This window comes from Brachionichthys hirsutus, chromosome 22 (genome assembly GCF_040956055.1).
Source record: "Brachionichthys hirsutus isolate HB-005 chromosome 22, CSIRO-AGI_Bhir_v1, whole genome shotgun sequence".
Classification (NCBI taxonomy): Eukaryota; Metazoa; Chordata; class Actinopteri; order Lophiiformes; family Brachionichthyidae; genus Brachionichthys; species Brachionichthys hirsutus.
In genome coordinates this window covers 1,679,786-1,823,964 of record NC_090918.1, presented here as the reverse complement: position 1 = coordinate 1,823,964, position 144,179 = coordinate 1,679,786, and the positions used below count along the sequence as shown (strand labels likewise).

The 144,179-nt window shown below is 42.4% G+C and overlaps 1 protein-coding gene across 2 annotated transcripts; it reads left to right on the top strand.

Moving 5' to 3' along the window:
* Positions 1–38,832: 38,832 nt before the first annotated feature.
* tafa5a (TAFA chemokine like family member 5a) lies at positions 38,833–142,419 on the top strand. 2 transcript variants are annotated; one of them, XM_068755269.1, is made up of 3 exons: positions 38,833–38,944; positions 107,902–108,051; positions 142,271–142,419. In XM_068755269.1, exons 1-3 carry the CDS (start codon positions 38,833–38,835, stop codon positions 142,417–142,419), a joined length of 411 nt encoding a protein of 136 aa, XP_068611370.1. The 2 variants fall into 2 exon arrangements, with proteins under 2 accessions (XP_068611370.1, XP_068611371.1); XM_068755270.1 differs by lacking the exon at positions 38,833–38,944 and adding an exon at positions 76,817–76,907.
* The last annotated feature ends 1,760 nt before the right edge of the window (positions 142,420–144,179 follow it).

Genomic DNA, 144,179 nt, shown 5'->3' with positions numbered 1-144,179 from the left:
CTGGCCTTGTGGACAGAAACATGTATCAATATAAAACGGAGGAATTTTTAAATTCCTTTGACAGCCTAGCTTGAGGGATTTTATATAGAAGCACGTGGTAATATATACTAGGATGCAGACAAATGAAAGTAGAATAGTGGAGATTCATAGATATTACAATTAAAAGCCAAACAGCTCAAATCAAAGTCAAGTAGAAGTATTTGATACAGCTGTGATCTTCTTTTTACATTTGTACACATTCATTTTCTTTCTTGGTAATCCTTTTCTTTTCTTTTTTTGTGAGTGCTACAAAATTTCCTCCTTCAACTTATTGATCTTGGCTTTTTTTAATTTTGCAGAGAATCAAAATGATTCAGTGTTTTTTTTATAGTAGTTGAATTCTCCACTTGTAGCAGAAAAAAGTGCACATAATGAATGGCGCGCCAGTCAAAAATTCTATGAAATCAGTGATGGAAATACCCGACCCACTGTGTCCTCTTGATGCCGGTAGGGAGAGCGGCCTAAAGAAATACAAGATAAGATAATCCCGATCAGGCAATCATACAACACACAAATGTTAAAAACACGATGCAGCCTCATCAGTGTGCTGAAACGACCATCATTGACTGGTTCCACCCATCGGCGTTCACACAGCCTTCTTAGGCTCATATTTAGATCTGCTGTTCCAAAGCAAATATTCATCAAAGTATATGAGCCTGACATTTTGGTCATTTTGATGGACGGTTGGTTGAGCACAAATATCTGATGTCTTCAGTTCTAAGTATTATATATCTATAATACTTACAATGAAACATTTTTGGACTGGTGGAATTGTGTTCTTGAATTCCATGATGTTCTCACTGTGGTAAAAGAAATACATGGATAAAACAAATATGAGGCTTCAGAGCATTCCAATTTCTCCAGTGACAAATAAAATATCCCCAAATTCTTACATTGGGGTTTATCCCCTGATAGAGTTGCAACTTGGCAGGTGTAAGTCCTTATCATCTTATAAATCGCAATTAACCTGAAAATTGGGCACTTGTGATAAAGTCTGATTTACAGCAATGGGACTGAATAAATGAATAATTAAAAATCATGCGCAAAATTAAAATCAAATCCATAACTTGACTAAAGGCTCGTCTTCAGGGTCATGCTGCTGATCATTTAGCTTCCGATGGGTAAAATAATATTCCAGGCCTCTGCTGGCCGGTGGGACCATTTTCTCCCCACTTGATTTCACTGCATCACTTCTTTAAGCAGTCAACAGATCTATATTATCGTACTGTGCGCTTAACTGTATGGTTTTTTCAATCCAGATAAAAAAAACCCGAAGAGGAACCAGGTAAAGGGTTATGATATGATATGAGTTTTATTTTGGTTGTCAGATTAAGACCAAAAAAAATACAACTTAAACAAAACTAAATATACATTACAACCAAAAAAGGAATAGGCAGAAGCAATACTTATTGTAGCCTATCCTATAATTAATACTGCAATAGATTGCCATGCATTTCAAAATGTGTCTGAAAGCTGCTAAATGGACTAACTCTGTAGCAGCCGTGTTTGGGAAACCACATTTGTCAGAACCGCTTGTGCATTGCGAATGATTAGCACAGCGATGGAGCATTATTTTTTAATTGCGGCACACTCATTCATCATCCTGAGGTGCCCTTAATTTAACACGAGTGCTCTCAATCATGGCAGTAGCATTTGGGGAAAGTGGGATGCTTCTTTAAAATGGCTGCTGGTTCACCTGTAGTATAATATGATTGATTCTAATCTACTCAACTCATCTGTGCTTCTCCTCAGCCTGTGCGTTGCAGCTCCATGAGAAGACATGGCAGCTCGTATGTACATGCAAGTGACTGAAATAGAGGAACATATGATATGGAGATATTCCCACTTAAAATACTGCCACTAATATTGTTGGTTAAAGTGCAGACAAGAAACATCAAAATCATTCAATCCCAAGTCAATAATGGGTTAATTTAACAGGTATTTAGGAGCTGTTTGCAATAACAGACAGTAAGCAATCACACAACATCCCACCAGATTTTGATGCATCAAATTTTAAGCTCTTTCCTCATTCAACAACAACAACAAAAAAAAACTTTTACTGACTTTTAGTGACGGATTTCACCATCTCTGAAGATGAAGCCTAAGTGTCATTGGATGTTCCAAAAGGGGTAAAAATGATCCCAAGCAGACCCCTGAGTCCACCAAGACTTCAGAAGGAGTCCTGGATCATCTAGATTTGTTGCCTTGACTCGATGCTCACAGAAGACCTGTGGCTGGATTTGGAAAAAAAGGTGGGGAGTAGGTCACTGCAAGGTCGAGCAGATCAAGTAGGACAAAGTACTAGAGACACTTGTCAATAAAGGTTTCAAGAATTTTAAGATTTGCAGTCGCCGGTCAAAGTAGCATTTTGTGTTAGATTTGTGAGAAACATTGTGATGTGTGTATTTATATATTAAAACTATTGCAGTTTTAAAAGCTTTCCACAAAGAGCTATTTTTGGCACAAATCTTTAAATACAACTGAGGTTGAATTATGTCCTTCCAACTAATACAGATAACTTTTGCATTGATCTGGTGATTGATTACTTGTATCTGGAAATAAAGCTGTCGCTGTTCCGTTTGAGTAGGCTTTGTGTAATATACCATCACATAGTGGTTTACGTTGGCGGTCTGCTGGGTGAAACCCAACCGTTGGACAGTGGTTGTGTGTTTTCACCCTTCTCCAGAATTTAAAGGCCATGAACGGTTGAGTGTTGTTGGCCAACCTTGGCCAAAACATATTTCTCCTGCCACCTCATTCTCCTTTGGCAGCGCCCAGGAACATATTTCTCCTGTCAGCTCACATCTAGACCTTGAATAAGCCAGCTGGCCTTCCTCAGCCACAATTCCCAGCCAGAAAGCCAGAGGGCTCTCGATCAGTTGGACAATTTCAGCCAGAGAAAGTCACACTTAGTCTCTCTTTGCCAACACAGTAACGAGCAATGTGCACATTAAGTCCTTGATGCATGGCAACGCTACAAAGGATTACGGGAAATGAAAAGACCGGCAGAATAAGCCGTCCTTTTCCCTTTTTAATATGACGCTTTGTAAAGACTGCCGCGGTTCAGTCATGAAGACGTATCGGCTTACATGTATAGTCCAAATAGCTTTTTTTTTTTGCTGCTTTTACTGCTTTCCATCCACATATAGATTTTCCCTCCCGACTCCTTGTTGATGAGTCTATTCACACAGCTTCTGAAGCCAGGCTAGATAAGTTGTATCACATGAGCCCGATAGGTGTGTGACAGAAAAAGTCCCATGCAGGTATCAGATAAAAACAGGCCTGTGTCCGTGCGCAACATGAGAGATTACTTCTAATTCTCAATCAATGGTGTTTTCTCCCCCTAGGAATGAAATGTTGCTTATATGTGAAACTTAAATGTGATCTGATTACATGACAGTTCTGCTATTTTTCAATATTTCACCGAGGCTTTCATTAAATTTCATGAAGATGCACTCTCCGTTTTTCTATTCGTTTGACGATGAAATATACTATTTTGGAGCATAATCTGTTCTGCAGACTGCCGAGCAGGATGCAGGACCGGGGGGACTGATCCAGGAACCTGGCTTTGAATAACGATCCTCTACTGCTTCATGTAGATAAGACTGGCTAGAGACATACTGTAGAGATCTATCTGACCAGCCAAATGAGACAACCTAGTTTGCCCGGTTACTGAGCTGCAGCCAGAAGGAAAATGTGTATTGCTTTGGTGCCTCAGCTCGCCAGAAACATCTCTATTCTTAAAGCTCGGTTATGTGCCAGTATTGTCAGGATTGTTATGTGAGAATTCCTGGGATCCGAATGATCCCTGGAAACAAACACTGCATGAGTTTGCACTGTGAAGACCAACTGGAAACACAAGGGATACCACAACTGTTCTTTGCTATTTACTGGATACACTTATGTCACCATCTATCCTTAATTGTTGAGCAATGGTGGATTACTTCAGCTGTCAGTGACCAGATCAGGCCCTGGTGTGAATGAACCAGTTGACAGACAAGACGTCCGCATGGATGCAACTGCTTAGAGAGAACCCGGGGCTTTCAAATGCCAAGGCAGATTATTGCATTTCCTGTGATGAAGGCCGCCCGTTGTTTAGATCGTGAGCCCAACAGCTGTCCTCGCCGGCTTTGATGGGAGAGTGCCTGGGAAGCCGAGGAAGACGCAAAAGGGTGGAGGGAAAATCAAAAAAGAAACAGACCGTGAGAATGAGGATGGCTGTTTTGCGAATCAAGGACAAAGTCTAGATTGGAGGGGTGTGTATGACTGGCAGCGCTTTTGCTTTTGATCAGCCAGGAGAGAAATTGGATGGTGTGCGTGTGTGTGTGTGTGTGTGTGTGTGGCAACACAGGGCAGTGTTTTAGTGCTCATGTAATTGTGACAACAAGTGTGACAGTGATGGGATGAGACTGATGTCCATTTGGTCCTTTAGTTCTGGACCGTGGGGACAGGTTTCTGTTTCTAATAGACACAGTACTGCACTAGTTCCAGTGATAATACACCCCCTTAGGTGCAGATATACGATATACAGTAGATGGATTGTTGGTAAAATACGAAGGAGTAGTAAGGAGGAGGATTTTGCATTGCATTTTTGGAGATGATTTCAATACGTTATACATTTAAGAACATTGTATTCCTCTATGGAATGTCCAGAGTCACATTTTAATGTAGAATTGAGAAGTGGTGAATGGAATGACGAGCTATGGAGCAGAACCAGAAACTTTGTTTCATTTCACACATTGTCCTCCTTTATCAGAACCCCATGATTACATTATCTGCAATGTAGCTGACAATTAATTGGCCGTTCCGTCGCCAAATATTTGACAATAAATTGTAAAGTTGATCCATATCTGCACGTTAAAATGCCAAATGTCCCCTTGTCCAATCTGCTTTTCTCTGTTTCGTGCAATCGGGTTTGGGTTTAAGACCCAGTTGTACAAAGTAAATTTTTATTGCCATTTTTTAAGTTGATCTAAAAAAAATTGCAATTGTAGCAGTGCAATATTTTAAATATAATAGAAGCAATTGAAAATTAAAGTTCCATTTAATAGGTGAAACCACGGTGACCCATTTTTCTTGATAGCAGAATCTTTCACAATCCTGTCTCGTTTGGCCCCACAGAGAAATCCCTCTCTGATCAAAAGCCTTCATGCACTACACAGAACATCCCATCATACCCCACACATCTCATCGTCCATGCTGCTAAATGGTTGACTTGTTCCCAGATGCTCTCAATTAAAGTGCTAGAATACATTAGACCGGGTCATGGGAAAGGGCAGAGAGACGCTCTAATGTCCCAGGGCTTCCAGGCCTCAGAGGCAGAGGAACACGGCGATCAATACTTTCACCATCCAAATATGTCTAAAAATACATTAATGACACTGAGGAATCCTAATGAGCCATCTGATGGTGTAAAAAGAAGAATTAAACTCAAATCCATGCCACAGATGAGTTGATATGTTCTCTTCAATTATTCTACTCTCTATTATTTACGGTAAATGCATTATTCATTCAGATGAAGTATTTAAAAAGGTTCCCTGCACATTCTAACATACGGGTGTTTCATTCTGTTCATAGCAGTTCTAGTGCCTATAACAGGTTACTGAAGTAAATAAATAGAGCAAGCACTGATTTGAATGGACTTTCTTGAATTTTTGAGAATAAACTCTTTGAATAATTTCACAGCGTGACTCAAAAAATGCACAACATGCACGCCCATATGGCGCATTGTGATTGATGGTAATTGACGAGGTGAAACAAGTCGCCATTCCTGATGCTGCTGTCTTGTGATGTGTTCTGTACTGTAAACATGTGTTTTTTGTATCTTAGTCATTACTGTTATGTTGCATGATTTCACAGAGGAAAAACTCAGAGTCTGTGAACCCTCATTGACAATGGCAATAAACTGATTCTGATCTGATTCTCATTGCTGTTTATCGAGCAAAGCACCATTCGGCGTGATTTGTCTGAATTATCAAAAATGTAAGTTGGAAATGAATTTAGGCTCACTTTAGAGTCCCATTTTCTAGCTTGGGCAGTGAAAGGAGAGCTGTAATTCAGTCGGTAATGTTTCACCACGTATACTGAAGAGAACACACATACAAAGCATCCTTTCCTCACCGCAGGTGTTCTAGGTGGACTATTCACACTCCCATCAGGTCCACACATCAAATGTAACTGCTGCTTGGCGAAGTTTAATGCTGCATCAGCAAGTCGGATTTAACATAAGACCCGCTTACAGATAGACAATCAACAGACTGCATTTGAATAAATACTCCCATTCTGGTCATGCTTGCTCATGTCGTCAACTTTAACCCTTTATCGGGATTAAATTTATGCTAATAGAGACGCTTTATTCTGCACCACAGAGGAATGCTAATGGACCAGTGTCCCTAAACTACTACAACTCTTTAACAGCTCACACAAACGCACACAAAGTGCATACTAAGCAGGACAGAGCACGGCGGGAAGAATGGTGGGAGAATAAATAACCAATTACTTAAGTGGAAACATTACGATGCTCTTTAACGTCAGTAAAATATGGATGCAGGATTTGTAAAGAAGGATTTACACACTGCGGTTTCTTCTTCCTGCCTTCTCTCCACACCTGGAAATAACATTAGACCAAGCATAGATGCAGAAATAGATATAAATAGTTCCATCCTCAGCATCCTTCTACCAATATAGTCCCTGTCTCTCTTCTGGACATGTCCAAATCATCAAAGTCTGGTCTCTCTGACCTTATCTCCAAACCGTCTAACCTTCACTGTCCCTCTTATTGTCTCTTTCCTAATCCTATCCTATCCTATCCTGGTCACTCCCAAGGAGAACCTCAGCATCTTCATCTCTGCCACTTCTAGCTCCGCCTGCTGTCTTTTACTCAGAGCCACTGTCTCTGAGCCGTACAGCATGGCTGGCCACACTACTGTCTTGTAGACCATTTATTGCATGGAAAAGAGTGAATGAAATGGAGGCGGAGAGTCTCGGAGAAGTGGCTTTGACAGAACAAAGAATATGGGGGGGGGGTGTTAAATGAAATCACTGGGCCAGGTTGAATAGAACAATAAAGGTTAGCGGCGTGGGCAGGCTGGTGTCACCGTGAGGGTTAGAAGTAAGGCAATTAGAGTGTCAGGCAGGCAGACCATGAATATGAACTAAGAAGCAGGACTTAAATTACAGTGCACTGGAGGTGCAAACTGGCTACCACTGAAAGTCAACATACGATTTCAGCTGGATAGGCTAAAGAGCTGGGGGACAGAGATCTGCTGGTTTGATGAGACAGTTGACAGCAGGTGGGCAGCTTCAATCGGACTGCATGATCGTCAATGATCAAGGAGCGAGGAGAGCCAGCGAGCGATGCCATGACCTCCCCACAGCTAGAGGCCGTTCTGAACTGCACACAAATGGAATGTTTGTTTCAGGCGCATAGATTGCAGATTTGCATGACCTTTTAGTCTTAATATTCTTTCGGGTTGTTGTTTTTTTCATGAAAGATATGTGTTTTTCAGATACATACATCTTATATATTGGCAAATTGTTGCCTGCTGGGATATATAGCTAGTGAACTTAACAGCAGGCTATGTAGTCATACAACCACCTCTTTGTGTGGCAGGCTGCTGCCTCTTAAATGGTCTTCCTCCTCCAGACTGTAGCTTGGGGACCACAGGAGTGAGCTCTTTATGGTTACAAGATGTTGCAGCTCATGTCAGAGCTAATTCCACTGAAATCAAATGCTGCAGAACAAGATTTAGGAGCTTTGCATGGCTTTGGAGAAGCTGCAGGATTTAGTTTCTGACCAGTTGTAGTGAACGCTTGTGAACTCCTCTTTGGTCTCTCTTTATAATGAACACGCCCACACTCCCATACACTGAATGTTTTTCCTGCACCATCGACAGGATGACGCTCTCTCAACATATGCTTAATGCAATATATCTTATGTTGTCCACATGCTGTTATAGAATGCCATCTCTCGGCTTCAGTAATTAGTTAATAGTCCCAGTGCACACGCAAATGACATCTATTATTGACTCATGGAAGCAATTGCAAGCTTACGTTATAATTTAATATACTATCTATTCTCGAACACGTAATTTTTAATGAGGTTGATGGGAAAACAATAACGAAACACAGGACCAAATGTACGTAGTAACGCTACACGCAGTGCATCTAGGATAGAGGAAGTCCAGCTCGCACTCCAAACCAAAACAAACATTGGAGAGGGAGGGATTTCCCCTCCTAATTTGTCCAATCAATGAGCGCCCCTTTCAACCACGCGATGTGGTCGGAAAGTCTGGTCGCTCGTAGGAAATCAGAGTGCGAAAGCAGAACCGAACGAAATGATAAATGGAACAATGTTGGGGCTTTCAGCTCCCCCCGAATCAAACCGGAGTCTACTTGGTCAGGGGTGAAAACCGTTAGAATGTTTGAATGCTTCGGATGAATCAGAAAGCTTGAGACACAATACAAAAGAAGGGGCGGAGGGCAATGGTAGAGAAAAGCTCAGTGCATCTCCTACAGATGCTAAAAGTTCTGTTTTTGTGTCCATGTTTGACAACCTGGGCATCAAAAGCAACTAGCTGGAAAGCCTCATGCAGGGGTGCTGCGTGAAGAAAAGCGTAATGTCGTTTCTGTTCCGAGAAAACTAACGATCCAACATATCCCCCGAGGTGCATTTGTTGCCACAGCTCCTTCCTTCTACAAGACTTACTCTCATTTCAATTAGAATACATATCTTGTAAATTAATGAGCAGAAGGCTGCAATCAAAGACATTATGCAGCATCTGTCCCAAACGCTCCGAAACGAGAAACGACTAAAATTAGGTCCAGTTTGCCAAGTTTTTTTTTTTTTTTCCCAGGCTGCCTCCCATTTTATGTTGTATTTTTTTAAGGGGTGACAGGTGTTATGTTTATACTCTTTATGGCCTGTGTTCAGAATTCTTTCATACGGTGGCTGGTGCATTACGGTGGAAATCTGCTGGCGTTTAAGGAACAACCTAAACAACTTCTACAAGACAATTTGTTAACAGTAAACTGTAGCATGAATTCAGTGGAAGAAAGTCAAAGGGAAGAGCTGGTGAATGTTTAATTGAAGTATTGAATTATTATTCATTTTTTAATATAAAAGGCATGCTGATTTTCTCAGCAAATAAGTGATTTAAAATACATTCTAAAACGGCAAGGTGTGTAGACTCAAACTAGAGAAAACCATATTACCGGGTAATTCATGATAAATAAATCTTTTTTTGGACATAGACATTTTTTTATGTGAACAAGTTATTCTTTGATTCTGTGCCTATAAGAAAGATGCCTCAATTGCATCAGCATCCAAAATTCATGTGTGAATATTTTTTGTATGTGTCTTCTGCATCTGTTTCCAAGCATGAAAGAGGAAAATCTATCCCTTTTCACTTCCTGTTATGCAGTATGTACATTCAAAGGCCTTGGTGCTGATGAATAGACCTGAACGCACCACTGGATTCAACATAGGAAGATAGGCATTGACTCTGCTAGTTATTCCTCTCACCTTGCACCTTAAACATCCGTCCCTGCAAACAGTGCTTTGAAAGGATTTTGCCCAACCCTGATAATGCCTTGAATATAATAAATTATTAAAGTTGCTGAATTGCTTTATTAATTTCTATAAAAATAACTACATCGTTTGCTCTTATTTAATATAATTAAAAAGAAGATGGAAATGAGTGTAGAGTACATATAAACCTAAAAAAAAACAAAAATACTGAAACCAACTGAATCACGTAATCTTGACCATGCAGGCAGCGCTGAATCCAGATGCATCGTGGGAAGTGTTTAAATCGAATAGTATCGCAGCGGAGGTTTTAACAGATGTAGCTTGAACAAATCGGATCGTGACCAGTGTATCAAGATACGAATACAATCGAACAAAGAGACCAGAGATTATCCCAAGTATAGTATATTGCGTATTTTCTACTCTACTAAAAGCTGTTTTAATGGCACGGGAAGTCACATAAAGTATTCTTTCCGACTGGTTCATTGAAACCTGGCAGATTGTTTGGCTGCCAGTGCCGCCATGAAGGTTTCTTGCGTGTCTGCATGACTGGATTGGATATGTGCATGTGTGTCTGCGTGCTGTGAAAGTTCATCTCTTTAATGGAACACATCCTTTGTCCACCGTTGACAAAGCGTGACCACTGTCCCCATCCCTCTCAATGTAGTTTCATGCATGGCTGAAACTACCGGTAATTATTTTGCATGTGGACGCTGGTGCAGGTTTTACTTTAAATGATGGAGCTATTGCAGTGGCATGAAGCACACAGGGAGTGTGTAAAAGCTACTCTTGATTATATGAATTGTATGCTTTATAGGGACGTTTCTCATTAATATTATATTCGTGTTTGAATTGCACAAGAGTTAAAAGTTATTACAGCTGGGATACTATGCTCTTCTTGTGCTTTACCCCAAGTTAAAATACTTCACAAAAGAAAATATAGCATTGCTCATCCTTAAAGAAAGCAATGAGATGACAGATTGTTGATCTCCAGTAAATTTCAAATATATTTTTGATGCTTATTGTTGGTGAATGACACCTCAGACACTTGGCACTGATCTCTTTATCACCCAGCTGCCTTTTCTTTTCCTCTCCACTGATGTATTCTAACATTCACAGGTGACTTTTTGACTGAGATGCATTTTTCTGTCTTATATTTTCATGCCTGGCAGGCTCACTCAAGCTCAGTTTGTTTCATTGCAGAATAAAAAATAAAAAACAACCCCAGCTCAGTGGAACGTTATGAATGACCTCATATTTTAGAAGTCCAGGCTGTTGCTGATTGTGCGGCCGACTGTATAATGGCCATCTGACACTGGCAGAGCATCAAACTTGCCAATAAAGAGAGCTGTTAGAAGCCAACAGGTAAACTCTTCTAGTAAAATGTATTTATGTTCCTGCTTGCGGCCAGTTTTAATGGTGACTGAGGCACAATGCTGCAGAACTTTTGACAATACGCGTCATAACAGATGACGGGTGTGATACCACTTTTTGTTACTTTGCAACTTTAATGACCGAAGCTAACAGTTTAGTTCATTAAAGATGCTTAATAGTACATTTAGATAAAAAATAACTGTACAAATATATGCATACCAATGTGTTTTTTGTGTGTGCTGATCAAAGATAACTAAATTACGAGAACAAACATTTTTGAGATGTTTTGGGCCAAGAACCAGTACCTCAGTTCTATTTAGATATAATAACAGGAAGTTCTTGGTCATCCAGGAGTTAATGTCCTTAAGGTACGTCTGAAGTCTAACTACCTGATTGGTTTTGTCTGGCTGAACTGACAGGTATAATTGTGTGTCATCCGCATAGCAGTGGAAATTTATGCAGTGTTAATAATGTTACCTAAGGGAAGCTTATACAACGTGAATAAAATGGGTCCAAGCACCAAACCCTGCGGAGGTCCGTATTTAACTTCTGTATACATTAAGGATTTATCATGAACAATCTATCAGATAAATATGATCTAAACCAGTTCAATGCAGATCCTCTAATGGCAACTGAAAGTTCCAGCCTCTGTAACAGAATCTGATGATCTTGTGTCAAAGGCTGCACCTCTAATTAAATAAGCAAGGAGAATGTGTGAATAAGAATTCACAATGCTGACTGGCAAATGCTTTCTCAAAAATGTTAGGCAGGAATGGAAGGTTTTTCAGGTGACTAACACAATATAGATATAAACAAAAACAAATGAATCAACCCCAAAAGTATACCTATTCAAATACAATGCTTATTTACCGAAAACATCACTCTCAAACTGAATTCCTCATCATGTTTTGCAAACAGAAATAATGAATTTCATCTGAAAAACCAAATCAGTGTTTATTAAAATTGTAAGATCATAAACATCTCATCACGATGCACTCAGTGATTTCTTATTTCCATGGTGTCTTAATTAGGGCTTGATGGGACATGCATATAGCACACATGCAACGCTGCAAGCACTTACAGTACAATGTTATCTTGATCAGCTAATTTAACAGCTGGTGTCAGTGCATACATGGCTAATGATAATGACATCTACTGCTAGAGACTTAATGAGCGCTACACCCAATCGCACTCCAGCACACACCAACTTAGTTATTTGCCACAATAGACAGCAGAAGGGTAAGGATTTTGTGAAGAATTGATCTACTAATCAACTGACATCTCACGTATATCCAAGAATAGGGGACCCAATACATGCAGAGACGGAAATGAGAAATCAAAATATATTTTAATAATACAAAAATAACCACACCCGCAGACAGACATTCATTCTCATACACATTCTATCTTAGGGCAAAATTTGACTTGCCAAGTGTTAATCTGCTCAAACCACACATCAACTTTGTTTCTATTTTAAACCTCATTCAACCAATCTGATGCCACTGACTCAAAGTGTTTGAAGAGCAGCCGAAGAGGGTGAAGAGAAACGAGCCAATAAGTACTTTCGTTCCATCTGTATGATCATTAGGCTCCTGCTGCAGCCTCATTCACAAACACTGAATGTGGCTTTAGAGAGTCTTTGGAATCAAGTGTGTGTGGTTGGCGAGAAAAAAGACTTGAGAGACCTCTTTGAATACAATCAGAGTTATTCTAATTGAAGGTGGAAAAACTGCCATTCTAACATTGTTGTATTAATTAGGTTAATAATATGGATATTAGTTAAATATGTGTTTTCCACTCTCACACAAAACAAAGTGTTTGTGAATTAATGGCAAAACAGATACGGCAACTCTTTTGGTCCAGAATTGATCAGATCAGCCACCAACATTCATATTTACCTGTTGGCATTTTCTGCCTTTGATTGTGTTCTGTAGTCACAATCTGTATTTCACAGTGAGGTGGGACAGATGGCTGCGCTCCTATTTGAATCCATCAGGCTGCTTGGACTTTTATAGCTCCAGCATTAAAATGTAAGAAAAACACCAATCGGCCCTGGAAACTTTCAACCTTTGAGTCATTAGTTAACAATTTTTTGACAACAAATTACAGTATCTGCCAGAATGCAGCCCTTTCGTTTAACATATTTTTCATTCATTTGCTTTGAACCAAGGCTTGCTTCATTTTGCATTCAGTATCTTTTAGGATACAACCAGGCATCTGAAGCCGACTATCTCAAGAGTGTAAGATGAGCACACCCTACATGAGCATGTGGGATATGGATAAGCTGCTTCAGCATTGTCTTAATTATAGACCTGAAGACACTGCATGCCAATTACCTAAATGTGAGGCAGAAATTAGGCTCAATTACAGTGCAAGCTATAAATGACTAAACCCTCTTCGGGGGAAGCACAGGGTTGAATGTTGCTCTGTAAGTATGTGATGGAGAAACCTGTTCCATGTCTTAGGAGGATTAAATGTCAACTTAATTCCAGTGAGCCCGCTTTCTATGGACCGACTGGTTCATAGAGAACAAAACAGCTTCTGCATCCGTACACACATTACTGTTGTCACAGATGTTTCAAAGTGTCTTTCAAGGTAGTAACAAGAGATCGTTTGCCACCGAATGGTTGGAATATGGTGCTGCAAATCCCAGGCTGAGTGGGTTTCATTATATCTCTGGGTACCCACATTAAAAATAAACATGTGGCAATTTAACCAAGATTTTCCACTAAAATTTAAAAGGATCACACCTCAGAGCTCTTTCCACAACAACATGAAGTTCATTTGTAGATCAATAAACAATGTCTTGTTTTGATGATTGCTCACATTTGCAGGAGCTGCCTGGACTTTCTAACACTGAACACATTGATGAGCTTTTCAGCAAAATGTCATGGAAAATTTCAGCACCATAATAATAGTAGAACATCTTGATGTGCAAAGCATGCAGCAGAAAAACACTCAAACCTTGGAATATAAAGATCAAATCTCACAGCACCTCATATACTCTGTACAGAAATATGGCAGAATAGAATGAGGATTTCCCCCACTGGACCATTTTGCAGTACTGTATTTGTTTGCTCTTAACCAGTGTGTACCAGCTGTACACACATTAGCAGCCAAAAACAACCAGCCATATGTATTAAGGGATGCAACTGTTTGCATTTGGCAGCCCAGCCTCTGACTAATCTCAGAACTCACCATGATTATTTTTTGTTGCATCCAGTCTTTATTCTTTTCCCCATTGATCTCTATACATTAATGAAGATGACTCATAAATCCCTGGGGTATGTGTTAAGTTTTTTTTTTATTTAAGATTAAACATATTCAGCTTTGCATGGCTGTGTCTTTGCCTACTTTTACAACAAGTTTTTTACAAGTATATTCTGCCTAATTGCAGCCATTGGTGAAACATTTCTCTTCAGGGTGCTCAAGCATGTCTAATTCTCATCTCAGCACTCCAAAAACCAACAACAAGAATTAGGGATATTATTATTGATCAGTATCATTTTCTTTGATATTTCCTCAGTCTCCCCAAAAGAAAGAGAGGGTTTTTTCTTAATTATTATTATTTATCCATTTTTCCAACCTGGCTTTTAAAACATGATCTAATCAGATTGCATCTATTTTGTCTAGGTATTGATGTTTTATGGAAAGATCTCCATGGTTACAACTTATCCTAATGGCAGATCAGAATCACATACTTTCTATTACTTGCTCTGACCCTGTGCTGATTGTATTTTCAGGGTTTGCAATTTTCCAGAAAGGTGTTGCCAAGAAGTCACCGATGCTTTAAACAGACTTACCGTAGCAACCATAGCGAAACATTGCACCTTTATCATTGCATGTGTGTGTTTAATTGTCTGTGCACAACCTCTTGCCGCTGTACAGTATACCCCTACACTGTACCCACCCTGTGGGTTAGAAAATGATTCAGTCTGACCTCAGGTCTGGACTGATGCTGCGCAGGAGCCGCTTGCCCTATAAACTGAACAATAGGCTTGGTGGCTGGCAGGTAAACACAGAAGAAAGAAAGGTCATACGATCCAGCTCTCAACAAGATTTGAGAAAATGTAGTTGAAACTCAGGGCTGCTTTTTTTTAATCATCATACACATTCATACTCTCCTAGAAAAATATATATAAAAAAAAAATGTATAAAGCATCGAATTGACAAGGTATAGTTTTGGTCTAAAGGCTTATCAGGTTGATCCTGAGAGACCTTCTGCTGACTTGCACTCACCCTGTGCACCAGCTGTAAACTCAACCGAAGCGCCACCAATGCCATCCCTTCCTACACTGCTTTATCCTCTTCCCCCCTTGGATTTCAAATGTGGCAGTGTTATGCAGGTTTATGGTTTATGGCGGGGCCATGTTTTCAGTGTCTGTGCACGTGAGCTTGTGAAAACATCGTCCTTCAGCCTATCTGCATGTGTCTATTTGTGTGTGCATGTGTGCATAACTCTGCATTTGCATATGTACGAGTCCCAAGACTGCAGGCCATTTTATTATCTGAATGGGTCCAGGCAGCACCGGGCTGAAACCGAACGCATCAAACAGCTATGATAGGAATCCTCAGGGACAGCATCAACCCAAATTCCTTCACTTTATCCACCTCTTCACTTTATATGTGCATGAATCAGCCAAATATGACAATTTAACATGTCAGCAGTAATCAAATTGTTAAACAGAAGACACCACCTGTATACAGATTTTTAGTGGATTACTGTATTTTACCATGCATATGCATCTCCACAGCTAATGCCTATACATTATTAGATCACATAGAATTATGTCTTTGTATGTCAAAATGTGGCATTTTATTTTAATATTAATGATGGTGTGCATGATAATAAGAAATGCCCTCTTTGTTGTGTGTTCGCATGCTATCAGTTGATAAGTATTAATGGAAGTCTTTAGCAATGAATTAAAGTAATTATGACCTGACAATATTAATTAATGAAAAAGTGCATCTATCAGGTCTGCAATATATTTCTATAACGTTGTTTAAATTATGACTGATTTTTAAATCAGTGCGGGAGAACCCGAGATATTACCTTTTCATTCCAGTCATCCCTTGACCTAAACCCACTGCCTATATTACCCACAATTCAACTCAACCGTCGACTGTTGCCTTGAGCTGTTAGCCTCAGGCAGTGAAGAGGAATGTGTTGTAGATGTCTGGTAGAATTGGTTCTTTCTAGCTCCACCCCCAGATTGGTTTTTCTTTGACAAACTTGGAGCTGTCAGTCCCAACACGGGGACTAAGTTGATACATTTGATTTTTTTGTGACTTTCTCTGGAGACACTGAAGGCTTTGGGAAACTTTTAAAATATTAATAGCAGTCTCCAATATCTGAAAAAAAAAAAAGTTTACTGCGCAAACTTGGATTCCTTCTATGAGGGTTTACCAGAATAAGTGACTGCAAGTCTGTCCTGATTACTGTTTAATAAATGTAAGGACAATTTAAAGGTTTTCTTAGATTGCACTTTACTATGTTATTTATTTTTACCGGTAATAATAACTTAATTATAAATTAACTTACTTTTAATATTATCCTGCAATAAATGTTATTGTTAGTATTCATTGGTTTATTCACAGTAATAAAGTTCCCAAAAGTTTCTAACCAGAGTCCACGCAGTTTCTTCTCCCTGGAGGAGGTGCAAAGCCTACTATGGCATCATAGCTGGCCACAAAGTCAGAAAGGTAATTTAATGGAAATACTATTTTTTTCCCCGCAGAAGATTAGAGACAAGTATTTGTATTGGTAAAACCTTTAATGCATATTTCTTCAAATATATCAGAGGCTGTTTTTGCCAGTAGTTCCTGGACCAGGGTTTTGCACAGAGTTGTGTATTATGAGGCTGACAAATTAAGGATCTTGAACTTGAAATCAACATTTCACTTAAACCCAACACTGTAATAGACAAACTGAAAATGAATCAGAAATATCCTCAGGATTACCAGGATACAATTAGTGTCTGCACCAAATTTTATATCAGTCAATCATGTAGATGAGAGAAAAAAAGAAATGACCAACTTATTGTTGTACAGAATAAAATATTATTGGGAATGCCAAAGGAAGAGGGATCATCAGAGCAATCCTTCAGCTGAATTAAAACCATGAACCGAGCGGCTGAGCACCAAATCATCGTTTCATCATCCATTTTCAAATCTATCCATAACCTTTGTTTATTACAATTTTAATTAAAAATGATGGTGGTCACAAGACCCAGCGGCCTTATTGCTCACACCAATTTAAAAGTGGTTGGAAGGCACTGGAAGAATGAATCTCATTTCTAATCTCAATAAATGTATGCAAACGCAATACTTAGCTTGAAGGGACTTGCAAATGATTCCGGAGTATTACCATTGTTGTCGTGACCATGGATTCCTCCAGATGTGAGAGGCCGGACCTGGATGAGGAAGTTAGTAATGAATTGAACCTCGTTTGCTTTACTTCCTTGCACCCATTAAAGGTAGGAAATGCAAAGCGCAGTTGTGCTGCTAAATGTTGCATAAGCCATGAATGTGAGGTCCCATCAGGTGGACAGCGAGAGGAAAAGGCTATTGAACACTGGGAAGAACCACTGAGAGGTGAGCGTGTGCGCGCGTGTGTGTGTGTGTTTGTGTGCACTCAGGTGAGTTTTCCTAAGCATAGGCACACACAACAACAGCAATTCACACACAGACTTTTTCCATTCATAAATATTGGTAAGAGTTCAAATCCATCCTGAACACATTGAATCCATGCTGGACTCAAAATCCATTAACCATGTTATTACATTCCTACATTTGAATCAATGAAACAAAATGCGCTCAAAAATCTCAGCGGGCCGCTTCAGAAAGTGAAAAAGAAATGTTAGGGTGCACTTGGGAATATTACGAGCAAAGAAAACAAGTCGACGGATCAAACGTTGTTCACAAATTCACACTTGAGCACATTTAAAGAAATGTCTGTCAACACAAAAGGCCATTATCATGCATCTAATTCAATTAATCTAAAAGGGAATTGCCAAAAGTCTTGAATCCTTATTTCTAACCATAGCAGTTTAAGTAAAAAAAAAAAAAAATACAGCTGGTTTAAAACCCCTGGGTCTTCTCAGGTTATCCGGTTCAGGCATCAGGCCCACACCTCCCTTGTTTATGGCCGATTGAACCACCACTGAGCCGAGGAGAGAAATGATTCTTTATCTGAACGAGAGCTGAGAGAGAAGGAGGATCGAGCTCTCCAGGAAAGTGGGTTTTCTTTGAATTCAGCTTGGGAAATGAGTGCTGGCTGTAATGGATTCATTAAGGAGCTTGCCAGCAGCCTGCGCACTGGCATGGCCACTCAAATTGTTCTTCTCGCAGTGAATTCTAGGGATTTGCTTTTCATTTAAAGGACAGGTCAACACACTTGAGTGAGTATGAGAAGATTCAGCAAAACAAACAAACCTAAATAAATAAATAAACACATTAAAACACTTGGATCTACTTAAGGCGGCAAAGAAAATCTGCACCGTTTTCAAATATTTTGACTGAAAGCAGACTAATTTTCACGATTTATCGTGTTGCTGAAAACTGTTCAATAGTTATGAGGCTGGAGTCTAAAATGTCCCACATGGAAATGTTAGGGGTGTTACAAGGAAATGTTGGTGATAATCCAGAAGAGATCTTGGATTATGGATCAGTTTGAAATTTTCGTTAGCATTGCAGTCAATGGCGCTTCAAAATTTGTTCCTCAATGTCTTGGTTGATTATTGACCAATGTTTATGGAATTTGACAGTCATGTCGGGTCGGGATCCCTGTCTCACCACCAAGTTGCATCCGGATCGGATCCAGAATGGAGTCAGTAAAAAAAATATTTAATTTTAACATTGAAAACCCCATTTAAGGATTCAGAAATCTGTTACAAATACACATCAACTTTGATTAAATTTTACTTTTCATGGTTTGTGGAAAAGAGATACAAAGAAAAAATTAGAACCTTTTGAGCTGCTCGGCGGAGGTCTGCGGTCTCTCTCGCTCTCATCACACCATCACAGAGACCCATCTGCTCCGTATGTTACCATCTGTATTTGCGCTGCACTTAGTTTATTTAAATCAAAATAAATCCTTCACATTTCATGACAGAACTCATTGTTTGTAATTTCCCTGCAGGATGTAGGAGTATTTTCTGATCTTCCCCATTACTAGCTTGACACCGTCGTTTGTCTGTCTGGAACTGATGTGTCTATTGCTCAGACATCAGGAAAGGTCAGGTGATGATCGCTCATATAGTTAAAATAAATATTTTATTAATTAAATTCAATTTTATTTATATAGTGCCAGATCATAACAGAAACGTATCTCAAGGCACTTTACAGGTATAGCAGGGAAAGACCTGCAGGGAAAGACAGAACCCAACTTGACCCACAAGAGGAAGAACTTTGCCAACAGAGGAAAGGAAAAACTTCCCTTTAACAGGCAGAAACCTTGGACAGAACCTAAGGCTAATAGGGATTATAGTAATTATAAAGCAGCGCCATAAAATCCTGTCAGGCCTTTGCAGCTGATCAGGAATTCTCCATATTGCAGCTCCAACAGACAGTGGACTAATTCCCCAAACGTTTCCTTGCACAGATATCTCGGTGTTAATAAAACGGTATCTTTGTAGAAGAGGCAGAAGAGAGAGTCCACCTTCTTCTGCTCTCCCTCCGACTTCCCCTCTGGAAACCAATGCAGATCCCAGGCAGCAGTGTGACTCACGGAGGGCCTGTCCGGCAGAGACACCGACTGCGCCCAGTGGTGGATAAATGTGGTTACTATTGAATTCCTGGGTTCGGAATCGATCCGTCTGTGCGTGGCATGAATACGTAAGGAGGTGGGATCAATGTTGTGGTGTTTGTGGAGGAAGTGCATATAACACACCAGGCGGTACAGTGTGTCCCTTGAATTCTCTGTGACCTTTTAAAGCTGTGCTTGTTTGTCTAGCGCCTGATGCGTGTGCTACACTGCTCATCCTTTCTAACACGCTAGATTTATATTTGAGCTTTCGCATGATTCATGCATGTCCGCCTTTGTGTGAGCTCGTGCATTTACCAGCCTCCCCTTTTGATTCCACTAATTGTGTCTGTGGGCCATGTCATTGCTGATCACCTGTCTCCATTTGGGTGATGGATGGGGGGAGGGGGGGCTGATGCCATGATAGGTTTCTTCATTGCCCGATGCAGCTCTATTAAATCGCATCTAATTTCATTTTCCTTGGTGATTTGGCCACATGTCTCCAGCACACAGGCCTCAATGAGCTCTAGATTGAATTGAATCAAGGCATATCTGCTTCTGATGGGATCAGGTTTAGCTTTAGTTCCATGGCAGCAGGTGATTGTTTCTGATCTGATTATGCTTGGCGGTATCTTTGGTACATTTTTGCTGCGGGAAAAAAACCCAAACTGAATTTCTCTGCCAGACCAGTTGTAGAAATACAATCAGAATAATGCTGTGTACTATCCATATACAGAAAACTGAAGAAAGACAATTAGAAAAAAAAACTAGAAGAGGGTCTATATCTGAAGTAATTGTACTAGCTCACTCAGTAGGTTGTATAACGCATTTCTTTTATAGTGTTTTTCTCATTTATACCAGTTCTTGCAGAGTCATCATAGAGTAACTTCCTGAAGATTATGAGAAACTACATTTTAAATGAAAACTACACTCTGTGATCTCATTTAAAATTCAGTTTCTTGACAAATTCGATGTAAATGAAATGTGCGTGTAAATGGAGGAAGAAAAAGAGTTGATGTAGAGTCCAATAATACTCATAAATTTTCATTGTTAGCTTGAGAAATGTGTCCATTATTCCAAATGAGTGCTTTGTAATCAGACTAATGATATAAATTCCCTCGCCTATCTATCGAGGAGAAAGACCCAACTTTAAATGGCACAAAATAAAGATTAGACAGCACAATATAGTTTTGCACACATGCAAAACCCTATTGGCCACCCAATTTAGGCAACAGATCTCCCAAGCACCACCACCTTCTCCTTTTCCCACACGGTGATCACCTCTGATCTGTAAATCAGTACCTTCCGGTTGCTTCCTCCCAGCTTGCTGCCTCCGTGTCACCATGGGTGGGTTTCTTTGACTAAGGCCATGCAGCAGCATGCAGCCTTTGGTGATGAATGGTGCCATTACTCTGTGACTTCCCTGCTGTTTACCCACAGTCTACCACTGTTAAAGTGGATTGTAGTGTGTGTGTGTGTGTGTGTGTGTGTGTGTGTACACTGTATATATGTATGCATGCTTTATATTCATGCAGTTCTCTGGTCCAAATGTTTTCATGGGCTGGAAACCATTATCTCTTTAAATAAGACATTAGTATTGTCCTGTAGCTCAGTCTCTGGTGGGTTTAGGGTTACTACCTGGACTTTTGGGGTTAGCTTTAGCTGCATTAGATTATCTTATGTTCACTTGTTGGATGAGGGAACACGTTTATGATTTATTAATAATCACATCAATATGATGAGTTCCTTTGAAAAACATATACAATTGCATTTATTGTCCTGTTGTATTGACATGTAAATGCATCCTTGATTTGACATGCACACTCCGTTAATTTTGCTGTATTATTATTATTATTTATTTCAGAACATATAGAGAATTATGACCTCTCCACATAGGTTCATACAACCTATAACTTCTGCATTGTTGTGAGCTGGTGCACTCCAACCCAGACCAACACTGTCATAAAATGTGATATGTGACCAAGCAAAATAGTCCTCAGTTAAAAACCCATAACAGCAGAGTGATTTGTCGCCGGGTGGACTTGCCTTGCCACTTAATTGAAGCACAAATAGAACAAATCAGCTCAATGGTTGCCTCTGAGACCCTGAGGCTGTTTATTCTCCTTGTTGCGCTTCTGCAGCCTGATATAAATGTCATAATTCATGACAATTCATGATGAACTAAAATGCAGCCTGGTTCACGTTTCATTAAAGCCTCCTTTTTGCCCTCCTGGCTCCTTTTCAAATATTTTTGCATTTGTCAGCATTTACTGCTTGACTTTATCATCGAACCAGCTTATATCTGAGAGGCAACTCTTCCTAAATCATCTCACTAATTGGGTAATCAATAAACTACCCCTCCTCTCTTCTTACACGGAATTACAGATCAGCGTCTTCATCAATCGAGGTAACCTGTACACCTGTAGGCTTTACCTCTGCCTCTTCGTACTGATACATGCAGCCGGGTTTACCTTCCCTACCACTGCCTCTCTTTTCTGGCTGTTAAGTTTTATTTGCTGCGCTCTGCCATTTTGTGTGAAGCTGGTTAGTGAATCTCTGAGGCTGCTGCGGAATCATTTGTAATGCACCAAAGACTATTTTGCCTCGAGAAAGCTTGTTATGGAAATGACTGTTTGCACCATCCACACCTCGCTGTTAATGGAAATGCAGCAATGTGTTGCTGATGATGCTCGGAGCGTACAGCCTGGATTTTAGCATCCAGTTACTGTCATAAACCTGCTTCTCTCAAACTTGCAGAGTTCTGCATTCCACGCTTGTTATCCGTAAATGAGTGTTCCCTTAATGAGATACAGAAATACCTGCTACAGTAGTAATTTTGACTGCCCAAAATGTGTTCCTCTGCTATTATAGCTGACACAGCTGTGGTGTGCAGCTGCCCGGGCGGAAGGATGATAATAAAAAAACAAACTTATCTCAGCCAGCCGCCCATTCATTCCTGTGCCATTCATTCTGTTTGCATATTGCGACATGAATACATCAGTTGGATGGCAGGAGAAAACTGCAACAAGCAGTCATGCTCTGGGTTATAAACATTCCATGAGTGTGTGACTAACACATGAGAGCAAGGCTGCGGATGTGATGGCGGCGCCTCCTCCTTGTGGCTCTGTGTGTGTTGGTTGTTCCTATCGTGATTGCAACCAGGGAGTGATGTACGGACGGCTGGGGTTGTCAGGCTGCTTGCTTCTGTGAGTTAACAAGCTGGTGTTTTCACAGCCACAACTGGACTCATTAACTTGGACCCCATTAACTAGGACCCCCCCCCCCCCCCTTTCTAGGAGGAGGGGCTGCTCTCTATTTAACTCTTTCATTGCCAACAACGTCTAAAGATACTTTTTTTATAACCCAAACATTTACTGCCAACCCTGACATTGAAATCTGCCTCTCTTCAAATGCCAATATCTCCGGAATGGAAAATGATAGGAACACACTTCTTTTCCTGATGAAAGAAGGGACTTTGATCTTTTGTTTGACATGTTCGGTGTTTGCTTAGTCTTTGGAGATTGTAAAATCGGGCAACATGGGCAAAAACTCGGGCACTCGGCATATAGCTGAGCTGAAAATGGCAGGCACTGAAAGAGTTAATGTACGTATTTTAAAAGACACTCAAGTTTGAGTAACATTGCTGAGTATTGTTATGAGTTATAGTATAGTTTCTAGTAAAGGAACTGACAGTCTCGCCGCTTTTCTGCTTTGCAGGACACTGGTGTTGCTGGATCCTATCCCAGCTTGCTATGGACAAGGGACGGGGCACACATCGGACGTGTCACCAGCACATCACGGGCCCACACAGAGACAGGCAACCATTCACTCGCACGCTCACACATACGGACAATTTCGGAGTAATCAATTCACCTAAATTGCATGTTTTTGGAGGTGGGAGGAACCCGAAGAAAAGCCACATGGACACGTGGGATAACATAAAAACGCCGCACAGATAGGATTCGAACCCGGTACCATCTACACCACTGTGCCGCCAGGACATCAGCCACATACATTGTGGCTGACGTTGACCATTTCGGCATGTTAAATCAAACAATATTTCTTAAACATCAATTATTCAATTAATTGAATGAAGAGACATCATTAAACTAGGCTTCTCCAATTATTTGATAAGTCCTAAAATCATCAACTTTTTTTGGGGTGCTAAAATTTAATTCAGGTGTTCTTGAAGATGTTCTGAAATCACCAATGATACACAGAGAAGGTAGGGAGTAGATAAAGACAGCAGAAGAAATTCATTATTCACTTCATTGTTTAAGGAAAAACAAAATAAAATCATTTAGAGGAGCAGGTGAGGGGCATGAGAGTTTGAGTGAAATCAGTGGTTGAAAGGCTGAGACTGTGATTGGTGACTAGAGAGAACTATAGCATGATGATTAGGTAGCTTTTTCTAGCCTTGAGCTCAGCCTCGGAGAGTAATGCCATGGAGATAGGCTATCTTTTCCCGCTGTGGTTTCCTGGCTCAGGAAAAGCTTTGCAGGCAGAGTTAGCTCATCAAGAGATTGGAAAGTGACACCATGTCTCAATGATGTGGATATGAAATGACAACTGCGACTTCCAGCTTGAATTTGAGGATATTTTTCTCCCAGACTCTGTCCTAATGTTGGCTTCAAGTTCTTTTTAGGGACAGTGTGATAATTGACCGTCCCTAAAATAATCAGGAATACTAATTAAAGATTTGAGACAAGCAACAATGATGTGAGATATGTAAAGAAAATTTGTGATGGAGCAGTGAACGACAGACAAAAAAACAACAACAAAGAAGCATCTGACAGCGTAAAGGCCTCGCTCCACTTTGCCAGCATGAACCTTTACACCAATGCAACATTTGCCCCGGCTCGACTCGTCACTTTGAGACTGCCCCCCCTCTTCACACCCAGGCATTATTCACAGTCTGACATGCATGCTCAAATCCAACCTAACACACAAGTAAAAATACAGTCACAAAACCACCAATACCACCGGTATTCTGTCAGTGTACATCCCCTGATGGGTACACAAACTTCAAAACCCACGCAGACACACTCTTAAGTCCAAATGATGTGGAAAAAAAATCCTTCCAGCTGTCCACCTACAGATTGAAAGGCAAGAGCCTTACCTGGGGACATACACAACACACACACACACACACACAGATATACGCGACATGGTAACTGTGTTAATTTGCTGAAACTTATAAAGAGGAAGGAATACTTATTTCCCACCTCCTCTGCTTCCATACATACAGCAGGAAATGAGAAAACAGGCATTTGACTAATTGTCTGATAGGTGCAAATCAACAATTCTGAAAATGTTTTATAACCAGCGGCGATTTCATCCCCCCTGCACCATGATTGAAATAGTTGATTCATTAACTGAATGACAAACCTTCTGAATGAACAGATCAATCACATATGGAGTACGCTGTTTTGTTCAAATTTGCCTGCCAGCCTGAATATTTTATTTAGTTCCGAAAAACCCATAAACAAGCACCTACACAAACCCATTTACAAAGTGACACAAACCCAAGAACAAACCTATAAACAAATGAATAAACACATAAACAAAGCTATAAACAAAACATTACACTAACCCATAAACAAGCCTATACACAGAGTAAAACAAAACTCAATCAAACTTATAAAGAAAGCTATATTCAAACCTATAAAAACACCTATACACAATAAAATAAATGTATACAAAAACATGCACACTAATTTATAAACAAATATATTTCAAGCTATACAATAACATTTATACAATCAATAAACAAACAAAAGATCTATGGACTTAACTGAATGTTAAGGGAAAAAAATATTTCACTGATATAAAGTTGATATCTCTGGAATTATGTTTTTAAATAATAATGGAAACAATAAATAAGCAGCCAGCAGAATACTTTGATTTGGGGACTATTTTTAAACCAACTCTGGTGGCTTTGGCATGAAGAATTAAATATTAAACACACCTCCTACTTTGTCCAATCAACGAGTGGCCATTTAATCAAGTTTTTCATGTTTTCTTAGACATCAGGTGATTATTACCCTTTTTTATATATATATATATATATATATATATATATATTAACCTTTGATTACCCTTATTCAACTTATTTACCTTCCAATCTGATTATCTGATGAAATAAAATAATTGCCTAGTCTAAATATGACAATGTAAAGAATACATCGAGACATGGAACATGTTCTGGCTTGCATATTTTGAATCATAACCCAACAAGCAAGGATAATTCTACCCAAAATCTCTAATCTTTCTTGCATGATCAGATAAAACTGAGATTCTGAGCTCCAGCTATCCTGAGGAAACCTTTGGATGGAACCAGAAACTAGATGGTTAAATTAATATTTTACCCCCATCCTCGGCTTGGACAAATGATTTGAATGTTTGGACCAATGTGAGCCCTTTCCAGAGTTCCTCGAGTTTAACCCTGTCTCGATATAGTTCACTGTTTTTCCAGTTGCATAACACATGCTCAGAGACCATCTCCCTGATGGAGCAGGGGTCTTATTTCAGCCTATGCGGTGCAGGAAACAAAATTTGTTGCACATGCAATAACAAAATAATGGACTGTAACTGATGGATTTATGTCAATAATGGAAGCAGAACAAAACTTAACAACAGCTCCAACAAACTTTGCAGCGCCAAGAAGATGATTTCTCATCCAAAGAAAGTTCTGATGGCTGCCATTAATCATTGGCGTAATTAGGAGACAGAAAACAAACAGGGGGCGTCTCCAGCTTCTTCACTTTGCTTCTCTTTCTGCCGTTCACTTCATCTCTTGTCACTCCTTTGAATATCGTCAACACTGGAATTGCCTTTATTCTTTCTTGACTCCACCTTTTTCTTCTTCTTCTTTGCTCACTTATGTCCTTCTGTCTTTCCACTGCTTCTTTGCCTGACAGACAGACATTGGCTAATCAGAACTGAGAGACTTTGGCAGGGACTCTCAGTTCTGATTCGCTGACAGTAATACTCACCAACTCAACCTTTTCCTAAATGACGTACTTCCCAGCCAGACGACAACCTTTCTGTTGTTTACTTTGTGTGTATTTGTGGCCATCTCTGCTGAATTGTTTGCAGGTGGGCATGTTTCACTGGAATGGGACTTCGTCTCTAGAGCTCACTGGATAGCTTTGGGCCCGGGCAGTAAAACTCATTTGGGGGTATTATGGACTGAGCGGAAAAAGTACTGTGAATGGTAGAGTAGATTATGGAGCGATTCCCTTGTGCTCGCCTCCTTCCTCCTCCTCCTCTTCACATTACACCACTGATGCACACACAGGATCTGCCGCATTGCTTGTCCCTTGGATCAAAACAGATTTGTATTTAGTCAGCTGGGAGTCGGCCAATTCATGCTGCACTAAACAGTAGGGCTCGCCAGCCAGTGTTGCCATGCCTTTACATTTGTTTGGCTGTCAACCAATTTTGGCGTAACAAGAAGTCGGGACATGGCAAGGTTAGAGTTTGTTGAACTCCAGTAGGAAATCAGACGCGCAAGCATTCGTACACCTTTCCAATCGTTTCCACATGCCCACACATAAGCAAGAAATAGCCTGAAAAATACCAATCCCCCCCTGTATGCTTCATCTCTTGAGTTTACTCTCTATTGGTATTCTAGCCAGCTGGAGATTGTTAGATAGCACAGACAGATATTCCACATCCCCGGATCTCTTTTCGGGGGTTATTTTGTATTTAGCCTTCCACTGACACTGACTGGTCTTGCATGGCTGCACGGGCCTCATCTCTCTCAAAGCTGCACCAAGAATCCATAAAGCTACCCTAAGGATTCAAGCCTGTCAAATTGTGTGTGTGTGTGTGTGTGTGAATGGGGGGGGGGGGATTTTTTAATTCGGATTCTTGCCCTTCATGGTTCTTTTCTATGCCCGAGTCACAAGTTTTAAGAGAAGAAAGTAACAGAAGAATTATGCATCAGGGTGGCGATACAAAAGAGCGTTTTGGAAGAGAAGGTTGTGAAGAAAGGTCCAGGGGGGGGGGGCTTGACAACAAATACAAAAGTGGAAATATTTAGAGGCTGGAGGAGAAATCTGGGAGGCACAGAATCAGGACGGACTGGAAGGAAAGAATTTGTGCGGAGGAAGAGCTGAAATGGAAGATGGGTTGGAAGCCCAGTACGCAAAGGAATGACTGAGCCTGTGGTCAGGGAAGTTAAACGGTTACCTCAGATTGGACCTGATGGCAGGGAAGAAAGGCATGGGAGGGAGAGGCGACTGCGGCTTGCATGTCCAGGAAGGATGGAAGCACAGCAAGGTAGCTCTTTCTGTTTTTTTTTTTTTAAATGGATTTCTTTTCAATGGAATTTGAGGTTTCCCTTCCATAAATCTCCCTTTTGCAAACTTTAGATTTAAACCAATATAAATGTCACACAATAGCTTTGACTGCTCACCTCCTATTCCCACATTTCTGTATCTCGTGGATTTGCTTCCAAAAAGGCTCATGTGGGAACATTTCAAATTCTCACAGAGAAATATATTCATTACCATGCAAATGAGTTTGGGAGATGTTGAGTTCAAGCATTCTCCATACTTCATTTCAGAGTCTGTAAATGCAATTAATAGGACCTCATTCAAAAGAAAGAGAATTGCCTGAAGATAATTGTCATTGTTGGGATCCTATTCAGAACCCCCCCCTCCAAGAAAACATAGAATTGAGAGCAAGTGTTCGTCATCACATCACTGCGACATAGGCCCTATAATGGGATGATAAACCTGCTTTCTCCTAACATGAATTGGAGGATACTTATAACAAAGCAACACAAAATGATTTATGTCCTGATTTCCAAGAGAACTCCTTCCAAATACAAATTATTGAACAATATATGCAAATAGGCTACCTGCAGTGTCCTGCTGTGAAGAATGGCAGGCGGAATCCTACTTAGCAGGGATTTGGGGAGGCAAAATATAAAGATTGGAAGCGAGGGAGACGTATCGAACTGAAGCAACAGAAGGATTCGCACAATGCATCTTTTTTTCTGACACAAAACGAGGAGTAATGTCAAACTTGGAGGCGGTAGAGAAGGAAGAGACAGAGGCTTGACTTGGCAACCTGTCCATCACCGTGGTAATAATCTATTAGCCAGCATGATATGAGTCAGAAGCAAGATAAGCCAACAGCCCACAGCAAATACAGATGGAGCCATTGGGCCGATGTTGTGTATGCTCACGCTCAGCAAATCTTTCCCATGTTGGGGGCAAACAGCAACATGAGCGGCGATGATTCTTTTCTGTTTCCAGCAGATTTATTTACCAACTATAAATGTGAAATCATGTTTCAATGTCTAAAACAATCATAAATTCCGCAATGTATGTGTCTCATATCTTGGTATTGTTGTACATGTCATGGTCTCCTATGTTTCCTGCTTCTCTGACACTGTTTTTCCATGCCATGCAGTGTGGGCGTGGCTGCGGGACAGTTGGATGAACACCTGGAGACACGCCTGCTGCTCACTTGTCATTAGAATTGTTTGGTGTTTTGACCCTGCCTTGCTGATGCAGCAGTTCCAGATTGTAATATTGTTTCCAATTGTAGATCTTTCCCTTCATCCTCGCTGACACTCTCCTATCACAGAGCACACCTGATACTTTCCTCCACCCGTTCCAGCCTGCCTGCACACGATTCTTCACTTCTTTTCCACAGTCTCCATCACTCTGCACTGTTAACCCGAGGTACCCGAAGTCCTCTACCTTCTTTAAGTCTATTTCTTGTAACTTCACTGTTCCCCCTGTGACCTTCTCCTTTACACACATATACTCTGTTTTACTCCTGCTCACCTTCATTCCTCATCTGTTAGTCTATCCATCACCATGGCAAACAAAAAGGGGCTCAGAGCTGGTCCCTGGTGCAATCCCACCTCGACACTGAACTCCCCTGTTACACCTACTGCACACTTTACTGCTGTCATACAACTGACAGTACTGAAATACTGTCACTTCAGTACTTTGCCACTTTAGACTTCCTCATGTAGTACCACAGTTCCTCTCTGGGCACCCTGTTATAGCCTTTCTCTAGACACAATGCAGCTCCTTTTGACCTTCCCTGTACTTCTCCATTGCTAGCCTCAATGCAAATGTTGCTTTTGTGGTACTCTCCCTTTCCATAAAGCCTTACTGCTGCTCATAAATACTTTTACCTTAGTCTAGCCTCAACCACTACTGTATCTCATGATTCTCTGAATACGCTGATTTTAATCCTTATTCCAAATTGTTAATAACACTTATCTCGGCCACAGTGCATTTGCACACCATCTCTCCATTCAGTCAATGATTGTGGTCTCTGTCCACATTTCTATTTTTTTTTTTTATCTTTTATTATTATTTGTCATGAGATGATTATTTGTCTTGTGGAAATTGTTGATTTGGACCCTTGCCCAGCAGGCGGGTTTATTGTTTTTGTGTTGCCTCAATAGTTGACAGCTGACAGGAAATACAGTTGGATCTGCAACAAGTAATGACAGCCTCTGAGTCATTTGCTCCACAGCTACCTACTAATGGTGCAGCAGAATTCAGCATGGAATCCTCATTACTTGATAACAGTTCCTATTTTTCTTTTTTCCTCTTGGCATTTCCATCAGTTTTATCAAGGACATTTCTAACTGTGTTTTCTTAGCATTAAACTATGTGTTTGCACAGAGATGCAATTATATGTTCACGAAATGGGCCAGATTATCCTACTGAATCCAGTTGCCTTGCAAAGTAAGATATGCACTTCTTTTGAGGTTGCTGTCCAGACTTAAAAGAAGGCAGAAGTGCCCAAAAAGAAGTATGGATAGCCTTATGTAAAAAAAAACCCAAAAGTGTTGGCTCACAGCAGTGATGAAAACCAGCCCATTTCTGGCACCACTCTTTTCTATTGCATTTTCTTTCGGTTGTGGACAAGTTTCCAAGCAAGATGGTAGCACAAAGAAAGGCGCCTGTTACCATTTGTAAATGACAGCAGAGAGGCTGGTGTTGGGAACAGGTGGGTCACTCTGTTCCCACCATGTTGTCCACCTGTGATCAGCTTTCACCCCTACTGCCGGAAGGCATATCACCCCTTGGCTCTGCTTCCATGAGTCAGACAGCTGTGCTAAAATCTTCTTTCCTTACAAGAATAAAAAGCAGGCGAGGAGAGGTCCACCTGCAATGGCAATGTGGTTATCTTGAGCCATCCAATTTAAGATTCAATGGTTGATGCGGGGGGGGGGGGGTGTAATTCTTAACCTTTCACCTGGGATATCAGGTAATCAAAGATGTTAGCAAAAGGTCCTGGAAAGGTTCACCCTTCACACGTGTCCGTTAGTAGAGATGATAATTGCACGACATCATCCTCACTGCTGCTGGTTTAAAATAAAACATTAAAAAAAAGAAAAAAAACTTCCACATAAAAATGTTTAGAGGATAAATTGCATTCAATTTCTGCATCACAGATGCTGGGATGCATGACTTAACAAAAAAAAAAGGAATTTATTTTTCAAAGATAGAAGCAGGATATTGAGTGCGTCATGATAAATAGCACAAAGATATGACACTGACCGATTGTTCACACGTGCAGTATGCATGGAGTATATCAGGGGATGTGATATACTGGATAATAATGGAAACTTCATCAATGATTCAACATGATTTCTCTTCTCATCCATCTAAAGCTGAGACATATTATGCCAATAGATCATATTAGTGTCTCTCTGAGGGTTAATGCCTAGTCTTGATGTCAGGACTTTCAGAAAGTTTAATATATCTGACACATATATGAACCTGTAACATGTGTATAGATAATACAGGGACTTTGTGTTTCTATGAACATGTGTGTTTATTAATTTATAAAATAATTTACGCTAAACTGCATTTTGTTGAGTACCGGTACTGCAAATTGGATCGTGACATTAAAGGTGAATCTAATCTAATATCTAAACCAATCTAATCCTATCAAAAACATTTTAGTCTATTTAAATAAAAGGTTAGATGTGGCCAAACCACTATGTCCGAATAATAGCAATTTTTCCTTATTACAGTATGAATATAGCAGAAACATGCAAGCTGCAGTCTCATGGAGCTGCTTCTGAAACGTTCTAGACTTCATTTAGTTTAAGGAAAAATGTGATGTCAATGCTTCATATTGCCTTACTTCATTTGCATAATATTTTCTTTTTAATTCCGCCTGTTTTGCTCAGATGAACAATGTCAAATTTGGTTTCCCCCCCCCGCCAAAAAAACTATTAGAATACATGAAATCTGAATGCCAGAATGAGAAGATTGTTGCTTTGGGCCAAACAGAGCCATGTGGCCATTATGCTGACATGTTATCAGCCGAGCAATTAACTTGCTGCTAAGCTCCAGTAATAAGTGTGATATCTCCTTTTTCCTTCATCGCAGTGGTGAACTCGTGCCTCGCAGATTCAAAATGCTAAAAAAATAAAAGCTTCCTTCGTCCCATCTTTCTCTTAATCCATGACATTAAGAGAGATCCTGCTTGCGGTACCAATAAGAAGGCTTTGTTCATTTAAATCACTGAGTTGCAAGCTAAGTTCAAAGCCCTCGTCGGTGGCCCAGTAAAGAGGGAAGTAGCTTGTGTCTGGAAGGATCAAAGGGAAGAAGCGCTTGGAAAGGTCAGATCTCCGATGCTCCCACACTGAGAAGCTTAGTGCAGTGCTGAGACGAGAAGAATGCTCCTCGCCATGTTGTCGATTACGGATACGGTGGCAGCTTCTAGGCTTGTATAGGTGATAAGAGATTTTACACGTCAGCCATAATTCATTCTTGCACCAAAGACAGAAAAATCCAGCAATTGCAAGCAGAATTTAGCTTGAATATTTCAGATCCTAACTAACTAGTGCAATTAAAGGGTGTTTTCAAATTCACATATCTCTTAAACACACCCACACACACGCACGCAGCAGCAGCCGCAGACCTGTGTCAAGGGATAGCTGCCCTCTTTCCTTTCTTTGCCTCTGATTGGCTCTGACCCTGACACATTTGGCTCGCATCAACCAACAGCCAATCAGAGGCAGAGAAAGAATGTCACCATTAACAACTTTTTTTTAAAGAAGTATATTGCAGCATCTGAATTGAGTGGAGAGACCTGAAAAATGAAAAAAAAAAAGATGCTCGGCCGTTGACTTTCTTTCAACGACAAGTCGACTTGGCTGATGAGTCAAAAAAGTTAGTTTCGGACCGAGTTGCGGTAATTTTCTTCGAGCCATTAAATGTTTCTTTCGGTCTGGTTCAACCTTCTTCCCCACGGCAGCTTGTGATGTGTGTGGAAGACTCTATCTGGGAAGATTTTTAATTCAGAGAAGTCAACTCCATCCTTGCATTAAAGGGGTGAAGGCAGACTTTGAAACATCGAAATATTTCCTCACAGGAATGCGCGAGTGAGAAACAGATGTTTAGACTGGAACATAAGAGAGGAGACAGAAGGATGATTTGTTTCGGGCGATATGTTTCAGAGAATTCCGTGAAATCCGCTGAGTTCCGGTGGAATTTCTTTTTTTTTTTTTTGAGCCTGTCAAGTTAGCTCGCGCTGATTTGACATTGGGGGCACTGGAGGGAGAAAACAGGCCTCTCATCCTCCTTAACAAATGTCCTACACCACTTCATTCAGCGTTCCTGTGGAGGCTGCAGGGATGGTGCAGTCAGGATCAAAGTGAGTTCTCGGGGTTGACACCAAAATAGATCCTCCTCCTTTCCTCCCCGGTTCCAGCATCTTCAATGGGCAGAGTGGTCGGTGGTTTGATCCCCAGTCCTGTCCCTCCCAGGATGGATGGATGGATGGGCAAGATCGCAGATCCCCAATAAAAGTGCAAAGTGAGGCAGACAGAACTGATTTAATGGCAAATACTCATAAATGTGTAAATCTGACATGCAGATTACGATTAAATCAATGCATTTCACATTTTTCTTCAGTAAAATGTAGGAGATTTCCTTCAGCCCTGAAGCCAAACGACACATGCGACACAGGTTTTCTATAAGTGTTGATTAATCATTATTAAATACTACTGGCCATAGTTGAAATATTGTTGGCAGGAATTCAGACAGGGATAGATTAAGCTAATTTAATTTAGTGGGAAGCTGTAGCATCATGATTTTTAAGCTCTCTGTAAATGTTGCACATTATAAATCACATGATGTTTTGCTATTGAGACAAATATGACAGCATGAAATCAATGACATAGTTAGGAAATGTAGCAATATTTAAAATCAAAATGCATCGTGACTGACGGGGTCCATGTGAATTGAGATGCATTATGACATCATAGCGCACCCACCTGGAGGGGGGGCTGCAGCACCTCACCATCCCTCCTTCCCACCTCAGTGCCTTGATGCTGCAATGAATGTGGTGAACACTTAAGCCTCATTATAATGCTTGTTTTTGATATTCAGCCTTCTGCGAGCGACCCCAACGTTGACTTCTCTTATACACTGCGTAAAACTCAACTAAGCACCATTGAATGCATGAAGTGAAAGTACAGCAGGAACCACATCAAAGGGAGGTTATTCTTTAATTAAAGGTCATTGCATGAAATATTTTCCACCGCATGTCTTCTGGTTGCTTTGTATCTCCACTTTTGGATGCACTTATGCTGTGAATTGATCAAGGTCAAACAGACTAAACGCTGTCTTTTCATGTTCCTAAATGCCAGCCGTTTGCATTTGTCTGAATTTTAAACTGAACTGTGAATGCATATACATGTAAATTTGGGTTGCCCTGCAGTTAAGTTGGGGTCAGCGTCATTGTTAATCACACATGTACAAGTACATCGTAATGAAATGTGGTTTAGCATCTAACTAGAAGTACAATTACTAGACAGAAGTAATAAAAAAAAAGATTTACAGTTGTTATGTACAGAGATTTGATGCAATGAACATGGAAACACGATAAATATGTATTTAAAGGTTTAAATAAATCTTTTTTTTTTCTTTGGTTCTACAGCATTTTTAAAGTACTTGCTTCCTCTTCTTTATATAAAAAATGAGCTGTCTTTTTCTTTGGTGTGACTGCACATTTTGTAAATGTCATTAACGCGTGCATCAGTATTGCCTTTGGAGATTTTATCCCTCCATTCCGAAGCATAAAATCAAGAAAGAAGAGCAGCTCCCTTCGCAGCTCTCCTCTTCGTCGGTGCAACATTAGTTTCAGGTAATGGCTAGCTCCTCTTCCTCCACTGCCTCCTACGCTGCCTTTTTTTTTTTTTTCTTTTTTTTAGCCTCAGTTACTGTAGTTCTGACCTTGCTCCTTAATTGGGGCACCATTCATCTACTAACATCTATTCGTCTCTGTTTTTCAGAGCTGGCGACAGCTTGCAGCCGTGTCTCTTGAAATCCTCTTTTAGTTTTTTAAAAACACAATTTAAATACCAGCGATTTTAGACAAATCCTATTGAACTGCCAGCAGACCAGAGCCGACGCTCCAGCGCCAGTGAATGCAGAGCCTCAGCAGAACCGATGCTTCAGTGGCGATTCATGTTGAGAAGGAATTAAATGGTAGTTTAGAATGGTTCACTGTCAAAGAAAAAAGTTAAATTATAAATTATAAAATGAAATAAATGAGTCAGCCACTTTATTTTTGTTCACCATTTAAATCCTTGAAGAGTGGTAACATCCTCCACAATATAATATCCAAGTAAGTGTCTTGATGCTTATGAGTTGGAGTTTCAGAAAATGTTCATGATGTAATGTGAACGGGGGGGGGGGGATTATGTAGGCCATATTTCACGCATTGCGTCTAATCTGGAAGAAAATGGCTGCTTTTGTTGCGTGAGAGAAAAGAGGAAAATCGTGCAGACATGTTTCATACTGGCGCTTCAATTGGCTCCCGACAAGAAGTCCACTTGGTTTGAAGATCAGCAATGCCATCAGGAAAGGAAGAACAAACATGAAGCCAATGGCAAAGCTAGTTACTGGCAAGACAATTTGTCTAACATACGTTAGAGAACAGAGCAATTACATGCAGATTTAGAAGATTACAAGCGCTGGTGGCAATTACCTACTTTTATAGCTCCCAGTGTGGTTTACAGTCCGCTTTACAATATTCTCAGTCCAGTGCACGTTAGCACGGCATGGCTAAGAAGGGATAACTTTGAATTTCTATAAAAGAACTTGTTGGACGTGATGGATCAGCTGGCAGGCTATCCAGATACATTCTTGCTCCAAATAGAGAAGTAAAAAAAAAAATATTTGAATGTGGTATAATTCATAAGATTCAATCTCTTTTTGCACGCAGTCCTTCAGTTTCAAGTGGTGAAGTATCCTCAAGCAAGATATAGTGCTCTAATTTGCTCCCCGGGCGCTGTGAGGGCGGCCCGCTGCACCTCGGGGACGAGCCAAATGCAGAGAATAAATTACTCCACATTGTACAACTGTCTGTATAATTGTATGTGACAAAATAAGGCATTGTCTTCTTCATGGACGAGTGTGCCGATGTGAATGCACAGAGAGGCTCCCAGAGGCTCCCAGCCACCAGGCGGAACCAGCTATGGCTTGATGGGAGCAGGTTAAGGGGGGGAGGGGGGGGGGTACATTCTTCTCTTGGACTCTCCCGGGAAGGAGGTTCAGATGTGTGGAACCATAACTCCACGATGTCAGAGTGTTGGTCCCTGGTGCTGTCCATGAAGGGTTGCCACTGGTTCTGTCCATGGTGCTGAAACTGCATTGGTTGCTTACACTGGCCTAGATTCCTGAATGCAACATGCGTATCATCATCTTTCGGGTTTATTTGCAGCGCAATCGTTTTTATATTAACAGGTAGTCAGTATTATGTATTCACTGTGTAGTCCGCTTTTTGGCATCCATAAACTACTGAGGGAAAAATATCTGGCTCTTAAACTGCTAAATGTTTCACAAGTTCATCAGACATGAGCCGCCCACTGTAACAGAACGATGTTAAAGAGAGCAATCATTGAAATAAAACGATGCACTTGTCAAGCAAGACAGACAAATCGTGCTTTCAAATGCAAAATATCGCTTTAAAGTAAGTAAAAGTTTAATAGAATGGTGTTTAATAGTTTAATAAACACTAAACTAAAACCATAATCTGGCAGAAACATTTCCCCTGTGCTGTTGTATTCTTGTATTTTTTTTTCTTCTTCATTTGTTCCTCTAATTGAGTTTACATTTTACAGTAGTGTGGCTCTAATGTTACACTACTTTAATTATTTGATTTTATCCTTAGAGACTTTACTTTTATTGAGTGGGAAATGCTTGTTTTCATCAGGGCTTGAGCAACGTGCCTGGATTTAAAGCTGTAATGAATTCCACTTAAATTGCAGGTTTCTTTTATTCACCTGTTTTATTATTCAGTGGCATACAGCCCTAAATGGCATTTACAAAGTCTGTCCCTCACACTCACATTTAAATGTCCATTATGTTTGCAGAAAAATGGGCATTTCTTGATAGTGAAACGGCGTTAAATAAAATGAATGCCCTATGAATGTGCGGAGATGTGGCTAGACACACTTTCATTGGTTATGCTATGTATTGCTATGTATTTTTTCACCAGGAAAATACAACATTTAAGTTTTATTCATATCTTGTATTTGGTAGAGAATTATCCATGCACGTTGGACTTGGTGAACTGTTGCATGCATCCAGAAATCCACGCACGAGAGCAAAAACAAGAATTGGGATGGAGGTAGGACAACATGATGGGAAGAAAAGAAGGTAATTACATCATACAGATCCTCTTATTTTGGGTCTCTCTGTATGGCACTGCTCTTTTCCTGTCCATATAATAAACTGGATTAGGATCCAGTGTAACCTGTGAACCGGATTCAGATAAACGGCTAAAAAGGAAATGATTGTGAGTATGTATAATTGCACAAAGTAGCAGTTTTTTTCTGGTATTGGACTAGATCAACACCAGACTGGACCATATTAAGACCACTGACTGTGGTATTTTTATATGTATGTGTGTGTACGTAATATAGTCTACATATAGTTTTTGGATGTTTTACGGAGAGATTACTTTCAGCAAACTGCTTAAATTCTCTGAATCTGTGATTACGTTTGTCTCGTCTTCAAGATGAATGAATGAAATTCTCTATTTTCTCTGAACTTTGAACATAATTTCCCTCCCCCAATGCATAATAACCCCTGACCGGCATCAGTAGCGTTGAAAAACTAAATCAAAAAACATAGCACGTTCCATAAACGCAGTGCATATTCTAGACAATTATGAGTGATAGGGCCTCTGTCCCAGTATAGAGCTCAGTCTCGCTGCGCCCCTGTGCGTGTCTACCTGTGAATGAGGCAAATATAACTCAGTCATTATTGGCTCAAAAATCAAACATGCAAAACATGCATACAAAACGTGAAATCAATTCAAAGACTAAATGTCGCGCTTCATGATGCGTTTCATCCACAGCCTCAAGTTACAAGAGCACGATCTCAAGTCTTATTGCTGACGTGATATTGATTATTAAATGTGCGCGCTTCTCCTGTCCCTCTTCCCTCCAACAGTCTCTCTGCCTCTGCCCATCCGTTCTCCACTCAGCTCCGTTTTCCTCCTGCGTTCCCGCTCTGATCATCTCTACTTCGAGCACAAACGGAGAGCTCGAAGGACTTTTTCTTTTTTTCTCCCCTTTCTTTTACGACCAACCCTCGTTCACCCACCGGATTTTATATGTCCGCGTTTATTTTTCAAGCCCGTCTTTGAGCTCTGCTGGAGGGAGCCGAGGAAACCTTACGCAGGTGAACGGAGGGTTTTACGACGCTGCGGTATTGATGATTGAACACCTTGCGCGCAATCTTCAGGCACCTGCGTGCCATTGTTATGAAATAGAGGAGGACAATTGCGCTCAACACTTTTTAGGACAGCTGAGGGACGTTTACCAACTTGCGTCTCTGAACGAATATAAAACGCGTTATTTCCCCGAACTCGTGTTCCTGAGGAAGATGTAAGTCTTTTGCGCTCCGGCAATCCGACTATACCCCAAGGAGCAGAACACTGTTTTCTATTTTTTTATTTTATTCTATTTTTTTTGCATCAATTGCTCCATATTGATATGTCTTTTTGTGGGATTACGCACGGAGATATGCGCATTGTAACAGACCAAGCTGGATTGTGAGATTATTATCCTTGCCTTTTTTTTTTTTTTTTGGTAATCCTCTCTCCAAAGAGGAAGTGTCCTGCTTTGACTCAAATGGCTTCCAGTTCAAGATTGACGCGGCGCAGAGATGCCAGTCGGTGGCCGAGAATGTCGTCAACTTTTTGGGCTGTGGTGCTTCTGACAGCGCTGCTGGTTCTCTACTGCGGTAAGTCCCTGAGCTCGCTTCTGACTGCGCATGCAAGGTGTGTGTGTGTGTGTGTGTGTGTGTGTGTGTGTGTGTGCGCGCGGGGGGGGGGGGGGGGGGGGGTGCGCGGCTGGTGACCGCCTCGTGTGGGAGCGCGCTGTCAGCAGCATGATCGATCTTTGCGTACAGATCGCTGCAAATGTGTTATTCTTTTCCTTTTCTTTCTTTACCCCCCCCCCCAAAAAAAAAAACAGTAATGGGAAAACACACTTGTAGACTCACAGCTGTGCGCGCACACCATCCACCCCTTTCTTCTTGCATGCGCAACAGACGGACACTTGTGCAGGGAAGGGGGGGGGGGGGGGGGTCTTAGATAAGAGGGAAATGTCTTATTGTCGGTTTGAAAACACTTTCACCGGATACGAGGTTCAACTCCAGAGTCCCAGAGGCTTAATTAAGTCTCCTGTGACTCTCTTTAATTCTCTCTCACATATCTGTCCTGGGGGGCGCCTGTGCTGTCAAACTGACTTACTGAGGTCAGACAGTTATGGATCTGTCGTACTGTCCCTGTCATGCCGACTAAAGGCTGGTTTCAGGAGGAATCCGCATGAGACGCGCCGTAAAGACAAAACAAATCCCTACCTTTTATCTATGAGTCAGCCCTGTTTATTTGGACAAACACCAAGACTTACCCCAGGCTGCAATTCAACTGTAGCCCGAGGAAATTAGGCAAATGTATGCAAGCATTCACGCACACAATCCCACCCTCTCTCTGCGGCTACTTCTCTGCCTGAGGATGCCTTTTCATGTCTTCTTCCTCGCGTTCTCATTTAAAAAAAATTGTCTCTAAAGGCATCTGAGTCACTTGTGGGAAACAAATCCATCTTGCACGCCACGCTTCAGTCTGCTGTGTGTAAAAAAAATAAAAGGAGGCGATATGCTATATCCGTGGTAGTCATTAAAAAATGGATTTCATTAGCCACCGAGCTAATGGCTAATATAATCATCTTGCCTCTGAACATATTAGATATGCTGGTGTTACAGAGAAATCAACACATTTGTTCCGTGATCATTTCATCTGAGATTTTCTCATCGCTTTTGCGTTAGCGCCTTTGTCTTCTTTTTTTTACACCGAACAGTCACAGCGCCTCTAAGTTAATCAATGGGAAATGACGAGGTGGCGATATGAGAGAGAGCTTCTGGATATGGGGGGTCTTTTCCTGCTTCTATGACGCCTTCGGCCATGTTGATTGATCTTCTGCTTGTGTCCGATCAATGGCGGTTGAATGTTTGTTTCAGTCAGCAGTCCTTGTGAATCCCCCAGGGCCTCGACCGCCGACCCGACAACACCTCACTCCTCCTGGAATTTAATAATCTGAGTAATTGTGATTATTTTATTTGTCGTTCTCTTTCATAACCTCTTCAACATGTACTGTTCTGAGTTCTCCGTATTCTCAAATGCTATTTATGCAGCACTGATGGTAAAATCTCTTCTTGTCTGGGATTTGAACTAACTTTCCTTTTTGCTATATTTAAATATTACATTAGAGCTCCATTAGTCACTCCTCATTCTTCTCCCAATGTTTTTTTTGTCTTTGCTTGTCATCTCTAATCAGCTGAACTTTTATCTCATAAAATGAAATTGCTTTCTCTCGTAGCATTGTCACTCTTTTGTTTTGTTTGACCTTTAAGTCTGTTGTCTTGTTCTGTTTTTATCCTTCTTAAAAAACAAAAAAAACAAACATTTCACTCTCTCTTCTACTTTATTCCTGGATTGTCGAATTTCCCAGTCAGTCCTCTGGTCCAGTTCATCACTGTTATGTGAAGTAGGTCCTTATTTTATATTTAAATTCCAGCTGAGTTCATTGTTTTTCCTTCTCTTCTCTTCTCCAAAAAAACTGAAAACGGCAGTGATAACATGTTCAGCTTTGCCACGATGTTGAACAACTGAAAATCTCCAACATCAGACTCCTGAACATTTGAAAATAGTTGCTTGTGAATTTTCAGTGAGTAAAGAAATAATTTGCACATGGCTCAAATGATGGTCCAGAGAATGATAATGGCTGTCATACATTATCATTAATTGATTTTATCTAAACAATACTCACTTTAAGTGAGTCCTCCTCCTGTTTCTGGTAGAGTCAGCAGGATAAAAAGAAATTGTACATGTGGTACAAAATGTACATGCATTGTGTGCACTGCAGTGATGCTGGGCGGGTGGAGGCTCTGTGATAATGACTATGACTCATATGGTGCCTGTCGCCTAAAATCAACATCTAACTTCACACAGTCTGTCGTCCTTACTCAGGCCTGACTGAGACGGACATATTGAAGTGTGGTGGGGGGCTAGAAAGGGTTGTGACCAGGAGGTGGCTCGATATTCCCACCAATGCTTTTATAAGAAAAAAAAGAAAGGGGGGGGGGGGGGGGTGACAAGATATTGATGAACATACATTTTTGAGGAAGGGGGGAGAGCAGAAATGAAAAGAGTAGGCGAGAAAATAGACGAGCCCAGCTGAGGGTGAAGGAGAAGGCTTGGACAGAGAGAGAGAGAGAGAGAGAGAGAGATGACAGTGGGTAAACAATCCGACTGCGCACACATTGTTTGAAACTCTAATCACACACAATGCTTCAGTACCCTCTGATTATATTGCAAAGACACACGCACACAAAAAGAGACGCGTCTCTCCTTTTCTGCACTAGCTCCCTCCCCTGGAAGCTCTCGGCCATGCATTTATTTGCCCATTTTGCTATTATGTATTCATGTCACCGTCGTCCTGCATGTGAGCCCGGAGAAAGATGGAGACTCCGGGCTTGCTAATCAGTATGCTAATCTTAGATTGGGAGCGCTAAGGATTGTGGCCACGACTGGGCTCCTGGTGCGCGCCGCCAATCGGGAGAAATGGGAAGATGGAATAACAAGCATTAAGAAGGGGGAAGGGGAAGTCATAGAGGAAATTAAAGGAGACAAACTGGAGCTTGTTTCTTATTGCAGCGTTCACACACACACACACACACACACACACACACACACCCCACTGTCAGACAGATGTGTGTGCTCAAGGGCAAACGCATACATTTGAGATATTAATCAGCATAACGTGAATGCGGACGCGTAGGTTACACCGACGCACGCGCATAAAGAGCAACAGCATCACAGCAGTTAGTCATGGTCACGCAGAAGAATGCAAACGCACGTGACCTACTTGCAAATATGTGAAGATCACCCTACAAGGATTTGAGATTCCGGAAAGGTCGTGCACGCGCATGCATGAGCAAACATTCCTCTGCTGTCGGGGACAAGAGCGTCTCTGCCTCCGCTTACAGTCGCTCCCATCAGATTGCCCCGTCTCTCAGCCCGGTCTCCTGCGATTCCGTCTGCCTGTTTGTTTACGGCTCGCTGTTGAATACATGGATTGTTGACTGTTACTGAGAACCACAGCTTGGGGGGGGGGGGGGCATCCATGGAGAAAAGGCGGCACGGTTTGCCCAGATAGCTCACAAAATCGGTTGAAGTGCCCAACGCACATAATCACACGTCGGTAATGACACGGTCTGCCTTGTGCGTGTTGGAATACACACTCTGATTTTCTGTTGGGTGTTTATTCCAAAGCCAACCAAAATGAATGACCCCCTGAAATACACACCGACTTGTGGGTGAGCATGTCGAATTTGAATATCTTATTCTCAGCATAGCCTCCAGCGACCTTCCTCTGCGGGGAGGGGGGAGCAGCCAGGAACCAGCAGAAAAGGGCCTCTGTTGGCCCAAGGAGGTAAATTCATAAACGGAGTCACCCTATTGAGCCGCATGCATATTTGAACGGCTTTTTAGAATATCCATGCTAAAATTAGAGGTCATAATGAGTGCCATTTGAAGGTGAGGGCTCACCATGATCATATATTCAACGTACCTTCGATGGAACGTGTGTCATGTGTTATGGCGAGGGAGAAATATTAAGAATTTTTTTATTATGCGATGAATCGGCTGCTCTTTTTTTTTTTTTTTTTTTTGCCATGTGCCGGAATCCTTGAACTGAAGGTGTCTTCTGCCGTACAACCTCCACTCATGCTGGGTTGTGTGGTTGCTCTGATTGGTTGGTTAACAACGATGCATGTCCATTTGGAGGTAGAGTAATGCGTCATCCAAACGGTGTTACGACCAGCCTCTGTTTGGGTTTGGAGTGTGCGCTGTACTTCCTCTACCCAAGATGCACTGCGTATAGCGGTACTACGCGCGTTTGGTCCGTTGAGCTTTCACACCGCACTCGAACCGAACCAGGGTTCTCTGGTCCGCCTAAAAACATGGGTCTCGGTTCGCTTGCAAGACAACCCTTGGTTCGCTTGTTTGATCCGCGCCAGAGTTTGGATGAGCTTTCAGACCTGCCCAAACGATGCGGACCATCCGAAGAAACTAACTCTGCGCCGTTTAAAGCGGCCCAAACAGCGACAGTGTGAAAGCGACATAAGTCTGCTCGGTTACTGTGTTTCCTTGTAGCTTTAGCCCGCTAACTGACTGAACTGACTAAACTCTATATTCTTGTTGAATAATGGACCATAGTAAAGTTGAACATTAACAGCTAACTAGAGCGCTCTAAAAATCAAAATGACCTTTCGGATTTACGCTGAAAAATAGAACTCAAGCAGGATAATTTGGAAATTTCATCCACTAAGTGCATCATTCTCCGCAGCATCTCGCTAAATCAATGAATGCTGGCCTTTTAGCCGACCGGCCTAATACACACAACACTTTAAAAATTCAAGTATGAAATCGACTGCAGCCTTCTCATTTCAATATTCGCACCTTGTTGTGTGTGTTTTCGTGCCTTTTGTTAAAACTATTGATTTCAGGTTAACGTGTGAGGAGCAAGCCTTTCATAAATGAAGGATGTAATGCCATTCGCCGTGACAAAGAGCATGTATAATGGGAATTCTATACGCAGACCTTTCGTACCAATGAGACTTGGGAGATTGCTTTTTCAGCATCGCAGGCTGTTATCACAGCTTCATCAGGAATGAAACAGCACCCAGCCTGTTCCATCCACAGCTGCTCCATTGGCCTTAGCTACAACAGTTGATGCACTTGTGCACAATGAGATGCTGTAATAGTTACATGAAAAGAGTATCTCTTTTTCTGATTCTGTTTCTCATCACACCAGCCCTTCCTGATATTTTAGTTTCTCCTTTCCTGGGATTTAAGTAATCTCTACCTCCACCATTTAACCAGACCCGACTGCAAAGATAAAATTAATTATAATATATATTTAAAAAAAAGGGGGGGGGGGGACACCATGATAGCATGCTAATATGGTGTGACATTTACTTAATGTGAAAATAAATTGCAAAGTGTTTGGAGGTTGCAGTCAGGCAAAGTATCGCCGTTGCCTCCTCCATGGCTAATTGCACCTTAAATCCACCACGTCCCATCGTGAATTAATTTGTTGTCAATCTGACTGTAATTACCGTTAAACCTGCATGCATAATATTTATGCATCACATTGTCAGAGTATGTATGACAGCAGGGCTCAACAGGTCGCAGTCAAAGACGGGAATCGGCCACAATGGCATGCAAATCACTGTTAACTGCTTAGCCAGCTCTCAGACGACATAGCTTTGCAATGAAATAAAAGCACAAGAGGGGGTTGGGGGGGCTTTTGACAATGAAAAAAATGATACATATGAATCTTTGAAAGCTTTCCTGCAAATTGCGCGAGACGGCTTAATTGGGTCGGAATCCGGACAGAGTCTTGCGGTGGTGCTCCTGCCTCGAGAGGATTCATGGAAGTGCACTTGTGCTTGTTTTGCCTAGGGCCAGTAAGCCCATTCAGAGAGATGCTAAATCTACTCCCCCTTTATTACTGCAAAAAGCAATTGCTTGGAAGAAAATGCCAGAATGGTACTTTGAATTCCTGGTGGGGACCATCACTGAGATGCAGCCCATGGAGCTGAGACGGCCAACATCTGGAGCGCCGACATGGCGGTAAAGTGGAGAGGGAGAGAATGGGGAGGAGGTGGAGAGAGCGAGTGTAAGATGGCAGAGAGACAATGAGAGTGAGAGAATAGCAGCAGGAAGGCAGGGAAACACAGACGGAGAGAGCAGGGGAAGCAGAGGAATAGGGAGTGGGAGACTGGGAAGAGGCGGACAAGGAAACGGTAGGAAGAGCTTGAGGGAGCGAAAAGGACGGCGCAGGCAATGAGACTAAAGAGAGAAAGACGAGAACACTCGGATGGTCTACCGATTGACAGCCGGCTGGGGAATAAAGTCTGCTCGCACGATGAGTCGGCAGACAGACTCGCCTCGGCGAAGCTGAGAAGCACTCGGAAGGAGAAACAAATATTACATTAGAAGAGACGGAATCCATTTGTCACATCGGAAGCCCTGAGAGGTAGTTAAGCTGAGGAATATAGGGACCTTTGTTCTGCTTGTTGCGCGTCACCACAAGGAAGACACTGTGCCACAGCCAACTCTGTTCCATCTGGCGTCCTTCAATGACTTCTGCACTTAACATAATCGGGCCAAGAAAAAGTTTCACAATTCTCGAGGACTTGTTAATGTGCCTCGTGTGGGCGGGGGGCCTCCCCCCGTGTCCTCGCTTGCTACTTTCAACTCTTCTTTTAACCTCCCCCTTTCGCTTCTCTCGCCAGCTAGTCCGCGTCAAGGCCCAGTGGCAAATACAATATGCTGACAGCCACGATTCAATGTTAATGTTTATGGAAGATATATCTGCAGGGTATTTATGGCGGATATACGGCAGCTGCACTCTTTGCAAGCCAGATGTCAAATACGCTTATGATTCCGAAACCATTTCAAGGATTGTTAGAGACAGACAAACGGCCGGCCAGTCCCCGTCAGTCACTTGGTGCGTCCGTCAGTTTGCTGTTGGCTCTGTGCCACAAGGTGCATTACCTGGCCCCTCTATTGAAATGCATTTCATTCAATGTTGGCCTGGGTTGAGTTTTCATACATAACAAAGCATCTCTTTTATTGTTTCTTCCCCTTTTCTAACTGTCTGCCTTTCCTCTTCCTCCCTTTCTCTCCAAGTTGAGCTCCTGACACTATCTGTGATTGATATGGAAATTACAATGTGCTTGCTCTCATTTATCTTGCACCGCTGCTTGTGGCTGCTCCAACAACCATTTTGGGATGCACAAAGAATGAACTGATTTGGGGATGCTGTTGTCGGGAGCAATAGGGACACACTGGTACAGATTTGATTTGAGACCCTGCACAGCCCAGAGGACGAGGAGGACTTCCTATTTTAATGGAAAATAAACACTGATTGTAACAACAGTAATTTAAAGAATGCACACGGCGTCACAGAATGGTGACTAATCAGTCAAATAAATACATAATAAATATGCAATCAAATTCTGTTAAGTATTTTAAATGCATTGACTTGAAAATGAATATGAATTAAAAATGTTTTCCTCCTCAGATATCCTGATTTTAAGGACACAGCACATGTTTAATTATTCACCAGTTTGCCAGCACAATGTTTTCCACTTTATTTGGTGTGTGTGTGTGTGTGTTTAATCAAATCCATGCAAGTAGTGATGAACAGATTTAGCTCGGCACAAAATCTGAAAATAGCACTCTTTTATCTACTAATTAAATGGAGACTGGTTTGACTCTGCATTCAAACATCATGGCACAATTAACCCATTTAAAGTTTTCTCTCTAAAAATAAATGTCGTTGCTTTCATCTGTTTGCCTTATGAGTCCATGACAATACAGTTTCATAATATCTATTACATTTATTTTTTTGAAACTTGTGTACAGCTTTGGTCTTCAAAACAATTGCTTCAACTGATACCTAGCAAAGTAGCTTTCATGTACTCTCAGTTGCAAGTACTGTTAAGGTGTTGGATTGTGTAGTGGCGCAGTAGGCGTGCGGTTTTCCTCGCACGCCTAAAGGAAACCTCCCTGGAGAGCATAGGTTTCAGGATGGTTGTTGCACTGGTGGAACTCAGTCAAATTTGACAGATGAGGGGGGGGTCGGATTTTTAAAAATAAAGCTGTGTTTATGTGTGCTTTTAGAGAACTAATAGTCAGCGATCAATATAGAAGCAATACATGACAAAGAGGAGAGCATCTATAGGCATAGAGGCGCATTTGTGAAAGAGCCTGAAAAAGAGAGGAGGGTGGGATGGAGGGCTTCCAAAAGCTGCAAAAGGACACATGAAGAAATGCTTGGTGGAAGTGCTCAGCGAGCTGCAGCAGGGTAATTCCAGTTTAGGCTCCTCTACATGTAGAATATCTCGGCTATGAATGCATGGCGGGCTGGAGAATAATTTTTTCTCTCTCTCTCTCTTGCTCTCACCCCATCTGTCACTCTTTTCACCCTCATGATCTCCCCTGCACATCCCATTCTCACTCCCTCCCCCCGAGCCTTTGAGGGTGATGAACCCACCCATTGTCAAAATCTTCTTAAAGGCTCGACGATCATGGGCATCTCTCCTTCAGCCACTTATCCGAAATACTGGTCACGATTTACGCCGGAGCCTATCCCAAACTGGCTCCAGGCGAGAGGTGGAGTACCGCCTGGACGAGTCGCCGGGTCTGTTTTGGGTCATTTGATCTAAAATTGGCCTTTTGGAATTATGAAGAAAACACTTTGCTGCCTCAGGCGTAAAACCACAATATTATCTGTCATTATTTTCTGTAAGAGGCACAGTCGGCTTAATTTCAGTGTCATGATAGCCTCTGTGTGACTGAGCAAAAAAGACAGTGGTGGAAAACTACCCATGCAATTATTTTAAATGTGAAGAAAACTCTGTCAACTAAAGAAAAAGGCCCTCAGAATCAGAACCATAATAACTGGTTATATGTGGTAGATAGAAACAGGACTCAATATATCATGAGGAAATATTGTAGTGTACGATGCCACATGCATCATCTTTATTTTCTGTATATTGTCCAATTACGACCCAATGTTGTCAGGAAAACAGAAACAAATATAGTGTATATAATAGTACTGTCATACTAGGACAGCAAAAGTTTTGCTTAATTTCATGAGACTCTACCAAGTATGACAAACAGAAATATACAATATCTGTTTAAAGATCACATATTCTACCCTTTTTCCACAAGTTAATGCAGTTCCCAGACACTTGTATAAAATATCTGTGACCGTCTTTGGCCAAAATAGCAAACAAGTGCTGCAGGACAGCGTCCCTCTTTTCTGTCTCTAAACTCTTTTCTGCTCTGTCAGAAACGCCTCTGAAAACGAAACTAAATTCATTGGGTGCACGCGTGCAGCTGCGTTATCACGCAATGAATGTGCATGCATGTGCACACACACACACACACATCTTGTGCACGCTTCCGTACTGTGACGTTGCAGAAAGAGATTTCTTCCAGAAGCGTTTCTGTGCTTGATTACATAACTGCACAACTGGATGGTTTATTTAGCTGTTTTTGGGATGATGATGACCCAAACCCTCCTTAATATTGTAGAAACATAGGAAAAGTTCGTTTTTTATAATATGGGACCTTTAAGACTTTCATTGTATGTCAAATTCAAGGGCTGAATATCCCTTTAGATAAGCAGGGATGCTCTACCAGCATACAGCCCTGATCAATGTCTCATCTCTGCAGGTAAAGCCTCTTCAAATACTCATCCCGTGTCTTTGGATAAACGCTTTAGAGCATTTGAAGAAACACATAATGTGTGACATAAATGTAGGGAGATACATTTGCTCCCTCACAGGGAGAACGCCTTGCGTTCAAATGCACCCTAGAACCTAGGACTTCTCGTAGTGTGAATGGTTGTTTATCTTTGTGTGTGGCCCTGTGATGAAATGCTGTGTCCATGGCGGACGGCACTTCTCACTCAACGTCGGTTCCTCGTCAACCCTACGCAGGATAAGGGTTACAGAAAAAGGATGGATGTTCTGTATGTGAGCTACAGTATATACATGCAGATTTTTATATTCTTTGTCTCATCCCAGCAACAAAACAGTTGGTTTTGTTGCCGCGTAAAGCATGAAATCTGTGACTCTCAAAATAACGAATGATGTCTGCCTCATTTAGTGCCACTTGAGCTTTTTCTTGATTCCTTTTGTAAAAACCTTCCATTTTGCAGTATATACATATTTTGTTTGTTTAGTGCGGTGCGGTGACATAGTGTAAAATTGTTTGTGTATAAATAACATTTACCAGAATGTCTGTTTTTATTCCCAACAGCGTAAAATAGGAAGAAATCTCCTATTTTGTGTCTCGACATCCAGCAGCACATTTCTTTACTTTCAACAATCATCAGTAATTGCTCTAGACTTTATAACGTATGTTGTACTTCATGGACTCTGGCTGCCGAAATGTACAATATCGGGGCGTGATTCATTTTCGTAAGACAACGCAAAAGAGATCTGTTATCCCAGGAAGGTGCATGTGTCACATGGTCCCCCAATTCAAATCAGGATCTCTCTGTAGCAGGCGTTGGCTGATGAATCAATCCTACACACTTGCATGAATGTAATTACTTCATTTGTCATCGTCTGTGGAGACAACATCGAGCTCTATGCGCCCAGAGCTTCTGTCTTGAGAAGCAAGTAGAGAGAGCTCCTCACCATTTGGCCCTCTCCTTCATCTTCTAGGACCTAGAATCTAGGTTCTGTCTGACAACTTAATCATTCCTTGAGCAAAAGCGTTATAATTTTATCAATGCCTCTTTGGCCCATGGAGGATTTATAATCTGACCGAGTTAGACAAGTCTCCTGTTTGCTACACCATCTTCTCCTGGAGAAGGGCGTGCATTACTCAATGACACGTGAACGTCAATTAACAAAGAGTCTTTAAAAGTGCCTTCTTTTCCTACCTCTGTGCTATGGGGGTGTGTGGAGGCGGTTGACATCTGTTGTTAGGGGGGCTGTCATGGATCGGAGGTGATCAAACGATGGGCATTATTCTTTTTTGCATTCTAATCCCATCTTGCATTGAGAGGACAGATGTTGGCATGCTAATTAACAAATCCTTTGGCGATGTTGTCTTTCTATGCAGGAGGGGAGGGGAGATGTTTTGTTGGATCATGGTCAGCATCTAAATAAACGGGCATCCATGTATATATAGTGTGTGTGTGTGTGTTTGCCTGCACTGCCAACCACCTCCACTCCTAATGGCTGCGTCTTTGGAGTGCTACATGATTCTGAGTGCAAGCAAGAGACCCGTCGGCGATGGGAGGCGGGGTGGCCCGTCACCCACTTCCTGTTGACACGCAGTGTCATCAGCAGCCATCAAACCACTGCTAGTTTACATTTGATGGGACAGAGGCATCACATTATTGCTTTGATATGTGAGATAAAAATAACCGGTGACTATTTCCACATTTTGCATCAGACAAATTCGCAACAATTAGGAATCCAGTTGTAATGCTGCTTTTAATTTGGAGTTTAATTGCCGATTTAGGTTTTTCAGGAACGCCTGTTTTTGTTGTTTTTTAACAGTTAACCCATAACGGAGAGGCCTGAGCCTGTGGGCACGCGTGCAGTGTGACTTGGTCTTCCACGATGATGTCATCTGGCCTGAGTCTAGAGACGTTAATGTATTAAAAGAAGGCTCGCCTCACAGATGGAGGCTTTAAATAAGCTATAATGCAATTTAATAATGCCCTGCGATAGACTGGCGGCTTGTCCAGGGTGTACCCCGCCTCTCGCACATTGACTGCTGGGATTGGCTCCAGCTTGGCCCGCGACCCGATGACGGAATAAGTGGTTGGCAAATGAATGAATGAATAATGCAATTTACATCCTGTTGGAGGCAGCAAGAGCAAACTGTGAACATGACACTGACATATCGCTCTTTGAGTTAATATAATATAAGTAGTACTTATTTACATATCCAACAAATAAGGAGAGTCGTTATTTCGAGCTGCATGAAGGCAAGACAAATATTAATGAGTTTTTTTTTTTTTTTTGCTGTAGGGGGTTAAGTTTGGGATGAAAGGTAATTAATTTGCTGAACCTCAACTTTTTTGATCCTTTACAACTGGTCTATTTTTAGGATGGCTAAACTCTAAAGGCGTGTGGGGAGATCTTTTATTATTATTATCTGTAATAATCTCACATGTGCTTCAGTGGATTTTCACTAATTTACCCCGCAAGCCGATTTCATTTCATTTAAGCCACTAAACTATTTTCTTTCTGGCACAACAAACCCACGTTTGTCGTACATCACATTCCCTCGTGTCTCTCATCAAACATCCATCCACTATGACACGTATCTTCTCCTGGATCGACCTCTAGCCCTGTTCTCTGGCAGTTCCATCCTCAGCATCTTTCTACCAATATAGTTCCTGTCTGTCCTCTGGACATGTCCAAACCATCCAAGTCTGGTCTCTGTCCTTCTCTCCAAAATGTCTAACCTTCACTGTCCCCATTTGTTTTTGCATTACACTACTTTAATGTGCTGCATTATACTCGGCCTTCATCAATAATTAACTTAGAACAAAGTTTGCAATAAATTATCTGACTATCATTGCCTTTCTGAAAGTTAAAATGTTCCCTTCTCTCTTCCTCTTACTGTCTTTCTCTCGATGCTGATGACTTGTCGCATTGGGTTGACACCCATTTTTTTATTTTAGAGCTTGCACTTTAGTTGCTTCAGCTCCGAGTGCCTGATGAGAGGCCCCGATGTTCATCTTCACCAGGAACTGGGGCCGCTCTTGTCATCGTGGCGGCTCCTCCCTGGAACACGGATCATTAATGGCTGGTGTTTCAGGGTGGCAGCTCCTCTTTTGAGCACCCACATGGAATATACTCTCAAATAATCACTTGCAGTCAGAGATGCATTTACTGACTCCCACTTGTGCTCTTGCTCCGTTTGTTGCCTTCACACACACAGTAATCCACACACACACACTAACTTGTCTATTTCTGTGAAAACATTATCTGAAATTACATTAGCATCATGGAAGTTTACCGAAACCTTAAGTCTAACCCCACTTTTACCCCCCGTTTCATGCGTTGTCCTTAGAAGTACGGCTAAATGCAACCAATTCATGCTCCCACTTCCTCTTCCATATACGCAGCGTATGCAAATTCACAAGATAGCGGACAGAGGGTACTAAATAATGAATCCTACTACTGCAGGGAGATGAATGGCCAGGAGGGTGGAAATAGAATTTCTCGATTTCATAACCCGGTTCTTTTGTTGTATTGTCATCGCCTGCAATGAGGTCGCCTCAAATCACTCGTCATCCGCTGGCAATCAGGGAACAGGAGTATGTTAAGAGAGAAAAGAGACGTGGAACGAGGGGAAAATGGGATGTCAGAAACCAGGGTGTTTCTCAAGGACCAATCTTAGTCATGCAGATTCGCTTGCAAATGTGTTGATGCCTTTGAAAGGCAGCGTTTTGACCTGTGTGCTGAGAATGGAGCGGGGGCGCTGCTCATTTTCGGAGTGTGAAAGCAGTTTTGTTAACGTTTGCCTATATGTGCTTGGAGATGTGTTTGCATGCCTGGAATGATCTGAATTAGATGCTTGTCAGTGAATGCACTTTGAATACGCCTACAGGCGCACACATTCGGTTTTCTCCTTACTGTTCTTGGTTTTTTTATATTTTTTTTCATTATTGTGACTTTCCGATACGCCTCTCCTCCACCCCCACCCCCCCACCCCATTACGGCAAGGGCCGCTAAAGTCCCTATCCTCCGGAAACCACCAGGAGAGATTAACGTGAAGTGTTTCTCTCTCCACGGTGGTTCCCTTCGGTCCGGCTTGCTAATCTAATGCACACATTAGTCAGCGAGGCCCTGCATCTATTAATGGAGACCACAACCAGATTTATCACCCAGGTTTAACTGTATGGCAAAATAGCACATTAAGCAGATGATATCATGGCGTATATAAAATGATTATGCAGACTAGCAAATGAAAAAAAAAGAGGCTGAGGGGATCTGCTTAATTAAATGCACGGTCCACTGTTATGCATCAATGGTTGTCCTCTGTGCAGACCAGTAAATGTGAACTGCCTTTTTTTTCTTTTCTTTTAATGGTAAAGCGCTGACCTGCAGTGTTTATCCCTCTGCCCCTCTCCTCCTCTTTATGCCCTGTCTCTGCTGTGTCATCTCCAGCAGCCAAATGATGTCTCCAGATTTCCTTTTGGCTTGCTGGATTTTCACAGCAAAAAAGAAAAGAAGAAAGGAGTTAACTTCCTCTGTGGCTTGTTCCCGCAGCATCTGTAATCTCCTCCTCGCACGCACAAGACAATGCAGCAAAGTCAAGAAATCTATAGTTGGACATTGTTAACAGTTTGGAATCGGAAGAGCTCAAACTGACACTTTATTGACTAAGTGGCGGGAATGAGAGCTCGTACTGGAAAGCTGTGACCTTTTCCGTGAGGACATGCAGTCTGCCAGCCCCACTACACTTCTGACTAATTCCCCCCCCCCCCCCCCCTCCTTCTACTCCAGTACGAATATGTAGGCCTCACAATTTGACAAGACGTACCCAACCACCAGTGTTGCATTTAACAATGTGCTGTGCCACTCAGAAAGCTCAGAAGCTGTTCCCTCCTGGCCATGAAGAATTTAAGTCCTGGTTGGGGAAAGACAAATTTGTGCACGGAGCCACGGCCTTTTAAATAAGCCATAGATTTTATACTTTCATTTTATCAGGGTAAGTACACAAACCCTGGGCAAGTCAGCCAGCATTTAATGCTCAGTCTTTTTTTCTGTCGTGCTCCTCTGTGGGTAAAGCTGCGAACAAACACACGCTTGCGTGTTGTAAGTACCTAAATGGCGCACACTAAACACAATGTACAGGATTTTCACTACGGGATTCTCATTTAATGTCCTTTACTTTGCAAAACTTGATATTTTAATTCATCCAAAGTTTTAGGAGGGTGATGTAATGTAAATGTAAAGTACTACAGGAAGTTTCAGACTTGTTGATGTTACCAAAAGGTTAATCAACACCTTTCATGGTCTCATCTTTAAATGACAAAATACTGGGTGGCTGATTGAGGAGGAGATGTCCCGGATGTGACGGATGGGAGGCCTCGTGTTGGCTGCGTTCGTGCCATATAGCCACCGGTGAGCGCTTAGCTGGTCTTTAGCGCCACACAAATGCACAATAATACACACCCTGGGATGTATCGGGTCAAGGACAAGGACTGGGAATGCAGCCGTACGGAGAGGTGGGCAGATAGACCCACTCATGTGAGACTGCATTTATGCTGCCGAGGAAATGGAAGGAGGTGCAGAGCTGGAAATGCAGACAAGAACCGAACCCAATGCAAGCGACTTCCTGCGTGCACACCTACACGCTCTGGCTGCAGTATGCACTTGCATGCTCCTTTGCTCTTTGTTTCCCTGCAATGAGCATCACATCCAGCGTGTTTCATTGTATTAAGTAAAAGTACTCGAGTGACTCCCCTGGGAGGATGAAGGTGAAGCACGCGGCTGCATTGCCAAAACCCAAGGCGCTCGAAGACAGTGCACGATGGGAACTTAACAAGCATTGCCTGAACTCGGTGGGAGTGAGGTTTGAAAGCGAGGATTATGATGACGAGTATTCTCTAATAGCACCCAAGATAGTTTGTTGCCAAGGGACTAGTTCTATCGGTGCTGCTGCAAGGCTTGGTGGATGACAGGGAGACGATTTGACTTTTTCCTGTCTTCTCTCATTGTAATAACCACATTTGTGTGTCCATTTCCCCTTTGCTCTCCATGCAACCTCAAATTACAGCCCTTTTCCTTTTTCTATATCAGTCCCCCCCCAATTACTGTTGTGCTCGTTCTTACTTAGGAACCTCTGTCTGTCGCCGCTGTGTATTTATCCCCTCATCGGAAACTGAAGGGAAATGAAGTGAAGCGGGGAGAAAGGAAAGATGATGGCACGGAAGGTGAAGTGGAAGTTGAAACATTGGAGAAGGGAGTGGAGGCCATGAAAAGGGAAAGCAACATAAAGTAAAGATGGTGAATTTGAGAAAAAAAAAATCAAAGGTGACAGTAGACTTGGACAAATTAACACAATTATCGATGTCACGGTCAGTGATTTTGGTAGATGTCATTTCTGGATGGCTGTTTATATAATGTACCATATTGTACATCCACTGGTTTACACAGTCACATACATTTACAGTGTATTCAGTAAAGCTGCTACTATGTTTGTGTAAAATATATATATATATATTTGATTACATTTGAGAATTTTTCCTCTTTTGAATCACATTGTTTACTACTTAATTCATGCCACTCCCGTATTCAGCACCTCAATAAGTTTATCTGTCACTAACTTAAACATGTAGCTGTGTTCTGATTGGCTCTCCGTTTCATTTACCAAACAGCATTCCTCGCTCTCCAGATGCAATACGGATTTACTTGAGTATTGATTCCTACTGCCATTCTACCACAACCCCGTGTTCCTGAACACTTCAAGGGTAGACTGTGTGAAAGGGGCTTAAGATCATCAGCTTTGCAAAAGCTGGGCCTTAAGACGCGATGGCCTCCAAGTGGCATGGTTTACTAAAGCCTGCCAAAAACAAAGATCACAGTGGCTGATGCCATTGTCCCTGGGGATAATGCAGGCTCTGGGGTACAGGATCGGATGAGGGAAAGCCAGTGTAGGGCAGCGGCGGACAGAGCTGGGAAGGAGGAAGGAAGAGGAAAGGCTTCATTTTATAGGTCTTACCTTGAGGGTGCTTGTGCGTGCTAGGCATATCATTGGCAGTGAGTGGACAGGTAAGAAATCAGAGTCAGGATTTAGAATAATTCCCAACTGGCCTTCTTGGCAGAATACATGTAATAAGCCGGAACCCATTTGGTATTCAAAGGTATATTATTAACATAGAGGGTTCTCTATCTTTATTCTCAAAGGGGTTAGCTTTCTAAATGAAGACTCCTGTTTGACCGTAATACTCTAGAAACTACCATTAAGTAGGGAAACATATATATATATATATATTCACGCTATGTAGACGTTTACTTTACCACATTCAAAGTGAAATGACACAAAATCCATCCATCTATCTTCCACCAACTATCTGTGGACGGCACGCGGCGGCACCGGCCTCTGCAGGGATTTCCAGACTTCCCTGTCTCCAGACATCGTCTCCGGCTCTTCAGTGTGGGGGGGGGGGCAGTCAATAGACGTAGTCTCTCCATCGTGTCATAGGTCTTCCCGAGGTCTCCTCCCGTTAGGACATGCCCAGAACACCTCCCCAGGGAGGCATCCATGAGGCCTCCGGAATAGATACCCCAGGCACTCCCCTTGGTGTGGAGGAGCAGCAGCTCTACTCCGACTTTCGCACCCTATCTCTAAGGATGCGCCCGTTTGTATCCGGGATCCTCGTGAAGAAGACCCCACGATGCTTGAACTCAAACACAACGCAAAGACTCCCCACCGACCCGGAGAGGGCAGGCCGCATTTTTCCGGTCTGGAATATTAAAGACTAAAATAAAAGGATGAAAATAAGACAAAATGCTCAGCCCGACTCTCCTCGGCACCGTTTTCTGAGGCGTCTTCCATTGTACATGAGGGCAAAGGGAACAACATGCAAAAAACAGCCATGGTGCAGTCTTCATGGTGACACACACATTTTATCTGACTGTCGTGACTGTTGTGTATACTACATAATTAATGCTGTTGTTTTCCACAGTGGGATCATGCAGATGAAAATAATCTTAAGAATGGAGCCAGAATGCGACATGGGTTTTTTTTTTCTATCCTTGGATGTTTTATTTACTGACTGAGACAAAATGCGGCATAATATCCGAAACGACTGCGAGGGGAAGCTCATCCATTCTCTGTGTTTCGGTGGGCGTCAGTCACAACTGCAACAAGAGCAGCTTCTGTGTTCAAAGTCCAAAATGGAAAACATGAAATCAGTCGCATGAGTGCTCAACGGTTGTTCAAGGGTTTCACAGGTTTCACTTTTAAACAAGAGGTTTGATGAGAACCTTTCATGATGAGAACATGTTGAGTACTTGCAGATCTCTTTGTACTTTTCTATAAAAACAAAGCAGCAGGTAGAGGATTTAGAATTGTAGATGATTTTTCAGAAAGGTTTTATAGTTGATAGGATTACCCTAGGATTACCTATCAACTACCAATTCTACCTTCGGGTACAAATAAAGTTACCTTACCTTTTACCTAATACCAACTGAATTGGATTTAAATGGACACCGGAGCGAAATAATCTCTGTTATGAAGGATTTAATGATTTATCTAATGTTTTTTTATTGTTGTCTGCCAAGAAACGGTGTGACATAAAGCGCACATATTGCAACTGTTGTGCTTATGATATGAAATAAGAGGCAACGACTCAGACTGAGACTACAGAGGATGTATTGGATATGCGATGTGATAAAAGTGATAAATGCTCAGTGCTTATTGGATGCATTTTGCTAATCTCACATCCTGACTATTCTGTTGTCACAACAATGGCTTCATTTGCTTATCAGTCCCTTTATCCCTGGAATAGAAACCTGTTTGCTCACGTTTTTATTGAAATGATTGTTTTAAGGGGGGGGTGGATCTTCGGAGTGGAGGCAAAAGATGCGGGAGTGGACAGTGGGGTGGATGTAATGCCGTCATTGACCTCCAGATCCCTTTGATCAGTGAATGCCGAGAGGAGCGAGGGGGCGAATGGATGGGAGTGAAGGCGTTTGCTGCTTGTCAACATGCTGACATTGAGGCTGTGATTTTTTGGTCTTCCATCAGAAGATCAATAGGATCTGAGATTCAAATGCAGCTGATATCTTTGAGGCCTCAGCTTTTGGTACGTGCCAGAAAACCTGGATATGCTGATCCCAGAAATCCGCTAAGAATAATAATTACAATCAGCGCTGCTGTTTAGACTTTTGCACTTCTCTGTGGAAGCATCACTGCCTCCTGCATTTAGGGTAACTTGCACACATTTGGATTTATTATGCGTCAGCTGAGGAATTTGAGAAGCTTTCATTCATTGCCTGAATACTCTTGCATCTCATCTATAGATTGCACCATCACTTCAGTACACCTTTCAGGATCCTCCCATGTCCAATCTTATGAGCAACCTTCTCCCAAATCTGCCTTATGGGTATGTAAAAAAAGGTTTAAACCTGTTTTCCAGTCGCAGTATCTGGGATGACTGTCATCTGTGTTCATGCCCACCTTCCGCCAGTCAAAATTTGGCTGAGCTGAATCCGTAAAATATTCCTCCTGCGGGAGTGCAAGTCTTATCTTAAGGTATAGGACCCTTTGCAGCAGGTAGAAATCCCAGCCATGTCACGTGAGTGCACAGGATTCGTTTCAGGGAATCTTGGGGAAAAGATGTGGCGTCGTTGAAATCGTGTGAAGTTGAATTCTAACTATCTTATTGTATGTGTCTCGCTTTGGTCATCACAACCCAGAATTGTCATCAATGATCCTCCTCCTGGAGAAAAATCTTCTTAAACATGTTAGGAGTTAGACGAGTAAGAAAGAAAGAAAACCCACACAGCTAAGCAGATAGCAAGTGAGAAGAATGGCTGTGCTGTAGCACAAAAGGAAGCGGGGACGACTGTAGGCCCTTATATGACATTACTGGGTCATACTATTAATACACCCCACAGGGGGCTTCATTGCCTCATTGTATTCTTCTTTTAAAATATTACTGTGATTCAAAGAAGGCTATTTTAGTCAAGGTGCCAAGGTTGTGTTTGTCATTGACCAAAATCTGGAGAATTAAAAGGGACTGAAGAATAAAGCACGCTTGACTCCTTACGTCACCCTGGTAAATGATTTCATAATGCGTTTTGGTGCTGCCGCCACATGAAAGTGCATCTGTGAAAATGCATTTGACTTGAGAGGATCCCAAAGCTCTCTAAAAGTCATTCAATTGTTATAAAAATTAAATAAGAGTCTGACACATTGAAGCCCCGTCGACATCATACGCCGACATCAATATCCCCTTCAAACAAAGGCTTTGAGCGGAGGCCTGCCAGGCAAACGTGAGGAGTACAAAGTACATCGAAGAGCCTCTTTCTCAGTGTAGATCCATTTTCTTTGTCATCAGCTGAGCTTGATGAGATAAAAGTGCTTCGATATGTTTGAAAGACAAAGCCCTTTCCCTCCCCCCGTCTCCGAAGTCGGCCACTTTGAAGGCTTCAGGGATCTTTTTTTTTCTTTTCTTCCTCTCCTCTTCCCTTTTATTGGCAGTGATGAGGGTGTAAGAGTGGGCTCCTCATGAAGCAACAGGACGTCATGCAAAATATCACACCTAAATATGTTTTTATTCACAAGGCTCTGGTTCCAAAACCCAATCTCTGAATCCCTCCCAAAATATTATCCTCTCTAATTCAGACATATTTTTTGTCGTGATGAAGAGGGTAGGGTCTCGATTTGCGGGCATCACAATGCAGTTCGGGATTTAAACCTGCTCGGGCGGTAGGAGTCTGTGCGAGCGCCAGGCTGCGGTGTTAGCTTCTAGTCCTGCCAAGGCAGTCGCTGCCATCTAAGCAGGATTTCCCCCCTTGGCAGGCCGGTTGGCATTGCAGACCCCTCGGCCTTTTGAAGTAACAGGCCCCTGAGTCTCCTGGGAGAGGATTGGGATCTGATCCCTCAGCACACACACACACTTGCCAGGACCAAAAATACACACTTATTCAATATTCACAACTGTGCAGACACATGAAAACGCATAATATGCACATGTGCAATCAGCACCACAATTATGAATCTTCAATCTACCAATGGGCCCAGAAAATGCACACAATCTCCAAAAACACACGCGCGTGCATCTCTGCAGCCAGCGCAATAAAGGGCAAACAGGAAGCTCCCAGAGTGCACCTGGCTCTGTGTTGATAAAGAAGCATGTCGTGGCTCCCAGCACGCTTCCAGGGTTGGGCCAATGAAAAAAAAAAGGATGAAGTTGACTGACAGAGGGGGACAAAGAGCAACAATAGCTTGAATTTATCCATTATTTTTGTATTACTTTAGAGAAATTCCATGTTGATGCACTGAGAAAATTAACAAATTAATGAACAAAACATTCGCCATCATGATTTCTATCCTTTCTCTGGTTATATTAGGCGGTGGCTAATAAAGCATTAGCTTAGATGTAGGCTTTCATGGCGCTTTTTTTTTTAGGTGTGTTAAGCCTTCAATTAAGGACTATACCTTTTCTCATATAAAAAAAATTAAAAATGAATCACTTGAGTGTTTGTAATGTAGAAGGGGTCATTATTGGTGGTAAATCCTGAGATGGAATTAACAGATCCAAACACTGCAGAGCGCTTCATCCCGTCTCGGCTCATCAGCGTTGTTTCCCGGCACAGCATGGGCCTGTTCTCAGAACAAAAGGGGGCTCAAACCCGAGCAGCCTGCTGTGGTGGCATAATGAAGCATTTATCAGCTTCCCAGTGCCAGATATTTCTTCTTCTCTTGAATTATTGGTAACAAACACACCGATAACACAGGGCGATAATATTCGGTGATCCCAGGTGAACAAAAGTGGGATCCTAAATGGAAGAATTATGCTACATGTCTGCTGCACCTGAAAATAGGCAAGGTTTTGCTCAGTTCGAAAGCTATATGTCAGTGGAGCTGCTGGTGTGATTTACATGTTTTTGGAGCCACGCAGACACAGGGCGAACATGCAAACTCTGCACAGGAAAAACATCTTGCTGTGAGGCAACAGTGCTATCCACTGCGCTACCATATTGACCTGATTTGAATCCTTAATTAATGTCACATTCAAGATGTGAAACCTGGCATCTAGTCTCAAACTCGGCGCCTTGTCCAACCCGCCATGTCCTGGTTAATTATATGGCCTTTTGATTTAAACGCTGGTGCATGTCACGGACATTAATCTGTGCACGCCATCCCAGCCGACATTGGGCTAGAAGTATACAGTCCAGTTCATCAGAGGGAGGCCTGCATTCATGCCTAAGGGCCATCAAATTAGAAATACATTTATGGCCTGCTCGGGGTACCTAAAGGGAGCACAACACACAGAAAGGCCTCAGGAGCCTTCAGTTCAACCCACCACACACCTTTATTTAAAAGGTACATGGAGAGGTTTTGCTGTTTTTGTTTTTGCATGCAGCATGAGTCAAAGGTTTGGACAGTTTGTTTTAACTTTCAAAACTACGTCTTGTTTTCTGGAGAAAGAGGCTACAGGGTGCTGACCCACATTCACCAGCGAGCTGGTCTGAGTTCATATTCAAGCACTGCACACAAAAATGCATCAAGAGTAGGAGTCCAGATAGTGTTTCTCTGCATCATCTGAATATGCGTTGGCCTCTGATTATGCGAACTGCCGATTTATAATTATTGGATATTGGCTGGAGGGTAGAAAGCTGATGATTTGAGCTTGTTTTATTTGGATTAATATCATTCATATTTTGAAGATTGCACGTGCTAATTGATTAGCTTTAATCTATACGAATGTGGTAATCGCTTTGATCGTGGCAGCTGGATTATGTCGCGCTGCCGGGGCTTTGGCTGCTTATTAAACTGCACGCTTCCTTTAAATGCGCTGCATCACTCATCGGCCCACAAACTGAAAGCTGTTTGTTATACACATCGATCGTAGACACTAAGATTGATTGCACTGTGAATGGCTGAAAAGATTAGGAGAGGGGGGGGGCGACACAGAGGCATAAATAAAGATGAAGCTTGGCGGGAAACACAACTGGAAAGTGCACAAGTTAAACGGAGAGATGAAAGGAATGAGAGCGACCGCACAAGAAAGGGCAGAAATCAAGAGATAATCAATGCAGAGAGCGAGGGAGGCTATCAAAAGCTTTCAACGTAGCGCTGAGCTTCCAAAGTGACTTAATAAAATGGCCCCCGGCAGGCAGACACATAAACACACACCTGCCATCTTTCCAGCTGCTGACCGTGGTGCGCAGCTCGGGGCTCGGTGATAGCGATGGTAATTAAGTTGCATATTATCTATTGGCTCACGGCAGCACTCATTGATCCTATCTGTCACTATTCGCTCTGTGAGGGAGAAAACACTGGAAGTATGAAGGGGATGGTTTTGAATGCTGAGATCTGATTTACCATCAGAGGAGAACATTCCAACCATTCCATTAACAAAGAGGCATAACTCGCTTTTAAAACGTAACTTCTAATATTCTAAATGATTTAGAATAAATGCAAGGTAAAAGAGGAATCCTTTATACCAAGTGTTTCGGCTGCTCCCTTCAACATTGGAAAAATAATTAAAATTTAATTTAAATATCGGTTAGAAAAACAAACAAAATGTCCATTGCTCTTCCAAATAACCACCTTTTCTTTTCTATAAGAAACCACTTTAATAATATTCACACACCCCTTAAGTAGGCAGTGGAAATGAGTTTTTATGACCTTTTTCTCATGTCATTATTACCTCCTGCGGTTGCAAGCACTGGTTTATTTGTCTGTCATTTTTTGCTAGATTACTCAAAATATTATACAAAGTGTTACTATATTCATTTATTTATTGTTAAAATGTAAAAGGGACATTCTGGATTCAGAAGGATTATTATTGCCTCTAAGACTTTTTGCTCCTAAACAACGTTTTTTTTTATCTTGATACATGTCAGTCTGCTGGGGGTGTGTGTTCTTTACATGTTCTCTGTTGGTTCTCCACAACTTCCCTCTGTTCTTTGCCTCCTCCTGCATTGCCGGGCGGTTGAGAGGTATGATGAGAGGGAGAGGAGAGGACGGTACAGGAGGATGTGAGGGTGATTTAAAAAAAAAAAAGAACTGCTGAGAACTCACAAATCCTTGATCCTGTTATTACTGTAAAACACATGTACACAGTCATGTTTTGCAAGCAGTCCAGATGACAAGCAGCAGATGTTTACCCCAGGGCGCAGTAAATCACAGGTTAGTTACTTTGATTATGGACCTTCGACAGCCCCAAGAGAAATAACCTGACAGGCAGGCTCTAAGGCAGGCCTGTGGCATGAATGATAAATAACGTAGTCTGTTGGTTACTCCTCTCCCATGTTTATCCAATGAAGGCGGCTGCCTCGAGAAGCAGCTACTATGAAGTAAAAGATATGTTATCTGATATTAAGGATTGAGTTATAACATTTATGTGGCTCCAATACATGCCAGTTGTTGTTTTTAACAACTGTACCTTCTACATAATACATGTATATGCCATTGTATACAATTTTATATTTTATAGGCATATACTGCTAGTATTTGTTGGAGGTCAATGATATTGTTTTTTTTGGTGCATGGTCATAGTAGTCCGTGGTAGGAGCTTGTATGGGGAAAGCCATTATGGCAAGGGTTGGCTGAAGCGGGACGATGGTGGCGCAGTGGTTGAGAGGGTCGTTCTATGATCGAGAGGTTGGCGGTTCTATTCCCGGCTCGTTGTGTCCTTAGGCAAGACACTTCACCCACGTTCCCTGGGCGCCTGCGCACGCGGCGACCAGCAGCAGACTGCAGTTGGACTGTAACTGCTGTAAACCAAATTGCCCTCCAAGGGACAAATCATTAAAAAGTACTTAGTGTATTTTAGAGGATGTAACGTAAATAAAGTAATTCTAAGATTTTATTATCACATAATCAATGTAATCATGGGAAAAATTAAATATTTTTTTAACCAGAGCTTTTGCAGCTTTAAGAACATTTAGCATTACTGTATCACAGCATGAAATCAGCTTAGCTTCCAGTGAGTAGGTATAGAAGCGCATCACAACCCCCCCCCCAGGCTTGTTTGCTGCAGTGTGTTAATGTGCAAGGGTGTGTGACAACCAAGCGGCCAGTCAGACATCATGCTGCCACGGTATCAAACGGCAGCAGCGAATGCCAGACACACTTCCGCTCCTCACATGAAAGGATGCAGGACGGAAGCGGTCGTGGTTCACAGGAGAAAAATGGGGGTAGCAGAGATTGTGGGGGCCGGTCTGGTGGAAGCAGCGAGGGAGGGATGGATGGCTGAGCAGACCGAGGAGGATGCCAGGAACCCCGACTTCCCAGTGCAGATGGAGCCCAACGCTGGCCAGCACCAGCCGAGGAGTCCAGGGAGTGTGTGTGTGTGTGTGTGTGTATGTGTTGGTGATTTTTAAAGTAAATAAATATGGGATTTTTAGCTGTGCGAGTGTGTTTCTGCAGGATTTGCTGAGAGGACCCAGTATGAGGCGGGGGGTGCAAATGCTTTGCTGCATGAGAAAACTCAGAACTCAGCTAAATGTTATGCTTTTGTTTACGCTCGGTGCTTCTTGAATCAGTAAAGGAATAAAGCAAAAGTGTGTGTGTGTGTGTGTGTGTGTGTGTGTGTGTGAGGGTGTTGATGGATATGTAAATTCCCCTTGAAATGCCGCCATTGCACTGCAAACATTTCTTTCCCACTTTAGAGGCAAACACGGACGATCGGAGCCTCGGCAGGGGCTCGCGTCTTGAGGAGGGTTTCTTGACCCGTCTCTCTCCTTTTAATAAGTTTGCCCCCATCTCAGCCTCCCCCCCCCCCCCCCCCCCCTCCCTTCTCTATCAAATCAAATCTTCCCCTCTCTCTATCTCAATCTGCTCTTCTTCACCTCTTTTCATAAATTTAATGAAGAGGCTCTCTGTTTCAAGCTGAAAATTCCAGTCACACAGTATATTGTTGGCGTCATGTAACCTCACTGCACTGAAGGAGAAGTGTGTGTGTGTGTGTGTGTGTGTCCATAAAAGGAAGGATCCCCCCCTTAACTCCTTCATGGATCGACCTCTGGGCTGAAAGACATTCCTGCCCTTCACAGTTACAAAAGTAGATGAAGCTCAGCATTTTACATTGTGTGTGTCTTTAAATATGTCACACGTGTGTGTAGGTGTGTGCGTGTGTAGGTGTGTGTGTGTGAAGGAGAGATGTGGTGATGAATATGTTAGATGCTGCTTTTGACTCCTGCAGTATGCAACCTTGTTTTAGCTGATCTGCCTGCAGACATGGGCGTGAGCTGTGATCTATACATTTTCATGTTTGTGATGATTCTCCCCTTTTTTCACTCTCACTCCTCTCTCTGCCTTAAACACACACACACACACACACACACACACACACACACGCACTAATCTCGTATCTACTTTTGCTGCTGGGACATTGTTTGTGTGGCGGCCCCGAGGAAAGCCAAGGAGGCAGAGAGGGGATGAAATCAAATCTAGCTCTTGTCACCAACTCAATTCTCCAAGTGGTGAGTGTGTGCATGTGTGTGTGAAAGTGACACAAGGTGCGATGTAGGAATGAACAGCCATGTGCGTTCCAATGCTGGGGCATTTCTCCTGAGAGAACTGGGCTTAATGTTTTCATGGGTTTGCCAAAGTTACAGAAGATTGTGGGGAAAAAAGCTGCTGCTGGAAATGACTGTCATCGATTCTACTCTGCGTTCTGATTCACCCTTCAACTAAAGAGCTTCTCCAGGCTCAGCTCTTAAAGACTGGGTGGCAGCTTCTTTTGGCCGGGGCTTCGATATGCTGCGCAGGTGGTGCCGCATTCCCTGCACTGTGGAATAAGAGATGAAGATGGAGCCCTTGCATCTCTATATCCAGGGATAATGGGATTCTGGGCCATATTTTCTTGGTGTACAGAGACAAAGCCTGGTCAGAGTCAGGGTTGATCCCCCTCCCGTTCCGCTGTTGTCAGAAGGAGCTTGAGCCCCGTTGAGGCCAGAGGATGGTGCTCCATCACGGTGTTTGTCGTCAAACTCGTACCATCTCACTTTCTGTGCAGTCCCCCCCCCCCCCCCCCCCATCTGTTTTCCCCTATCTTCCCATTATTGTCTAGCATCTCTCATCTTCTCACTGTGCTGTCACTCTTTTTCCTCCTTGCTAAAAAGAACAAATTTTCAGGTTGCCTTGTCATTGGACCACCAAAAGATTAGTTGTTTGAGGTTCCATCAGAACTCCATATTTTTCAGTGCATTTTGCTGGTGAGACAAATATTCTTAGATCTATCTATACACATACATCTATAAGCATTCTCGCCTTTTTCTTGTATTCTCTACTTTCTCTCTACTTGGTACGCAACTGTTTCTGTGGTCCAAAGACCAACTTTAACACAATCCAAGTATTCATTTAAGAAATTGCTTTCTTGTAGTTATTCTCACCTGAAACAATGAACATCGAATTATTACGCAATGCCAGACTCATTCTTAAATCATTCAGACGTAAGTCGTAAAGATAAATATCCATATGCCAGTTTGGTCCAGAAACCACATGTGACACATAAAACATTAACATCACACCACTAAATCGTAACTTTTTTAGCTTTAACATTTTTCGCGTTCTCTTTTTTTGCTGAAACAAATGTAGCTGTTTATTCTTTTTTGGGATCATAACCTGATTAGAATGCACAAAGTGATGTGCATAAGAGCAAGAATGAAGAACATTTTATTTCTCTTTATTTCATATTTCTCTTGTTGTAATTTTGTTGAGCTCATATATAGTGTTTTGCTTTTATCCTCAAATAATCCCTGTGTCTGATTATAACTGCAGGCCATGTGTCTGCGGTGAAGAGCTGCCGCTGCGAAAGGAGGCGGCGTATGGATCCAATAATGTGTGTCCGTCAGCAGCCTGTGGTGACAGACAGATTGTGTTAGTGTCTGAATCTCTGCTCAAGTGTTTCTTCAAAATTGTGAATCATCTCACCCTGCGAGCCACTTCATGCGCCTGACTCCCTCCTACAAACAAAAAAAAGCTAGGCAGTTTTTCTAAGATCGACTCTCCTCCTTTCTTTCTTTCTTTCCTTCTTGCTTTTTTTCATTTCCAACACTCAGATTAATGAAGACAACTCATTACAACTTAAAGTTACTGCAATCTAGAAACAATACTGCTTTATTGTGATTTTTTTTTTCTTTCAACCTTGTGCAGAATGTGTCTCCATCATTATTATCATCATCTCCTCTATTTTCACAATTGAATTTTGTTTTTTGGCCAGAGCGGCCACAGCTCCTCCTGCTTTCATGCTATATTGCTGCTTTTCAATTTCCGTTGTATTGCCTCTCATCTTGTTGCAGGAGCGCACAGATCCCGCTGTGTATCATTTATTCACAATGGCCCTCAAAACAATGTTGAAAGACAAAGGGCACCGCAAATGACACGGAAACCGCACAAAACAAAACCTGTGCTTGACATGGCTCAAAATAGTGCCTCACCACCATTTACATGATCAACATGCAGGGTTTATACCTTTTCTTTTTTCTTGAGCACTTGACCGATCCCCTGTAGAGGAAATTCCTCTCTGCATTTGAACTGTGTTAAGCCTGGGAAGGACGTTGGGGTTATCAAGCTCAAGGATACGTCAACCTATAGACAGTTGGGTCTGGGGCTCAAACCAACAAACCTTATGATAGGTTCCTGCCGCCCTTAAGACGTAGCCCACAGTCCCCTTCATATGGATGGAGGTTCAACCGAGATTTGGACTGATTCCTGGATTCAAATTCCAAAGCGCTAACCATTAAACCATGGAATCACATTTTTAAGCATCAAATCGGCATCAGATCGTGAACCAAAGGTGTGGACATAATGTGCTTCTGTTTCGAGAAATAGTTTGCCAGTTTGGGAAATGTTCTTCCCTGTTTTGCAAGAGGTTTCAATTTCATTCTCACCTTGTGGTTGAGTAAAAGTTGTTTCCCAAATCTTGTGCTGTTCCTCCCTTGAAAGTGACCACAATCAGTCTCCGACTCTAACAAAAGCGCTTTTGTTGTCCAAATCTGTCTAAAGTGTCTGGAGACTCTGGACCGGGATGTCTTTGCTTTGTCTGCCTGCCATTCACTTTCACCGCCTCCAAGCAGCTGCAGAGTGGAACATAAAAGAGCCGTTCAATAACGTTGAAGTTGTGTCTGAACAAAATGCAGGTTGGGGTAGATTTTTCCCGTGGAAACGAATTTGCCGTTGAGGCTCGGCTACAAAGTTAATACATTTTATTATTTTTAATTCTGAAATGTCGGATCATTCATTTTTTGTTACTTTTATCTTACTTCCAAGTTCACAAAAGAACATATGGAGCTCAGTTTCAGTTTTAAATGATGCAATTAATTCTCACTGAGTTAAATGTGTTTAGCCTATCTTGATGGGCCCCCCTCTCGCACACCTGAGAATCTCCTCTTTTCCTCCTTCTGCCACCTTCCACCTTCCGTATTCTTATTCCCACATGTTTTCTTGCTTGCCTTTTTGAGACTGTTGTTGTGTTTGCGTAGGAAGCTCTTCATCATGCCGACACCTCACACAGGAGAAGAGGCCAAACATTTCTATTCTTCCACTTTTCCGCTTTACGGTTCATGAGAGTTACCTAGCAACAATTTGGACAAACCAATTGACCTAAGTTGCATAGTTTTGGAGAACCCGGACGGGGGGGGGGGGGGAAGTGAACGTACAAAATCTGCACAGTTAGAGCCGAACTGACATCTTGTTGTGAGGCTATAGCGCTAACCACTGCCCCCACCGTGCCACCCGGAGGCCAAACAGTCTTTGTAAAAACGTTCTTTTTGCCATACCTTCCCTACAATGCCGCATCCCAGAGCCTTTTCCAAAGACACCAGCAAGGAGTAGATTGGTATGGAAAATTATGAGCCGCGACAACTGAGGCTCTTTCACAAGATTCAGAATGAAATAGAAACTGTGGCTAATTTGAAGTTTATAGCATATTGATTTTTAATTACTCCTGAACAGATTGAATATGACATTCTCATTACTAAAGTTGATCAATATTTAAATGACAAGGTAAGCTCCCCCCCCCCCCCCCACCCCCACCCTGAATTGCTTGTAATGAAAATGAGCTGAGGCCGTTGACACTAATGTGAGATTGTGTGGTCGACATAATCAAGGCAATATATCAGCAATGACACAAATCTGGCTATAATAGTCAAACAAAAGGAAAACTCTCATAATAATGGTTATATTGCAATTTGTTTTGACAATAATTTGGAAAAAAACAGTCATTTCATTTGATGTATGTTTGATTTGCAAAGCATTTTGTGAAGAGTCTGCTCAGGAAATAAATCATCCAGGTTCCAGATGATTGTATTTTGAAATATTTCAGTGTAACAGATATTATTTCATTGTAATCAGCTGTCATATAAACAATGGATTGAATGAGAGAGAGCACACAAAACTGTTTCCGTCCAAATGTGCAGCATCATTTGACCAAAGTCGAACACAGAGAGTTTATATATTTTGTTCCAATTGAGAAATCTTCACACACAAAAAAGCAGGCAAATAGGAGATTTAAGAGCAAAGAGGCTCAGTTTGTGGCCAGCCATGATGGACAGCTTAGAGACAGTGGCTCTGAGGAAAAGACAGGAGGCGGAGCTAGAAGTGGAGGAGAGGAAGATGCTGAGGTTCTCCTTGGGAGTGACCAGGTTGGATATAGGATTAGAAATGAGACAATGAGAGGGACAGTGAAGGTTAGACATTTTGGAGATGAGGACAGAGAGACCAGACTTTGATGGTTTGGACATGTCCAGGGGGGGGACAGGGACTATGTCGGTTGGAGGATGCTGAGGATGGAACTGCCAGGGAACAGGGCTAGAGGACGACCCAGGAGAAGATGCATGGACGGAGTGAGGGAGGACGTGAGAGTGGCTGGTGTTGGGGAGGACGATGCAAAGGACGGGGTGAAGTGGAGAACGTTGATTTGATGTGGCGACCCCTCACGGGACAAGCCGAAAGTACTGTAGTAGTATTCCTAGATATTTCAAGACAACAAACTTTAGGATTTACATTTTAAGTCAGAGTTTATGGTCCTTCATTTATATATGTCACTAGAATTTTAACTTTGTTTTATTTTATTTATTTCCTGAAGTTTATTTTATACTACTATACATATACTGTATCTATGGTTGTGTACGTTAAAATCACAAACTAGATAATGCATTACTTCAACAAATGACATGAACATCAACTACCATTATATAACACAAAAATGACCTAAATAATTTTATTCTGCATGAGAAATCAAGTGTTCTGAATTATTAAAACAAGTATATTTACACAAATAAAATAGTGTGAGGCATACAAAATTTAGTTTTATCAATCCCAATTAAGCTGCCAAAATATCTAATTATGTTTGTCTGCTGATTGATTAACATGCTTTAAAGACGATTACAGCTTGATGGGATTTGCACCAAAGAGCACAACCTCGAGTTTTTCTGATTCAACCCAGTCAATTTAAACCACAAAGACTAGATAAACATAACAGTGTGACTGACACTGAGATCATTATCTCAGTTGTCCATCATGATGAATAGAGTAAAAATGAAATAAATTAAACGTAAAAGTGATTGTTACTTGGAAAACAATCCTTGTAACACTCACCTTAGCTGTGTCTTTACCATCAAAGTAGTCCAGTGATAATTGCCACATGCATGTATACTTATACAGCCATCTTACTGACACCAATGCAACAGTAACCATGCAACATACATCAGCCACAAAACAAAAGATTATTCCCCCCTCTAATGTTGTCTGTAAATGCTTAACAGACACTACGTGTCTATAAACCTGATGAAAAGGACATCTATAATTAATTGAATAAAGTTAATGCAGCTTTTAATGCCAACGATTATGTTGGAACAGGAGCACTTAACTGGTAACTAATGGAATCAGGCCAGGTGAGCCTTCAGTGCCGAGGGATGATGGACGATTGAAGATGGAGTAAATGGACGGGGAAGCGCCCAGATGGGCGACGCTTGTCCCCGACGACAGGAGATGTAGCTTAGCGGCGTGCTCGGGAGGACGAGCCGCTCACTAACGGTTGCCATCTCGCCGTGTTGCGTTTCCGACGGTAACGATTAGCTGTGCATTGCGTGTGTATACAGTTAATAATGAATGCTATCATAACTTCCTCGCTTCAGTTGGCATGAGTGACACGGCTCCCAATTAAAGGGAGCCAGGTGTTTAAATATTTAGAATGTCTAGATTGAAAACCACGAATATTTCATCATGACTAAAATAAATTCTGATGCATTGTACATAAAAGAGCTGGTTCAACCCACATTGGAAACATTTTAAACTGCTTAAGAGTTTCCTCAAAATCTTTGATGTTCTTCATTCACTAAGTCAAATATTTTAAGGAGATGCTTTGAGCGGTGACACAGAAACGAGACAAACAGGCCCCTCCATAAGGTGCATGTTAGATCATTCCTTGATTCCTTTGTAGATTAGGCACAGAGAAGTTCCGCAGGAATAGGATTGAATAGAATCGGAGTTAATAAAAGTAATTTATCTTTTCCTTTTAGACCTATAATAAGCATTTCATAGAAGTAAATGAGCTGGAAAGGACACTGGCATGTTCTTTACAGCTCATATATTTTTATATTTATATTTAGCTTTAAATAATTCCCTTAAAAGACATAATTGTGACAGATGTCTGAGATTACGTGTTTTTGATGGATTGTTTCCCGTTTTTCGCCGTTCCTGAGTCTGGAAGGCGATTGGCCAGTGAGTGGCAACAAAGACGGCGGAAGGAAAAACTGATTGAACAGAGATATTTAGAAGCCAAATTGGTGCCTTGTGCTCTTTTGAGTGACGACGGGATGAATATATTACACATTTATAAAAAGATGAATATTATTGATGCAAAATGAGCTGCTGTTCATCGTATTTTTGTGTTAGGGTTAGGGTTAGCCACTTGGTGTTTTTGATATTTATATCATATTTCTCAGTGACCCTGCATAGAATCATTACCCAACTCTGTATTCAATCACGTCTCTGCATGGTCTTTAAGAATCTTTAAATATATATATATTTCAATCTCTATTGCTATGAAGTTAATACATATTTTTGATTTAATGTGAAGATTTGTCATAAAAAATAATTCACTCACTTTTAACTTATCACTACATTGGTGTGTGTTATTAAAGTATTTTTTTACTCATAATTAATAATCATATTGCTGGTTAACAGATTAAGGATTCTGCACAACCTCAGCTAAGTGTGTGCTATTAATATTGTATTATTATTATAGATATGGGGGACTTTAGCCCATTACAGAAAAATAAACAAAGATAAAACTTGAATATTTCCTTATTTTATTGTTAAATACACTGTAAACAACAATGGCAATAGGCAATGTCCACACATAAGGTTGTTTGGCATGCACTAACTACGTCTGTTCATGAGTGATGTCCATTGCTGCAGGCAGTGTCTGTGTCTGTGGATGTTCTTCCCAGGAACTACACACAGCCTGGACATCTGGCATATCTTTTAACTCGGGGTATTTAAAACCGCTGGAAACGGCCGTTGGTGCAGGTGGTTGAGCGGGTCATCCTGTGATCGAGAGGTTGGCGGTTCGATTCCCGGCGCAAGTGTACGTTATCGTTGTGTCCTTGGGCAAGACACTTCACCCACATTGCCTGTGTGAATGTAGTGAGCGAGTGAATGTCGGTGGTGGTCAGTCTTCCCCAGGTCAACTGTGGCTACAGCAGTAGCTTCACCACCACCGTGAATGAATAAAGCACAATGTATAGATTCTTTGAGTGTCCAGAAAAGCGCTGTATAAAATCAACCCATTATTATTATTATAAAGAAGTTTAGGAGAAACGATGACATAATTGTGTAGTTGAAATTGGTGAATTTGATTATCTGCTGCACCCCAGGGTAAGAGTCATTTTTTTTATCAACTATTTCCCTCCTTTTTGTTTTTAACATTAGTACAAAAACTTTTAGTCTTCTTTTGCTCCTCTCCCAACGTTCTTGAGATTTGTTGCTGGGATGCAACATTTTGTCTTGGCACTGTTTTCAATTCAAGGTCAAAAATAGATTAGGAAATTATCTTTTTTTTTATGGATGCTTTTTTTTGGGGGGAATGCGGGGTTGTAAATTGTCAACTATTTGCTAGCATGCGCAGCGCATGCCGACCCAGATCAAATATCCCCACCTCTGGTACCGCTGTCATATAAAGCATGTAGGACTTCGCCTTCTGCTGTCAAATTTCTATTCTTTCCTGTGTAATTCATGGACTATGAAACATTTATCCAATTATCTGTCTGCAGCTTTCTTAAAGGACTTTATTAGAGTTGAACGCATCCCACGGGCAGCAATTCTTTTCCTGACAGACAGCAGGAGTGTGTTTTTCTGACCAAACAATAATGCCCCCCCCCCCCCCCCCCCCCACCTGTCAGAAGACACATATCACCAAGGAAGCCATATTAGGAGCAGTCGCCTCAACTTTTATCTTTTATTAAAGTTAAGGATCTTTGTGCTGGACATGAGACATATGTTCCAGCTTTTCCATCTGATTAAGACCTGCTCCGAATTTATCGGCCATGGGAAATAATGGGAAACACGGCCAGTGTGGAAGTTTTAGACCCATTACTCATGGCTTTTTATTGGCATAGGCTCCTGTCTGGCTTACGGCCAGTGACCTGCACAGAGGACAAAGCAAGTAACGCCTCTCCTGGCTCCTGGCAAGGAAAAGCAGCGGTGAGGGGGTGGTGGCATGGAGGAGGAGAAAGGAAGAGATGATGGCAGCAGTGTAGGTGGGTGGTGTGAGGATAGCGAGGAAGGAAATGGTTTAATAATCTATGCAAAAAGGAAGAATGGAATAGAATGTCACAAGGTACAAACGCTAACTTTGAACACATTGTATTACTTCGTTGTATAAATAATGAGTTTGTTTTTTTAATTCAAGGTGAACTGCAGTTTTGGGTTCCATTCTGGATTTGGGGCCTCCTTTGTGGAGATTGCACGTTTTCCAATGTCTGCATGGTTTCCTTTGGGGTCTCTATGATTAGCTGGCTTCATCCCAAGAAAATGTAAAACAAGTTAATTAGTGATTCTGAACCGCCCATAGCTTTGCATCTAAACGTGACCATGCAAAGGAACGCAATGACAGGAAATGGATAGACAGAAGAGGTGTTCTCTGGAGCACCGACATGAGCTCCTGCGGTTTTTGGAATAATTCCGGGGATCAACGTTGGAAAAAGGGAAATTCTAACATACAAATTGCACTGAACAGTATTCATCAACTTGATGCTGCCATCATACATGACATCCTTCACTGTAACACACTGTGCATATTCGTCCTCTAAATGATTTTTAGACAACAAATACACATTTATTTTATTGGGACGGCATGGTGGTGTAGCGGTTAGCGCCGTTTCCTCACAGCAAGCAGGTACCGGGTTTGTATCCTATCTGTGTGGAGTTTGGATATCCCTCTGTATATATTAAAGGGTTTAATAGGATCACAGTGACTCGCGGATTCTTAATTTGAGGTGATTAAAAACTAAAATAACCTAATTATTATGGATATTATATTCAGCGACTGCCCGCTGAATCTTTCACACTGGACCCTGAGGTTTTCACAAAATCTAGAAGTGAAAAAGCAAAATAAATGTTTATACTAAATAATACAATGAAGTGCTACTTGGTATAATACATTTATTTATATAGCGCTTTTCTAGAAACTTAAAGTCGCTTTGAGTTTGAGTATGTAAAACAATCATTATTATATGCAGTACATACACATGTAAAATCTATTCTGTGACTGCTCAGGAATTTATTTTTGTATTCTCCGTATTCTGATGATGTTTTTAGGGTTACGGAAACACAGTGTTGAGATTCATCAATGGAAAGACATGCACAACTCCGAGGTTGCTCACATATTTAGTTTTACCAACAGAAGGAGGAAAGCTGATTTCTCTTTCAGCCTCTTTACGTACTGCAACAGTTCAATAATGGTGACTCTTACAGAAGTTACATGTGGCTCTTCTGGCATATTAAAGAGTTCCGTTCCAGTCTCGGTGATTCCAGCGGTTTTGTCTTGTACGGTAAATGCAAATCTAGTTTAGTTCACTGCTCTTTAAGTGAGAATAATCTACACTGTAATTAACTTTCAGTAGTTTCTCCAGTAACACACTGTATTTTGGTAGTTTCTTACTGTGTTTTTAAGTTAGTGTTTTAATTTAAAGTTCCCACACCCTTTTTACACACGTTCACGCAGTTCTCAGGCACTTGTATGAAATATCTGTGACAGTCTTTGGTCAAAACAGATGCTGCAGGACAGCGTCTGTCATTTCTGTCTCAAACAGCTCTGTCAGAAATGGTAGCAAAAGGGGGAGACTCACTTCATAACGCACACACACACACACATGGCGCGATGATCCGAGAAAACTCAGGACGGAATAAAAATGCTATGAATCATCCATCCATCTTCAAAACACTTATCCAGGGTCGGGTTGCCGGGGCAGCCTAAGCAAGGAAGCCCAGACCTCCCTCTCCCTGGCCGCTTCTTCCAGCTCTTCCGGAGGGGGTCCCGAGGCATTCCCGGGCCAGTCGAGAGACATAGACTCTCCAGCGTGTCCTGGGTCTTCCCCGTGGTCTCATCCCGCGGTGGGACGTCCCCTGAACACCTCACCAGGGAGACGCCTCCCGGACGCCTAAATAATATACCTGAGCCACTTCATCTGGCTCCTCTCAATGCACAGTAAAGTGTGTAGAGTGTAAAGTAAAAAAAACAAAACATAACCTGACCTCTGTAGAGGTCAAGTCTCTTGTTTTCCATTGTGGTAGATGATCAGGAGGAGGGGGAAGAAAAGAACACACATACCTCCATGAAAGCATGACATAAATAGATAAAGGCATGCATGCAGAGGCTGTTCTCAGCTAATTAGTACTAGTAGCTGCAAGGGACAACTTTATTGACACTGCACTGACAGCTTTCTGCTATGAGTGGCACTGTCAGTCGTCACACGTGTCATCCTTACTCAATTCTAGCTGCACAGATCCTGGGATGAAACTCACAAGTGCCACAAGGGGGGGAAACACTGCTTTCAAATGGTCCATTTGATCTGGTAGGTCACTGATTCACCAAAGCAGCTGAAAGGAAATATTCATCTCTCGACTCATCCTATACGTCATGCGTTTACTAGTATATAGAGATGTGGATTGAACAGAAGCGATATCTGAAGAGTGGCAGATTAAACACGCCATTGTTTTTCTTTCAATGTCGGGCCGCATCCTGTGGAGCTGCTTCCACTCAGAATTCTGATCAAACTGAGAGGGGTTAGAGGCTTTTTAATCATTTTGCTTTTGCATCAGTGTTTAATGTTTAAAATGTGATGACATTTTAGGCTACATGTGTAATAGGTTTCTGTAACATTGCAGTCAATGGAGCTTCAGAATGTGTTCCTCAATATCTCGGTTGATTAATGACTGATGTTTCTGGGATTTGACGGTCATGTAGGGTGAAGATCTAAGAACAATATACCTTCTTTTCATGACGTACTTTTCTCAGATGGATGGGATTATTGGGGTGGGTAGCGGAGAGTAAAGCCGTTGATTCAATATCAGAAACAAACACGCACAGTGATAAGAAGAAGTGTGATGTGCCGATATTCACACCCATGTAGATTTTTTTTTTTTAATCTAATGGAATAATACATTAAATATTAACAGACAGTTCTTGCTCATCTGCATTTAAGAAAAGTCAGGGAACGTTCATCCCCGCTGCCTCTGGGTTGGAAGGTTTTCAGGAGCCTTGATGGAGAGAAGCAGAGAGGGAGAGTGAGAGTGAGAGAGAGGGAGGGAGAGAGAGAGAGAATCATCCGCGCACCGCATCGCCGTGGACCGCCCGTGCGCACTTGAAGAGACCCGCCGAGGAGCGCAGCCCGCTCTGCCGAACCTGCCGGAGCTGCAGCGCAGCGCAGGAAAGCCTCTTGAAGGGAAAGAATAGGAAGAGCATGAACCGGAGTGAGAGACGATGTTAGTCCGGCAGATGCGGATTTGGGGTTAGCAGCACAGCCTGACTGTTTGGAGGCGCTCTGACGCACCGGCGGTGAAGCAAGAGCGCTTTTTCTTTTCCTTTTTTCTTTTTTTTGGGTCGGTGCGCGGGATCACAGCCCTCTCTGAAACATTGAACCGGACTATGAACTGAGGATTTTGCACGAAAGGGATGCTGAATTACGTGGCCAGCAGAATATGAGTCAGTGCGTGCCTGCGAGCTGAGGTGGAGTGTGCGCGTCTCTCCCACTATACGCGGCTGTCTCATCCGCCACAGTCCTTCCTACGCCAGGATGCAACTGCTTAGAGTTGCGTGGGCGCTGACCGGAGCGGCGATCTGCTGCTTTCTCATTCTTATTATTCACTCCCGCCTGCTCAAAGAAGGTAAATCACTCGGACCTCCTTTTGATTACGTGCCACTTTACGCGCGTCTGAATGGAGCCTCCATCTAATATGAAGTTTTCCGCAACCAGTAGCCTCGTTGCACTTTGACTTAAACAAAATCAAACGCTGGCCCTCTTTGTTCGAGTCGCTTGCAGAATATGAATCCAGTCTAAACATGCACATTGTTGTGAAATCCAGGCGCTCTGGCGTTGGACCCTTCCGCATCTTTCCTCATCAACAAGTCATTCATGAGGAGTGATTTTGATGGAAGAAATAAAGTTGAAGCTGTGCAGGGACGAAGCGTCTTTAGCAGCAGCAGCTCAACGTTTGTGCCGAATACTGATTTGTTGTACGGTAAACGTTTTCAATAGATGGCACTAGAGTCTAGCTTTAGGGGTAACATTGAGGTCAAGGAGGCTCTAATGTCTCTTCTCTTTGATTTTCTGTTCTTTTTTTCTGCCTCACATATGCCCCCCCCCCATCATGCTGTTCAGTGTCTCCATCATCGCTGCCATGCTTTACGGGTTGTATGTCTCCGCCTGTCCGTGTTGACAGCAAGTGATGCAGGCTTTTTTTTTGGGGGGGGTTGCTTTGGATGTTTCATCTGCAGACATTAAGTAGAATTTATATGACTCTGTCAATCACCAGAAGTCAAAACCAATCAGAAATTCACCGATGATTCAGTGTGACGGGCTGCAGCAAATCATTCACTGTAATAAAGACAAACCCATACACCTGCCTGTGGAGGGATCTTTATGCATTTCATGCAACTCCTTGTCAAATGTTGCAAACCAGGGACTGCATGAACCTGGCACAGAAACAGCACTTAACATTCCCCGCGCACCCCCGAGGCAAGCAGATCTGTTTGGCACATTCAAACTGTCATGTGCTTCCTTTGTGCCGGCTTGGAATGGCCCGCCATCCCCTCCCTGCCTCCGGTCCTGGGCAAATATTCAGGTCAAGCAGTGGCAAACACTCTCCTCACCATTGTGAGGCCGAGACTATACTGGGTAGAAGAGTGTTTGAGGAAGTGTAAAAGAGAGAGAGAGACTTGTCCATCAGCCAACATGGGAGACGAGGGGAGTTCAGGATTTTGCACTGGCACATGTCCCAAAGCCTTTCTTTGGAGTTTTAATTTACTGTGGCATGCTAGTCTTCTCCACAGAGGTCAAAGAGAGGATTGTGTGGCCAAATTTGAAAAAATAAAAGTGCTGCTCATGGCTGTGTTAATGCAATGGGCTCTCTTTAGATTCACGCCATCAGCATTGTCGAGCTTGATGACTGGCAAGGCAATATTTTTGACCTTCACCGCACTGAATTGTTTGCCTGTATCATGTTGTGCTTTTATGCTGCAGCATCCCCCCCCCCAAGCCTGCATTTTATTTTTCTTTCAAGCTCGACACCTAATCCAGATTCCGTTTTGGCGGGATAAATCTTCTGGTCACTGTGGGGCCAAAGGAGCATGTTCGAGTTCGAGGTGTGGTTCATGAAGTCACATTGAAAACCGGTGGAGGCGGATGAAGGCAGAGAGAGAGAGGTTCACAAAGGGAGGCTGAGAATATGGTCACCTCAGGCTGCAAGAATAGCCAAGGTCAAAGCCAGATGTGAGAGCTAATAAAACAAAACTGATCAAATGGACTCGGAGGACTGCATTAGTGACAGCCTTTTATACATATGGGCGTTGCTGGAGCCCATCCCAGCTGACGACGGTGAGAGGCGGGGGGTGCTCCCTGTCGCCAGCGCGTCGCGGGGCCACACATAGACACAGCCACTCACGCACACACTCGCGCCTTTCAACAAGGAGGTGGGAGGAACCCAGAAAAACCCCACACAGACACGGAGAACATACAAACTCCGCACAGATAGGATTAGAATCCGCAGCCTTCTAGCAACAGCGCTACCCACTGCGCCACTGTGCCGCAGAGGACTGTATGCATGTATGGTTTATTATCCTGAGTTATAATCATGCATGCAGATTGGACTGCTGACTTGCTAGAGATCTAAAATGGGGACTTTAGGGAATGGTCACCGTTCTGCAACCCTGCCAGACAGCTGGACATGCCCGTGAGTGTGTTTTGGGGAGTTGAATGCCTGAGTGTGTCAGCCTTCTTCCATAATGGGATGTAGAGAGAAAAGAGGATGCAGGGAGGGTGGACACATATTAAAAGATGCATAGGGAATGTGGATGGATTTTACGCTATACATTTCTCACACTGTCCACTTAAATAATTCAGGCTACGGGGTAAATCCCATTTTGCTCTTCATTGGTTGAGAGATTTGTCACATGGCAATAGAGAGTCTTGACAGGTTCATGGAAGAGTTCCCGCTGCAGGGATTCATTGGTGAATCCGGAGCCGTCTGCTCTTCGGGCAGGAATGGGTAAAATAACGACATGACCATATGCTACGCAAATATTTGTAACAGGGAATTGAAGCCTGTGGGGTTGCAATTAAAGTTATGAACTCCAGCGTCTTTAAAAGTCCTCTCTCTGACGGAGCAGTAAAATCTTTGGATTTATGTGAAATGATTGAGCTAGCTGAAGACATCTATTCTTATAGTGGTAAAATATTAGCATTGTTTCCCCTCATTCAAGAATATTATTTCTAGATAATTATTTTCTAAACTAAATATATTCAAAAAGAAAGCCAGCCGTTTTTCTTTTTTTGACATCTGTGGGAAAGACCTAAACTAATCTCCTTTTTTTGAAGTGTACCCATAAAGCCTTGTTTCTGCGCTCCCAAGTGGCCCCTCAGCGCTTCCCTACCTCTGTCGTTTCGGGCCACCAAGTCCGACTGCAACCATTGATCCTCAGATAAAACCTGCAGGGTGTGCCGTAATGAGCCAAAAGTGGCAGAGATGTGTGTAGTCATACAATTCCGTTTGACATCACCCCATCCAAATCAGTTTTCCTTGACCGCAGACAGAAGCTCTCGTCCCGGGAATCCTGTTAAAAAAAGAAAAAAAAGAAGTGGCATCAACGTTCTGCACAGCCTCAGGCAGATTTGGGTCAAGCAGTGGCAAACGCTTGCTGTCTTGTACAGACGCTGGTCTGTGGAGAAAGGAAAGTCTTGATGCATCCTCAGACATGAGTTCAGAATGCAAAGCACCTTATGTGTGCAGTCATGAACTGCAGCCTGACCCCCCCCCCCCCACTTCCCTGCACAAAGAGGAGAGAAAGTTCTATAGCCTGTGCACTATGACATTATGCCAGGTACTCTTACACCCTACCGTCGGTGTGCTCTCTATATGGAGAAGTTGCAACTGCTCAGTCACACAAGAGGCTGACCTTCCAATGGAGAGGAACAAAAAAAGATGAAGTCACCTTTTAAAAAAGACCTGAACTCGAAGCTTGAATCCCTGCAAGAAGATGCAGCCGTTCCCTCGATGGCGGCCTTTTAAACGTGACTCCATTTACCTGCCGGTGACCTGTGGAGCCACGGTCTTTACGCAAGACTGGGACTATTCCTGCAACACACAGGCTGACTGGTTTTCCGCACCACAGTCGGCCCACATGGCATGGTGTGTCAGACACATGGGGACTGCTACACAACTGTTGTTTATATTGACAGTCATCAGTCTTTGCTAGACTACTTTGTTTTTTTTTCTTTCCTTATTGCAGTTTTATCACGCCGTCTGCGAATGCTGCTTTTTCTTTTTTCTTTTCAGAACGTCGAATGCATTTGTGCTAAAGAAGCCGAGTGCTGAATATCCGGGCGTGCTCGTGAAATAGCAAGCATCATCTGCCTCTAAAATATGGAGGCTGTTTGTAGGCGCCAACTCGAAAATGACTCAGTGATGCAACAGCAGAGGTGTAGTAATTAAGTATTTTCCTCCCTTATAAAGCATATATTATTAATCTGCAGATTAAGGGGCTTTCAGGGTAATTTAGCCCTGCAGCATAGCTTGAGGATGAAGCAAAATGAAGTTAATGTGCATGTCCTTAATGCTGCAGCGATGCTCCTTTAGCATACAGAATCACAATCGCAATGTCGCGCAAATCCTCAGGGATGCCGAACTGCTAGCAGCACCACCACACACAGATTCTCTGCCCAAACTCTGACGTGAACCGATTTAAATCGGGCGCAGTTTATCTTTAATGGTCGGTATCAGCTCCAATCCATAAGGGTAATGCGCAATAATCAATTGCTTAATTGATTCATTACCTAAAGGGTCTGTTAATTAATTCACTTCAATGAATCAATTCACAGTTGCTGCAGAGACCTGTGGTTGTATATCAAGGTAATCTAAGCCTACTCTAAACAGCCCCCTTGTGTCCCGTGTCCAGGGGCATTTTCACCAGAGTGTGTCTGAGCTCTATTTACTCATGGCACTGTTTATCACTCTTCATATTGATTCTGAGACAGTAAAATAGTGCACTATTACACTCAGTTTTCCTAAAGTCCTGCTGATTGCATTATGGCAGTGCTCTGGCACAATAAAAAAAGTTGGAGAAAGACGAATGAAAATCTGGCCGTGAGGGTCTTCTCTGTTTGTTTTTCTCTCTCTCATTGGCCTTTGTTGTCAGAGAAGCCTCAACCTGACACACTTCATTCCTGTGCTCCCAATCCACCAAGTTCTGCCTCAAATTCCCCAATACAAGCTTTCAGAAATAGAATTGAGCTAGTCCATAAAGCCTTGAATCAGCAAGGGGCGGTGCTACGTCTTGCATCCGCTGGCAGATTAACGTAATATAGTGGCTGGCGATAAAATGTATAACACGTGTAGTAAATTGTGGCAGAGAGCAGCAAGCCAGCACAGATTACTCGACGAACCTCCTCACGGATGTAAGATGTCGGGAAAAGGCATAAAGGATGGGGTGATTTTAATACCGAAGCTGTATCTTTAATTAAAACCTCGTGCAGGAGCCAGGGAATGTGTTGAGTGCGGTAGAGCTGGGCTCTGTAAATTAGCCATGCGAGGTGGGTGTACGTTCGCATACACAAGCCTGAGTGGAGGAGGAGATGTGTGCATGCACACACACACACACACACACGCATACGCAGTGAGGAGGAGGACAAGAGGAAGGAGGGCCAGGAGTTTGAAAGGTTCAGGACTAGCCAGGCCATTTGTCTATCGGCTTGTCAGCTGGTGGGAGAAATATCCTCTTGGATCAGCGTTTTCCACCGAGGACGGGCGTATTCCTCTGGGCCCTTTCTTGCAGCACTGGCGGCATGTCTATCATGAACATCCCTCAAACAGAAGATTGGCCCCTGCTCTCTGGTGATCTAACCAAAAGGTTGTGTTCATCAAGAAGCCCAAGCTCAGATGGTGCTGATTTAAAATAAATCCACCCGACCATGTGCACTTTTCCATAAGCCACCTCCGCAGACTATTGATTTGTGACCCCCCCGCCCCCCGGTGTGCCTGCGTGTAATTCAACCACATGTTCTTGAGGAAATGATGGGTGAGAAGTGTGCTTACCCTTCTGCAGTTTCAATTTGTGCTTTCCTGCCTCTGTCGAAGGTAGCAATGAGGTCATCCCTCAGTTTGAGCCACCGCTGTGTCTCTGTTCATCGAGCTGATCAATAGCTACTTAAGAAGTTTGATCTCCGCGACGTGTGAGATCACAGTCATTTGAATGGATTTTAGAGCCGAGGTTTTTCTGCCCTCACAAAAGCTTGCCCCTGGAGGGCATTGTGGCACAAATGTGGTGCCTGTGATAACAGGCTTGTCCATGCTTTATGGATCCGGCACATTTGTGATGTTTTTTTTTTTTGCCCCCCATTTACGTCTGATAGAAATGTAGGTTTAATCGTGCATTAGCTTTGGTAGAGTGCATTATAGCTTTTTGTGTCAAAAGGGCAGAATATTACCGATGCTGCGCCGCTCCACCGAAACAAATAGCATGTTACTGCTTTAAAAAAAAACTCAAACTAATGGAGGCTTTATCGATTCAAACAAGGCCAGCCACTTGCTTTGCCCCAGCCATCAGATTGTGACTAAAGCAATTTCATAAAGATCATTATTTTTCCTTCTCGGGATGTTTTGCGGCTAAACAAGATCCTCCCTGCTTCATTTCTGCATGTTGTACTGCTTAGGGCAGCGGCTCTGATGGTCCAATTGGAAAAATGAATTCGAATAGAATGACACATAATGAAAATCACTAAAAGACATTGGCACGTCACATTCCCTTAGCTTGTTGCACCCGTGAATAGATTGCTTGTGGCTTCCAAATTCCTATTCTCAATCTCACGCGGTAGAGAAAATGGGTTTAGTTCACTGTAAAGGACAATCCATAACATTATGGGTCATCACAGGGCTGTGCCACTCGTTTATCTTCTGAGGCCTTTATCGCATCCAGATGGGAATGCGCCGACATGGGTGTTAGCCGCGCAACAAAGCGCGATCATTCAGCACAGTCGCTGCACTTAGCTGGAAAGCGTCGCCTCGTAGAATCGGAATGCAACAGGTTGCTTAAATGATATTATTCAAATGATTGAATATTTGATCTTGTTCTGTATCTGGGATCGCTGTATCTGCTACTACTCCCGAGATGATTGATGCATCTTGTCGTGCACAGACTTGGAGCAATGCTCAATGATCAAAGTTTAAACAGGGGAGGGGGTGGGGGTGGCATTTTTGAAATGTGCTCTGTTGTGTTTTTGGCCCTCATTTTGTTCTGTGATTACGCCTGAGAAGGCAATGGAACTGTCTGTGCATCCGTTGTGAATTATAGCTTCAGTCGGAGCAGCGTCTCTCTGCAAAATGTTAATAGCCCTTTGCCATAGTTACATCTCTGCTACATGTAGTGTTATGCTTATGTTTACAGCTCCGGCAACACAGCAGGGAGGAGAGAAGAAATAAAAAGGAATCAGTGATTCTGCTTCATCATTATCATTATGGTCCATTCCACATGGAAGACAGGGAACTTCATTATTGTACCTGCAGGGACTGTTAAAACCAAACTCATGAATACAGAACGCTTTCCTTTTTTTTTTTTTTTTTTGGCCCGTATTGGTTCTTCACAATTCTGCTGCTGGGGAGTTTTTAAAGCCACGTCCCTGGTTTAAAAGTAATGCATATAATATACAGGATTTGTATACAGTAATTTACATGTGCTGGATTTGCTGATGCGGCTGCTAAATCAGCTAGCTGTCTGTTTGGGCTGAAATAGAAGCATGGGTAAGAGGTTAGGTGCGAGCGCTGCTTTTTCTAACCCATTGTTTCATTATCTGAGAGGTGACGAACATGTTCCTATTTGGTATGCGTTAATGCGAACCAATGCAATATGACTCTCCTTGCACATCTTCTTCCTCTCATAACATTAACTTAGCCTCTTCTTCTTCCTGGCGTACCTACAATTCCATTTTCAGAGGATATCATCACGCGGAAACTCACGCAAGGGCATGAGTCAGATGTACCCAAGATAGCATTTCACCACACAGTGTGAAACAAAAAAAGAGGGGCGGGAGGGGAAATGTATCACATTTTAATAATGATATGTGTTCAGTAAATGAAATATGCCAAGCTTGCACATTTGCCTTGCTGAACAGACGATAAATTTTACCTTGCATGCGGCCACCTAAGCCCAAGGATAATAGCACATCAGATGAAAGAAGAAATAGGGCTTGTGAGATCCAGGAAACAGAGTAGCTGTTAAAGATTTGCCTTCTATATTTCCCAGCATGCCTCGGGGCACATGAGCAGGCCAAGATTGGCATGCTAACACACAGCATTGCTCCAACTGCAGATAAATGTCGGTGGCAACCAACATCTGTAAATGCCAAGTTAACATGCAGAGACATTGTGACATATACAAATGTGCATGTTTATACACACACACACACACACTAGAGCTTGAATGCATATCCTGTAGTGGCATTGGAACACATTTCTGTAGCTCCAAGTTTAATTTATCAGACTGTGGGAAAGTGTGTCATGGTGTGTGTGTAAATGTGCGTATTTTTGGAGTTGCAACACACTTCATCAAGGTACCAAATAGATGGTGCAAACAATTGCAGATGTGCACACACATAAATAGTGCGGCATGTTCTTATGGGACTCTAGAGAGGATGAAATATTGCTGCAGAGGCCACACATGCACACAGACACTATTGAGGTGCATAAATGCAACAAAAGCAACACACACACACACAGATTGAAGCAGTATGTCAAAGATTGAGATGTGGAGAAAATAAATCTGCTGCTTTAACATTTCAGCATCCTGATAACCTGACACATAACACACATACACACACACTGCATCCACTGAATGTTAGCATCATCTGTCACTGGGTTGCACACATTGACAGATTAAGTATGCACACACATGATAACTGGAACAATCTCACACAGCATCACACGTAACACACAACTCCTGTGACGTGACGACAGAAAGACAGAAGTGACATCGCCGAGGCGGGGCAGGAGTAACGTCAGTGACATCTCACCCCTAATAGTGTCTGATAGGTAAACAGAGCGTAGCCACCCACCTGCCTTTTGTCCCAGGTGGAACCACTTGAGCAAATTGCCTCCTTAATTGATGGAGACTGGTGTGTGTGTGTGTGTGTGTGTGTGTGTGTGTGTGTGTGTGTGTGTGTGTGTGTGTGCTAGGGTTTCTGCCTGTGGCTAAGGGAGCAGTAATAGTGGAAAGCGAAATCTCTCAGCCGGTAATGAAATAATTGGCACAAACGGTTACACATGTGGGCCTCCGTGCACACACACACACACACACACACACACACACACACCCATGCACGTGGTTGTACTAAGGCAAACAAGAACACACACATAAACAGACTGAGATTTGTCATAGGTTGTTGCTCTCCCGTGTGCAGTCACATGCAAATGCACACACACACACATATGCAGACGGCTCCAACCACGAGCAGGTAACAGCCGAGTGAAGGAGCCTGATGCCCCATTTCCTCTGGATGTAGCTACAAATGAAGTCACACAGTGGCTGAATATGGACAGACTGTGTCAGCAAATGAGGCAGAAAGGAAGAGATGGATAAAATCTCTCTCTAAAAAAAGTGTGCAAGAGTAAAATGATGACAAAGGGAGAGGAAGCAGAGAATGAAACAGAGAGAGTCACAGGTTGTTGCCATTGGGTTGCTTCCTGAAATAAAATCTTTTTTGGGGGGAGGAGGGTTACCATGGCAACTCAGGTAAGGGCAGACAGGGATTGGTTGTGCTAGTAACCTGCACCATTGCTGAGAGACAGAGAGAGTGCCTTCTTAATTTTGAGTACAACTTGCTTCTGTGTAAAATTCAGTCACGCTGGGCAGTTCATGATTATTCAGGATGAAGTTTATTCCCTTCCTGTAACAGACGCAGCTTTGCTCAGAGTTCAGGCTTCATGCTTGTCCCTTTTTATTTTTTCATGGGATGCCACGACCCAGCTCACAGGCTTTGTGTATTTGTGATGGCAGCTTATCCGTTTCACGATGACAAGTGCCTTGTGGTGGGTTGACGTTCAGACAGCCATATTAAATGTAACTTTAACAAAACTGTATGAATGTGTATATAAATTAAGATTGGAATACCATAATACATCATATTATTGGGTCATTACTGTGTAATGCATAACATATTAAAACTGCAAAATAACTGGTGAGTAGGCACAAAACCAAATCAACAACCAAAAAGCACTACCAGAACAACGAAACAAGGAAAGAGAATCTGCCGCTGGCGAGATGGTGAAACCGACACTGAGCAGAGGCAAAGAGCAACAAACAGGAGAAGCCAATGGTGATGACAGAATGAGCGTCGGGTGTGTCGAGGTCGGTCCCACCGGTCCACCAGCTGCAGCATCAGGTACGACTCGGGGCAGAACAGAAATGTGTGGGAGGCTGGAAAACAGGAAAGTCTTTTTCATTCAACCTTTATTTAACTTGGGAAAAGTTCCATTGAGAGTTAACATCTCATTTCCGAAAAAGTACTAGCTGAGACGGGCAGCGTGGCAAAGAATACAAATACAGTTGACGTAACATTTGCAGCCTGGCGTGCCTGCATTCAAGTAATGCTCTGGTCCAGCTGATTCCAAGCAGCAGGAGCAGCAAACCCAAACGCTTTGGGGCGTATAGACTCGTGACTCGATTTAAATCTGGAGATAAGAAGGAAGCAGACCAAAGGCAACATTGTTAATAAGAGTATGCCGATGTTTGGACAAAGCGGTCCATCTGAAGCCGGCATGCAGCAAGGAATGATGAAGAAGGGGTTAAAACTTAGCGTGAAGGAGGGCGTCATTTCCTTCACTTCCTTCCTCACTGAGCGATTCAGCTCCTTTCCAGCATCAATTACACATAAGCTCGATTATTTTTTATGAAAGAATTGTTGTTGAGGGTGGCACGGTGGTTTCACAGCAAGAAGGTCACGGGTTCGGGTCCGACTTCCTGTGAGGAGCTTGCATGTTCTCACCATGCTTGCGTGGGTTCTCTCCGGGATCTCCGGCTTCCTCCCGCCACCAAAAAAACATGCAAATTAGGTGTATTGGTTACACTAAATTGTCTATATGTGTGAGTGTGAATGATTGTGTGTCTATGTGTGTCCCTGCGATGAACCGGCGGCTTGTCCAGGATGTATCCCCGCCTCTTGCTGTGTTGTGGTGCAGCAGAATGCAAGTAAAAGCACACGTGCTTCTAGTTTGTCATCAAGAGCAGTGAGTTAGGATAATTACTGTAATCCCACTGTCAGTAAACTCTGCAGTCAGGCAGAGAGAAGTAACACTTTTAATGGCGTGTAGCGCTGTAACATCTATATTAATGGCTGTCTCTTTTGAGAAATACTTCATGCTTCCAATGCAGAAGCACTATCACGTGGTATGCCATTTCAAAATAAAAGCATTTGTATTTCAACAATACATAAATTAATAATGATATATTTTTAATTACATCTTTTTTTTAAATGCTTTTTGACTAATCTGTCTGGATTGTTTAATATTTCTATTAAAGTGGAGTTGTTTTTTTCACATTAATCTCTGGCTGTTTCTGCTGTTTATGCTCCCTGTCGCTAATCAAGCCTTCTCCTTTGCTATTATTCACTCAAAAAGCTAACGTTATAAATAGTTTCCTTAATTAATTCTCATCCAATGCCGCTGTCACATTTTGCAGTTCGTGATGATCCAGCAGTTTGAGTCAAGAGCGGGTCGCATTTACCTAATGTCCTTAAAATAGCTCCATAATGGCGCTGCGTTGGTGCCTGAGTCTCGTACTGTAGCCCTCTGGAACTGAGAGGAGATAGAAGAGAGGACACTGTGAGGCAGCGGTTTGTGTGTGTGTGTGTGTGTGTGTGTGTGTATTACGTGCATTTGACAAAGAGGAGGAGAAGCTTCGCCAGCAAAACCCTCTGCAGGGGGCTGTACAAGGTTGTGAGGAATGTGTGTGTGCGCGCAGGCAGGAGACTTTCAATGCGTTCCTGTGTGTAATCTTGTCTACATGCAGTCATGTATGCAGCCCGGTGTTGCGTGTCTGTGTGAGTATGTGCCACTATCAGATCCAGCCAATAACTAGATAGAAGTGGGAGAGAGATGAGAGAAAACAATGCATAAGACAAGATGAGAAAAAATAAATAAATAAGAGCATCATGTACAGCCACGTCTCTACGCACCCACCCACCCGCTGGTTACCGTGGAAATTCGGATAAGGATGTTTCCTGTCTTCTGCTAAAAGGACTCTGCATTTGCTCTGACAGAACTTGAATACCAATTACACCGCCCTGGCACCTCCTCCACTGGAGGTGCAGGCAGAAAGCGGGGTTTGTGGGAGCAAAGCAGGGTGAGGGAGGTGGGGGGTGCGGGGGGGCAGAGGGAAATGAATGACAGAGCGGATGCTATATGAAATGTTGGAGCTGGAAAGAGAAAACAGGGGACCCCGTGTGCGTTTGGCACGGCAGGGAAGGTTGAGCCTGATGAAAGCAGGAGCATGAGGATCATGTAAGAGGTTTGGGAGCAGTAAACCAGAGACACACATCAGGTGGTCAAGGCAGCAGAACAAGCACCCGCCACCCTTGTCCTTTCACCACCCAGGAAACGGCTGTCATTATGTTAAAGCTTCTGTGTCTTAAAGTGACGGCTGACCATCAACTGGTAATAATGCCGGGGGTGGGTCTGATGATTGCCCTGGTGTCGTAGCAATGAATAAGTTATATTTTATTCTGCGCCGCAGTGAGCTCACGCTGACTGTCTGGGCTCCAGCTCTAGCCCTAGGCCTTTTTTACGCATGGATGTGCGTACATACATTTGAATGCACATGCGTGTGTACAGTCAGGAATGAAGACCATCCTCTGCATGCTTTGTCAAATGCCCCCCCCTTCCCTATTTCCGTCTTTTTGTTTGGGCTCGGCCAAATGCGGTGAGCGTTCAGCTCTGTGTTCTCTGGAAGAGCCAAAGAGCCAAGCGTGTTGCATTGCTGGGATGTCAACGCATGTTGTTGTGAACTGCTCAGGTCGTCTGAGAGGAGCTACGATGATGGAGGCAGTGCACTCGTTTATTCCCACTGTGTCGCTGCTTGCTGTGATGCACAATGCCTTCTTTTCCTCGCTTCCTCCTCAGTGGCAGCAGGAGTATTTGCTTTCTTCTTTCTTTTTTTTATTATTATATAGGAGTCAGTTGCCAGCCGCTACATTTGTGACTGGCACAAAGACCGTGTTAGCTTTGAAAAGCAGCAACTGCTTTGAGCCGTCGGTTCTTGCTCATCCGGTTATTGGACTGCGTTGGAAGCTATTGTCTTCCTCCCAGCTACTTAAGCCTGCACTTTGCTCGTGGTCTATTGTTGAGGGACATTCTGTATTTCTCTGCAGTGAGCAAGTAAACACAGTGGCTTTATTGTGAAATGCGGAATTCAATCTACCAATCAATCAATCTATCAATCTCTACGGTCTTTATCAACATGACAGTGGTATAGAACTCTAACCCAATAATGATGTATCAACAGTATCAACTTTAAATAATAATAATAATAATGAAATAAACAAAAAATATTCATTATTATCATTATTCATTCAGTTTCCTGTCTGCTTCTTCTGAAACCAGGTTGTGGGTATTAATGGATCCTATCCCAGTGGTCTACGGGGGGGGAGAAGCAGGATACACCCTGGATAAGCCGCCAGTTCATTGCAGGGCTACACAATCATTAACACACAAACACGGACCATTTTTGTGTTACCAATTCACACAAGTGTCATGTTTTGAAATGTGGTGGGAGGAACCCGGAGAAACCGGCGAGAACCCACGCAGACAAGGGGAGAACATGCAAACTCCTGACAGAAAAGCTTGCAAGTCGGATTCAAACCTGGGGCCTTCTTGCTGTGAGGCAACAGCGCGTACCACTGCGCCACCGTGCTGCCAAACCTATTTAGGTAATACCTTAGAGACGTTCTTACTTGTGTTTTAGCAAAACAATACAACTGTTACGCAATACAGTATTAAATATTTTTAAGCCACAATCACAGTCTGCATCTTGGAATTATCTTTGTTCAGAAAAATATCTCCTGAACAAAACTGGACCACAATGCTAAAGCTCTATTCACTGAATTCACTTTGAATTGCACAGGTTATTTTGCATAGCTGCCATGTTTGATCAGCCATCTATTTAAAAAAAGGGGGGGGGGGGGGTCACATCAGCTGCCTCTAACAAGGTTGCATAAGTGAGGAGAAATAATTTCACACTGACTCACATGCACGGGAAATGAATCGGGCCTGTTTTATTTTCTTTTTTTTGCCAAACTGGGATGGTGGGAGTTTAATTACTCTGTCACATATTTTTGTACTCGGCTCCTCTGGAGTACATCCAAGTGTTTAAACCTAATATTCAGCAGTGGTGCAAGTTAACAACTGATCTGACACAGTACTTTAAATGTTACCAAAAAAAGTTACTGTGCCTAGAATAAGAATTGTATTTCTCTTAATTGACCTGACCTGCTCAGTTAAAAAATCCATTCTGTAGTGTTTCCAGTAACTGCAGCTTCTTTAAAATGGGATGGTATCCCTCAGGCATTATTTATTTGCCAATCCATGCTACTACTGCTGCTTCTTCATCCTTTTGTTCTTCCTCCCCCTCCTCCTCCTGGTGATGAAGCGGAACAGTAAAATATCTCTGCTACCACATGGGTGGGCAGTGAGTTCACGTTATCCATTAAATGTTCAATTGTTTCTTCACACTGACGCTTATTTATTGTGATTTATTATGAAGCAAATAAAGAAATGTTTAGTTCTGACCAGGAGTCTCATAACATGACTCTTAACGTAGAAACTGAACATGGTGAGAGAGTAAAGTTAAGTAAAAAAAAAAAGAGCAAGGTCCCAGGGTAATTTAGAAGTTACAAAAGTGCCCAGAGACAAACACAGACTTTTAAATACCTTTCTCGGCAGTGTCCGCTGCAGACATGGGCCGAGTCTGGCAATATATGCTTGAGGGAGAGTGTGGATGTGCACATGGGCTGGCTGTGATCTTCCTTCGACGTTGGTGGGGGGGGTTTGGTGCGCCTTGGCAGTGGTATTCCCTGCAGCGTGAAAAAAGTGCATTTAAAAATAAAATAGTTCTAGTATTTCTAAAACTACAACGTGGATCCCGATCTACACTCTCTACTAGTTGAAGTCATACTTTACTTTACCAAAACAACTTTGCGGCTGGCGGCCCGGTGGTGCAGTGGTAAGCGCTGTTGCCTCACAGCAAAGCGGTTGCGGGTTCGGAGTTTGCATGTTCTCCCCGTGCATGTGTGGGTTCTCTTCGGGTTATCCAGCTTCCTCCCACCTCCAAAAACATGCAGCTTAGGCGGTGATGCTGAATTGCCTGTAGGTGTGAGTGTGTGGCTGATGGTCTGTTTTTGTGTTGCTTTGTGATGAACTGGTGGCTTGTCCAGGATGTACAACGCCTCTCGCCCATTGACTGCTGAGATATGCTCCAGCTTGACCCGTGACCCGATAACGGACAAAGCGGTTGGAACATGTATTGCAGAACTCCTTGGATCTGCTACTGCAAACATAAAGGCTTACTTAGTGACATAGTTACATGTTACAATGAAGCGATTCTGTTCAGTGAATCGTAAATAGCTGCGTAGATGGCCATGCATTATCATTTATATTCTGAACTGAAAGCACGAGAAATGGAAAGCTCACAGAGTATTAAACAGCTGCAGGGAAGAGACCATTAATAGAGAGATTCCCTAAAGGGCTTCTTCTTATTTTTTTTTTATACAGACCATATAATTGGGTTGCTTAGCAGTTACCCAAATCTTATAAGGCAAGCCATTTTGTCCAGCTAAGCTTGAATCATCAGGTTTGCTAAAATGTGCTCATTTATCATCACCCCGGATGTAACCATCCGATGAGGCAGATCGTTAGGTGGTAAATAAAAGGGCATTGATATTGCAGTTTTGGTTCAGTCTCCAGGACTACGAAACCTCTAAGGCCAAATCTGAAACGCTCTCAGTCCTCGCTACTGGCAAGTCGCCGGGGCCGCTTGTAAACTTTGCACCTCCATGACGATGACCGTTAAAAAGAGGAGAGGAACTTTAGACAAGTTTAAAAGTCTCCACCTCCGTTGTACATATTATGTGCCTTTTTAATTTATTTTTATTTTGCATCAATGGAGTAAATTATTTGTATTGGTATTGTTACATATCGATCAATTACGTACGAAGGACTTTCAACTGAAACAAGACCGCAAGGGATATTTTGAAATGCTCCTCTTAGACAGGGTGTTTGTACTGTAATAAATTCTACTGTTTGACTGTACTTGTACTGCTCTAACATTCTATCTAATAAATATATTCATCATCATCATCATCAGGAAACACGTGTAACAAATGACAGGATTCTGACAACCTGGCATTCTTTATCGCCCATTCTTCAAGTGTGCGATCAATCTGCCGTCCACAGAATAACTGAAATGAATAAATGGAATGAGAACCTTTTTTTTTTAACACCTTTAACCTTTTCTTTTTATGACTCTAATGGGCACGTCTGTCTACACGAGAATCAGAGAGCATGGAAATGCTTGCGCTGTGTTTGTTCGCCGAGGGCATAAATCACAGGCCGGCTCTCTAATGAGCAAAGTTGGTTTGACTTTCAGTGAGGAAACTCTGAGATGTATCTATAGCACACGATTTCTGCCGATAAACCACAATCGGTTTACTGTTCTGTTTTGGTTGTAAAAGCTTGGCGGCAATGCATCTATAATTTGAACGGTAATAAGTCATCCACTGTAACCGTGATAAATGTGCTTCATCCCTGCAAAATAAACCATCAAAAGTTGTTACCTCGCTCATTTTTCAGCTACCACCCCCCCCCTCGACAACTTTGGAAAAAAAACCAAAAAGTGGCAACGAGTTCAAGTTCCCTGCATTGTAGGCAGGAAGCTTCTTGCACCCATAAGTCTCCTTGAGACCTGGACATACATCATCGCAACCAAAGCTCCTGCACCTATTTCCACAAACAGCAGTGAAAACAAGCACATAAAAAGGCAAACTGCAGCTTATATTTCACTATTCTCGTGACAGAAACTGCTTGGCCAGACATGTGCTCATGAATATTTAGGATATAGCCATATGAATATGCATGACGCCGGAGCACTGCTATCTGCTCACAGATTTACAAGCCAGTATGTGTGTGTGTGGGGGGGGGGGGGGGGGGTAGTGATGAAATCGGAGCAAACCTGGCAACCGGTTGAACACGAGGGACGTGAACCCACACTTGTGTGCAGGGACATAGGCACAAAAACGAATTGAAACATATTAAAAGAGAGAACTGTACCACTATGGATGAAACGAAACAAAGCAGAAGTGGGAAATAATACAAATTGATCGACAATTCTGTCATTTCTGTGCCGTGAATGTGTTTGTTCCTCCTCTGAACCTGATTTACGCTGAGAGTAAGACTGTCACACTCATTTTGTCTGTGCAATGCAACACCTATAGGTCCATGTCATTTGTGCATGCGTGGTACCACAAGGAGACACTTGTCATCCTCTTTTATCTGCAGCTCATTCTGGAGAAATCCTTAGAGAGCAATTTATTAGAGATCAGAAAGCGTGCAGTATAAGCTGATGCACGGATGAACTTTGCCCTCTCGGTAAAAGTTCACTTGTCTGTCAGACTTATCGCGAAACCCACATGGTCTTATTTTGTTATTGCGCCAGTGGAAACACTGCACCTTTCACAGGACTGTCATGAGGCTATAACTGACAGCAGCTGACAGCTTTTCACTATTTCTGACAGCCTCAGGAGCGTGCAGGAAGTTTTATTTAAACAGTTCAGCACGGGACACATATTAAAGGACATTTTGACTGTCAAATACTTACATTCAATTGATTTTCATGCATTTTTTGAAGCCATTTTATTGTGGATTTATCTTTATTTTTCACGAGCAAAACATCAAAGTCCAAGTAACAATTCAAAAGTATTCGGTGACACAATGCAGAAAGACTCTCAGGAAAATCCTCGCACAGATGTCCTAAGAGAAAGACACTGTGCATTTTCATCTGTGGACATTTGAAATGGAGGACACAAGTTTAGGGAAACATGTCTTCCGCTTGGATTGCAATCAGATGGCATTCCTGAGTCGCAGCTATTGTTTTCCAAAATGCCCAAAATGTCTTGCGGCCGCTTGCATGCAGGACCTGCGGGAGCATTGCACCCGCCACTGTGTCTGTGTGCCTTAATGAAAGCCATCTTTAACAATGGCCTGACAAGACGAGCCGGCGTGCTTCGCGCTCTGCGTGGATGTCTCATTGTCAGTCACACGGCTGTCAGCAGCATCATTGCAATGATGAGAAGAAAGACCTGTTGTTTAGAGGAGAATTCATCACGATTCACTTTCAGCTCATTTGGAAGGGATTGGCAGACGGAAGGGAGGAGAGAAACACGGTGATGAATCCGAGTTACTTGGGCCACAGCTCAGATTGTACACTTTTTTTTTTTTTTGCCTGTTTCTCTCTCTCTCTCCCTAGCTTTGTCCTTCTCATGTGATCGCTCTCATTTCCTTCTGCTACTCTTTCTCTCTGTCCGGCCTCTCGTCTCTGCCGCTCTTCCTCTCAGACACAATGAAGTCCCACACAAAGAAGCATAAATTGCAAACTTTGAAGTCTGAATGAAATGACAGTCGCATGCTCTCGCTGTCTGCCGGGCTGTTATTGGCACCGTGACTTTGCCTTATGGTAATTCTGTGAGCTGCTGATCAGGCGTGGCACGCAGGCTTTTCTTATTCTGCACTCAACTATTTCCACCATGAAATATCTGAAGGCGTTTGATAATTCAATTTGAATTTGAAGCCCTGTCCTTCTTTAGTCAATGTTTCCTGACCTGTTAGGCTTTCCATTCCGGTGTTACACAAGTGGTTCTCGATGGATGATGGGGGTTGACAAAAGATGGGTGCTTTGACTACCTAAGTCCGAAAAATCTTTGCTGTAGTTGATTGGAAACACCTTTATTTATTTTTCCTTACCAGCATTCATCAAAAACGCAACCCAAATGCTCAGTTATTTGAACATTTGTGAAAGTCAGCCCTCCTCTAGTGGCCATGGGTTTCCGCTCATGGTCCTTTTCGGCCAGTCAACCCCGAACAACTGGACTCCTTAGAGAAAGTGATGGAGAGAAGGATGCTTCAGAAACTGAGAAGCATCCTGAACCCCCCCCCCCCTCCCACACACACACACACACTCACTCCTCTGCTCCTGGTACAACAAAGGAGCACACTGACACTTAGACTGAGACTGAGACCACCACCCACTAAAAACTGAATGACACAGAAGACCATTTGTTCCCATATCATTTAATTAACACAATTCATAAATTCTTTTTTTCTTCATCTATTACGGCAAAAATATGTACGTATTGTTAATTATTTTGTTTCTTTGTTGAGTGGAGCATTGTTGCTGATATAATTTCCCTCTGGGAATATTGAAGGATCCTGATTCTGATATATAAGTATATGTAATTAATCCAGTAACGACACCTCTGTATTTATTGTGCTTTAGAGACACAATCATCCAAACTATTTGACTCTTGGACGGGCCTCCATTCCATGTGTGCATTCAACGCATCGAACAACAGAAACATTTTTATGCAGCACTCGGCTCCACCGTTGGACGGTCCACCTGAAAAGCAGCCAACAATGTGAGATCTATATCAGCGAGAATTGAAGGCTGTGGTTGGCCCTCGCCTCTGTTTTCATATCCTGTATTCCAACGTGCGCTCTTTTTCTCTTTCCTTTAAAGACACAAACATATTAACTTTCAGCGTGGCACGTCTGCCCAACCTCCTGCACCTTGCAGTATATTCTCTCCATCACTGGGACAGCTTTAGACGGGGGGTTTTGGCAGGGGTTAGCCAAAGCAGGAAGTGGTGTCTTTTTTGTTTTTGTAGAGGTCGGTCACAGGGTCGACTGAATGCATGCCTGAAACTGTGCAATTATCTAGAGTTTTCCAGAGGCACACATATGTTTTTAAAGGGGGGGGAATCCACTTTATATGTACTGTAGACCTCTGGTCCCTCTCTTTAAAAGACAGCTGTTATCAACTAGCAAATTAAAGTAGCACTCCCATCTATTTTGGCTGCAGGAGTTTTTTTTTTAGGTATTTGTTGGCAGGAAATGTGGGGTTCCCTCTTCGTATATTGACTCTCAGGCTTTAAATAATTAAACACTGCTTCCTCGGGTCAACATCTTCAGCAACCTGTATTTTAACCGAGTGGGCAACTAGAGGGAATCTGTTGCTGTTTTAGCAACAAGCAAGCACGCCGTTAGACGTACACCCTGCCTGTCTTGTCCACCATGTTCATGTCTTTTCATGAAACTTGAATGAAAACCAATTTTCTTCCTTTTTTCGAAATCCACTTCATCAGCGTCATGTCTTAAAAAAACCCAGTATAAACATACCTTGACATAGTTTTCCCTGCAATTAACCCGCAACAAGTCAGATTCAACAGTCACAACCTTTACAAAGAAAGCAGCAAAAGAAAGGATCACGGAAATTAAACGGATGAAAGAGAAGCTCCGAAAAACAACACAAAATGGCTCTAATCTTCTCCAAACCTCTGAGACACGAGGACTGGACCAGACGCAAACCAGTGATTTCACAGCAGCTTGTCGATTGTAATTCCTTTTTAGGATCCTCATGATGATTGTAACACACTTTTCTTGTTTTCCTCATATCAACCCGTCTGCCGGCGGAGCAATGTCGCAGACACTCATATGTCGGGACGAAGGGAAAGAGAAAATGATGAAAATTCAAGAGTGTGGATCCAACAATAAGACGATCAGCAAATCCCATAAAAGAGTGCTTTATTGCTGAAGATAACTTTAATTACAGCCCAAACCAAGCCACTCAACGGATCTTATTATGTGCAGTCTGCACTGTGCGCCTTTGGCTAATAAAATAAAATAGATCACGCTCTGAAATCAGCACTGACGTGTGTTTAAGCTGCATAAAGTCTTTGGAGGAAAGCAAGGAAGGCTTGGGCGGCCGTTTGGTGCTTCTGTTTCCATCAGATTAGGTGTAAATGGTAAACCTGATATTTACTTTCATGGTTATGAAGGGCGGCAGTGGCTCAGTGGGTTGGGCCTTGGGCTGGGGCGCGGAGAAGTCCACCGGTTCAAAGCATCTCATTGTGTGTTTGCAGTGTAAAAAGTGGTAAACATATAATGACGATAAAGGCTAATCTTGTGCTTTTGCAAACTGCAGACGAATTAAAAAGACGAATAAAAAAAAAAACAGTCAAATTGAGACTGGGAGACACACATCAAGAGGAAGATGGACAGATCAGAGGACGGATAGGACTGGGAGAAGCTGGCAGACAGAGTAGGGTGTGTGTGTGCGTGCGTGTGTGTCTTTATACTGAGCCTCAGTTAAATGGGGAGGGGAGATTAAAGGCAGCGCTGGCTTTGCAGCCTCTGTATTCAATCACGGCTCTGACCCACACCTCTGCCTGCATGCTGATCAAGATTCAGTCAAAGGAGCCATCCACCTCACCACCCCCACACACCAGAGCACCGACTGCACACGCTGTACCACACACACATCGGAAAATATCAGATCATCGTACTGATAATATTATCTATTCTTGTCTCGTGTTGATTTTTTTTTTTATTATAGTAGTCATAATTTATCACATTTAAAGCACCTTAGGCCACGTTCACTAAAACAAAATATGCGTAGGATGTTCTTAGTCTGTGCACAAGTTTAGCGTACGCCCGGAATCAAGTACCCACAACGAGCTCACACACAACCTCAATTATAAAAATACACACAATGCTTTTTATTACAGGTTTTCACACATTCAAGCTTATTTGGCTCAGATCTGGAGCATAACACCGTCTGATGTCGCAGGCTTCTGCTCCCAAAGGGAGCAGGAAGCGAAAAATGATTGGACTCCACCCGGGAATCCACCCAGGGGTCTTTAGTCTATGAAGTCATATAGCAACATTTCTGGGATTTCACCCGATCATCACTGCAAAACAATGCACTTAATTGCAGGAGCGAGGTGGCAATAATATCCTTGTGTGCATGCACATATATAAGCGTTCCTACGTTACCGAGGCTTAGCAGGGTTATCAGTTTTTCTTTTTCTCCCATCGTTTTAATTGATGATCATTCATTTTTACGCCAACACCCTGTTATTAAGCAGAGTTCATTATTCTAAAAGAGTATGCTGGGGGAAAAGGGTGTCTCGAGGGAGAACACCATTCTGTGCGTGCTTTTACACAAGGTCACAGTAAGAAAAAGGGCCCCCGAGCTTCCTCATATAAATCCTCTAAAGCTACGCAGGAACAGAGATTAATTTACTTAAATCATAATTCAATGCAAGAGGGGGAAAAAAACCAAACATTAGATTTGAATAATGTGTCTTAAAACTGCTGCACCCGGAATGCACTGCTGGGGCTGCTGTTGTTTCATCTCTTATCATTTGTTCCAAAAAATCTAAAATGGCAAAAATCAGTCAAATTTGTCCAAAGCAACATTCTCAGGTTGTTTTTCTCATTTGTTTGATCAAGATGCAAAAGAGATCCAAAAATGTGATTTTAAGTAATAAACGCTAACATAATAATAATATATATCACCTTTGCAATGCTGGCACACAGGGATTACAACTGGATGAGGAGTTCATGACAAAGATTGTCGCTGATTGGCTGATTATTACTCATATTAAATATCCAGTCAGGCTTTTCCCACAATGCATCTTGACATTTCTTTACCCCCCCCCCCCCCCCCCCCCCCCCCGTTGGTAGATTTAGCCTTTTACGGCCTGCACTTTTGTTTATATTCTTCTACGTAGTGCGTGTCAATTCTTTATTGTGTATGTGTCGGCGTTTCTGTGTGGCTGTTGCTTGCTCAAGCATTTTAGAAAAGGGCAGAAAAAGGAAATCAAATCACTTTCCAGAGTGGCTCCGCAAAGCCAAGCGAAGCACTCAGACAAGCTTGCTTCACCCAAAATAGATTGCCCAGACCTCAGTTCTCTCGTTCTCGTCGTGATGAGAGAGTGCTCCCAATGAGAATTGTCTCTGGCTCGTGGCACCAGAGGCAGGGCATTAATAATTTCAAGGCTTGCTCCATGATGATGAGTTCTTGGTCACTCTGTCAACGTCGACTTTATGTCAAGGCACTTTTGATGCATGTTCTCGTCTTTCTAGCAGTAATCTACTGGACCCTGAAAACAGTCATCTGTTGCCTTTTCATCTTCCGTTGAACCTGAATTCTTTTAGCTGTTTAAATTTCGGTATCAGAACTAGTCAAAGATTGAAATAAGGGTATGGCATTACTGCCGTTCTGTTCTTTGTAGACAAACTTGCAATGCTGCCTGAGGACAGACGGGCGAAGTGCAGTTGCTGCTCATTTTCACACTTGAATTCCAAATGAAACTCACCAAAAAAATGATGATTGGCAGTAACTGCAATGCAAATGTGGTCACATGCTCACCGTTTCCCAGGCACAGTGCCCCTTCAAACTCAACAGAGAGTAGCCTCATTCCAAAGACCACATCACCAGGGCTATCATCGCCACCACCACATCCCAAAGTTCTTGTTGGATCAATAAGCTTTCTATTTATATTACTTATTTAAGTTCGAGGCAGTACAGAGATGATAGACTTTCTATTTCCGGTTTCTTCACACCAACCAGTTGTTACTATGGCGTGAAATATGCGTCACGCTGTACATATATTGCATCATTAAAACATCTGTGTTCCTCAGCACGGTTGTGTAAACATCCTGTTGTGCAGATTATCTCAGAATATCTCAATCAAAATGTTCCTAACAAGGGCCTATGTTTCATTTCATAATTTATTCCTGTCAGAACCCCAGGCTGCGTGTTTCCAGATGTTTCCTGTCATCGCGCCAGCTCCAGCAACCATTTCGCCAAACTCCACCATCAAAGGCGGATACTGTATAAATGCGGCCCTTCTTCCACTCTGTGCAGATAATAGTTCAGCTGCTACCGGATAACGTGACCTGAATGTATTTAAATCAATTATATTCATATTCGCTGCACTGAACTCAAACATCATTTTTGATGCTTGGGAAAATATCAAGGACATCTCTTACACTCTTCAAACTGTTTTCATTGATTGTCGAGGGCCAAAAACTGAATGATTTGTGGCTTGATTCTTTGTTTCTGGAGTTCAGTCTCCTTCAGCTCAAGTGCGGGTCGTTTCGGAGATTTCACCAGGACGCTGCATCATCCGACTGCTCTTTTACCTGAAGCTGTAATTTTGCCCGATCTCATTTCCTTTGCTTCACATGCCAGCCCCTGATTAGTCTTGATAAAAGGATTCAGCCGGCCCGTCAGGCCTCGGGGTTAGAGGATGACATCAAGGGTCTATTAATGTAGCATTTGGACCCAAAAATGCGATTTGAGACTTCTCTCTCATTCTGAACAGATGTAGCATGCTTTAGTGACATAGCATTTTAGCCTGGCTGTGTACGCACACACACACACACACACATGGATGCTCCTCTCCAGCAGAGCAGTTGTGATTCTAGTTTCCAAATACTTCAAGCTGCCTTTTCTGTGTGAAGTGGAGCATGCATGGAGATTTAAATATTTGTTAGCAAAGCCTTCACCATTACATGTGTCATTTTGATGTTTAGAAAAGAGCACATCCACATCCATGATTTGATATATAGCCTCACAGCCGAAGAGCACAAATGCACATAAGTCATTCTCCTCCTCAGAAACACTGCAAAGACATTGTTTGCTTTGCAAACCAAATCAATTTGTCGTATTCAGCAGTCACCTCTCGCTGTGTGTTTTTAGTCCTCTAAGCAAAAACACAGCAGATCTGAGTCACATGTTGGGCTCAAACAATATCAAACAAGAAACAGCCCCCCCCCCCCCCCCCTCCTGCCATGAGCTTCTGACATGCATCTTAAATCCTTGCCTTGTTATCGAATTGTCTGCAGTGCATGTCTGAGATTTTTCTGAAATTGAGATCTGATAATTAAAGCGTGTCTTAGAGGAAGCGAGCCTGTTTTGGACTGAGGCCTACCTTCTTCCAGGAGGAAAATAAGTCTGAAATGAACGTGTAGAAGATATCGGGACAGATTAACTGCAATGACATCTCAAATATATTACGGTGGATCTGGAAAATCAAACACAGAAATAGTGCTTATAATTCCAATTTCGACCCTTGTCAGGGGTTTATGAATACTGACAACATGAGTCTGAGCCCCGCTACCACAGGGATGCTAGGAAATACTTTGTATTGTATGTGATTTCAGCATGATGGAGGAATATGAGCTATGTGCATGTGATGGAGGAATGCACAGTGCATGTAGGGGGTGTGGTCTCAAAAGCTATGCAGTAAGCAGTGTGATGTGTGCATGTGATGGAGGAATAGCATGGATATTCAAGTGTTCCTGAATGGCATCTGTTTGTTTTAGTGAAGATTATGCTAAAATATACTTTCCCCGACTATATTTAAGTTTCCTATGAGGAGCAAACCTTCAATTTTGAATATTCCCGTTCATTCCCATGCATTCCCGTTTATTCCAATGGAAAATTTCCATCTTTGGAAATTCCAGGAATTTCGCAACCCCAGTATTAATCCTTGTGTGATACGCAGACAAAGCATGTTCCTACCATTTTTAAACAGAATATGGGTTTCTGGCACAGCATGACTTACTACCAAGATACATGTAGCGAAAAAACCAACAACACAATGACAAGTGTTACTGGAGTTGTCACTTCTTGACGGCATTTTCAAACAGCCACGGCACTCTAGCAGCCATCATTTTTTAATAAATGCAGCAGCTACGTTGAGGAGGTGCTGATGTTCTTATCTTTGGTATCTGTTGAGATGTTCATGAGGTTGGTGTGTTGCATTGAAGATGTTACAGCACGACACCAAAGCACTACAATCTAATGGAAAAGGACATCTATGAAAGATGCCAGAGCTGCATGGAGTTGATCTGGGTAGCGTGGGTGCCACATAGAGAAACACTAATTTACAAATCATCTGGTATTATGATAAGTAGTGGGATTCCCTTTATGCTTTGCAGCAAATGGAGACTCTAAGGAGCAGATTTTTGTTCTTCTTTTAGGATCTCTTCAGCAGCAGTGGATGTGCTGGACAAAAATAAAGCATGGGAGCATGTCAATAACATTGCGTTGTATTAGGCCGTACGCTCTGCCACATGAATCCATCTTCTGCCACAGGCGTAGCTTTCATTTCACTCTAGGGTGGCCACACATACATTTTAATCAGCCATTTGGCTAGCCATGCCGACAACTGCCTGACAACAGAAGCTGATAAGGGTGATGATAAATCGGATTGCTACTGGTACGAGCTTTTGGTGTGTTTCTGCGGAGACCTGCCAGTTTAAAATGTTTCCCAATATTCAGGAAACTATTCCAACAAGCGGGATTACCTCCCTGCAGTCCAATGTCTTCATGGGCTGGCTGTGGGGAGATTAGACTATATCTTGCGTTACTTAGATATGCTGTATGAAAAACTGGTGAAAAGCACTGTGCAATTTTAAGTCAAGGTGTTTGTACCAAATGTAGAGCTATGTTGCCCAGCCTTAGAAGAGCAGTGAAACATAGAATAATTTATAATCTTTATTGTGAATCTCTCCAGGTCAACGTCCATGTGTTTGGGAGGTCAGGTTCAGTTCACTTTTTGCTTTGTTTATTTAGTTTTGCTATATTTAAGAGCGGCAAAGTATGCGGCATCTTTGGTACGGCGCTCTGGAGGCTGAGCCGGGGGGTTGCTTTGAGCAATTTGCGTTACAAATGCATGAAACAAGTAGACTCCTTTATTGAAAAGCTGAGACAAATTTGTCCTCAGCTTCACTTATATTTGTAAATGCTGCAAAAACCCAAGAGTGGATGCAACTGAAACCGGCTTGTTAAAAAATATTTTGCAAAACTAAAAGATTTGCATTTCAACCTTAATGTATTTGAGTACACTTCTTCTTGTCCCGTGAGAGGTCGCTACAGCAAATCAACTTTCTCCACTTCACCCTGTCCTCTGCATCATTCTCCCCAACACCAGCCACTCTCATGTCCTCCCTCACTCCGTCCGTGTATCTTCTCCTGGGTCGTCCTCTACCCCTGTTCCCTGGCAGTTCCATCCTCAGCATCCTTCTACCGATATAGTCCCTGTCTCTCCCCTGGACATGACCAAACCACCGAAGTCTGGCCTCTCTGACCTTATCTCCAAAATGCCATCCTTATGTCTTCCACTTCTAGCCCCGCCCCACCTGCTGCATTTTCCTCATGGACTGTTCAAACAGATAAACTTTATTAACACTAGATTGAGAATCTCAAATATCTTACCTGTCCAACAGGTATGATTGTCAGCCATTGGTCCAAACCCTACTTTTTGTTCATTCATTTGTGCGAGAAAAGCTTCTCCATTTTTCTTTTCTCCCCTCTCAAATCAAAGTTGCCATCTTCAAAAAGTACTGGCCATCTATCTGAGAAGGAATGACAGCTCTTTAGTTCTATCAATGAAGGGTGTGAACATGGAAGACAGCGTCAAGAATTGTCCAGTCGCATTACATCAAAAGGCATGAACACAATGCCAGTTCGGTGTCATTAAAAGTGACAGGGAATTGGCAAACGTCCCGAGACACAGAGAGAGATGTCCCGTGGCAAAGCTGAAGCAACCAATTAGAGACCAGCCTCAGATGACCTACTTGTCAAAAGATGGACCCCCACAACCAAGGAGCACACATGTATGCATTAGCATTTCTTGTCAAAATTCTAGCAGCCTGTATGCTACCTCGTCCACAACATATGGATCACATAGAAAAGTCCACGATATCGACTACCACGATGTCTGTTGATACGTAACTCTGAGCTGTATCGCATCCACATTGTCATAGCTAAAAGACTCAGCTGTGATTATTCTGTCCAGTCCTCTGCTGCTATGCAAAGAGGAAGGACAGTTGGATTTGGCTGTTTAATATTTTGTAACAGAGGTAGGATACGAAGATGCCGTGTGGTCCTCATCTTCATGTGTGCCATGTGCCCAGAACACTGATTTGATAAATTTTAAGTGTGGAAAAACCTGTTGCAATCCTATGGGTGAAGACAATACAGAGTTCTAGAAAAGATGTTGCAAACTGAATATTTCACGAGGCAGCCAGAGTACAATCATTTCATTTTTAGGCTGGTTTCAAAAATGAAGATCCTTTATCCTTTCCATAAAGAAGACAGCGCAGCTGCATAGAAGGCAATACACACGACAATGAAAGACAACAACATGGGAATTAAATTAATTCAGTTTCCCACCAACTACGCTGGTGACAATGAAAGCCATGCCCCTGTTTGATGAAATGTAGGCAATTAATGAGTTTCATCAACGCGAGGAGGAAGAACAAAGGATTGCGATCTCAAATCAGCCGCAGTCTTTCAGCTAGTTGACTTCACACATGGCACCTCAGTGTCACAGTGATCTGCACGATTACAAAAGACATCCAAACAGTCTTTTTAAGTTCTTGCAATGGAGTCATTCCAAAAGGAGATGAAACTGACAAAGAGGGGAAGCAGGAAGAAGGCAGCGAGGAGATGGTGGGTGGGGATAGGGTGCAGGAACCAAACGCACATGCATACGCGCACAGGAGCGAACATGACAAGTCATTATCCAGCATTAAGCGGAGAAGATAGAAGAGTTGCAAAAGTGGAAGGGAGTTAGGCCAAGTGAGAAGGCATGAAGCAGAAAAGAGCAAGCAAATGAAGATAGAGGAAGAGGAGGAGAGCAGTCGAAAGGGGTGGTGCAGGTGGGGAGTTGGTTTTGATCTCCCCACTTCAAAAGGCATGACAGATTGGATTTTGTTGTTGTACATTTTTGGAGCAAAGGCGTCTAGTGTTGGGACATCTTTGTGCATTTGTTATCACTTCTCCCATCACGTTAGTAGGGTTGTATTTATAGATGCACACTTTGTGTATGAGATACTGGCACTGCAGCAGGAGAAGAAGTTTAATTACTGCTGAAAATGAATATTTGAATGTTATATGTTTGTTTGAATATAAAACATAGTTATAATCTCAGCAGCAAAGTCAATCGATATACATTAGCAAGAGATAACTAAATAGATAAATTAAAGTCATAGCCTAATAACAAACATTCAATGCCTATTTGTTCTTTTGAAATTTTTAAATCAGACTTACAGAATGAGCGTGCCTTTCTAGGAAATCCAAAAATATTAGTTGTCATGGAGATGAGTGGCGTAAGTGTTGTTGCCCCATCAACCTACCTCCTGTGTTAGGAGGTACCTGATAAGGTAGGAGCTGAGAAGTTTCCCAAAAGAGACAATCGAATGATGTTTTCGTACATATTTAAACACGGTGTTAAAATCCATGCTATGTTCAGAGACATTTTCTCTACCTGTGGCCATGGCGACCTCTCGTACCAGTATGTGGATAAATCCTGATGGATCCCATTACCCGGAGTGTGACCCCTCGCAGCTCAGTTCATTAAGCCGGCCACCCAAGTGTGTGGGACTCGAGTCCAGATTTAATCACAACTTCCATCCTCTTGCCAATCACAATTAGATCCTGATAAGTCTCTCCAGGATGGGACCTGAGGGCCTCCACACACAGTCAAAGGTTAATTTGCAAGCAGCAAGGGCCCGGCTACAAGACCGCAGGTCGCCTGATTGAATACATGCAGGAGATGCTAGTTTGGAAAAAGGACGTGCTTGGCAGCAATTACAAAGTTCATCAGTATTCATGTGTTCCGTACGAGGCTAATGGCTACATTACCTTCAGATGGGTGTGCTGATAGGTTGTGGGCTTTAATGGCACATAGCTTATGCACTCTCACCGGTCAGACTGCAGCCAGAGACTAAATTATACACCGATGTCACGGTATGACTAGTCTGCGTCAACCTCAACCAGTTCTACGATATAGAAATCACACGGGGAGAATGTTGCGATTGAATTTGATGAAGTCTAGGCAGTGGCGAGCCTTTCCCATGTCATATTAGATCGCATCGATCTACACCACATGTGTCAAACCTGTCCAGTGGAGGGCCGAGACACTCCAGGTTTTCTTTCCCACCATCTCTCCAGCAGCTGATCTCACTAATGAGTTCTTTCTCCCAAATCAGAGGTGTTGATAATTACAATCACCTGCTTTATTGGCCGGCTGGAAGGAAAACCTGGAGTGTCCCGGCCCTCCACCGGACGGGTTTGACACCCCTGATCTACACAGTGAGTGTCATGACCTTTCAGTGAACTCGACAACATTTCAGCTTCTTGTATGTGAATAAATGTGATTTTAATTTGGCCTTCAGGAAATGCTCTGGTAGGCCTCGCATCACATATGGAATGATAAACTGCCTTGCTCCTCTCCTTTAGAATAGCTTCTAATACATTCATTCAGACTGTCAGCTGAGAGATAATGAGCCTCCATTTCTTTCCTCCTCTATTGTTGGTGCTTCCTCTTTTTGTGACGATGGCTGTTTATTGTGTTGTCATTTTTTTACCCCGCTGCATTAGCGTACCCGGGAAGTGACTGTTGTCTGGGTCACCCTCTCTGTTGCCGCTAAAAGCCATGTTTCTGCATGCAAACTGGCGTGTTAGATCCCAGCGGTAAATTCACTAATGCCCTGTTTTCATCTGTGCCCTGGTGCATCAGCTTCTTTAGCTGGGCTTGTCTGTCTCAGATGCCTTTCAAGCACATGTCTGATTTCCAGTGGCAATGCTATAGCTTGCGAGCCCCTTGTTTTCAAGCAGTAAAAAAAGTGAAGGCCAGGCGGTCTTACCATCTTATCACACCCATGTGATGATTTTAGAGTTATTTCTAATTTGGAAAATTTCTTTCTTTTCACGTCTTTTATGTCAATTATAGCTTCAGCAAAGGGGATTCTCCTTCCAAAGCTTAAATGGAGAACAATGTCTCCCCTGTCAGCAACCTTCATATTTTCTGGCCCTGGTCCAGGGTCACACAGGCCGAATTGTGTATTTTCCTGCACCGCCTCATTGTGTAGAAGAAATAGAAATCTATAGAAGGAGATGAAATAATTTTTAAAGGTGCAACTTAGGCACCTGTGCAATACAATTGTTACTTGTTTTCTACTTTGTTGGCTTTTAATTTTCGAACCTTTAATTCTTTATTTCATTTTAAATTTTTTGCTTGATTATTACCCTCCCGAAGGGGAGGCGAGGGTATTGCAATTGGGTATGTTTGTCTGTTTGTCTGTTTGTTTGTTTGTCTGTCTGTCCACGCGCATAACTCAAAAACTAGTAACCCAATCGACGTGATTGGGTTACTACCAATTTTTACACAAGCAAGGTTCTGTCCGTGGCTCGGTCCTCCCCGAGAATGGCGTTGATCTGGATCCAGATTCTAGAATATTTTAAAGGATTCTTTAACATTGCGAGATTGCGAGGCACTTGGAGGTGGGGATCTGCAATCTCTGATTGATCAGCTTGTTTTCTTTGTACAACTGAACCATATCCTGCCATTTGAGCTCCAAACAAATATCAGCTATATCAGCGCTACGCCACTGACCATGTGGCGGACTACAACCTCAACAGATGAGACAGACTAGTTTATTTTGCCTTGTTTAGGATTTCAACTCTCTGACCTCACATTCTGTGGTGCATTTCCAGGCCAACTGGCAGCGGGGACTTGTGAGATCGTGACGTTGGACAGGGACAGCAGCCAACCACGTCGGACCATCGCCAGGCAGACGGCCCGTTGCGCCTGTAAGAAGGGCCAGATCGCTGGAACTACAAGAGCCAGACCCGCTTGTGTGGACGGTAAGTTCAGCCTTAACTTTTCTTTAAGGGGACGCGAAGTGAAGATTTTTAAAGGATAAGGAGTTTTTTCTGAGGCATGTCAGACTTTTTTTTATTGATTTTGTTGATTCTGAAACAAATTACAACAATTGATTGTAACATTTTGCCGCCTCAGAGTGCTGAATTATCAGTAATGGAATTTTTGTAATTAACAACGGAGTGCCTCTTGTTTCTCTTACATTGTATTATGACGTTGCAATTGTGACCCGGCAGCCACCGAGTCTCCCTCTAACCAAGACAGGTTTAGGTGCTCAAGTGTGGGCAGAATAAACAGCACTATTAACTGAGCTGCACTTCTGGATGCCTTGTTTCGTCCTGCAATTCGACTGGGTGCTTCAGGTTGCAGAGGCTGCCTTTCCTCAGCGCACTCTGTGACTGCTGATTATACGAGGAAAAAAAGCTCTGTGCATGGATGGCGGCTTATTTTATGAAGCACAGAGGAATATGACAGTGGATATTTGACCTATCTGCAGATTCAATTTCTTAGGTGAACCTACTTCACCCTGAGTTTTATACACTTCATCTGAGGCCCAGACAAATCTGATCTTGTAAACACGTCTACATGCAGTGTGGAGTTGCTTTGCTGGGGTTTTTTTTTGCCACTGAATAAGTTACATAGATGTTGCATAAATCCACAATATCCAGATAATATCTGGAGGTATTTGTCATAATGTGGGCTCCATGGACTACTCTGGCATTTAGTGGAGGCTGGATACAGTTTTTTGTGAGGACATTTTAGGCTTATCTGCTGAATTCAATACACATGTCAAGGTGGACAGCAGTGCAAGCATACTGCACAGAAAATAAAGAAATAACATAATATTTGTCAGACACTTGAACTTAAGAATAAGGCAAAATTATTTTTGTGACATAATGCTGTGAAAATGAAAAATGAAATGCAGCATAAACATAAAAAAAAAGATTTTAAAATCTTAAAATTATTCGCTAGGGGGAGAGTCCTCTGTATGTTTGCTCTGGTGCATCGTCCTTCTCTATGTTAATTTGTACTGTGAGGACAGAAGGCGACGCAGAAACCTGTTCCTGGAAGATTTTAAGCTATTACGGCCTCATTCAGACTAAATCCAATTCCGTTTTAGACATATCCATATTGTATCCAGGTTAATTTTGAATCTAGACAAAAAGAGACTTCGTGAAAATGAGTTTTCCAAATCGCCCACAAACCACATTTTGTGGTGTCCTGAAATGCGAGCTAAATTTCTACAAATCATCCTCAATATGGAGGCTTCTACTGCGCCAAATCACATTTCAAGGTGTCTTCGGTATCGCTTGCAATGCTGCACACAAGGACAATATTTAATCCAAAGTGACTGAAGTGCATTGGAGCAGGAGCAGAATCCATGCCGCTACCAACACAGCAGCATGGAGGACAACATGTAGAACAGCAGCCAGAGGACAGAGGTTGAGATAAATTGTCTGCTCCGTGAGCTGACAGTGATTGTTTGGAGGACAGGATGATGGATGCCTGTTTCTCGTGCTTCTCTGCTGCAAAGCTGCAGCACTTGTGTGTGTGTGTGGATGCTGACCACAGCAAACCGATGGTGTCTGGACACACAACACAGATGTGATCATCAATAGAAATCTGCCTTGAACATCTGATTTCAGGAACTTGGCTTGTTAAAGATTTACCTAAGATACGTTTCATGTAAATGATCAGTTTATTGTTTTATTATTCCGTATGATTTTTTGGGGAGCATTCCAGTTAACTATCTTGAAGTATGGGCACAGAACGTATGCGACTTCACACCGCAGCTGTCAGCGAAGAGCGTAGTTTTGAATTGTGAGCAGTCTGCTGGGTGTTACTGTCCACGACAACAGATTCTCCCATCACACGCACAAATGCCATTTGGAGACAGCGGGATGCGAGCAGGTGTGGATGCAAGCAGGACCTCTATCAGTATGTCGTCCTTACAGCAAACTGGCCTCCAATCTAATGTCAGAGAGTATGAATTTGAAAAGCATGTATATCAGTATATATTTAAAACATTACATATTTGATGCTGCGTATACTGCTGTCAAAACCTTAGGCAAAGCGGCGCATATATGCAGTAGCATAGAGAATACTGGCCGATGGGCAGGGGAAGATGCCGTGTACAAGGAGGAAAAAATATACAAACATTCAGCCATTGAAGTTATAGCTGCAAAGTAAGACTTAAATATTCCCTGACTTTAGCTTCAAAGGTTCTGTTCCATTCTTCCTTTACCACGAAGCACGAACGGGATGAATGTACGTGAAATAGTGGAATCCTGCACTAAGAACACACAAACACTATGTATGTACTTGCACATTCACACACACTTTATAGCTGTGCACAGAGGCCCTTCTGTGTGTGCATATTAGTCTACATCAGATTGCAATTTACCCTTTCCTCCAACCCATATTGTCACATTACTTTCTTACACACACATGCATGCACACACAGCATTATTGCACCTCGTATTACAGAATCCCTCATCTTAATATTATTGCCATGCAAAGTCGGAGATCCTTGTCTTGGCAAATGCAATAATATGTATTTATTCATGCTGAGGCTCTTCTCACTTTGGGGACATCAGGACAGAGGCTGACATCAGAAGGCTGACATTAAAGACCCAAAATGGGATTTCAATCAGTTTTAATCTACTTGAGTCCTTGAGGTCCGCTCACTCTGTTGTAATATGCCATCGCCTTGGCTGACTCGAACCGTGTCCTTCATGCCTCAGAGTCAGACTATGCAACCCATCCCTGCAAGATAATCTGCAACGGCATCATCGGCCCTCACCTGGCTCGGAGAATTGCATGTGGTAATGCAATCCGTGCAGCCAGTGTGTTTTCCAAGATATACCACAGACATGATAAGAGTTCTGTTCGCATGTCATTTTTTTTAGCACGAGTCCATTGAGGAACACAAAACCTTCAATAGTCTTTTTTCTGCCTTTGTTTAACAGCTATTCTCTTCACTGTAAGCCTCTACCCATTTGAGTCCTATATCGCAGCCTAGTGGTGCATAAGTACACTCTCCCAGTTGCAATTTCATGCTCTTGAGCCTTTTTGCCTCTTTGCTTGATGACTCTCAAGAGAGTCAATATTGATTCTTATTAGGGGAGTGGGTGAGACAGAATACTAGAGAGTATAGCAGAATCATGCTGGGTGCTGAAAAGATTGGTAGGCCTGCAGGACGGCGCAACTTCGGAGACTTGAGTTCATTACATGTAGGCCCTAAACATTCTGTGTAATGATTAGTGTGAACGTAGCTGGTCTCTGTCCTCAGAATGAGAATTCATGTTGGATTTTTCTATAATAATTTCTTCTCCGCCCTCTACGTTCACTGCGATCCTCATTGCATGCGTTTTGCATCATGCACTGCCTCCTGCGTGCTCTGCCCAGCTGCTAAAGCCAAGCAGGTGAGACGCCCCTGACACGAACAAGCTTTAGCCGCATGCTACATGTGTATTCACTGTGTGCACATTGTACTAACTTCAGAAGAGAAAGTAGATTCTGGGTCACTGGTTTTGGAGCTTATTGCTCAGTTGAGAGTCCTACTCGAGTTCAATGTAATATAGTACTATAAAAAAAATACATTTGCATTGTTTTATTAATGCTAAAAGGTACACGTTTTGTAACAACAGATGCTGCCATACGAGTCCTGGCCGGCGACCCCATTTTGACCTACTTTGTAAAAAAAATGTGCTTATTCCTGAACGGTTTATGGTAACGACGTAAATCCAACAGATTCTGAAAGCAGACAAAAGTAGCTTTACATCTGCAATTTTAAGAGAAGATCAGCTTTGTTGTAAGTATAACTAATATTTTGATCCAAAAGAGCATCCATCAGGTGGATCAGGGATGGTGACATTTTGTATCTCAAGTGGATGGACACCAGAGAGGTCTCCATCCTACAAATGTTAACCCTGTCCACACAGGAGAGACTGTCATGCGTTGGCAGAAAACAGCGGATGGGCACGGTCAGAGGGTCCCTATCCCCAGACCCACAGCTATCAGTGAGTACAACAAGTACATTGGGGGAGTGGACACCTGTGACCAAATGTTGGGAACACACACTGTCCACATAAAAACCATGAGGTTGACAGTGACTGTTTTCTGCCAGGTCGCAGGCCAATTTCGAGTAGCTCGCTGAAGGATTCTTGAAACCGAAGCCGTATGCGCTAAAGTTCTGGATTTTGACCATTGGGATCTGTCATCAACATATCAACTCCATTCGGACAAATCAGCACAGAAGCTTCAAGTTGTTTTTGGAGGAATGTGCAGCGGAATACATCCTAAAACAATAAACATGTTTCTAAATCATTCTGATTTAATCAACTTTGTTGAAACCCCATACTAATAGAAAAACACAAAAGTGATCAAATTGATTTCGGGGTGAGAAATTTGAAAAAAATGGTAGAAACTGGTCATTGCAGTGAACTGGTGGCTTGTACCCCGCCTCTCGCCCGTAGACTGCTGGGATTTGCTCCAGTAGATTATGCGACCCCAATTTCGGATAAAGCGGTATAGAAAATGATGAGTAAATGAATGATCTTGTGATAAATTTGCCAGAATTTGCATGACTTACTACTTCTACTTAAGACCTCTTCCACCACTGCAAACACATAGCATATAAAAACGTAGTGTCACCTCGCTAGATGGACATTCTTGGATAACTTGCAGATGACTGCCATGAGTCAGGCAGTTCTAAAGACAACACTGTTAGTCAGACTCGGTCTCTGGGCTATTAAACAGTACCAGAGCTCCAATCATACTATATCAGCTCAGTGGTTTGGTTTGATCCATGGGGGACTGGACAGGGCCGTGGTCTGTTGGGGAAACATGTCATGTCAGTGCCAGCAGCCAGTTAGCAAGCTCGTCGCTACCGCAGGCACAGTGGAAAAGATGGAAAGTGGAGAAGTGTACGATGGTGAATCTGTAACGGTCACACCTTCTCCCTGTTTTCTACTACCCCATTTCTTCCCGTTCACACACACATGCAGTATGAAGACTGATGACCACGGGCTACGTCCTTATCTGTGGGGGGGATGGAGGAGAGGATGGGGACAGGGCAGGCAGATGGGAGTTGCTTCTCCTTGAGTGTGCCACACTCGTGCTTTTTATACACCGATCCCTGTGAGTCTTGTGTGTTATTCTATTCAGCTACTTTTTACACATATATGTGTTTCTCAATATTGCTTTTCCACAGTGCCAAGAATTTCAAGTCGGCAGTGTAATTATAATTAAGGGTGAATTATTAATATTTGTTGCAGCTTCATTTCTTGTGCAGTTTTTTTTTTTATATCATGTGAAAAGCAAGTATTCACTAACACTGGTGTTTCTGTCATTAGTGTCCCAGCGACAGGAACTCTCAGAACCTGGGAACAAAAAGTGATGAGTGAGCTTTAGAAAAAGCTTCTTAATCTCCTTTTCCTGTTTGCTAAAACTTTTCTCCCCTTCTCCGTTCACTCCTTGAACATTGTTGAGACATCTTTCTCCAACTGCCATTGCCTTTTACCGGGGAACATTTTTCTTTTTTCGAACCTTTTGGAAATATTAACATGGATCCCTTCCTTCAAAGCGATCGGTATCAAAACAGCTTCTTTGTAGCTTTACACGCAGGAATACTGCCAGTTTGCATTTTGCAATATGGCAAACAGAAATATAATACAAATAACGCTCATGTTTTCCCCCTAGGGGGAAAAAGCTGACAAGTTGTGCATATTAGCATAAAAATAATACAAGTGTCAAGCTTTAGCATTCATTTATAGCAGAGTTACAGTAAATTTTCCTTCCATCAACCTTGCATTTTTTTTTTTACTCTGGTGCCTCCCTTCAGAATTCCTCAGTAAGAAAATGACATTTTTGCAGTACCTTAACAAAGCATCTTGTTTTTAAATTACATTTTTCACTGACAGATAAAATATACATATACATTGAATGACACATATTAGTAAACATGCAAATGCCTTAGTAAAAGATAGCTATTTAAAATTCCATTTGTCATACATCATATCGACATAAACTATTAAGGTTATGTAATTTACAGTACAGATAACTGAGCTAAAGTAGTTCATCATGTCTGACACATGGTGATAATTTTGCAAAAACAGATTCCTGACATTCCCTTTTTTCGCCAAATGATAGAGGCTAATGCAGCCGGAGATATTGGCCTCTGTAGTGGTCGGCTGGAAGTGTGAGCAGGAGTAATTCCATATGCATACACTGACTGTAAATATTTAATATCCTAGATGATATAGCTCATACAATTGCCATAATGCATTCAGGCACGCCGTTACACTCTCTTTCATAATGAAGCTGCATTATCCACATGTCCCTTCTGCCTGGAAGCCGTTGCTTTCTGCGTTCATAAATCTCCAGGCTCAAGGTGATGAAGTGGACCCAGGTGTTCCGAGGTTCTGTGCTGATGATAACGTCGGAGGTTATTGATGCCACATTGTTGGGCATCTTGCTCTCTCTGTTTTATTGCATTTATTCCAGTGGAAGGAGAAAGAGGCCCGGCCCTTCAGGAGGAACGTAATGAAAAGCAGTCACATTAGAAACCTGCATTTACCTGAAGCTCTCAGTCACTTCGGCTCGCCTTCCTCCTCTGCTTCCCTTATTCTGTTGCAGAAAGGCGCTGTTGTCTAAGCAACTGTGACTCACCGGAGAGTTTGTTCTTGAGGGTGCAAAAATAATTTATCTGAAATTCTTGATGATTCAATACCAAATCATTTGGCTGAAGATCAAATGTGTGTATGAAGAGGAATTTCAGTTCACTATATTGACTGCAAGCGCTGCACGTGGTTTTAAAATAAGCCATAAGGCTCTCTTGTTGAAGCATTACGGTGCTCTTTGTGAAGTGAGGCTAGCAGACCAATCACCTGGTGAGCCTATAAGAATCATCCCAACATCTTCGGTTTATAAATCTCCAACATCAGAAGTCTAATCAACGGTCAATCACCATCGGCTTCTCTTCAGGACACAATCTTACATGAGTTAACACCACAGTGAAATAAATCTGCACATGTGATTGCACTAAAAAAAAAAAAGTACTTATCTCTTTTATGTCTGTGTAGGTTCTCAGTCATCCAGGTCATGATAAATCACAATGCTCAAATCAGGAGAGTGAGCTGGACTTGTTCAAGTTAGAGCAAAGACGTTTCACCTCTCATCCAAGAGGCTTCAGTTCTGAGAGACTGGTAGCGGGTTTAGATACTTATTCTCTTTTCAGAGCAGAAAACAAAGAAACAAAGCAGGGACCGAAATTAGCATTTCCCTTATGAATGATAATACTTACTCCCCTGACCAACGAATTACCTGGAGTCATTTGCATATTTAAGGTAAAGGGTTGTTGACCCCCCCTCCCCCTCCCTCAGCTGAACTGTTTTGTTTGGATGACAATTTGCATTGAACTCCCCAAAATGAAAATGCTAATACTCCTGGGCAGTCTGATTGCCTTTGTGGCTTCGGTCCCTGCTTTGTTTCCTTGTTTTCTGCTCCAACTAGAGTATAAGTATCTAAACTCTCTACCAGTCTCTCAGAACTGAAGAGTCCAGTTGACTCTTCTTTTTTGCTCATCGTGATCCTCATCTACATCTGACATCACCCTCACCAGGAGTCCTGTGCACTCTTTTGTCTCCACGCACCGTGGTGCACACATCTCCCTAAATGTACCTCCCCACCCCGCCAGCTCCGCCTCCCACAAGTCCGCTCACCAATGCTGTTGTGGTTGATGGTCCGTGCCGTCACCCTCTTCACTTCGCCGGTCTAATTGGAAGAGAAAAGTTCCTCTGCTGCTAACGAATGTCCAAAGGGCTGCGTCTGCTCAACAGGCTACTGGCTACAATTAAAGATGAATTAATAATTACTGCTTCTACATACTCCCTCGGGAGCAACACCACAATTTACAGCAGGAGGAGGGTGTCAAGTGAGCCAGTGGCCTTTAACTATTGCAGCATTGTACTTGCATAACAGTTCAGTTGCTTATTTGAGATTCATTCATTTCATTGCGGTCGCAGAGAGCTGAGGTGTTTTGAAGCTTAAAGTTTGAGTAGCAGTGTGGCTCAAGCATGGTTTCTTAGCTTGACAACAACAGATCATATCACATTGTGTGCCTCATGGGAATTATGGATATAGTCAGAAATAAATTACATTGAAGTTTAAGTAAGTTATATATTCTAATTGTTGCTTAAGCACAATTAGGTACAGGGCCGTACGGGCTTAAACGATGTTGCGATTCCAAATAAGGCAGATCCAGAATGATATGCAGTAAACAACGTAGCAAAAGAAAGTTGAAAATTTTAAAGGGAAGAGTTCATTTGAAGAAGAGAGGTCTTAGTTTTACAATAAAGACAGGAAAGCATCACATTACATCACTCACTGATTAAATAGTTGATCCAGCTCGACTAACATTCACAGAAGTGGGAAGGGCAAACTTTGCTTGCTGAGTTCAGAGGGGAATCAGTAATTTTAGATCCAAAGTCCCAAATCCCCGTCTTGTTTATCACATCCAGAATGATTCAGTGCTGTGTCTTTTCATTGGACAACAAAGACCTCCAGCATCACTATATGTTCGCATGGTCACAGATTTCTGCAGTATCACAATGGTGCAACACCATAGCGACGATAACCAATGTCTAATAATTACTTCACATTGCTTGCTTCTCGATCCACTGGTGACTGTGACTGTGCTTTCTATGGCAATAACAACGTCATAGAAAGCTTACCGGTATCTCAGTTAACTCCTGTTTAGTGCAAGTTTACTTATTAATTCTGGTTCTGGCTGAAGTACACCGCGTAACACCAAGATGCTAATATAAAACCGATTTAAATTAAAGTCCATCAATCAGTAGAGTTCAATTCATCCTGTGCAATACAATGACAAAGTATGAGTTTTAGGTAAATGTATGTTTCTGTGGGACCATCTTGTTTCTATTTTGCATAGAAATGTTCCTAATAATTACAATGAACTGGAGGCTAATTTACAGCATGAACTTCATAAAAAGTGTGTGTGTGTGTGGGGGGGGGGGGGGGACTCTGTTGGTGCTCTCAATTTAAAGCTTTTGCTTTGCTATTTAAAGCTTTTTGCATTGTTTTCTCACTTCATTATGCAGTTTTTCCACCGTTGCCTTGAAATCACCTCAGGAAATAATGGAATCACTTTTGTCATGTTCAAGCATTTCAGACATCATCAAGGACTCGAGAAAATGTCAGTCTCTTCACGCGGTGCGCAGATGTAAAACCCCCTCCCTTCTGGCAAACATCAATATGCAATATGCAAAGAGACATCTTGTTCTTCAGTAATTCCTTTTATTTGTCTAAATGTCGGCCCGTGACAAACAGGTCGGCGCTGGATTTGTGGAGTGGCTTTTATTGCCGGCCCTTGATGGAAGATCAGAAGAGGCGGGTCAATCATCTGTGGTTAGATTTCTGTTATGGACCGAGGGGCTCACCTGCTCACTTGCAGCTCTGATCCGAGCCCATCTGGAGCCGAGAGAGAAGAACTGTCCCTTTTTAACCCACGTTGCTCACAAAGTGCAGATTCCATATGATGGGTGTCAGAGCCCTTCCTGTCCCCCCCGCCCACTCATCGTCCTTTTGTCTCCTCTTTATGATTGCAATCACTTTTCCCTTCTCTTAAGAGAACAGATGATCACGGCCCCAGTATGAAGGATGTCCGGATGAACAGATGGATGAGTGGATGAGTGCTGAGGAAGCGTCATGATGGACCTGCAACATAGTACTAATGGGGGAGGGAAAAGGGAGGTGATTTGGAGTTGTGTCACAACACAATTAACAACACAGGAAATTGAATTGCTTGTGTCGTTGTGTCATTTAATTAAGCGTATGCCTGCTAATTTCTAAAGTGCTTTCAGATGGACAAAAGCAAGAAGGACTGCATGGGTTTGTTTTTTTGTCCTTTATAGATTGCTACTTAGAGGATGAAGGGATTGTGATGACAAGTATGTGGCTTTCACATGATTGAGAGGTGCGTGTTTGTGTGTGTGTGTGAGCAAGATGCTGCGGGAGGAAGTAATTTGTTGGTCGGTAGATGTAAATATAGAATGCTTGTGATTATTCTTTATCTTCCTCATTAAACCGGTAGAGGAACAGCTGCACAAGTACACTGGGCAACGAAAGAAGGGAGGCACTCTTTTGTGACTGAAATGATAAAATGCATAATTAGGTAGTCAATGTTGTGTCCCATTGCTCTCTCTCTCCCTCCACGCCTCGATCTGTCTTGCGCCGATAGGTGCAACTCTTTGTTTCGTCTCCATTTTCCAAAATGATGTTGTTCATTAATTCAGTGCATTTTCGGGCTGCGGCATTTTGTCTCTGGTAATTTAGCTTTATTGGCTGGCTTAGCAATTTCACCGGAACACGAGTTCTTTTAATAATGTATGTGTCTTGTTGTTGTTGTGTAGTACCATTCCAAACCCCACCTGTAATTGCTCAGCAGCTGGGTGCACTCGGGTGGATTGATGCACGAGCTGAATGTGAGGACTCTGTTTTGCAAGATGGAGAAACACTGAGGAATGAAAGAGAAAAACGATCTGCACACATCATCGTGACCTGATGTCACTCTGTGCATATTGCATTAATCTATTTCATTCGATTCACATTTTTATTTTCAGTTCAAAATGAATGCAGCGTACAGTTGGCTGGCGGTGTCTGTCATGATTCTGTTTTCTCTGCATGCTCTGCCGTGTTTCTCACTCATGTCTCCTCTGATTGCTGTGCAGGTGCGGGTGTCCTGGCAGAACCTAATGCTACACACCTGTTCTCTATTTCTATCATCAACCGATCTACTATTTAGTCCACGCTCTTCTGTTCAGCCTCTACCAGGTTACGCTCGTGTCCTCTTCCCATTCCTGTATTGGTTTTGTCAGTGTGCCTCTGAGTTTTTTATTTGTGTTTTTTTTTTGGTCATACTGCCCAAAAACAAGCGAAAAACAGTTGATGAGCTTGAATGATGGCTTTTCTCTCTTTGTATGGGCCCTGTGATGAACGGACTATCTCATGCAGTGCATCACACCGCTAACCCAGTGTCTGCAGGGATATGATCCACATGACTCCCGAAGAGTCGCTCAATAATAAAAAAGGGTTGGCTGGGAGGATATATGAAGAAAACTAAATTAAATGATGATGAACTGAGCGCCGAGCTTGTGTTTCTTGATGGCGAGGTGTCTAATGTTTACGACAGCCAGACGGGGGGAGAGGAATTTATTTGTGGAATCAATTTTTCCTATCTGCGCTGAAAAAGATGATCAAATTGCTCAGCTTTTTAGGTGCAAGTCTTACAACGTTCATTCTGAGCTGTTTTAAAAGCGTTTATGCGTCTTTAGATTTGTATATCATGTTTAAACAGTAAATATGTGCCCTGTGCAACACTTATTTAAATACTCATTTTAACTAATGAAGCCATACATAAAATTAACAATCAATTAAAAAATGCAATTTCTTTTGCTGGGATCATTGACTCTTGAAGTCCTCACTGTTCGACTGGCTGGTTGCTGCATCACCATACATTTACCATTTTGTTTTCTCTTGCCTTTTTCACCTCTCTTCTCAGACTCTTGTTCCCTCTATATTCGTTACACAGACAGGAGAGAGCGGCGTCAACCTTTCATTTAATGTTTGCACGCAAATAAATATGTTTTGCAAAAATGCCCTGCCCATCATTGTGCATCTACCTCAATTTATTCATACCCTGTGTCCTCATCCATGTTTTTCTGTGTGCCTGCGTCTTGTCCTCAAACACACCTGCAGTCACCCTCCACTCTCATTTAATTGTTCAATCAAAGCCCCGTGAGGAGTATTCTGGCCACTGCTGTCTTTGTTCTTGCCTTGGAGCACCACTGCCTCACCTTGCCAGTAATACAATAAAAATAATAATAAGAAAAAGCTGGGCCTTCTGTTAAGTACACAGACACATATTTAAGAATATGTCTGTGGGCGGGTGTCAGTGTGTCCCTCAGCCAGAGGACAGACATCATTATCCCAACCTTTTGGTGCTGTTTAATCTCTCTGTGATATAAAATAGAGTGAAATCAGATGAAAGAATTTAAACTGAACACCTCCCTCTTGTCCCTGTGCACCATCCTCTGTTGTTTGGGGCCAATTCTTATAAAGCAGGGTATGGAAACTCACTTGGTCAAAATATTACTGGTGACAGGAAAGTGAGAAGAATCTAGGATAAAAATAAAGGTAAATGAACACGTATGGCATCTCCTTCACCTGAAGGAGGGGATAAATAATGTGTTTACTCGCCCTTGTTTGTGTCTCATTGTTTCCCACTGTGTCTCTCTCTCTCTTAATTTTTTAATTCTGTGACTTGCTTCAACTGATTAAGCGTACTCCAACGTGTCCTTCTGTGTTAATGATCTTCTCAGAGAGGTGAGTGGGGGGAGGGAATATAAGTGGGGCATGTGTGGAATTTCCTTCATCATTCTGCTCACAACTGAAATTCCAAGACTCGACATTGTGAATTAAGAGTGCTGAAGTAACTCTGCTGCTGCACCTTTTTGTAATATTTGTTCCATTGCACAGTGGATAGCGTGAGTGATTCAGCAATTTTCAAAATAAGTCATAACGTGTGTTATTTTTTTAATAATGCAGATCCAAAAAACATGACAAAACATTAATAGATTTGATTGCGGATTCTACAAACATCCATTCATCCATGTTCTTGGAGACGAGATTATCACCATCGTCTCAGCCAAATGAAAATTAGGGATGCAGTTATTTAAGTTGTTATAAACTGTAGCACAATATGCATAGCTTGCTAAATAGATTTAATAATAATAATGCATTGATTTTACATAGTGCTTTTCAAGGCACTCAAAGACGCTTGACATTGTGCATTATTCATTCACTCCATACTTGGTAGTGGTGAAGCTGCTACTGTAGCCACAGCTGCCCTGGGGCAGACTGACAGGAGCGAGATTTCACCGAAAGCCACAAATATATCTCCAGCATTTAACTGGCTTTTACTTCCTGGAGACATGCATGCAAGTTCTTTGGCATCATCCTTATTATATTTAACTTGTTTTTTTTACGTGAAGCACTTTGTCTATTTGTTTGTTGCAAACTATGAAAGATGCATTCCAACCATCCATTATTCATAGGCGCTCATTCTTTCCAGGATCATGAGTGGCTGTCGAGCTTAGCATAGCTGCCTCCAGGGGGAGGCTACACCCTGGAGAGGCCGCGAGGTCAACGCCAGGCTGACACACAGAAGGACGAACAGCCGCATGCACCCTCACACCTCAGGACAATTCAGAGTCACCAATTTGCCACAGTGCAAGACAGTCGCAAACAATCGTAAATGCTTTCTGGAGGCAGGATCTGATTTTTTTTTCTTCTTCTGTAGTTTCATAATCAACATAGAAAGACATTAAATAACACCTTTCTGCCCATTTCTATCTAATTTTTCTGAATGTCACTGTCATTAGTGAAGCACTTTGCCTTCAGAGACCAACACACATTTCCTCTGCAGGTTCACACTGTAGGGTGGCGCAGTGGGTAGCACTGTTGCCTCACGCAAAGACGGTACCAGGTTTGAATCCCATCTTGGTGATAGCATGGATTAAAAAGGAAATCGTGTTGCCACTTGCTCGTCCAACTCATGCAATCTGGAGAGGAAACAGATTTGAGGGAAGGAAGGGATGTACCGGCAAGGAGAGGTCACTATAAAGAAGATGGATGGGAAAGGAAAGGTTAGCTGGCAAATTTTGGATGAGTGGATAATTCATAATAAGCCACGATGGACATGCAAGGGCATTTAAGAGTCAAACGAAAACCGTGTTCCAATTGTGTTCCGGCTGAGGGGTAAGAAGTTGAAATCTCATGAGCAAAATGTGGCCATCATGGTTTTGTTATTGGAAAAAAACACGAGTCGCATTCTGTCTAAGGCTTATTGAGCACTTTTGCTTCCACCAAGACATCCAGGCCCCGAGTGCCACATTGGTGTTCTGTCTGTATTAATGGTTGCATGCCCTTTATTAGCATTTCAAATTTACCCCCCACTGGATTCCATGTGCATTTAAAATGTACAGACCTGAAGATTTGGCTCAGAAATCGTAAGCCATACCTTTGAACACTTCCTCTACTGACAACATGAAAAAGCTGCATCTGCTACCGTTTCCCTTTCTATAAAAATGGATCAACTGCAGTGCAATGGGACCGAGCCAGACTGATTCGAGGGTGCAGAGGGCATGTCCCGATTGATAGATGGAAGAGGAAAAGGTTGAAGCCTCACATCAGGTGATTGTGCGTTGCATGCACGCCCGCAGGCAAGCAAACCTCGCTTTTGCAAAGTCTAAACTGAGGCCAGAGGTTTGGTCCCAGGGGGAGTAACACTTTGTATGAGCACCTACCGTGGATAAAGCACTTTGCAGGCCAGGGCCTGAAATGTGTTGTGTAGCACGATGGGTTTCCACCAAACGCCACTTCGACATTCTGTGGTTTTATAACAGACTACTGCTGTGAAACTAATTGCAATGTTAAGTTGGACACCAAAGCTGCAGCCAGCAATTATAATGTCCCGTTTACAATTAAAATTAGATCTTTTTGGAAGTGCATGAATGGGATTTTAAACATCAATATTTTATTGTCTATTAAGCTTTAATGCATCTTTATTATTGTAAAGATGTGAACACACTGCAGTGTGTGTATCTGGGTGTCCATAATCCTGCAGTCTGTTAAATGATGATTTCTTTTTTTCTTCTTCTCTTTTACAGAAGCATTTTACTCAAGAGAACAAATATGACGGAAATTAGCTTTTATATTGCTTTCACTGCAGCGTTCCAATATATCTAAAAGCCTCTGTGCTCCAAAAGAACCACAGTTTCTCTGTTTTGTGGCATAACAAAATTGCGAGCCTCAGGACACAGAGTCCTTTTGGGTTTAATTCTAGCAGCGCCATCAATGACTCTTTTATACTACAGCTAACTATCACAAGGCCAGAACATTACCCATACTCAGTGTTGAGGGCTGGAATTCATAATCACCATGAAGCAAACAGATTCTGACTGAAATTCTACGTTGTGTCTCAACAGTATACATTAAAAAAACAACAACGTACAGAGAAGCTGGCAATTTCTATAGCTGCCATCTTAGTAATTGTACTCGTTTAAAAAGGATGTAAAACATTTAATGATGTCAGCCAATAAAGGTCAGTATAAGCGGCAAAAAAAACCCAGAAAGAAATTTTAAATACACTGAAATCCTGAGCCCGGACCTCAACACCATCAGGCGACCTGGAATATAGATTGCAAGCCAGGTGACTGATTAACGCTCCTGCTTTTATTATTGAGTGTGTTTTTTAAACTTTGTTAACTATTCTGTAGCTGACTTATAAAGGATTAAGTCATTTAAGTTCTTTACTTCCGAAAACAGTCTATCGAAGACGTGAGAAATGGACAAAATGTCCGGGCATGGCAATATTCCATTCCATTTGTAGATCTGGAAACCAAGTTCTCGCAGAATGGGAAGTCCGACACTCGCACACCCCATGAAAGTTGTACCAGCAAATAGGGCTTACATTATTTAATGGAGTCCAGCTGTGGACTGAAGCTAACGAGTGAGCCGATGGCCCTTCCCCCCCTCCCCCCCACATCATTGGCACTAATTACACTCATTAATATTAAAGGTCTCATTTGCATAGTGACAGAAGATCTGTGATCTACGAAGCCATGTTGGAGCAAGGAAAGGTAGAAATAAAGGCTGTTTACCCACGCAGGTATGCACATATTTACACGCAGAGCAAATATTCACAGCATCCGTTTGTGTGTTTGGAAATTATTACATTTTGTTTGTTATAATGTGAAATAATATGTTTTATTATCAGCTTAATTGTTGTTCCTGAATACACCCAAGCCCAGAATTTTAAAACCTTTTAGCCAGCTCAGAAGGAAACAAAATCTCAAAAGTTGTGTTTTTGAATCAAATATAATTTGTATCAACAAAACAAACGGGTACCGACAATCGATCAATACTCTGGATCTAATCCTAAAGGAGTGGCAGACCCAGAATGTATTGAAGGTAGAAGGTGTCATATAATTGTCCTTTATTCAATTTAAAGAAGCAGTTTTAAGTTGTTTATCATATTGCATGCAAGCATCAAAAACAACACGCACCACGCCTACTTGCTATCCTTGTCTGCGGCTTTTCAGTTCTGTTATGTTGGTGACATGCAGCAGATGCAATTGCACATCCATTATTGATCAAATCTGAATTATGTCCCTTCACTATGCTGTAAAATTGGGTGGAGATGCTATAACATTGAAGTAAAACAGAATGACAGATGTGTCTTTTGTCATATCCATATATGCATGGGTTCCATGCATGGCATGGACGTGCATAAAGAGTGGGCTCCCTGTGGGAGACATGAATGTCTCCAGAGACAGGACAAAGTCAATAAGGAGAGTTAGACAGGGGTCCACAGGGAGCAGGTGACCAGAGGCTACACTTAAACCAGGAGATAGAGAGGGGGAGTCTACTGTACAGTGTGTGGGAGAGAGAGCAAGAGAGAGAGAAAAAGTGAAAGAACAGTAATTCCTGTGTATCCAGTTCACACAGCTGTTGGTTTGCATAAAGCTCAACACATCCACAAGTACAGAAGTGATAAATTGTCCTCTGCCGTTAAGTTGTCAGATATTTAATCAAGCATTTGAAGCTGTCTCTGGTCCCCAAAACTCATGTTACCCATTGGGAACGGAGCTTTTTAAAGCTATCTTTACCGTGTGTGTGTAATGCTGAAAATGTGTATGTGTACATTTTTACAATACATTTGCTTTCAGGAATTAAAAAAAAAAATTAGGATTATGCAAAAATGGAAAAGCGCGTCTAAGAGGTTTATTTTTAATTAGGTGGATATATTAATGCACAGTAACTTTTTACATTCATAAATACTTAATTGTCATTTTGACATTAATGAAGAATTGTTGAAAGTAAATGCATTATTAAAATGTTTATTCATTCTTCTCAAGTAAATAACCCTTTTTGCAGCTACTAAATAAAGAAAACCAGTATTATGTATATTGTATGTATATATGTATATTTTGTGTTCCACAATTTTATTTTTATTTTTTTCATTATTTAATTTTATTATTTTACGTGAGAGGGACAGACAGACAGATTCTTAATCTTTCCATGGGTAACTTTTTATTTTGTCTGCAGACACCTTTTACTTAACAAGTGTATTGTATCGGCAAAATTACAACCAAGTGATGTTACTATTTACAGTGTAAATATCCTGGCATTGTTACAACCTGGAAAGGGGCTTTAACATTATGGGCGATAATTGTATTTTCAATCCAAATGTCCATAATAACCAAGAAATAATGATGCTTTGATCTCCCTCTGATGGCCTGAGTTTCTGAGTATCTCTGGACGCTGATAATGTTCAACACTCGATGTCTAGAGCTCATGTTTGAAGAGCACTGAAAGTGTTTTAGCTTTTTCTCCTTATCGCTATGTTCATGAGCTGCTACTTGATCTCAGCCCTCGCAGACTCTCATGTACATCACCAAGCAGATGTTCAGAACAGAGTGAAGGGGAGAGAGTAGAAGTTAGCGCTTTGTGCCTGCAAAACAGAAAAAAAGTACTACTGTAAAAAGGAGGAAAAGAAAAAGCGAGCGCAGGGAAGGACAAGACTTAGCCTCACTCCTTTCTCCCAGGGTGTCGAGTTGCTGGGCTACCTTTAAATTTGTCCAGGGACAGAGAGGTACAAGGTATAATCCACCTGCCAGTCCCGTTCAGCATCAGCACCACTGTGGCAGGAACATTCTGCCCCCCCCCCCCCCCACTTAAACACAAAATACCATCAGCGCGGAACAGAGGAGCCCATTCTCCTCCACCTCCTCCTCCGCTCTTCTCTGGATTACAAATGCATCAGGAAACCAATGTGGGAGGTGTTGTGGAAAGACACTAACTCAGAGAGGGGGAAACAGACAGGAAGATGCTTGAGAGGCAGAACGCGTATTAGCGAGAGAGGAGCAGAGATGAGCAAGGAAACGCGATAAGCAGCAAACGAAATGAGTGAGAGAAGGAAGGGAGATGGAGGGATGTTTCTTTGTTGCTCCCTCCCCCCCCCACCCCACCCCCACCCTGCTCATTGGCGGCGAGGCCCCACGAGAGAGCCGAGATTGATCGGTTCATTTGGATTGGAAAAGTGGATCTCTTCCCCCACCAAAAAACTTGTTTCCTTCCAAACCAAATGACAAATGAGCCCATCGATTTTGTTGTTTACAATCCAGGGTGCTCGGCGCCCCCTCAGCAACACATGATGGACCTCATAATGGCTGGTTCTCCAAAGGTTTATCATCGCTGCTCGCCGTCAAACTGACCATAGTCTGGGCTGCAGGGCATTCGGTACTGTATTTGCAACCCTGCAGTTTCGTGGAAGACTCGTGCGGTCTTCCCTTTGCCACATAAAATGACCAACAAAGTCTGAGAAAAATGAAAGAAAAAAAGTTGCCCTTGAAGGTCTCGAATGTTATTTTCATCGAATACAAGGAAGGGGGGGGGGTCATGATCAAAATATTATTTTCGTGTCTTTTGCAGCTAAGCAGCTCTTGTTTGAAGCAGGCATATTAAAAAAAAAAAAACAAGCAAAGGCTTCTGGTGCTCTTCTGGTGCCGCCACAGGCAGACTTCCTGTAAGACGTGTCCCAGGAAGCCAGAGGCGGTAGTTTCCCCCTAACCTTTACGATCCATGCTGATCCTGAGGAAATGTCAAGTTAAAATCTCCACAAGCCTCAGCCACACTTACTTGAAGACCCACACGCAGGCATGAATAAAGCGCACAGACAGAGAGAAGGAAGAGGAGAGGCATTCTAACCTGATTTCATTGTGAAATGTAATTATAACACATTATTGTGCGCCGAGTGCATCTAATTATTGTAGTTACTGGTGTATTGCATGATGTCTGCGGCTGTGAAATAATACATAAGCCTCGTAATCATCAGCCTATTCTTCCGTGGCTGCATAACAATGTTCATTAACATCAATGGTCTTTTTTTTTTCTTTTTTTTTTACGAAAGAGATTACTTTATTGGCTGTTTAAAATGAGATTGTTCAGAACTGTGTTGAATTGTATTCCACCTGCATGGACACACATTTTTATTTGCAGACAGGATTCTCAAAAGTGTTTCATGTGGAGTCACATTTTGAGCAATTGAAGTTGTTCACAGGCGCTGTCAGATTTGGAAGCCAGTAATGCAGTTTCTACTAACAAAATTTAAAAGAAAATCTACACAAATTATTTAAAAAGACTTCCATATATTCAGATTGAGAATATAGTGTTGCCATTTGGGCAATAGCAACACTATTTCTTGTCATACGGTGATGATGAATATATTTATTAGATAGAATGTTAGAGTACAAGTACAGTCACACAGTAGCATGTATTACAGTACAAATAACGTCAAACATCCTGTCTAAGAGGAGCATTTCAAAAAAGCCCTTGCGGGCTTGTTTCCGTTGAAAGTCCTTCGTAAAAAAAATACCATAAGGTCTTCCACAACAGGAAGACAAGATTAATACAAGGCCTAAAACGAACTTTAAAAAAAGATGCAGAAAACATGAACATGTGTTTTATCTACCATCAGGGGACATAGTCAATGTATCACATTCTCACTGTACGTCATTTATATTTGCTCTATCGTTTGTCTTTTCTTTCTTCTTGTCCATTGAGGAGTCGCCACGTCAAATCAATGTTCTCCACTCCCCCCCCCTTGTCCTTTGCATTGTCCTCCCCAACACCAGCCACTCTGGTGTCCTCCGTCACTGATATATAAAATTACATACAAAATGTACATATGGTCAAGTGGATGTGAACACCTTACATCATAAATAATGTCCATACTCAAGTAAAATAAAATCACTTCAAAATGTTGTTGTCTACTAAAGTAGAGGCCTTCAGTTCTCAGACACTTCCTGTGTCTCCAAATCAGCCCTGCAAAACTCTGATGTGGGAACAATTCTGGCAGTAAAAAAATATAAAATAAAAGATAGAATCAAGACTAGCGGCAGATTGGTCAGATTTTGATCTGTCACTCAGCACTTTCCTGGCAAGGCAGGAAAGGAGTGTGTGTGTTTGGGATGGGCCGGGAGTGGAGGAATTAGTTGTTGGAGCGAGAACTAGATTGCGGGCCGACGCAGCTGTGGGAGGGAATGACATCAGAGAGGAGGCGGGGGGGGGGGGGGGGGGACGAAAGACAGGTAGAGGAAGGATGGAGGAGGCACCAAAGGAGGGGAGGTGCTGGATGGCTACAGAGCTCAGCAGAGCGCTATCCTCTAAATACATAACTAATGTTCCGTGAGTCCCAGCTCATTTATTGTCTCAATAAAGCCTGTCTGATGGCCTCTGCATCGGTTACCAGTCACAGAACCGTCTTAACTGGGTCAAGACCGCTGGGGTGAGAGTAGAGGGAGGGGGGGGGGTCGCTTCAACCTCTCATTCGCTCTGTGTTTGAAGCATTGGTGGTGGCGCTAGAAGCCACAGCTGGGGCCCTGTTATCGCTCAAACCTAATGCAGAGAGGTCCTGGATATTCAGAGCACCAGGACAGATATATTTGGACCATTTGTCCATTGGAATGCACACATGTGGCTGAGTGAAGGACACCAGGTGCGTACTGGAGTCCCCACTTTATTTGAGTTACCATTGAATGATACTAATGTTAAAAACCGCAGTGGACAAAGGCACCATTTTCAATGCGGCAGAATCACAGAGGTCAATTACACGACAAAGAAATGATGTTCCAGCCACTGTGTCTCAAGAGATTTTCCTCACAATTGTTTGTGCACAGGCTTTATTTCTGACGTTTTCCATGCAAATATCTGTGAAAGAAAACTCATGAAATCTTACTTCAAAAGAGAGGAGTGAGAGGAAAAGCACACGATAATGAACTCTGATAAGTGTTTGTTATTAAAGGAAGAAAAGTGACTTTTAGAAATCGCAAAGGGAACGCACCGAAAGTACACTCAGAGATGGCATTAAATGAAACCAATAAAAAAAATAACAATGGCTCGGGCCCTGAGGAAAAAAAACAAAACTCTCGAACGCGGCGACTTATGGAAAATGAAGGAGAATTAGTTGCCCTTCTGAAAATGCAGAGTTTAAATGCTATCTAGAAATGCAAGTACGTGCATTCAAAGCCCTTTAATGGCCCTAACAATATGCAATATTTCAGACAACAAAAAATGAAGGATTCTTTAAAAGGAAAAACAACAATATGCAAAATAAGTTATATATTTGTGGCCCAAAACTGACGAGGAGCAAACTCAAACTGGAAATGACTCACCACTTTGTCCTGTTTTCCTGCCAACATAAAGATTAGAATTTATTATGTTCCTTTACGAGCTTCCTTTTTGGCGCTGAGGTAACTCAACAAAGGTGAATCGTTTTTTTCCTAATAACTTCAGAAATGTCCTCACTGTATAATTAATTTTCGCTCTCCCTCCGATTAATGATTTGTCACAAATTGCAGCTGCTGAATAGTTGAGCTCTGGTGGCATAGAGAAAACCAAACGATTTGTGTTTTATTTAGTATTTAGTTGTCAGAGTTAATGATAAAAGCAAGGAGTGAGTGAGCAGTTTTCTTATTTGAACGTTAAATAACTATTGAGATCCTGAAAGTTAAAGTCTTTATTAGACTGCTTAGTGCATATATAGGAGGAGGATCACCAAAGGGGAAGATTGTAATCCCCCCCCACCCCTTGCTGATTCAGATTTATCTTTAGTCAGAGCTTCTGGGAGAGCAGAGAAAGGGCTGGGTTTTTTCTTTCTGAATGCTTATTAATATTTCAGCTTCGCCTTGCTTGAGTCATTAAAAGAAGACGACCACATTGTTGGAAATTGTGGCTAAAATGTGCGCAGCAGTTTGCAGGAATTCTCACTCTGGGAGGGAGTTATTTACATTTCTCATTACAGTCAACCAGTTAATAGAACCAGTATTTCAATTTTATGAATACACTTTATCTTTAAATTGTATTCATAAAATATGTATGTGTATATTACAGGGAGCATAAATTCCTTCACTTTATTTTGCATCATAGCATTAAGTTTAGCAATAAGTTAAATAAGGGGGGTGGTTGTGGAATCTTAATCATTTTGTTTCCGTTGCTGTATGATAGATTTAGAATTCCATTTCCTCTATTATTAATGTCTGTTTATGTTACTAACAGTGAATCATGTTGTACCAATGAAGTAATGTAATAGTAATAATAATGAGGTAGTTGGTTAGTTTCACAATAGGATACTGTTTCAGTTGTGCATTTGCATACCTATTAACTACACCAGACATGGGCAAACCACGGCCCGCGGGCCGTATACGGCCCGTTATGCTTTTCAATACGGCCCGCCAAACTTGTCCAATTACCAAAAAATTCAAAATCATAACTTTCATTTTGTCCCTGCAATACCCGTGTTTCACCAGCAGATGGCGCACTGACAACCGTTGGCGTGTAGCGAATTATTCTTTGCATTCGTTTCTTTTTCCCCATTGCTCTCTGACCCCGTCTGTAGAAATGAGCGGACCAAAGAAGAGCAAAGTAGACGGTGAGGGCCGAGTGTTTAATAAAGAGCGCACAACAAGATTTCTTTTCACCGAAATCCGATCTACGGCTGCATGTCTGATATGCCAAGAAGCCGTTGCGGGTTTTAAAGAATATAATATCAGCCGTCACTTTGCCACAAAGCATGCAAACTACGCTAGCAAGCAATCAATGCAAGAACGGGAGTTCTTGCACAGAGTTCTGCCGTCGCTTCTCTGATTTAAAGAAAATTGACGCATCACTTCAGCTGGTGTCCCGTCCCGTCACAAGACCCTGAAACCGACCCGCAGGAGCTGCAGCTGGAACTGATCGATCTTCAGTCCGACTCCGCCTCAAAGGATAAGTCCAAGTCTCTTAACCTGAATTACTTTTATGTCTCACTTAACGAAGCAACGTTTCCAAACGTCCGGAGGACGGCACAGAATATGCTGCTGTTTGGCTCGACCTACGTGTGTGAGCAGACGTTCAGCGTCATGATCAATAAATCCCGTTCTCCTAATGAAGTGCGCATTTATGCACAGCAGTGGAACAACAATGAGTGCAGCAGGAATGATTGAGATTTAGTATTTCGTGTTTTGATATGTTTTGAATGTTTTAAGTGATCATCTTTTTTCAATAAATGTTGATTTATTTAACTTTACACGTTCATGTGAAATTTATTAAAAACAGATGCAATCACCAGGTTTGACAGATCACAGTGTCAGTGCTATTTTAATCTATTTACATTTCTCCTCACACTGTTGTGCCAAAATATGTGTAAATGCTGCATCTTGCATATTCATTGAGACAAACGTACTACCTGCATTAGGGCTATTTCGCACATTTGAAAGACGCAGTTCTTCGTACACACTGTTAGTAAATCTGGTTGTACATTTATCTGTGTGTTTACTGTGCTATGAGGTTTGCACACTACACGCAGCGCTTTAGTATATCTGGGCCAAACACTGATCCAAATGCTCCTGGCCCGGCCCCTCGGTCAAAATTTCAAACCCAATGTGGCCCGCACGTCAACAAGTTTGCCCACCCCTGTACTATTGTCTTTGATGGTGGCGGGGCGGGGGGGGGGGGGGTGCACATCAAAGGGTTACCTTTTGATGTGATATTCCACTTTGATGTGCTGTTGAAGTCATCTGGAGGAAACCTATATATACAAACACACTAACACTCTCAGGTATCTTCCAAAGATCAATGACAATTACGAAGATGCAAGCATCACCGCAGAACTCCGAGGACAAGGCTCTGGCCCTCCATGCACAATCCACTTTACAGCTCGGTGAGCTTTTCACAGGATTCCTTGGGAATCTCACCAAGGAAGAGTGGGAAGGCCTTCAGTCAGGGACCGTTGATCCGAATACTGACGCACAGCTTGCGAATTTGTTCACGGATTTAGTTCAAGTTGTAACTGATGATGTGCGTCAAGCAGTTCTGGAAAAAGCTCCAGAACTGCTTGAAAAGATTCCCAGTTCTCCCCTGAAAGCAAAAACGTCAGGGACGGGCTTTGCTGTTGCACACCAGCAAGTCCAGGGAGCGCTGGAAGACGTGATTCCACCGGTCCTTGCCTTTACAATGGGTGTTCCAGAGGTTGTTGAGGTCATGACACCGTATGAAATATCACGGCTTTTGTCCAACGAGGTGATGAAGAGCTTATGCTCTTCGTCACACAGCAGCCCCGTAAAAACTGCGAACACGCCGGAAGCAAGTGAGCCGCGTGTCTTCAAAAATCCCGGGAACAATTGGTTGAGGATACTGCTGCACTTCAAGGTGCTCCTCCAGAGATTTGCACCCAAGGTCCGCAAATTCCTCTGCAGGAAGAAAGCGAAGGAAGTGTCGGCAGTGAATGTGGGAGATTTTATTCCTCCAGACGACGTGCGGTGTTCCATTAAAAATGCCGCCGATGCCGTCGTCCAAGACATGGAGAGTACCGATTTTAAAAGGGAAAATGTCGTCTGTGAACCCACAGAAAGGAAAAAGGAATTTCTTCCAGAGCCACCAGAGGCCATCATGGAAGAGGAAGATCTCCCCACTGCAAGGGTCTGTGGTCAAGAAGAGAGGAGTGACGTCCAAACAGCAGCGTCGCCTGAAGACTTGGAGAAGCGCTGTCGCTGGATTGTCACAGTGCTCTTCTCAAGGATCTTCCAGGGGACGAACGTTGACATAACGGACATGATGGAAATGACCGAGCTGATGACGAGTCTGTTAGTCGCCAGGATGCAGGAGTCGAGCATCTCTCTGGAGATGGACCTGCAACAGGTCAAAAAGCTCGCCAAAGCTGTCCATAAGGAGCTCTGCAAACTGATGGACGACACATGGACAGTCTGCATGATCCTGATGGGGAAGAAAGTGCCAATTTACACGCTGGTCGTTGACATGCTGGTGACACGTCTGGAGAACACAAAGACACAGAAGAGCAACGCTTTTGTTCGGGTCTTCAGGTCTTTCTGTGGCCTCTTTCGGAGGTCAAAGAAATCCGAAGACCCATCCAAGTCTTTTCGTTGAGACGATCAGGTCCGTTGTACCCCGGCCCCCCCACGCCTTTCAGGTCATAGGTGTTGCAGCACCTATCACCGCTGGCTGTGGGCTAGTGGCGGGGTGCACCCTGAACATGTCGCCACACAGACAACCATTCACGGCCCGGCATCATGTACCCCCCGCCCCCCCACGCCTTTCAGGTCATAGGTGTTGCAGCACCTATCACCGCTGGCTATGGGCGAGAGGCGGGGTGCACCCTGAACATGTCGCCACACAGACAACCATTCACGGCCCGGCATCATGTACCCCCCGCCCCCCCCACGCCTTGCAGGTCATAGGTGTTGCAGCACCTATCACCGCTGGCTGTGGGCTAGTGGCGGGGGTGCACCCTGAACATGTCGCCACACAGACAACCATTCACGGCCCGGCATCGTGTACCCCCGCCCCCCACGCCTTGCAGGTCATAGATGCTGCAGCACCTATCACCGCTGGCTGTGGGCGAGTGGCGGGGTGCACCCTGAACATGTCGCCACACATACTGTATTGACAATTTAGAGCAATAAAATTCACAAACATAAATGAATTATTGAATAAAATTAGAAAATGTCTATCTTTGTCTTGTCTATTATATTGATGGTGTAAATATTTACATGAATCTTCAACAAGAAAAAAAAGGTCTTGTACTGTATCTTTATTCACTATTTGTAGTCCTGGAGTCCACTTCATTAACTATTTGTAGTCCTGGAGTCCACTTCATTCACTATTTGTAGTCCTGGAGTCCACTTCATTAACTATTTGTAGTCCTGGAGTCCACAGTCTCCAGCGACTTTGTCTTTGTTAGAAATGACTAGCGTTGTGTAACATTTAACATGGGAGAGGGCGGGACTTCCCCTTCTACTTTGTCCAATCGATGAGCGCCCCTTTCAGCCACGCGACGTTGCTCCGAAAGTTCGTTTCGTGAATAAATCACAGTGGCAACGCAGACCTTTTTAGCGAATTATAAATGCAGGAGTTTGCTCCCAAAGGAACCGAGTCCTCTTGGTGCAGTGTGAAAGCACCCCTAAAGAGGCTCAGATGCATCCATCCATTCATCCATCCAACAACCATCCTTGGAGACGAGAAGTTCTGGTTGGAACCCAGACCATCAGAAGGTTCTAGCTCAGACATGGGCAAACCACGGCCCGTTATGCTTTTCAATACGGCCCGCCAAACTTGTCCAATTACCAAAAAATTCAAAATCATAACTTTCATTTTGTCCCTGCAATACCCGTGTTTCACCAGCAGATGGCGCACTGACAACCGTTGGCGTGTAGCGAATTATTCTTTGCATTCGTTTCTTTTTCCCCATTGCTCTCTGACCCGTCTGTAGAAATGAGCGGACCAAAGAAGAGCGAAGTAGACGGTGAGGGCCGAGTGTTTAATAAAGAGCGCACAACAAGATTTCTTTTCACCGAAATCCGATCTACGGCTGCATGTCTGATATGCCAAGAAGCCGTTGCGGGTTTTAAAGAATATAATATCAGCCGTCACTTTGCCACAAAGCATGCAAACTACGCCAGAAAGCAATCAATGCAAGAACGGGAGTTCTTGCACAGAGTTCTGCCGTCGCTTCTCTGATTTAAAGAAAATTGACGCATCACTTCAGCTGGTGTCCCGTCCCGTCACAAGACCCTGAAACCGACCCGCAGGAGCTGCAGTTGGAACTGATCGATCTTCAGTCCGACTCCGCCTCAAAGGATAAGTCCAAGTCTCTTAACCTGAATTACTTTTATGTCTCACTTAACGAAGCAACGTTTCCAAACGTCCGGAGGACGGCACAGAATATGCTGCTGTTTGGCTCGACCTACGTGTGTGAGCAGACGTTCAGCGTCATGATCAATAAATCCCGTTCTTCTAATGAAGTGCGCATTTATGCACAGCAGTGGAACAACAATGAGTGCAGCAGGAATGATTGAGATTTAGTATTTCGTGTTTTGGTATGTTTTGAATGTTTTAAGTGATCATCTTTTTTCAATAAATGTTGATTTATTTAACTTTACACGTTCATGTGAAATTTATTAAAAACAGATGCAATCACCAGGTTTGACAGATCACAGTGTCATTGCTATTTTAATCTATTTACATTTCTCCTCACACTGTTGTGCCAAAATATGTGTAAATGCTGCATCTTGCATATTCATTGAGACAAACGTACTACCTGCATTAGGGCTATTTTGCACATTTGAAAGACGCAGTTCTTCGTACACACTGTTAGTAAATCGGGTTGTACGTTTATCTGTGTGTTTACTGTGCTATGAGGTTTGCTGCACATTACACGCAGCGGTTTAGTATATCTGGGCCAAACACTCATCCAAAAGCTCCTGGCCCGGCCCCTCTGTCAAAATTTCAAACCCAATGTGGCCCGCACGTCAAAAAGTTTGCCCACCCCTGAACTACACTATACTTGGTTACTTTCCAACTAGATATTCTCATCATGCACTAGAAGATCTGACACAAACACAATTCTAAATTAGCTTCACGCAGAAAAAACATATTTCAAACAAATCAATAAACAAAAGAAACCCAATCTAAAACATTTATTCATCTAACAAGTATTGAAATAATTGACATTACCCAGTTTATTGCAGCACATTTATGGTATTGTATTGGGTATCTGCAGTATTTCAGTCCATTTATTGTGGCCTATTTGTCCACTTATTGTGGACACATGATGCATCATCAGAGACATTGACGTATTCGCACAGAACCAAATGACCTGAAAATATCCCGACCACATTCAAGGAAACAGAAGTGACTTTATAAACTACCTTAATAGCAGCAATGACTATGCTCTTATCTGCTTTGGGCACTGTATGACTTGAATTATCATGCGTGCTTGTATAGCTGCTATGCTTAATTGGAATTTGTTTAGAGGGCTTTGTAAGGGAGTAAATAGGGAATAAACAGATTTATGGGGAGCTCTGCCAAGTAAAAGGTTATGCATAATTTAAGGCGGATTAGTTTGGATGTAGAGGTCAATAAGGCTAAATAGACAAGAATCATCAACATCCGGAAAGGAGAAGGGGGTGTCTTGAGAGTTCTGGGCTACCACCAGCTGCACAAACGCTTTATTAACAGTGTGCTTGCATGCATTATAGAGCGTGCATTAACTCAGATTAACTCACACACATGCACCTTCTTGTGCATCGGCACACATGAGCAAAAAGAATGCTAAATGAGCTCAGGCAAATTATATTATCGCTGTTTACTTTTATTTGCAGCCATTAAGGCATTAATTCATTATCATAGTCACTTTCCACACTGCTATCGACATAGCCCGTCATTACAGCGGCGTATTGTTCAGCCGCTGTCCATTTGTCACTTTTCCTTAGCCTTTGTGTTGACTCAGCTGCTGATGAAGCAGACGTTGAGGGCTTTTCTGTCTCAGGTTGGGTTGCTTTTGACAGGAAGAATTTCCTTTCTGGCACATCATGACCAGGGATGAGTCTACAAGATGCATAGATAAAAAAAAAAAGACATTCCGGAATATTGAAGAGCCTGCAAAAAATGTGTTGATGAACTGAAATTGACTGTTAGGAGCTATCGGCAATTTTTATTTACAGATCAGCTCACAAGGTGTTTCAGTCATTATCAACCAATTCATGCCTAAACTTTCTATTTATCTATCTATCCATAGAGCTGTAGTTATATTTGTAACTACAGTATCACATAATAATTGAAAGGACTTTCAGACCTACATGCCTGTCATTATGACAGACTCACACACAACTGCATAAGCAATAGTTTCCATGCAGTTCTGCTACTCTTCTGTCAGAATACCTTCTCCACTGAATTGTCACTACAGAAGGAGTGTTGATGTCCTCCATGAACAAACAAACATTTGGTATATTTTTGAGGAATTGGTCAGAAAAAGCATTAAATGCTGTATGGACTGGAAACGCACGTCAAACGTGCACTTCATGGGTCGACTGTTTGTGTTCACTGTTTGTGCTCACACACTCATACACACACATTACCTTCTCTGGCTCACAACACCTTTGAGCTGTCCAGCTTTGAATCCGTGTATTAAGGGCTGCTCTTCGAGAAAATGTCAAGGAACATCTGCAAATGAACGATATCGGCAGGAGCTGGCAACCTGTAACACACAACCTGGCAACGCAGACTCACACGCACACACACACACACACACACACACACACACAGATTAAAAAGCAGCCTGGAGAAATGGCTTGCCACACAACCTGCTAATTTTGCACCATAATGACACCCAGAACAAATAGTACTCTGAAAAAAGAAGATGAAAACGGAAGCAGCAATGATGCATCAATACTTATTATTATTATTATTATTATTATTATGGTACTAGATTTCTAAAATAACATGCTAACATTTAAGAGCCATTCTAAACTAACTAGAAAAATAGAAACACTGCTAAAATCTCAATGTCACTGAATAACATTTAATACATTTCCGTGTCATTTTATTCTCTTCTGTCATGCAGCAACAATGATACAAAACACAACACAGCGATACAAAATAACAATACATACCATGAAAAGAAAATGAGCAGGAAGAAGAAAATTACCAATTCTTATAAAAAAAAAAACACATTAAATGGCCTCACTGTTTTACAGCATACAAATTATACACCAAGTACTAACATCTTCAATAACTATACTCACATTCCTTTTTGTACAATGCAAATATCTTCTCTCCATACTTGCAGTATAGATTTTGGTTTTTGCTCACAGTGAAAAGGTACTGGGTTTGAATCCTATATTTGCAGAGTTTTTATGTTCTCCCCATATCTGTGTGGGTTTTCTCCGGTTTCCTCCCACCCATAGGTGTGTGTGTGAGTGGTCGTACGGGGTATCAGTGTGTAGGGCATCAGTGTAACCATCAGAAGAGGAGGTCAAACAATGAAGCATATAATCTTTTGAACTGACAAAAGCTGCAAGCAAAAATATGACATTTTAATTTAGCAGAAGGCATTTGGGGGGGGGGGGGGGGGGGGGTAAAAAGGAATCATCTGTTTCATCACAATCCATTTCATTTGAAAATTACGAATTTTAATTTCAGTCTTTCTTTTAAAGTTCGCCCAGTTTCCATTACAGACATTCATTTCGCATATCAAACAACGGCGAGAAAGCCGTCGCACGAAATTGAAGCTCATCCATTTATTATTTCATCACTTTAAAATTCTAAAGCCTCTTTCATGTTTCATTTAATATCAAAGTTTTAAAAAATAGCACGTACAACGGTCTATTACAACACACATTTCCATGTGTTGATGAGCAAAGCTGTGGAGTTTACATTGATAAAAGATTATTAGGCGATTCTATGTTCACACAAAACTCAAGACACCCACACAGGCATAGATGCATGTGCACAGACACAGGGCTGAGGTCTGGAAATGTCAGTCAGCATGCTACCTCATTATTTCTGCCTCTTGAAGTTTCATGAGTGCAGAGCAGCTATTTAGGACACAAATTCCATTCGCCAAAAAATTGCTTCTTTTTTTTTTTTTTTTACAGAGGGGCTTGACAGCCTTTAGTGTGCAGATACTCATCAAGCCCGCCAAGCGGGTGGAATAATCGTATGAAAATCAGGCAAGGCACTAGACTGGAAAGGAACAAGCATGGCGAAGGAAAAGGAGGTGAATGAGGGGAAAATAATCCAGAGATGGGAGATGAGGGGAAGGGAAAGAAAGTAGAAACAGAGGGGAAGACATAAATGTGAAGGAAGAGGAAAATAGTCACGAGGAGGGGCGAGTCGAGTGGAAATTAGATGAGCTGCTGTGGAAAGAGGAGAGAAAGCCAGTGGCTAATTACAAAGCAGGAGGTTATATTTATTTGCATTGGCCTTTTTATTTCAATTCCTCTGAGCCCTCTCCCAATTCATATGATTCAGGTTTTGGATAACTTCAACCGACCACGGCAGGTCAGTCAGTATAGTTCATGATCCAGATGCTAGATCCCGGCGTAAAAGGACACATGTGAGCGGATTTCCACGATGAAAGCAAATCTTAGTTTTAATGGTGCTCAGATAGGTTCATTCAGGCTGCATTTTCTTTGACTTTGTTGCCTGACATGTCGGCAAAGAGATTATTCTGTCTGTGTCTCTGTGTGTGTGTGTGTGTGTGTGTGTGTGGGGGGGGGGGGGGGGGGGGGGGGGGCTTGACAAGACTTGCTTGTCCGTGTAGTTTATGACAACTGAGGACATCCTCAGATGGCTAGAATCCGAGTGGATTGTGCCAAAGGAGTAGAGAAGTTTCTTTTGATTAGCATTGATGCGTTTAATTATCTGTGGAACTGGGTTACATTGATTCCCTTGTATCTGCACTGACTACAGCTGTAATAATCTACAAAGGAGCAGGCGACACTCTTCTCAGTGACATTTTTCAAGTTCACGGGATGTTTGACGCTTAAAATGTGAGCATTTGTATAGCATTGTTGTTTTTTTGTTATGATAACCCAGTCAAATTAGGTTGATATTTCAGTTCGCAAGAGATGGAAGATGTGCCATTGATTTGCTGTTTGCCCACGGCTTATGGCCAACAATACATTGAATATCTAGCATTTAAGTAAAGTCATACATGGCTTAGTCTGTCAGTTTATTGAAAGATGGATTATGTATTGTAGCGAGCTCAAGGAGAAGAACCACACTGGAATTGAGCTTGTGTCAACAAGTGCCTTTATTGTGACAAAGGACGACTTGGCTTCACACGGAAGCTGCGCTGGGGACATTCAACGCAACACCCCTCTCACTCATGGTGCCAAAAGCACCACCCAGTCACTCCCATGATGCATTGCGCCTCACGTGATCTCGCATGATCGCTACAGTATAGTCTGTTTATAAAAAGAAATGCTGTCTGGTGAAAATGTAAATTGCATAATTTGATACTATACTACTAACTAAACAAAAAGCTGAAGGATGCTAATTCCTCTTTGGAATAGAGAAAAACTTTAAATATTTCCATAAATAAATACAATCTTGCATCATTCATGTGACCGTACAGGGATATGTAATTTTCCACCTGCAGCTCTAAAGGGATCAAAACAATATGCTGCTTATTTTACCGTGGAGAATGCAAGCTAATAAATCTCCAATCACATTTGATGCGCATCACAGAGAAACTTATAAAGTAAGAGTCAGCAAAAAGTCAAAAATATTTTTTATTTTTAAGAAATGCAAATAGGAAGACAGACAAAACAAGATCCAGCCCTTCGTTATTGACAGCAGTAATACATCTCCATCAGGTAACCCTCAGCAAAACCTGAGTATATTATGTGAACCTGAAATCGCTCATAATTTCACAGTAATGGATTAAATAAGGGAATAATGGAAACACAATTTTGGAAAGATTGCCAGACCTTGGGCCATCAAATCTGACAAGTTTATTCCTTTTATGCTCATTAGCTTTCTCCTGTCTTACTTCAATTCTCCCAGTTTCATTAACATCCTGACATCTACTGTACCGAAAAATGTTCTTGTTTGTTTGGATTATCATAAAAAGTAAATTAGTTGGGACTTCGAATGTCCCTCTGGATTAATTCAATTCAATCCAATTCAATTCAATTGTATTTATATAGCGCAAGATTACAACAGAATGTTTTCTCAAGGCACTTTACAGGATTAGTAGGGAAAGACCTTCAGGCAAAGACAGAACCCAACTTGACCCACAAGAGCAAGCACTTTGGCAACGGAGGCAAGGAAAAACGTCCCTTTAACAACTCTTAGTTTTCAGATATTTGAGCCATGTGGAAATCCATATTTCCCTATAATGAACTTGGCCCATCAAGTAAATCTCTGGCGTGTACGCATGCTTTCTGTTGTTTTCATGTAATTCAACCTCAAGCAACGTGTCGAGGGTTAGGGCAAAATGCACTCAAAAAAAAAGTGAACTTGTGTCAATTTCAAACTCACACTCATACTGTTCTGGTACGGAGTTCACAGTGGTTTCCATATTTAGCCACACAGTGCTTGAGATGAAGTATGTATTTCTTGAAATGACCGATATTTCCTATCATGAACAGATGTTGGCAAAATGCACAGAATTAATAGATGATGTGCTGCACACGCAGAATCATGACAGATACTGAATTTGTCTGTAGAATACAGAAAATATAATATAATGTATTTTGATGGAAATGCACAAAAGCGAATACAAAAGAGATACTGATTATTAAATCTTCCAACTAATTTATCCTTATATTGTGGATCCGTAAATGAAGTACAAGAAACAGTGGAATGCAGTCTGGCCTCCAGCTTTTCTGAGAAATGTTGAAACTCACTTACTGAAGTCGAGAAGTTTGCAACAATAAAAAATTATAATAGTAAAAAAATAAGAACAAAGTCTTGGAAGACATTAGATCAGACATGGGCAAACCCAGGCTCGGGGGCCATATGCGGCCCGTTGGTCTTTTTAATCCGGCCCGCCAAACTTGTCCAAATTATATCATGAAATAAAATTGTATTATAATTAAACGTCATTCATTTGACCTTTTCCCTGTAGTGCTACCTGTAAAAGGCCAAATCCTTTAATGCAATAGCTTTCATGTGTCATTTATATTAGCTCACACAAATACTCCATCCATCTGTTCTTGGTCCGGCCCCTCTGTCAAATGTTAGAACCTATTGTGGCCCGCGAGTCAAAAAGTTTGCCCACCCCTGCATTAGATGTTAAAGAATCTTATGTTGTGCAAGAATTAAAAACTATCCCCACCCTGTTTGAAATGTTCCAGGATTCAAGAGGGCTGCAAACTTGATAAAAAGACTTTGTGATGTTTGAATTTATTTACCTGCCTGATCACATCTCGGTCCATCTGCCCCCCCGTCTTTTCCTGTCCTCCTCTCCTCTTATCTCTCAATAGTGTATTTACTTCGTTGCTCTTCATCTACCTCCGTATCACATCTCTCCACCAATCCAAGCCCCTAATATCTCTCCAGCGTTTCTCCTCAATTTATACGTAATAAAAAAAATAAGATCACATCTTTTACATCATCATCGTCTTACATATCGTGTGTCAACCTACATCCTACTCATTCTATTTTGCTCGCTCCACCTCTGCATCCACCTGTCTCAATATAATTTGTCTTGGTGCATTCATTCTTCATGTTTTTAAATCAAATCTTTTTATTTCTCTCTTTCTGTTTTCTCCGTAGCTGGCATTGTTCGGAAAAAGCAGTGGTGCGAGATGGTGCCGTGCTTGGAGGACGAAGGTTGCGACCTGTTAGTCAATAAATCGGGCTGGACTTGCACACAGCCTGGAGGCCGAGTCAAAACCACCACGGTAAGTTCAGGCTTGCTTTGATCCACTTATGAACAAGTCGCTGTGTGAAGAATGTGTGCAGCAAAGCAACATGGGGAAAAAAGCATCTGCACAATAACATTGTTGGTCGATTTGCTGGTTTTATGTAACTTAAATAGTGTCATAAAATGCAACTATTTATAAGCCATAATCATTGTACTGGATTTAGAAGCACAGTTTTTAGCTTTTGTATTTCTCATGCTCAAATTGCCTGAAAACGACAGTATACTCACTTAAATACAGTACAAATATAAGACTTGTACAAACAGAATAATGTCAATGATCACTAGAGCTATAAAGAATATACATATACAAATGAAAAAAATAATAGAAATTCTGCAAAGTGTACTGTTTTTAGGTTTTCCCTTATAACTGAAGTGCATTTTGATGATAAGAACTTGCCTAATTACATGTAGCAGAGGTTCCCTTTCTAATTATTACAACATTGCCATCCTTTTGGCCACGTGTGCATAGAACCCCAGTTAGGAATTCACTTTAGAACATCCTGAAAATATCTCCTGCCTATGTGTTTGCAGCCCTCCTGCACAAAGTGCACATGCATTGTTTACTTCCTCGACTCAGTAATGTAGCGATTTTAGAGGCCCTGGTGATATTGGTGGATTCAGATGGAAGCCTCCACTTGTATTCACTGCCCATTCATTCACCCAACAATCCTACACACCCAGTCTGCAGCTCTCGGCGCCTTCGGCTGTCCATTTCACCCTCCGCACGCACACACACACACGCATGCACACACACACTCCTTGCCTGCCGTAAAACCTGCCACGGCTTTTGTCCCATTGCTTTACAAGGGGCAAACAGGAATTGCGTGCTGTATGCTCGACCTCCACTGTAGAAGCTCGAGCGATCTCAGTTTAGAGGCATGTTACACAACACGCAAGCACACACAGCTGCCCTATCTGTGAATGTCAGCGGCTGAACCCGGGGGCACCAGCGGGGCATCATTAATGCATTTGTCATGGTTTAGTCATCAACTGACAAACTTGTTTACGCCTTCCCCCTGAAAAAAAAAACACACAACTACAGGACAGACGCACAACATGAATGATGAACCCAGATTATATCTTGTATAACAGCTGTGCTCTTACTGTGGTGGGTTTGTGTGTCAGAGTGATCAGGCACACATCACGGTTGTGGAAATGCTCCTCCTAGAACTTGTGACGTTAGCCAGAGGAACCCCCACCTCCAACACAGACACACACACACACACACACACACACACACAATCAAGAGTCTGAGAATGTCTGCTTCGTGCAGAGGCTGATTGATTTGATTCATGTGTGTTCTCGTGTGCATGTAACGCTGCATATGTATATGTGTTCCTGCAGACACTTTGGCCGACTTGTACATTTCATATCCTGCTTAGGGTGTCAGTCATCGTACCTCTCATCGGCTTACGCTGACAATATGTGGGACGTGACAGGTATTCCTCGCCTGCTTCATTGGCTACTTTAAGCTTGGTGACAGCTAGTCAAATGGCTGGACAGCTATGCGCACTCATCTGTGCCAGTCCGTGTGTGTGTGCGTGTGTTTAAGCAGCTTTCACTGTCAAGGGTTTTAACACTGGCAAGCAAGCTGACTCGGGTCATTGTTCGGAATTTTTCTACCAATATTAATTTATGTGATGGGTGAACTGGCTTAATGCAGCCGTGCCTTTAATCTCCTTTCAATTGAGGAAGTCTGGAATATTTTAGGTAATTGCTTTACAGCAGCGGATGTCATTTGAAATTGTTTGAAATGCA

What these genes read in the sequence shown, in the direction of transcription:
- tafa5a (XM_068755269.1), top strand. Translation starts at nt 38,833, where the DNA reads ATGGCTTCCAGTTCAAGATTGACGCGGCGCAGAGATGCCAGTCGGTGG. An exon ending in GCTGCTGGTTCTCTACTGCG is followed by an intron (nt 38,945 to 107,901) that starts GTAAGTCCCTGA and finishes GTGCATTTCCAG; the next exon opens with GCCAACTGGCAGCGGGGACT. An exon ending in CAGACCCGCTTGTGTGGACG is followed by an intron (nt 108,052 to 142,270) that starts GTAAGTTCAGCC and finishes TTTTCTCCGTAG; the next exon opens with CTGGCATTGTTCGGAAAAAG.